The sequence below is a fragment of the Gavia stellata genome, chromosome 16 (assembly GCF_030936135.1).
Source record: "Gavia stellata isolate bGavSte3 chromosome 16, bGavSte3.hap2, whole genome shotgun sequence".
Classification (NCBI taxonomy): domain Eukaryota; kingdom Metazoa; phylum Chordata; class Aves; order Gaviiformes; family Gaviidae; genus Gavia; species Gavia stellata.
In genome coordinates this window covers 4,059,984-4,204,162 of record NC_082609.1, presented here as the reverse complement: position 1 = coordinate 4,204,162, position 144,179 = coordinate 4,059,984, and the positions used below count along the sequence as shown (strand labels likewise).

Genomic DNA, 144,179 nt, shown 5'->3' with positions numbered 1-144,179 from the left:
TGCTCTCTCAATTACCCGTGCCTTCGCCAGGAGAGCAACTGATGCGCATCATGTTTATCCAGCTCACTGAAGTGCTTTCATTATCTAAGAAAAGAGGTTAATTAGTATTTAATCAATCTTTTCACAGGGTACAGTTTCCTCCTCTCCTATTTGCAATCCAAAAAGATGTCAGCTTCCAAAGCCATAATGCCCTCTTGATAAATCAAGTGGCGGCTAATGAGGTCTGTGGTCCCAGGGAAGGAGGGTCGGGGCTACCTGACCCTCCGTGGCTGTCACCGGCGCTGCTGTCACCTGCACCACTCTCCCGGGAAGCGCTCGTTGGGATGCCGGGAGATGCACGGAGCCATATGGGATGCGGGGAAGGGAATTGTCAGCTGAGGGAAGGTGGTGGCGGCTATGCACACCCCAGGTTGGGGTGTGAGTGTGTGCCTGTGTCCAGTGCGTGCTTCCCACTAACCAAGCTCAGAGATAAATCTCGCAGAAACTCTACCCTCCGGAAAGGAACAGATGGGATTTCTTTCTTTCTTTTTTTTTTTTTTTTTTTTTTTTTAAAAAGTGTATTTAAAGATAACTCAGGAACCATCCTTGCACCTGTATGGGGCTGAACTTCAGAAGCAAATAAGAGACTCTAATGATGCTTGGTGACAAATATTATGGATAATAAAAGCATTAGCCTGTTTCAAAGAAACATATGTAGAAGGATGGAGTTTCCTTCATTAGGCAGTAGGCGAGTTTTTGTTCTTCCCTGAAAAATGCCAGGAGCAAAACCAAATCTCTCTCTCTCTCTCACTGTTTCCACTACATTAGTCCTGCTGGTTGCAGCTCTGCACAGCTGTACCGAAGCTGAACTGTGGCTGAGACAGATGCCCATCAAAGCAAAGGAAACTTAATTTTGGCCACTATCAGAGAGGATCCTGGGCGAGATACTGGTCCAGGACAGCTGTTCCAGCCACCCAGCCTTCCCATCTTAAAAAAAGCCCAGCAGCACTTCTACTAATATTTTTTCTGAGATATTTAAGCAGAGAAAGTGGTCCATGCATCCATATGCTCAACCCCTTTTGGCTACTGGGCTATTCTCTCTGTAGCCGCTGCTGCTGACAATGAGGGGCTGAGCCACATGCCCTGTGGTAGCCATGCTCTGGATTTCTTTCCCTGACTTTGGGAAATTCATTGTCTTTAGCATCGTCTGTAGGTTCAAAGTCCGCTTTCACTCCGCGGGGCACCCTTTCTAGGTTCATAAAGCTACGTTCAGAAATCTTTGGGCAGCCCCAAAGCTGACAAAAGTGTCATTAAATAATGCTGCCAATGAATGAAGCTACCAAAGAAGACATAGTCCAGTTTGCATCTCAGTTACAAGAAGAAAGTGCAATGACAGAGTGAGTAATTGGCTAATTGTCTATACGAGCTCTATTTTAACAGTGCAGTCGTGCGATCGCACCATCTGGGGGGAGCTCGGGGAGGGAGCCCCAGCACACACAAAGCCAGCGTGCGTTTCCCGACACACAGGCCAGGCAACTGCCTCCTTCCCAGGCAGGCAGTGGGAGCGGCAGCCCCCCAAGTCCCCCCAAATACGGGCTGAGATGCTGAACCTCTGGTGACGGTGAAAAGCGGGGGTTTTGCCAAGCAACTGCTGCATTTTTTGGAGTGCACGCTGAAGCCCACCTGAGTTGCACAGTGAAGTAACCCAAGCGGCAATGAACGGCAATATCTGCCTGATTGCAGGGCTGCTAATGAGCACAATTAAACAGGAGATGTCCGATGGGTGGTAGGTGCAACGAACCGGCATCCCTGGCCCAGGCTTGCGCGAGGCGGCGAGGGTGCTGCCGGCTGCGGTCGGGGAGCTCGGCGCACGGGTGTGCTTTCTGGGACGTTCAGAAATGATGGCATTTCCCCCTCCGCGTCTTGAAAAAGCTGAATTACTGCCTTTGAGTCCCCATCTATTTTCCTCCAAAGTTACCATGAAGCAAAAAAGTATAAATCACACTTTTAAGTGGGCCTGGCACTCGGCTCACAAGAAGAAGGAAAAAAAAAAAAAAAAAGAGGTAATGCCATAATGTAAAATAGTTAAAAGCTTATTAGAGCCGTTCAGGGCAGTATGATTTCCACTTTGTTTCAGAACACCCCAAGCCCATCCTTTCATGCTATTGTGAAGGCAGCAATTCAAATCTCCCTTTGTCAGTATGAATGGCCCCTCTTAAAGCTCTTTTATGCCAACATATTCCCTACAGGCATATGCCCTTTAGCTCTATTACTGATTTACCCAAGTATTCAGCCCATACCTTCTGCTTTTCTTTTTCACTTACTGAAGTTCCACATGACACGAGCTGCAGCCTCTGCTTTGGTGCCTGCCCCACACCCCGGCCCCAGCCGGGATGCTGCTGTCTCCGCCGCTATCTATCTCACCAGGAAAAGCCACACAAAAAAACTAACAGAGGAGACTTTTCAAATGATTGATTTTTCTCCCCCCCTCCCCTTCTACCTTCCCCCCTTCTTTCCATCCCTACATTTGTTAGCGCAAACAAACGAGTGAGGGTATATACCCCCCCTGGCCCCAGCCATAGGGGAAAAAGAGCCTTGCAGGCTTTGAGGGGGGAAAAATGCGAGTGTAAAAAACGCAAGTGGGCCTATTACCTCTACTTACCCTAATTAGACTTGCTTTGAAGGGCTATTCAGAGATTTTTGAAAGGCTGTCCTCTCCCTGCATCTCATTGTGCAATGTTTGCAGAGACATTTGCATCTGTTTGTGCTTCTGAAAATAGCAATGGATGCTTTCAAGAAAGCAAAGCCACCTCCAAGCCCCTCCGCACCAAGCCAAGGGCCGCAGCAGTCGAGGTATGTGGGGCTGGCGCTGGGCGGGGGGACACCCCGGTTTCAAGGGTTTCAGGGTTCTCCGCCGGTCCCTATTTAAACAATTCCCTTTAACAATGCAATTTTAGGCATAAAATCTGCTAACTAGATTAAATCCAGATGACACAAGACGCAGAAACGGAAAAAAATCAACGCTAAAGTAAATGGTAGGCACTCTAACAGGATAGAAAGTGTGAAATCCATGCAGAGCTAGAGAGAATAGCTGGCAGCGCAGCCCGGGCTTTCATACGCATATGGCCTTGACCATTTGACTCTGGTCCCATTGAGGTGATCAGCTGGAGACGTGAAGGGGCATCTCTGGCAACGCACACGTCCCGCTCGCTCCTTGAAGAAAGCCCACGAAATAAAGCTGCATAAAGGTGATTGATAGTAAACATTTTGTAATTTGGAGGGATTAAACTTGCGGGATGATCTTGATCAGGTTCTCAAGGCATTGCCAGAATGCAATTACATTAGAATAGCCGCTGCTGGATCGCTGCTGGCAAAGCCACAATATCCGCCAAAGAAAGGGGGTGTGAATGGGACAAAAGGGTTAATTTGAATACGTGCTGAAAAGACTGGAGGTGGACAAGGAGCTCTGCAAGGACTTCATCAGGAGCCATGGGCAGAAGGAGACGGTTTTGCAAATACGGAGGGCGAGCGGAGAGGATGTTTGTAAAGCACACTTGGAAAGGGGGGGGGAGAAAAAAAGCCCCACAAAGCTCAAACTGCTTCTTTCTTACATTGCCCTTGGCTACGCTCAGAGGAGCACTTTAGATGGATTAATCACAGGGAAAAACAATGGGATAAAAGTCGTCTTCTCCTCCGTCTGTCCTTGCTGCTCTTTCCCCACCGGCACATGGCGAGCGCTGGCTTCTGGCCTGGGCATGGACCCAGCCCGACTGCGACGGGTGAACAGATCCCTTGCTAGTGGGCTGCACGTTTGGGAGCTGGAAGTCCCATGGGCTTTTTATGATGGAGACCCGATTAAGTTTATGCTATCAGCAGGTTGAAGATTTTATCAGATTACTCCTCCAAAAATGCTTAGCAGGAATTAAGCATGCAAATCCACTTGGCCGCTCTGCTGACAATACGCTCTCCCATGCTGGTGAAATCCTCCTGCTAGCTCAGGCACCCATGACACGAGCTTTTCCGCTCATCTTTTTAACCTTTAAACACACACTGGCATCTGGAAAATGCTCCCATGCGTGGGCCAGGCTTGGATGCGCTGGGTGGGCTGGGAGGGGGCACATCCCACCTCTCCGAGGTGATGGGGAAGATGTTGCGCTGTCACCTCCCGCCCATCCCTGCCCTGGTCGGTACCACGGCTGCACCCACCCCACTGCAGCACAGCTTTAAAGAGCTGGGACACGTCCTGTGCCCTCCCAGAGGTGCTGCAAAGTGCAGGATCTGAGCCTGAAGCCAAAGAGCAAGTCCTGAAGCCAAGTGGGGATGGAGGGGACACGTCGGGGAAGCCCAGGTTTCAAGAGAGGAGATGGGCACACGATGCCGTCGCTGCCGGCTTGTGATTTATGGCAGATCTCACATTCTTTGGGGCTCTCTGTGCAGCGGCTGGAGGCTGTATGAAGATGTCGCTGTCTTGGTTAGGTTGATAGCAGCAGCTGAGCACGGGTTTGGGGCCAGGCAGGGTGGTGATCCTCAACACCCCAAATCAGCCCGAAGCTCCCCAGGGACACACACGGGGCTGTTTGCACAGGCACCCCTCCCCGCAGGGAGCCACTGCTTGGGACCAGTTGGCCTCTCTCGGGCGTTAACAACTGTTCAAAGCGAGGTGGTGGTTGTGCATAACAACAGGAGTGACCCCGCTTGCTCACAGACCCCTGCCCCATCCTACTTGCCCCTGCTGCCACCCCCTTCCCCAGCAAGGGTGCCAGCCCCGGGGACAGTGCCAGCCCCGGGGACAGTGCCAGCCTGGCCCTCTGACACATGCCTGGGCGATGGCACACCCGGGGAGGGTCAGGTTGGGGCTTGGCATCTCCACGGTGCAGGGGCTTGGGCTGCTCCAGCCCTTTTTTGATGTTTGCAGCTCCGAATGAAGTTTCAGCATTTTCTGCAGAGACACAAGTAGGGTTTAGCTCTGCTTTTTTCCTTTGGGACATACAGATACAGCATATAATCTCCACGCTGTATCTCTGCCACCACATTCATCAAGCACTCCCCAAAAGCAAAACAAACCTATTTTCTTTTTATATTTAGAAATGCAGAACCCCCAGGGAAACCCACTTTCCACCACCCCCCAGCCCGCTCAGCCAAACCTAAAGCCAGCAGAGACCCTGCGGCTGAAAGAGCCCGAGGAGCTCCAGAAACCCCCCAGCAGCGAGTATTCCGGGGCAGCTTTGCCCGGCAGCGCGTGTGCCTACGCTTTCTCCCCGGCTGTCCCTCGCTGCCAGTTTGGGGAAGGTTTTTTTCCACTGGGTTTTTGTTTCCTTTGAGAACACCCCGTGTTTGTGTTGCTCTTTCTCCGCGGCACAATGCGCCTCTCCATTTCCTCGGCCAGGGGCTCGCGCGAGCGTCAGATCTCAGCGGAGTGAAGTCGCAGGGGTCGCGGGTCACCCGAGGGCATCGGGGACAGACAAAGTCTCTTCAGCCACTAATGTAAGCCGGGGTAACGGCGCGCTGAAAGCGCATCCACTTGAGACTATCTACAAGGCACTCAGCCCTCTCTAAGGGCTTATAATGTTGACTCTCCTGTCACTGGATCCAACCTTACTATAAGCCCTGGAGGTATGGGGGGCTTAGAAACATTCATTCAGAAAAATAAATCCCCCTGCTACCATTCTCTTCATGAAGATAAATATACCACAAACAGAACAAGGAAAGAGGCTGAACTCCTGATCTCTGCTCCAGCCGCTTAAAAATTGCCATTAAAAAACCCAACAGTTTATTAGGCTCCTTTATTATTTGCCATTAAAAGAAAAACAACACAGTTTATGAGACTCCAAAGCAGTTTATTAGTATATTTTACTAGCAAAACTTGCTTTCAGCTCAACGTCACTTCTAATCCACTCAAAAGAGAAAATTTTGCAAAGAAAATGAGGTTTGTTTGTATTTGAACTCGCTGTTTCTTGGTTTCTTGTGGCGTTGCAACCCGAGCTGCTCCAGCCGGGGGGAGGGTTTGTATTCCCTGCTGGAGGGGTTATTGCTCAGCTCCAAACCGTTGTTCTTTGCGTTGGTATTAAACCTGGGAAGCCTCCTTGGCGAGCAGGACCATGGCTTGGCTGGGGCTGTACAGACACTGGGGAACCTGGAGCACCAGTGCCCAGCCTGGGAAGACCTTCCGGGCACCAGGGCACACGGTGTAAGACTATCAAGCACCGCACAGTGTCACCCCTCCTCTAACTGCTTCGTGACCTCTTTTGCCTCTCTAATTCTTGCCCAAAGCTGTGTTGAACTGGTGTAAAATCTGCACGGGATGGATGTATTCAGCTGGTACTTGGCCAGGAGGAAAACCAGCGACCTAGGGGTTGTGTCTCCATCTCCCAACTGAAAGCCAACCTCCTTTCCCCATCCCTTCTCTTACATCAAATTTTGCTGAAATACCCCTTAGCATCTGGCTGTGCTGATAGAGCTTTTGGTGGTTGCGGATCTTTGCAGATTTACAGATTTTCCCTGAGAAAGGTGCCTTAGTCTCCCCTGGCAGTGCAAAAAGAGCAGTAGCTCCCTCTAAGTCCTTGTTCGTAAGTGCATCCAACTTGGGGTGTTCCCAGTAGATACAGGTCCCGGTGAGCTGGCCTCTCCAATGTGCTGACTGCAAGGGTGGAGGAATCCTGTGGCCACAGCTCCCTGCTTGATCCTGGGGAGCAGAAGTTAGAGCTGCCCATGAGCTGCTCTAAATGTCAGCGAAGCTGGGAAGGGGGACATGTGGAAGGTCATGTGGAAGGCAAAGCACAGCAAGGTCTCTGGTTAACAGATCTGAGCTGATGTCAGCATTTCCTCTTCCACTCCTATGTGGTTGGCTCACTCAAAAAATCACCCAAACCATTGATTTTCAGGAGAATTTTACCTTCCGCTGTAGCTAGAGCTGAATGAAGATGTGAGTTTTAGACCATCAAGTTTTGCCCCTGACCGTCCGGTGCTAAAGCTTTACTGGCATCTTGAAAGCAAAGCCTGAGAGCATCAGCAGGCTTTGAAATACAAATTCTTTCTCCTTAAGGTAAGAAAAATAGCTTGATGAATGTGGGTGCTCTTGCAAACAGATTTCCCTCCTCTACCTCCACCCGTTCATTTTCTGTCACCCTTGCTGGCATGGTGGGGACAGCAAGTTGCTGCCACTTGCAAGGGTTCAGGGGAGAAGGGGACCAGGCTCTGCGGCATCGCATGCATGCACAGTGAGGCACTCGGATCTCAAGGGGGAAAACATGCACAAAGGGGGAAAGTTGTTGCCTTGGGGAGGGAGAAGGCTGAACTGATCAAACTGCTGATCTAAAAGAGGAATAATGGGATTTTGTGGGATTCACATTGATGTTCAGATGAGAGGAGCCTCTGGTTGCCTTTTTTCTTTCAAGCCACTGAACAAGAATTTTAAAGCCTCTTTAAAATCTGCCTTGGCTGAGCTAATTATTATCGCAGGAGTTATTAGACAAAAGCTCAATGGCTTTTCCAGTGGCTCTTCAACAGTTTCTGGGCTGCCTCGACAACAAAAACTGAGCTAACTTTTTTGATTGCCATATTCTTCTAAAAGTTTTTGAGTTCTGATCCTTATTTTAACCCTTACAGGAAACACAGGCAGCTGCGATGGGTGCCCATTGCCCCTGCTCACTCTCCTCTCACCCCCCAGCCTGCGGCATCGCACCCATCGGCACCGCTGGCCTGCACACAGCCATTTTCTTTTCTGAAGTCCATCGGAGGAAAAATAAATGTCACAACAGAGTATCCGGTTTTTGAGTAGCGAGACAGAGACCTACGGAAGCAGCAGCCAGCCTGTGCCGGGCCGAGGCTATCCAGTGACTTATTCAAGGCAGCCATTCACACCTTCTCCCCAAGGAGAGGGCAGCCCTGGGAAGCAACTGGCCCCAGCACAGAGACGTGCTTGTGGGCTTTCCATCTGAGCAGGTCACCAGAGTGCTCCCGGAACACGTCCCTGACCGTGAAACCCTGGTCCTGCAGCCTTTGTTCTCCACCAACGCTTTCGAGATTTTCCCAGTTTGAAAAACTGTCTTTCTTTTTTTTTTTCCCCCTAGGAGAAGTAATAATTACATGGTTTTTAACTAGGGGTACCCAAGGAAAAGCAAAAAGTAATAAGCAAAGCGCTAAGTAATAAGCCAAAAAGCAAAGACAGCAATAAAGGCTGTTTGATGTGGGTATTTCTCCAAAAACTCCCCACATCGGAGGGGACCTGGGACCTCATTTAGCCCTTTTGAGGCTGATAAACCTTTGGTATTCCCCAGGAGGGAGAATTTCCCCACTCCCAAGCAGAATGGCAGTGTACAAACCGTTGAAACCACCTATTAGTGCCCTTGCAGCTCTCACCGTCCCTCGCCTCTATGCAGCCTGGGGGCTGCGCGGCTGCGGGGTGCGCTTGTGGACCCCACTATCCAGCAGTGAAAGCACCTTGTCCCATACCTCCTTCTCAGCTGGCAGAGGTGCAAGCCTAACACTGTTTTCCCTTCTTTTTAGGATACCTCTGTTAAAAAGAAGCTGCTGATGGTGTAAGCAAGCTGGGAATGCACAGAATCACAGGATCATTAAGGTTGGAAAAGACCCATAAGATCATCAAGTCCAACCACCACCCCAACCCCACCATGCCCACTAAACCATATCCCGCAGTGCCACGGCTACACGTTCCTTGAACACCTCCAGATTGACGGTGGCGATGACTGGAAGCTGTCCTACAGCAGATGTGGGAGCCACCAGCTCAGTCCTGCTGGTCCCAAGCCCACAGACGGATCGTTGCAGGACTCCCAGCAGTAGCACTCTGTCGCTGCAGTGATTTCTTTTGCGTTGTTTTGAGAGGGTCCTTCAAGATAAATGGCCTTTTTTTTCTCCGTAACTGAACATCTAAACAAAACCTTTCCAAGGACTCGGGGAGAGACGCCTGATGGACAGCCAGGAAATGGGAATGATCGATCAAGCGCTGACGGCCGCGGCGCTGGCACCCGGGCTCAGGTTTCGGGACAGAGCCTGGTAACGAAGCACCTCTCATTTGTGCTACCTGAACAGCTGCGGGACGGCGTGCTGCCTGCACGGGCAGGTCCCTGCCTTCCTCTGCAGTGGGCGACCAAAAGGTTTCCTGCCACCGCAGCACCCGTCCCTGGAGAGGCAAGAGCCAGGGCGGCTGGCGCAGGCACCGGCTGGGTGGGAGGAGGATGGGGCTTCCTCCATCACTTCAGCTTTCTTCTCTTTTAGCATAAAGGAGAGCAAGCGACCCGCCCGCCACACTCCCTTCAACTTACTGCACCAAACATGATTATTTTAAGGCAAGAGAAGGAAGTAGGGAAAAACCTTCAGTGCTAAATAAATCACAGATGCGGTGACACGGGCTGTCTCTTCGCGCTGGCCCAGCCCAGGCGGTCGCTGTCAGAAGGAGATGTCCCTGTGGCTACGCCGTGGGGCTGGGACTAGATTTTTATTCCCATCCTACTCACGGCTTCCTAAGTGGGCTCAAGCAACCTGTGGGCTGCATGGGAAGGGGTAACATTTATTCTCTCCCAGATGTGCTGTGAAGACATTCACTGCTTTTTGCAGGGGCACAGACCAAGCACGCACACCGGGTCAGGGACGGCTGGTGCCTTCACCATGTCCCCGCACGGCACCAGCACCAAATTTGCTGTAAGGAAATGCCATTTCTACTGGCGTTAAACAATGTGGGTTTTTACGACCCTCTCATCAGCTGTGCGTGCTGAGGCTGGGCCACGATGGGGATTTTGAACAAAGATCAGGCATATTTTCCCCCACAACCTTCCCAATTAATATTTTAAGCGATTTTTTGGGCTTGTCCTCTCTTTCTGCCCAGGGCTGAGTGTGAGATCAAGCGGTGCCACTCGCCTGGAGTTGGCACATGAGGAAGACCCCGGGGGTGATGAGGCTCCGTTACATGCTCTGGAGTCAAAGCACTGATCCAGCAAGGAGAAAGCAACACTCTCTTCTGATTTCTTGGGTATGGGTAGGTGCAGAGCAGCCTCCCCAGTCCAGGCCCTACGTATGGTCCAAGACAACTCCGGGCCAAGACAACTTCCCAGCCCTGCAGAAGGGCAAAGGCTCATCTCCTCTCTCTTCCCCCTTCCCTTCTTGGTGGTTGGGCTTGATGATCTTCCAGGTCTTTTCCAACCTTAGTGATTCTGTGCTTCCGTGATTCTTCTGACCCCTCTCCATCTCCCTCCGTGGCCGGAGGTGTGCGCCGGGGAAGTCATCGACCGCAGGGCAGCGACCGCTCCCCCCGCCAGCGACACCGAGATGTAGAGATCGGCAGCCCCCGGCCGGCCCCCGGCTCCTCTCCCTTCCCCTCTCCAGAAGTCATCTATTTTGTTGTGTGTACACACAGAAAACAAGGGGCTGCCCCTTGTTCTCCTCCAGCCATGACACATCAAATTATCCTGCTTCCAAATATCCCATCTGGCTGTTAGTTTTTAGCTTTATTTTTCTCCCCCCCCCCCCCCCCCCCCCCCCTTTCTAGGTTGTTTCTGCTTTCCTCCTCCTCCTTTCTCTGCTCCCCAGCCCATGTGTAAAAGTAGCAGGGGGGCCTTTATTAAAGGCAAAGCCCCACGGCAGCAGCTTCCCAGCCAAACTGCTCTTGTATTACTTTTTGATGAGTTTTCAATTTAGGCCTTTGCAGACAGGGGGAAGAAGGCGACTTGAGAGACAGAGGGGGGAAAAAAATGCAACAGATGGGGCGATTGTGCTCTCTAGGCAAATTAAGGAAGACATCTGTAGCTCCCAAATACTGGTGGTCTAAAGCAATTAGTCCCCTGTGAAAAGGGGCCTCTCTGAGCCTCCTCCAGCCAATCCGCGCCCCGGCAGCACTCACGTTACAATGGCCTTGACCACAATTCACTGAGCCAAAAAAAAGAAAGATTAATCCAGGAGGAGCTGTGCGGCCGGGCTGGAGTTGCTAGGCTTAAAAGGGAAGGTTATGTCCGTTTCTGCCCGAGTTTGGAGCAGAAAAGCAGGGCAGGGGGGATTCTTTTTCTTTCCGATGGTCACCCAAGGCATACCTGGTTTATGTCCCATGTCTGCGTGCACACGTGTCCCTGTACTGGGAGAGAGCTGTAATCTGTAAATTGCTCAGGGACCTCAATTTTCCAGTGGCTTGTTTGGAAAGTGATGAATGAAGACGCAAACCCCTGTGGTTGGAATTATCTCCCCCAGCCCCCTTCAGTCCCCCTCCATCCCGAATAAAAAGAAGCTGTTATATGATAAGACCCCTCTGTAAGCGATAATTATAATGATTGTTATGATGCCAGGGTTCTGCTTTTACAATTGGAAATAGGAACTCCGGCTGAGCTAATCCGGCGGTGTGGTCCCTTATTTCATTCGACGTCAGGAAGCCGAGAGTGGAAAATTCAGAAAAGGACTTTATCCAAGCTGGTTATGAGCCCCCTTCCCCCCCTCCCCTCCTCTCCCCTGGCTCTTTTATTCATGCATATTTATGATCAGTAGATCTCAGTAGAGAAAAAAAACACATACAGAAAACAAAACCGGCAGCACAATGGGGAGAGCTGCTCATGGGAGGTCACAGCACCTTTAAATTACACCTCTTGGCTTTGTTCACCCCTGCACAATGGAGCTAAGAGATAGGAAGAATAGCACCCTGTGCCCTGGTGCATCACAATTCTCCCAATGATTTCAAAAAGAACAGAGAGCCCCAACTAATTTGATATCTTATTGGGTTTCTGTTAACCTAAGGACATGCCTCATCCCAGCCACCGAGGCTTGGCAGGGGCTGAGCTCCTACAAAGAGCATGGCGAAGTCTCTGCAGTATGCTGGGTTTTGCTAGTCAAAGCAGATCTGTCTTGGTCAGGTTTGAATTTGAGCCGAGTTAACTGGTTTGGAAATACAAAAGCACCACCCGCCCACTGAACCTTTGCCCCTTTAAATTAATTAATTTAATTAACGTGTTTATTGTCATGGCGCCCGCCAGAATGGGATCTTCCCGGGGCCACACCAAACTCTAGCCTGCCCTCACGTACAAAGGAGATGGGCTTATGGTTTTGGAGCTGAGTTTGAACCAAGTGACTTCTCAAGGCACTGAAATTTGAGTCTGTAATTTATTTCTTGCCCAACTTTTTCCTAGTATGGGAAAAATGGGTGGCCTCACAAGCTATGGTTCACGATGGAGGACAGGCACTAGTGCAAGGAGCAAAGTTAAAGCGGAAAACAGCTGGAAATGAGCTGGTGTCTTTAGGCTGCTATCGTGCAACGAGCTGTTAAATGCACCAACCTGAATATTTGGTAATGACTGCCTCTGAAGGCAAACTACAAAGGAAAAAGTGAAGCTGGTGCTGATGAAGAGCAAAATAACACCCTTCAAGAGAAAGCAAACCTGTCCAGGGAAGGACCTGCCCGTGCTAGAAGAAGACCAGGCAGTCTGTGACTACCAGCCCATAAAGCCCAGCCTTTTCCCTTCTCTCTTGTCCTTCCTTGCACTCATGGTTTGTGGATGAAAAGCAGGGGAGGCCAGGGGAGCAAAATAAACCCAAGTCATTTTCAGATCCTGAATGCTGAAAACGTTTAAATGTTGCAAATGCTGCCCATCTTAAATATAAGCCCACTATTACATAGCCAAAGGATTGCTGGGAATTTAGAAAGCTATTTTAACATAAGAAATGCTAAATGGAATAGTTACCATCCCATGATGGGCTCGAAGAGTCTAACCTTCCATCTCCGTACTCATGCGATGCACAAACCTTGCTGCAGTCCGACCATGTCACATTGGGTTGGGTTACATTGCCATGCCTAAGAGACGTTAAAAACTCTTTGCTATGGCCCAACTCAGATCTCTAAGCGCTGAAAAAAAAATGCAGTATTCATACTTCACTACCTCGCTTTATAATAACCAGAATAATGACCAGAATTAATGTTTAAATACACTTGCATTTTAATATCAACAAAAACTATCTGCCTCCAAGACTACCTGAGTCCCAAATCTGCCTAGGAATGCCATTAGAAGAAGAAGAAGAAGGAAGCTCTCCTACCCTTGAGGAAGGAAAGAGATAGAGAGAGGCTTTCAAAGTGCCTTCCAGCAGCAAGTGAATGTTTGCTCAGCAATATAATCATATCTGCTGCGAGCATCCTGCAGCAAACTGCTCACCCATGTCTATGGAAGAGGCTGGCTGGGACGGGGTATGGATTTCTCTGCCCAGGAGCCGGGGCATGGCTTGACTGACATCACCATGGGTACTAATGACAGAAGATTTCCCCAAAGACACTTGGGGCTTTGAAGAACAGTCTTTCACTCTGTCTTGAACATACAGATAAAATGTCCATGGCAGAAACCTAATCAGATCATCTGTGGTTTGCTTTGCTGTTTGCTCAGGTCACTATCCCATGGTTTACAATTATCTCAGTCAAAAACCATCAGACGTCCAAACTGGCCTCCTGGCTTTTTCCTGAAGAGTTCTGCTTTGGAGAATAGTGATGTCTACTGGGAAGTTCTTGGCCAAGTCCCTCACATTTAAACCTATCTCCAAGGAGAGAGTCCTGTTCCAGCCTCCAGGCAAAGCTGAGACAACCCATCACTGCGCATTGCCAAAATAAGCATTTAAAAATCATAAGTCACACACCAAGAGTAACCCAGAGACAAAGATTTATTCGTGGAGAGGCAAGGAAGTGGGGAAAGGAGGCAAGACTCCAAGATGTCTGCGGATTAGATTTCTACAGCCATTTAAAACAGTTGGGAATTCAACGTGCACATTTTTGGGGTATCTCTGGGAATTTCAGCAATTTCATATTCTGCAGCTTTTCCGGTGAGTATCAGTGCTGACGTGCTTCACTTCGTTCACATGTCTCTTCCAGTGGCTTGGACCAACATATAGATAATGTAGCAGTGGAAGTCTACTGCTACTTGCTCGGCATGTCAATCATTTCACTGCAAGAATCATTTTTTAAACAGGATAACTGTTAATAATATGCTTAATTACTCTGCTGGCTATAATAAGGATGCATAATCATGTGGCAACTTCCGTCGCTCTGCCAGAGAGTGATGGGGATGTCCTTGGAGCCACTGAAATGCCTGCTGGTGAGGGAAATAAATGGCTCCTGGCCTCAATAGTCAGGCCCTCTGCCTGTCTTTGTTACTCTCAGTTGAAATTTGGAAAAGTGCCTCTGCATTCGAAGTTACTCTGGTTTGCTCAAGACTTGATGCTGCAGAAGCAGCGTGCGCTGCTGGGATGCAAGGAGATGGGGAATACAGGGGGGACCTGCACCCTGCAGCTTTGCACCCTGCAGCATGCAGCAGATCCTGTGCTCCCCCAAAGAGCCCGTCTGCTCCCGGTAGCTCCTGCACGTGCCACGGAACACCATCACTCTTCCTGCGTGAAGGGCAAGAAAGTTTTCTAATCCATAACAGCCTCATCCCTGACCTGTTTAATATTGGGGGGTTTAACCCCATGAAAGTTCACAAACACTGAAATAATAATCCTGAAGATATTTAATACCTAGTATATCCTTAAATTTAATTTTGATTAATGTGAGCCAGAAGATCATGACAAGTAAGCAGTGGAAAGTTAAGTAAAAACTTTAGAAACACTTCACAGGGCAAACTCGGCAACCTCCGCTCAGGGGAAGTCGCCCGTTACAGGTGGTGTAAGGGAAATTAATAGACTCCCATATTTCACAGAATCACCGAATCACTAGGTGTGGAAAAGACCTGTAAGATCATCAAGTCCAACCACCACCCCAACCCCACCATGCCCATATGTTGAGGTTGTTTATGCCTTAATTTTTAGTGGACTCTACCTCAAGGGCTGGCTTTGCAGAAGCACACAGTGCTCTTTCAAAACCAAGTTTTTCAGAGGTAGTTTCGTTTGAATAGCCCCCAAAAAGCTCCATCCCAAGCGGTTGTTGGTGCTTTGAAGGAGCTGCCTGTGCCCCCGGGGGCGAGCAACCCCCCCTCCGCCTCTGCACCCGGGTACCGCCCGAAAACTGGGCAGCAGCGCAGCAGCAGGGTCGGGAATGCATGGATCGAGCTCCACCCTCCGGCACAAAAGCTAAACTGGAGGGGAAACGGGAAAGGCTTTTTAGCCATGAAGATGACCAAAACTCTTCCTTGCCGAGTGCCCCGAGGCGCGTTGTGCATGGCACTGCAGCCCTGAGAGGGGGGAAAGATGCCCTTGTGCAATTAGAGTCGCCACAGGAAATTAATTAGTACATCTAAGAGGATGCGTAGGGCTCAGATTTTGCAAGCAAGATGCACCCCCAGAACAAAGAAGCGACCTGAACCTTTTAAACTGCGCTCCAGGGGCCCGTGCTTGGCTGCCCTCGGTGTCACACCAGAGCTGGAGCATCCCAGGCAAGCATCTGCTCGGCACGGCCGCAGCAGCAGCACCCACGGCCAAAGGGAGCCCAGTGCATGGGGACCTAAATTTGGTGGCATAAACCCAAAAGCCAGTAGCGGAGGGGGGAGTCTGCTTTGCAGACAATGAGTGTAAAGCAGTGGAAAATCTTCTGTATCCTAAATGGTTTTCTGCAGGCAGCGTTGCTCCCGGGATGCATGCAGGAGCGCGGGTGCAGGTGCCCAGCCCAGGGCAGCGGGTCTGCCCAGGCTGGCGAGCAGCACGTCTGCCCCATGTCCCTCTGCTCCCACCGCGTCCCAGCTCTGCCACCCTAAAAGGGCAGTTCCCCATGTTAAACGGGAGAAAAGGCTTCGTCGCTGCTCTCCAAGCCATACAGCAACACTGACAGCAACATTTCAGGGTCAGAATCTCCATCCCCCGTGCTCTGCACACCCCGGTACAGCCTGCCCTCGGGAGAACGGCAGCATCTTGACCCTGGGTGGGGAAATGCCACCAAAAAGCCTGGGCTGATGATTTGTGCACTTGGGATGCCCCCTTCCTTCGCATGCTGAGGCCGAGGGGCCGATGGCATTGGGAAAACTGGGACTTCCAAATTGGCTTGTTTTAGAGAGGGTGGGTTACAGTCCTGTCCCAGTGTCCCTGGCACCGGGTCCCAGCACTAAACCCTGCTCAGCCAAGCTCTGAAACCCTTTCTCAGCTATTTCTCTTCATTTTTCAAATGGAAAGGCCACTGTGGCCACTGAGTGCCAGAGCACTTTTATGCATTGGACCCACCTCTTCTCCCACACTGAATGGGGGATGACTTAAAAAGGAGACAGAAAATGCTGTTTCCCTGTTGGCCATGTTGCCTGATCCATCCAAAAAACCCATGGCCACCCTGCATGGTCTAGCCCTCAAATGCTTAACCTCCTGCTCCTTACCTGCAGCTTGGGTTTCATTTAACTGCTGCCATGTCCTCTTGTCAAAATTTTTTTCTTGCAGAAGCACTTAACAGAGTTTAATTAAAAGTTTTATACATTATGAAAGGGATTTCTTCGCTCCAGACATATTGCAGGGCCCACAGAACCAGCAGGCGTTGTTATAAATGCGTTATAAAAGCTCAGGCTTTGATAAATCTATATTTTACCTCACTTCCAGAAGATGGAGCCAGAAAGCCGGGAGTAGTTGCTGCAGCGTGGGAAAGCTGCCTTATCCTCCTGCTGATGAACAAACCCTCTTCCTTCTCAAGAGCCGTCCTACGGTGGTGAAGGTGGCACGCCGTGGGGAGAAGAGATGCCATGGGGTACCAGTGGGTGCCCCACGGTTGCTGGAAGGAGACTGGTTTTCCTCTTTTCTGCTGCACGATCCCCTGTACCATGTCAGAGGAAGGATGTGCGGCTAGTCAGCAGGATGGGATGGGGAGACACGGGTTTTATTCCCAGTCCTGCTGCTATTTCTTCTAGACCACAACAAGACCCTGAATCAGCCGGTGTCCCTGTGTTTGCTGGAGGGGATGGATTCGGGAGCATGGGATGCTAAACCTGCCTGTGATGGAAAGCAGAGGCGCTGCACAGAGCGCACTGCTGGCACTCACAATTTATCATTCAGTGCCAGCTTTTAGCCTCTTTTCCAGCTGACGGCACGTCCTGGAGCAGAGCATGGTTTCTGGGAACGTATTCATCACACACAGTAATCTGATGGATATTTTCAAGGCACTTTGGTCTTTTGATTAATAGTATAACTTCAAAATTTGGGGCAGGAAGTGAATAATTCGGACAATATTTTCGTAACACTTATCACCTATTTTTTGACTGTCTGCAGAATAACCAGAGGTCTTTGGGACTGTTATTTTTAGATATTTCACTTACAAAAACAACGTAAAAAAAAGAAGGTGACATTTTTGTGAAAGACTTCTTACTGGTTTACTACTTTTGGTTTTACTACTTTTATTTTGTCAAGAGGACAGGTTAGACCAGGCCATGTGTTAGGAGGATGCTTGCAGGAAAGCTTCAGTGCTGTGACCTTGGAGGCTCTATTAGTCTGCAGAAGGCTCGTGCTGGCTGCTCTGTCCCCTTCCCCTTGGTGCCAGGGTTCAGAGACAGCGCCGGCCGGCAGCAGGCAAGCAGTGTCCTTAGCATCTGCTAACGGGGGTCTCGCCCCTGCTTTATCCCGCGGGATGCTACCAGTGCACCGGCACGTCTGGAAGCACATCCAGGGCTGGGCGACACCATTTTGGGTGAGCACCAATTCGGACATCATCCAGGGTAGAAAAGCATCAAAATCACAGAATCACAGAATCACTAAGGTTGGAAAAGACCTCTAAGATCATCAAGTCCAACCATTACAAAAAACCCAAACAAACAAAAAAAAAAACACCCAAAAAACCAACCACACCCACACCACACCATGCCCATCAAGCCACGTTCCACAATGCCACATCCACACGCTCCTTGAATACCTCCAGGGAGGGTGACTCCACTACCTCCCTGGGCAGCCTATTCCACTGTGTTACCACTCTCTTAGTAAAGAACTTTTTCCTCATATCCAGCCTGAACCTCCCCTGGCGCAACTTGAGGCCATTTCCTCTAGTCCTGTCGCTTGTCACTTGGGAGAGCTTTTTTTTCTCTCTTGGGAGAGCTTTTTTGTTCCAGCTTTCCTTCCTCGTGCCGGGTCGATGCCTGCAATGGGCTGCACCCCCTTTTTTGGCTGCCATCTCTTCTAGCACGCACGCCTCCTCCAGTCAAACATGGGCTGAATGATAAACAATTTCAAGATATTTTTGTGGCTGCAGTACTTTCCTCTTTCCAGTAGCGAGAAATTCAGCGTGTTTTGTTTTGTATACTCAGGTAACAACGTTGCTTGAGTGCTGCTAATGATTTATGTCCCCTTCAGCAGCAGGACTCTGGAAAACTACTTGGAAGATATGAACAGCAAGCGTTTTTTCATTTTCTCATCAGATTTCAATTGTTATGATATATGCCCTCGAGAGACTGCAAGGAGGGGAGAGGGGGGCAGGGGAAAACCTTTTATGGTATATTGGGATCCATATGGAAAAAATATCTATTTCCCACACATCTGATTCAATGCAGTGTGCACATTTGTAAGGCACATGTGAGTGAATGCCAAGAGAGGTGAATTTTTATGAAAGCAGACTGATTACATGGCAAAAAATATATCAGTTGAAGCTAGATTTATTTACAGCGTAGTAAATAGGCTGCTCAGAAGGGCTGGCACTATATTGGCGATCAAGATGTCTGGGGAAACATTGAGTTATGTTTGACAAAAGCCGCCCGCGAAAGCGTTCCCCGAGCCAAAGCATCCGTGTGTCATGTCTTCTTGTGTCGCAACAAACCCAAGTCCTGGATAACATTTGCACCAGCCCCCCGGGGACAAAGTCAGGGAAGGGAAGGGAAGGGAAGGGAAGGGAAGGGAAGGGAAGGGAAGGGAAGGGAAGGGAAGGGAAGGGAAGGGAAAGGAAGGGAAGGGAAGGGAAGGGAAGGGAAGGGAAGGGAAGGGAAGGGAAGGGAAGGGAAGGGAAGGGAAGGGAAGGGAAGGGAAGGGAAGGGAAGGGAAGGGAAGGGAAGGGAAGGGAAGGGAAGGGAAGGGAAGGGAAGGGAAGGGAAGGGAAGGGAAGGGAAGGGAAGGGAAGGGAAGGGAAGGGAAGGGAAGGGAGAACGGTGCAGGCTAAAAATGTCCAGTAATGCATTAGAGGGGGCTCCAGAGATTTGGGTTTCATTCCCATTTCTGCCCCTGCCCAGCGGGGTGACCTGGCCAAGCTATTTCACTGTTTTCACATCAGCTGGAAGCGAAGTGCCCTGTTCCATTGGGGCTGCGAGACCAGTGAGGGAAGGGGAGGAAGAGGAAGGTGGGATCCTCCATCCTGGGTTTGTCTGCAACCACCTTGGCACCATCGTCCCAGTCCAGAGATCATGCCTGCTGTATGGCTGGACCCTGGTCCAGACGTAGGGTGGTGGAGGATATTCCCAGGGAAATGGGTTTCCAGAAAAATGGGGACAAAGTCAGTCACCCCTCGGTGGGCACACACCCCTCCAGTCTTCCTCCGCTGCGGGGAGAAAAATATCTGAAGGAATCAGACTTTTTCCCTTTCCCTCTAGCAACTCTAGACTATGGGTTTTCAGCATTACAAAGAGTCTTCTGTAATTCAGAGTTGCCCTTTGGTTAGTTTTGTCCCATATTTCTCATTCCCGTTGTCACCTTCATCTCCACCCCAGCTCCATGGTGCTGTACAGAGCAAAAAGGGACTCATCTTTTATTTCCCCAAGTTCAGGAATTATTTTAATAGCCGGCCCTGTAATTAGGGGTTCATTTTCTAACTGGGGATGAACTGGAGCAGAAGGGATCATGTCAAACCTGAAGAAATTGTGCTGCACTGCTGATCATCTCTGGAGATGCTCAGTAAATGGTAAAGCTCTTCCTCTCTCACACAGTAGATTGTCCCATTAGATTTTCCTGCCTTGAAATGATGGGGCAGGTGGAATCCATCATCCTTCCTGGAATGAGGCTAATTTGGGGCAAAACTAATGAGCTCTGAAATATTTATTTGCATTGCAAAACAGCGAAGAGAGTTTGAAAGAAGACACCAGAATCCTATTTAAAAAGCACACCAGCATGTATGAACGCACACAGACACACACTCACACACACACAGGGGGTTTTTTTAAGCAAAAGCAAACCAGATTGCATTACCCCATAAGATTAGTACTTTATTGAACCTCATTATAGGTTCACGTCCTCCCATAGTCATATCCCACTGTGTTATTTTTGGCACATGGACCCATCATGATTTAGTATCCTGTGTGAGAAAAATGAAGTCTCTTTCTAAAATATGTTGACTATTATTCCAGATGTGGTAGTTGCCTGAGATTCTTTTCAAGCAGGTTTTTATGGCTGAGGTTGTTTGAATCAGGCGTTATTTATTTATATGTTGAAGTTAAAGAAGGGGTGGGAGCTGTTTTTAATGAAAGCTGAAGGAAAAGGGATAATAAAGTGTGCTCACTGGAGAAAGAAATATTTACACATAACTTTTGTATGTTCCCCAAGAAAAATAAAATGAGGTTATATTGAAAAGCACAGTTATTATTTGGCATTCTCCTGCAACAGCAAAAATCCCAGGAAAAGGCTGAATTTTAAGTAATTAGACTTTCCAGTTAATTAACTGGTTATAACTAACTGTGTTATTGGCAGTAGGTCCAAGAGAGGCAATGAGTCATTACAGATTCTTTCAAGGCAAGATCACAGATTTGCAGATATAAACGAGGCAGAGGCTGGGGGAGGGAGAAAGGACCCGCATTTCCCGCTGCCACACAAAGCTTCCCATGTTCGCAGCTGGAGGTTTGATTTACCGTGGACCCGCCATAAACAGAAGAGGCATTTGCACAACCAGATTGGGGGCATAAACGCACAAAACGAACATACTGGGCATCAGAAGAGAAAGCAGTTGAGTGGAAATAAGGAGAATTAAGAAATTAATGGATTGGATGAGGAATAGCAAGAAATGAAAGCAGGGTGAAACGTACCCAGGGTAGGAGCATTTTGTCACTGATGTCAGTAGCGCCAGGACGTGACCTTGGTGTGCAGGAAAGGATGGTGCCCATCGTTGCATTTCTGGGCATTAATTGACCTCTAATTATTACTTTCTCCATGAGCAAACTCCTTCTAAATGCTCGTGGAGGAGCACCCCGTGGGTGGCCCCGGGCAGAAGACGTGATGCAGAGCAGCAATTCCCCAGGACTGCGAAGTGCGAGCATCTCCGCAGAGCGGCAGGCTGGGATTTGAACTTCAGGTTACAAAGAATCCCCCTCAGAAAAGGCCAAAAAGAATTAAAAAAGGCTACAAATCCTGAAGCAAACTCAGCCAGAAGACATGCTCACATCGGAGTGGGAAATAAGGATTCAGGTCCAAATTTCCACTGAAACATCCAACTGATCCAGCCCCAGGTCTGTTCCCACAGTGATTTTGTCATGTACCTTCCCTCCCGTGTGTCTTGAACAGAACTAAAAATGGAAGCACCAAATTACCAGGCAAAAAGCTTTTCCATGGAGTTTCCTCCACTGCTGGGAAGACCAAAGCCCTGGAACCACGTTGTGTTTCTGGCACGTTTTGGCCAATTGAGCGGGATGAGAGGGCACGGTCAGAGCCGAGCACAAAGGTGGGTTTGAATCGTCCTCCAAGTGTGCTTCCTAAAGGTTTTAGGTTCCTTGGCTTCACCGTAAGGAACTAGATTGTGTATTCGGTGATTTTAATTTGAGCACAAATTACTATGGAACAAATTCTGCCTGTGTGGAGCTGGCACACGTTTTTTAAGCAAATGAACAAATCTGTCACCTCTCCAGGAGAAGCAGCACCGAGGGGAGCCTTGTGCAGCTGTACACGGCCCCTCTCCACCAGCTGGGTGGGATGAGGGGAGCCGCAGCCCCTCGCCTGCCCGTACAGCCGCTGTGCCGCAGCGGCGCAGGGCAGGTCCCCAGCGAGAGCCGCTCATGCCGGCGGGGCCGATGCTGGGGATGCAGCCCAGCAGCCAGCTCTGCTTCACGCTCCTCCGCGTTTCCATGACAGCTTGTGTGCTGGGACATCTCCGAAACACAAATAAAATAAGAAGGAGTGAGCCTGTTGTTGTTTCCCACCCCCTGCCCCTTGAGATAACAAATGCTTCAAACCAAATTTGCAAAAGAAAGTAAGAATGAAACGCTTCCACACCTGTGCTCACGCCCAGGCTCACTCCCCAGTTATTCTGGATCTAGGTTTCAGGGGGCTGTCTGCTCCGCAGCTCTCAGACAAGGTGTGTAAATCCACGTGCCGGACTTTGCACGCACACCAGCAGCCCAGCGTCACCAACACCCCTCATCCCCGTCCCGGGCAGCACCAAGCCAAGCGAGCAGCGAGCAGCGCAGGAGATGGGAGCGCATGGCGGGGGCAAAGGACAGTTAAAGCCCATGATTAAAGCCCCCATCTTCATCTTCCCACCCGCACCCATCCCACCCCCACAGCACTGGGTGCTCACCCTCTAACAGCCCCAGGCTCGGCAGTGGGGTCACGCTCTGCCGTGTCCTGCCTCACCCCGTCCCAGCATCTCGCCGAAGGAGTGAGCATGGAGGATACACGGCTTGGAGAGGTCAAAAGCCAGTGCTGACTGCTGGGTCTTAACATCGCCGGGCTTTCTTTTTGTATTTCAGCTAAACCCCCTAAGGCTGTTGATGCAACTGCACTGGGAAATTTTACAGACACCGGACCCTGAACATCCACATTTCATCCAGCTCCTGCAACTCCCTTCTGCTTCAGACTGCTGCTCCATCACAAAGCCTTAGGGGTGGGAGGTTTAAACGGAGCTGAGAAGTAGACAACAAAACCATACAAAATCAATACAAATTGGTTCACCTGCTGTGTAGGGATATAATAAAAGCCTTCTCTACTTTTAACTAACACCACCATGTCCTAAATTATGCCTGAATTCAGTGGCAAGACCTAGTTTATTATTAAAGCATCACAGGGTTGGCAACACACCTGGACGCAGAATTTGCTCTTGCAAATTAATTCCTCGCCCACCCAATAGTTTGCTTCAATAACAGTTCACGTGAGTTTAGTTCACTCCGCACTGGAACGGATGAAGAACACTCGTACAGTCATCACAACATGTCAAGAGAGTGGGAACAGGAACTTTTCAAGCTTTTGTTGCTGTTTCACAAGCCGGTGCTTGCCTCTTGCATCTCATGAGCAGGTCCTGTGAGTCTGCATTTCACCCACAGCGATAAAGGGAAAGAGAAGTGCTCAAAGTCAGCAAAGGAGACAGCAGCCAGAACAAAATATCCTCCAGCAAAACAAAAAGCACAATCTTTCTGGGGTCTGCCCTCAAATAAAAAATAAATTCAGCTCAGGCACAATGCAATTCTTGTTTATTAGTTGCTCTGCATGGATGCAGTAAGAAAAATGGGGCGGAAGAAGTGCAGCGACCAGCTGGCTCTTAGCACACCAGTGGGTCCTACATGCAGCGAGTGGGCTGCTGGAAACCCGCAGCGGCATTACGGGGCCGCTTCTGCTGCACCCCAGCCCAGCCCCTGTGCTCCTGCCCCGAGTGCGCGCCTGCCTTCATACGTGGTACCCGAGCAGCAGCCCGGCTCACTGAAACATAAGCGCACACACCCACTTGCACTGATAAAAGGGCTGCAAACTTCTTTAGAAACATGATACTGAGGAGAAAACCAGGGAAACGTGGCCGTAAGAGGAGAACCGGGCTGGATGATGGTATTTTTTACTCCCCCTTGAGAAGCACCTGATGGCACAAGCAGCATCCCCAGGCTGAGTATAAAACCGCAAGGATGCCGGGGAGTCTCCCAGGCGGCTCTCGGTGACCTGGGGAGCCTGCGCCTGATTTTCCTTTTATTTATGCCAGACTGACACCGCCAGCAATCTCCAACTGGCCTGCACAAGTGAGAAGAGAAATTAGGCATTTTTTTGGCAAGCTTTTCAAAAGAGCGCTCGGCAGCTCCTAGGGTTCTCACTATTGGCAAAAAAATAAAGGGGATAAATCTAGAAAATTAAATATGTATCTGCTGCTCTAAATGTATTTGCTGATAGCCAGATGTTAGCTTTAATCTGGGTATTTCAGCTAGGAGGCACAGCAGGGCCAGCTACAGATTAGCTACAGGAAGGTTGGCTTTTATCCTAGGGCCTTCATCGAGTTTTCAGGCAACTGAGGAAAAAATAGATATTACCCGTTTGATGCTGCGATGAGGCAGAGTAGACTGGGCTGAGGTAAGGGCACGACATGAAGGACAGTTGTATAGGGAACGGACCCTGACACCGATACACCCTCCATCTTTGGCGGTTTTTCATTGCCTCTTCACAACACCCAATGTGCTTTTTTACGCTGAACACTCTTTTGGGGTTAAAGAAGGGAGAATTTCACACTTTGGCCATTACATAGGCACACTGAGGTTCTAGTATGAGGTTTAACATTTTTCCACCATTACTCAGCACTCAGGGAAAAAAAAAAGTCAGCCGACGGATTTACATCCCTGAATTTCAGTGGATGTGAAGGGTCTAAAATCTCCCTCATGTTTCTTTTTATTGATTGCTCCCAAGATGAAACAATTGGGAGTCTGAGTAAATTTATAACTAGCTTGTGAAATAAACCTCACATCTAGCAAAGATATTACACCGAACAGGAAACAAGCCCACAGAAATTCATTATGTTCCCAGAATTAAATGAAAACAATATAGTTTATGGACCATAGAAGGTAGTTACAGTAAAAATGAAACGAAAATCCCCAGGCTGCGCAGAAAGCCCGTGCAGAGGTCCTGGATCCTCTGGAGCGAGGACGTTTCAGCTGCCAGTTTTGTGTCATCACTTCAGCACTCCTGATCTCGGAGTCGTGCAGCGCAGCAGAAAAACACACGCGTACGCTCTCGTGTCTCCATTCGCCCGAGAACTCCAGCAGCCACACTGGGAGTGAGTCCCTCCGTGATGTCGGGGACCACCGAAGGCGACAGGGATGGCAGGGAATGGCACCGTGCCCACGGGAAGCGGCGACCTGGCCAGGTCTGCGGGCAGGAGGGCAGCATCCCTCAGCTGCCAGCGCCTGGAGGGGAAAGGATGACGAGAAGTGGAGCCTTTTAAGCTGGCAATGAAAGGCAGAAAGGGTCTTGATAACCAGCCTTCCCCCCGAGCATTTATTTTTAGCAAAAAGCATTCCTCTCCCACCTCCTCTGTGACCGGCGCTGAATTGCTGCGGTGGGAATCCATGGGCTGAATTTCCAGCAGTGGAAATCTACTTGCTCCTGGGTAAACACTGAGGAACATATGTGTGTGTGTATATATATATATATTGTTTTTAGGAGAAACAAATGACTAAATAGCACAAGTAGCATCTACACAGACCTGTCAGCAGGCAGCACCCCACGGCAGCCGTGGGGTGACAGGCACGGCCACGTCACGCCTGGAGGGAGAAACAGCTTTTGACTCTACCTTTTACCAGTGGGAATAATTAATTTCTCATTACTGGGGTCAGCCCCAAGAGGTGAGACAAAACCCGGGACAACAAAGCTGTATGTCCACACCCAGGGAAAGTGTGGATATCACCGAGGGGATGCAGCATGGTGTCCCCAAAGAAGATGCGGGCAGCAGGATGCTCATGTCAGCAGCCGTTTTATTTGATCATGAAAAAGAGTTGGAATATGAAAAGAGAACTAGAGTAAAACGTAATCATCTCACCCATTCACAGTTCAGTAGGAAGGAAGATCTTTAAAGGCTGAGTCATAGGAGGAATGCAAATGAAATAAACCCACAGCGTTGGAGAGCTAGAGACACGCAGGGTGTGGGGCTGCCCCACGGAGCCCATCGCTGCCCCCAGGGCAGCCGGGGCTGGGCAACCTGTTCTTCAGAAAAAGGCTCAGCTGAGGTGCTGGGGATTTATGGCAGCACCAGAGCACTGTGGAAGTGATAAACGATGTCTCCGTATCGCAGGGATGCCGGGACGTAAAAGAGTAACCATAGGTTTGAATACGCCTTGAAATGAGGGCTTTAAAATCCCGGCCAGCGACTGCTTAAACCCACGCTAGGAACGTGCAGCTGTACCAGCCCTTCCCCAGGCCGGTGAGCCAGCACAGCCCTGGCTCAGGCTGTGCGTTAACAGGCCTGCAGGTGAAAAGAGAAAGGATTTCAAGTGGTTTTAATGCTGCTGCCTTTGCCCAGCCTCCCACCGCCGTCCCCGGCCACCGCTGCCTGCGCTAGCCCTGTCTGTCCCTATTGCAGCAGTCGCGGATGGGGCGTCCGCTGCTGCTGAAAGCAAAGCCTTATTTCAGACTGATAAAACCGGCTCGTATTAAACCTTCCTAATTACGAACTGACCCAACATGGGAAAGCCCTGCTTGGTGGCCCATAAAGAATAACTGACAGACAGCATTTAAAAAATGGCTGAGGATTTCAGCGTGCCGCAAGCCTTGGTCACAAGGTTAATCGACAGCAAGCCTTGGCTAATAGCAGCTCTGCCAGCTCCGTGTCCACTTACAGAAGAGGCTCGTGCATTTGAGTAGGGACTGTATCACACACTCTGGGCAGCGTGGCTTAAGAGACATAGGGCATCAGCATGCGGGAGGCCTTGCTTCTCTCCCCAGGTCAGCTTCTGCTTCACATAGACCTCCTCTGTGCCTCAGTTTCCCCAGGGAGAACAAAAGCAAAGATGACAACCCTTTTTGCATGGAGATCTGCTGGTGAAGACCACCGCACAAGAAGTAGCCTTTAGGATTGTTACACACCCATGTGGCACCCAGCACATACAATAATTGCAACAAAACTGAAGGAAATAAGCTGCCCAGGGAGGTGGTGGAGTCACCATCCCTGGAGGTGTTCAAGGAACGTGTGGCCGTGGCACTGCGGGACATGGTTTAGTCGGCATGGTGGGGTTGGGGTGGTGGTTGGACTTGATGGTCTTACAGGTCTTTTCCAACCACAGTGATCCTGTGATTCTGTGTGAAATGGCTGTGGCTCCCAGCTTATTGAAACAGGGAAAGAAAAAAGCTGTCCTGGGAGCCGTGCTGGCTGGGCAAGCCCAGCAAGCTGACGGAAAGAGTGAGCAGACCTGATGGGCTGGAGGTCCCCTGCCAATCTATGTCCCTCACTCCTTCAGTCCTCCAAACACGCAACCCCAGAAAAAGGGAGCGACAAGCGAAGGAACGGTGTTATGGCAGCTGGGATGGAGCCGCAGCAGAACTCCCACCAGACCTCAGCTTCCTTGGGAAAGCCACACGAGCAGCTCTGGCCAAAACTCAAATTAGGAAAAAGAAAAGCCATAAAGTGGCTTCATAGTCCCTGCAGTGAAGCAAGGAGGAGTGAAACTCAAAAGCAAGAAAGACAGCTTAGAGAAGGGTCACTTCTGTAGGAATTACTGCATGGAAGAAATAGAGTCAGAAGTCATTTGTGTTCCTCTCTGCTCTGGGGGCTGGGGAGCAGAGCTGGGTGGGGAAGGGCTTCCCTCCAATACCACATTTCCAACAGTATCCTTTTACCTCCGGAAAAAGGTTTCACATCTACTGAAATAAGAGAAGATCTAACAAATAGCGTAATGGAAAACCTGGCCAGGCTGGTTCCCCCTACAGAGCCCCAGAATTTCAGCCCTTGGTTTTCCTGGTCCACACAGTAAGTTTCCAAAAGGAGACGTCGGTGCGCGGAGAGCTCTCGGGGCAGGCAGGCGCTCGCCGGGTCCTGCGTCCCCTGCCCAGGGGTTTGTTGTTTCTGCACAGCATGGATCTGAAAGCAGCGGCTTTCTAGATTGGCAATAGCAAAGGGTTTTGGCATTACAGCCCCAGTCATCTGGCAGAGCCTTTAGAAGAAACTAGGTTGTAACTGCTAAAAGTCATGCCCCCCCCCAAAAAAAAGGAAGCTAGAAATGAGAATATTAACTTCTTTGTGAGTTTTAACACAGCAATTTAGTCTGGGACCAGCACAATTAATAAAGCCTGGATCTCTCCACACTTTTTTTCTTGTGATTGATTTTAAAGGTGAAGCAGAAGTAGTCTTTTCTAGGGTTGGTCACAGATGGGGACTCCAGAGTATCCTCTGCGTTAGCTGGGGCTGTAACATTTCTCAGTTGGTATAAACACACATCGCTTCCTACTCTCATAAAGTTTTAAGAATTTAATTATATCTGAGCTTTCTTACTGTTTTTCCAATTTGGATAAAAATGATCAATAGATTCACAAGTTACAGCCAAGCAGGAGAGGTGGGAGAGGGCAGGCACAGGGAGGGACACGAGCGTTAGGAAACTCACTTCCATGAGAAATCAGGCTTGGGGCTGCTCTGCCTTCATTTCCGAATGGCAGAGAAGTTTCCACAGCATTATCCTTTCCAAGATTATGAGGAATATGGTCTCATCTGTGAGCAGTGTTCCTGGCCAGGTCCATCTCTGAAGTCATTGGGACTTCTAATGAGTTTGAACTGGGCACATCCTTAAATACATCCCTCCTTCCGCAGGCAAAAAACAGCCTCCACCACACATCCTGACCTAATTGTTGCAGGAGAGTGCTGGATTTTCCAAACCCAGACTCTGCTCACACTGAAGTCAACAGCAAAACTCCCATCTCCTCCAGCAAAACACTTTGGAAAAATCCCACTCCATCTAAGTGTTAGGATTATTACATACGGCAAAGAAAATTAGGGACGTGCAGAGAAGGGGTAAGACATCTGCGGCTTTCTTAGATGAGATATCATTTATCCACTTACAGGCAGAGGCTAAATAAATAGCCACAGAATTATCTCATTCCAGCATCTTTTCCAGGCCACCAAAGCCCTGGCCACCGGGTGCCAGCTACCGAGGGTCAGATGCCTTTGTCACTTGAGCTGAACCAGGCTATTGGCACCAAAAGCCATGTCTGCCCGGGGCCAGGGACACACCGCAGCCCCAGCCCACCCCAGGGCACAGCAAGAGCCACAGGTCCAACCTCACGTGTCCTCTCCGTGCAAAGGAAACCCTGAAAGCAACCCAAACGACTTCTGATCCTGCTGGATGGTTTCGGAAATAGCATGGCCAGCAGGAAGCCCAGCCTCCCAGGCTTCTCTTCTAATATTCAAACAGAGGGTGCTTTTATCATAGATATAAATATTCATCACAGTTTACAGCTGTTTCCTTCTATTATTCAACCAACTTACGCAAGTAGCTCAGATGAAGCCAAAGTTTTTTTCAGCATCACCAAGTACTAGTCTGTACCAAGGCTGGCTTCCTTCTTGCTCTCAGCCTGCTGATGTTCAACAGGACACTCACTCCATGGCAGAGCTTTCTCAGGCTCGTGCACATCCAAAGACTGTACTCAAACAGCAATTATTCCCATGGTGACTTATGTGGTTGAGCTGCCGAGGCCAGTACTGGCAGGAAACACATGTTAGAAATTAGTGTACGTCTGGTACTGTCTCCTCTCTCTGTTTCTCCAGGTGGCTGAGCAAAAGCAAGAGCAAGAACATTTTCTGATGCTGACCCTGGTTAATGTGAGCATAAATACAAGGTTAATACCCAAAGGATGCTTGATGAAGGAAAAAGTGAAGAAAAGTAATCAGGATGAGGAAAGTAATTCAAACAATTTCTTGAAAAATGTGCACCTTTGGCTTGCATTCTGACAACAAAGGGCGAGGATTACCATGAAATAGGAGAGTAGCATGTGTTATGTTACTTACTCCTCAGGAAGTAAATCAGCAACGTAAAGAAGATGTTAAATTTCTTCGTAAAACTAACTCAGTCGCTATTTTTAATCACAGTATGCCCCAGCACCAAGCAGTGTGTGCAGGCCCCTCTGCCTGAATGCAGATGGCTTTCCTGCGTGGACAGATAATGTTTTCTCACAATCTTACAGCTCAGCTTATCCTCAGGGCTTTCAAAACCCGCTGCACTGAAATGGAGATCCTGCTGCCTGAAGCATCTGTGGAGCCAAGTGCATCCCATTGCAGCACCCTCCTGAGCACCTACGGGTGCTGCAGGCTGACACCCCCCACGTCTCCCCATGCAAGAGCCTCCAAGCACAATGCAGAGAAGACAGTTATTTAACACACTAAATACAGCATTACACCTCCAGTGGGTGACAGACCCAGTGACTGTATTCCCATTTCTGCGCCGGACGATGCACAGCCCTGGCGCTCCCCACGGATCCGCGCCACCATCACAGCCCTCACTTGCACCCCTGGAGAGGACAGGCACGATGCCCACAGTGCTGCCCGCTCGGTCTCCCCTTCATGATTCACTCATCTTCTCCTCCCAGGACAGGTTCGGAGAAAGCCAGCCTTGTCCCCAGGGTGTTTCCACTGGGGTCACAGAACCAGGAGCGTCAGCAGAGCTGCTGCAGTTTCAGGGCTGGGGACACTGGTGCAAACAAGGATGAGCCAAAAGGCTGGGCGCCGCGATGTCGGGGGAGTTTCTCATCATCTCCATCATTTTCTTGTCTTTACATATTTTTTTCAGTGCTATGCTTAAGTTCTTTTCTACATATTTTGGAAAAGCAGCATTCTCCCACTTACCCCTTGTGGGATGACCAGCATGAGCCATCAGGGCCAGAGGACCATGAGTTTTTATTATCCTCCTGTCCAGAGAAGACCAAGGACCTGATGTAGCTCTTGTTGGAGTTGGGAGAACTGTGCTTGCGCCTGAGGTAGGATCACATCCTGGATATACTAAAGTATGTTCAAATAAGCAAGACATGCATTTTCTCCATCTATCCGTTGGCTTTCCTGTGACACCCACGCGTGGGGAGGTGGAGGCTCTGCACCTGGGCGAGATGCTCCTTGGGACGCCAGGACACGTGGAAGCAGCGGCTGGGGAACAGGGGCTGAACACTGCCTTCTCCCTTTTCCAGCCTGCTCAGATTGACCTTCCCTGAGCATTCGATGATGTCATTTTGGGCAAATAAATGTATTAAGTCCTGCATTTTTTAATGCCAGAGACTATAGCACTTTCCTGTGGGAAGGAAGAGGGAAATTCCTGCTCCCCGCCCCCCCCCCCCCCCCGCCCCCCATACTCAAGCAAAGCACAATCTGTCCCAAAGCTTTAATAAATTTTTATACATACTTCAGGCCAGTTTCTGCTCTCAAATTCATCAAGGTAAATCTGGAATGAGCAGACTTCAGTGGATCTGCTCGTTTCCCTGAGAGCGGAATTACCCTCTCTCTGCCCAATGCAATTGAATGAAAACGATGGGAACCGCAGCTTTGATGTTCCCCTCGCAAAGTGGATCTCCTCCTCTTCTCACTTGTCCCAAGGTTTGTTTCCTTAGCTGTGAACTTCTTCAATTAGCTTGTCAGCTACATTTCACATCCCAGAGCTGGGAGGTACTGTAGGAACTGAAGAAAAAGCAGCGCAAGTGCAAGGTCGGGCTGCAGACGAGACTGGGCTGCGCTGACAGCTTCTCCCCGTGCTCCTGCACCATGCCAGGAGGGCTGCAAGACCCACCAAGAGCAGGTCCCCAGCTGCTTCCCAGCCCTCAGCACCACGTGCCGGATGCAGAGTGTCTGTACGGTGTCCCACGACGTGACCGCAGCCTGTTTGTGGGAGGGATGTACCCATCTGCATGGCTGGGGGTATGGTTTGGGATTGCTGCTTCTGCCTAGGAACGCTGCCCGCTCTGGAAACATCCCACAGCATCTGCTCAGCTCTGCAGATCTCTCCACCTAGGGACCAAACCAGATCTCTCCCCAGATGATTGAGGGATCAAGATAAGAGAAGTAGCTCTTATTCATAAAAAGAAACCTTCCCAGAACATTATGGCCAGTGCAGGAGAGGATGCGTGTGCGCTCACCCCGGCCCCTGATTTACAGCACTGTGGATGAGCATTAGGAAGTGCAATTCTTTTTCCAGGACAGAGGCTTTCAGCACGAACAATAGGTGAGGGTATGAATACTTCTAACGCTGCCTATAAATTCTTGCTGAATGTGTAGCAGGGAGAGTTAAGAATGAGCGTGGTTGGTTACAGACACATATTTAAAGTCATTTCAGACAAAATGAAATGAAAATTAATACAATATATGTTTTCAACCTTCTGTAAGGCAATAGTCTCATCAAATGGAGGTACAGCTCAGATTCTGCTCCTCTGTCATCTTTGGAGGCAGCAGGCTAGATGATAGAAAAAAATGGTTTTTAACCCTCTGAAGTCACCATTTCTTTGGGTCTTAGGTTGCCTCTGTCCGTTTTGGCCCTTCCAATTCAGCCCTGTGTCACCCTTTTTGCTTTTAAACTGCTTTTGCTCTACTTCTTTCTATGTGTCAGCCTGAGAGCAGGGAAGGGAGGGGATCTAAAGTCAGAAAAAATCCTGCTTAAGGCAAAAGTCCAACTTAAGGCATGTTCCCTGATGCCCAGCCAAGTCCTGTGCTGTTCTCCCGGCTGTTCTTCTCCCCCTTGTTTCTGACAGACCCATGCTGCAAGAGCAGCACTACATCTTTGTGTGATCTGTGAAATAAGCCTTGTCAGGTCTTACCATGTCATCCGACCACCCAATAATGCATTAAAATATACCACATCACTTATAATCTGTAGCTGTAGATAAAGAGCCTGCCTAAAACCACTCTTCCCTCAAAGAAAACCAGACGCACTTGCAAGACCTTCAATTACTCCTTAAGCCACCTTCTCCTCCCTGCTCCACTCATCTCTAAAGTCCCTGGAAAACAGATGGTCCTTGCAGTTCGCCTGCGAGTTTAATAAATCTGGTGGACCAAATGAGAGGAAGCACATTTCAGAAAGAGGGAGCTGTGATGAGGACGCCCTGTCAGCTACTCCCCCCCGCTCACCACAGATTTTGGCTGAAGCCCCTTTGACACCCGCAGCTGCTGCAGGTCCATGCTGGGAGGAGGAGCTCCCTCTCCCCTTCCCTCTCTTTACTACCCAGGTCACAAAATGGTTAAGGCTTTGCAAGCTCTGCTCCAGACCTGGAATTCCACCCAGAAACCTGTTGGCAGCCGTGCTGATCCCAGAGCTCTGCTCTAACGGGCTGCGGGTGTGAAATTCGGCTTAACGAGGGGGCAGCTGCACGCTGCGAGGGCTCCCCTCACCCCCGAGCTGCTCAGCCCCCAAGAACGGCAGCATGGACCCTTCGGAGAGAAAGGACCACGCTCGCCGAGCATGGGCAACTGGAAACTGTCCAAGGTGTAGCTGCTGCATCCCAGATAACTCATACGCTCCTGAGAGGGAGCAAGGCTGAATTTATCTCCTGCAGATGCCCCAGGGAAACGCATTAGCTGGTTTTCCTTTATCGTTGGACATATACACAATCCTGCCATACTTCTTCATGGAAGACCTGGATTTCCCCCTTAGGTTTTTCCTCCAGGAACCCTGTCGTGACCATTAGGCAAATCTCCTCTGAAGCCACTATCTGCCTGTTGTTCATAACCAGTAACAGGGATAAGCCACTGCGTGCACAAACGTGGGACGACTGATGGGAGAAAGTCTCCTCCTTCCAACAGGGCAGCTCAGGAGCGAGCACTGAAGACATCAGCATCTAACTCTCAGCTATAAAGACTTGGGTCCAACCTGGATCAAACATATGCCAAAAATATGGACATATTCAGCTCAGAGTAATGACAAAACTTATAATCAGCTCATAAAGAGGACTTTCATCAGCTGTTTATGTGGCTTTCCTGGATGGGGAGACTGATGTGAAGTGATGTGTTCAAGAGCAGTGGCTTGGGTGCCACCCCTTCCCTCCAGCCTGTACGGCAGGAGGCTGCTGCAATGGTGGGGAAGGAGGAAATAAAAGGATGGATTTTGCTAGTTTAAAATTAAATCTCGGTTTGTTAGAGAATATCAAATAGCTCTTACAGATTTATCTTCCTAATGTAGCTCCCAGAAAGGAAGTCCATTTCCAGTTTAACCCAATGTGCACTGAGGTTCCTGTTTTGGGTAACGTAATCCTGATTGCTTTTGTACGGGACAGGGATGTCTTTGCAAGTGCTTCAACTCTGAGGTCACCACATTCTGCACGAGGACATAAAATATCAGCTGAGCTCTATTTCCTTCCTGCTTCTGATAGAACAGAAAGAAGAAACAGCCGTGATCTCCAAACCCTCTCCGATCAGAGGGCTCAGATACTGTGTTTTAATGAGCTGCTATCACCCTGGCTGGAGAGCTGAAGTATTTCAAGACATTTCTCAGCAGCTGCATTGCAAAGTTGATGATCTGTTCATTGCAAGAGCACATACAGATTCAGGCTGAAGGATATGGAGTCAGCCTACTTGCCTTGAACCTTTCGCTATTAACCTTCTTCTGGCATTTGACCTCAGAAATGTGACCAAGGAAAGTCAGCAGCATAAAGACAAGAGACTGTGATTGCAATTAAGTGGTGGACTGCACATTTGTGGAGTCCAAGTATGATGGATGCAGTTACGGATGTTTTCACAAAAGAGTCTTCTTGCTTCAAACCTGGAACTGATTTGCCTCAAACCTGGGCTCATAGATGGATGCAGCTAAAACAGAGGTGACTGATGCAAAAAACCCCCCATTATATATGTGAATAAAAGCTGGACTAGGAAGAGCTGAATTAGCTTTTTTTCAATGAGTGGACAATTCTCCAGACCAAAGCAACATAAAAAACTCACCAGGCTAATTCCAAGATGAAAGCTTATGAGAAAAGGATTGTTGTTTTAACACACTCGAGTGTTAACAGAGAAAACAAAGGACTCTATCTGTGTCTCCAAATTTGTCCAAAAGAAAAGCTTGAATTTGCAGTTAGGCAACTGTTGAGAGAGAAAAGCTTGTTATATAAAAGGACACCATCTGAGTCAAAGGTACTTGGACGAACGGAATGTAAGATCGTCATCATCAAAACCTGTTTTGCTGATGTGCAAGTATTTCAGTTTGCTGAAGTAATTTTGGAGTGTTTATATAAAAAGGAGAATTGTGGTGAACCGCTTTGGAATCACCTCTAAACACCAAGGACAGGGCACTTGAGCATCCAAGTTTGCCAGCAAAGGAACTTCAGGGAACAGAACCTCAGAATAGCCAAGGACATTTCTGTACAGAGGGGAAATTAAGTAGCTAGGAGGAGAAACAGGGGAAAGGCTGTTAGGCACATCTATGAAAACAGCCTCTTTATATATCTGTGGCATTGAGGACAAATAACTTTCAAGTACTCTTGCAAGCACCTGAGCAGAAGAATACAACAAAATGAGAATCTGCTATTTAAAACGGTGATGACAAACTGAAGAACGCATTGGCATAAACCCAACTCTTCTCAGCGAGCTCTGAGGCACTTCTTTGTCGAGTGGATGAGTTTTTGCAGAAGGTGAAGCTCCAAGCCTACACAGAAAGGCCAGTTGCCGTTGGCATCCCATCTTTCAGAGCCTGATCCAAGGTCTATTAAAGCCACCAAGAAACATTTCAGGAGACACTGAATCTGGCATTTGATGCTCAAGCGGCTCATATTCTCACTGATATTCTGTGGGAAGCTTAAGAATAATAAATTTGTTTAAGGGAGACTTGCATTCTATTGCATGATGCAAAATGAATGTACTGTGCATGATTTTAAAATTCAGATTTTTATAATGTCACATTTCAGTGCTTGAGGAAGGCTTGCTTTTCCAGAATCTCGCACATTGCCTGTAATTCGTTCTGGAACACGACTCATTTTTCGACAGAAAACCTTTTCTCTGCCAGCTTCACGTGGGAAGAAAAATTTGTTTCCCTGGATGCAGCCTCCCCTTTGTTACTCTAGATAGAAGCATCAGCAAGCAGAAACCAGAGCACCAAGAGAGCTCTCTCTCTTGGGTGGTTTGGTGAACAATTCAACTTTCCAAACCACTCACGACGACTCAAATCCACCATTCAACCAAATACATTCCAAACACATTTTTCCTGAGGTACATTGCTGATCAGCCTGGCACGTCTGTAAGGGCACGGCTTCATGCCCACATGCAGAATTAAATTTGTCTTGCCTTCCCTGCAGTAACTGGGCATCTCTCGTCCCCAGATCCTGCCGCTGTGTGCATCTGATGTGTCCCCCAGCCGAGTTTCCAGTGATGAGCAGATCTTGGGTGAGCCACAACCATCATTTTGACTTGCACCAAACAGTGCTGTCAATATTGGAGATGCTCCATTAGCACCTCTCAGCTGTGAAAAAGAACAAAAAAGAAGAACATTAAATAAGCATTTATTGCTTCAAGGGGAATCTCCTCCCAGGCGCAGGCAGCCAAGAGTTGAGGTCTGCACACTGCGTCTCTGAACGAGACCTGCCAAAGGATAAGCAAGGGCTTAGTGCACTTGATACTGCGAAGTGGCCAGAGCTCAGGTCCCAGTTCTGCAAGACAGTGAAATACAGACTTGACTTTAAGCACATGAACAGTCTCTCCCACTTAGTAGAAGCTCTTTTCCAGAACACATTTAAAATAAGATCAGAGCAAAAACCAGAAATCCAAAAAAAAAAGACCAATTCCCACAATAAGTGGGAAACAGAGAAGGAGGACTAATAAGCATTTATCATTTCTAAAAGCAGCCTTTGCAGCAGGCACTGCCTCGGAGAAAGATCTCGTTTGGGTCTGAGCCGAGAACGTGCTGTGTTTCCCGAGAGTCCGCCCAGTGCCTGTCAGCCGTGGGGCTACATCTTCTTCATCTTCCTTTTTTTCTGGGGCAAGGAGGAGAAGGCGAGAGGAGGAAGCTTTTTTTTTGTGGTTAGCTCAGCAAAAAGAAATACTTCCCAAGTGTTGCAAGGTTTCTCTCAAGGTACTTCATTTGGTTGCTATAATTTCACTTGCCGTTGTCCTTGCTGCACCAGGAGAGCCATCTCCCAGTTGGTCTTGCCCTCAGAAGCACCCTGCAAGCCTTTATGCAGAAGGAGATCCAGGGCTTCTTCCAAAAGGAGCTGCAGAATTTAATTAACTCTACTCCGTGTTTGCAGTCCTGTGATTTCTCTTACCTCTAACGTGAACTCACATATGGATTAAAGTGAAATAAAACCTACAATTTGAGTTCAATTCAAAGCTGATTGGAAACATGTATTACCTTTCCTTGACCCGGCAGTGAGAAGGGAAGTTATTACAGTTCTTTAGTGAGTTTGTAAACTCTTTACTGCTGTGGCAGTTTTAATCCTGCTGAGAGAAAATTTGATCTGGAAAATAAATTGCTCCCATTTTATTCTTATGTTTTACAATCACAGGTTTAGATAGCAAACAAGCATCGAGTTCTTTTGGAATCAACAAGCGAGAATATTATCAGAATCCAGATGGTATTTTTAGGTTAAATAATAAATAACCATAAATAATAATAAAGAAATGCCCCAGATCTTGCAGATTTTAATATCCTGACATGATACAGAAAAATCTGGAAATTTTAATGATTCAGTTACACCATGACCAAGAAACAAGTTGTATGTCTGAACAAAATTAACTGGTCGTGCGTTCCCAGACAAAACAACAGATTTTTCACTATTCTTTGGAAGTCTGCGAACATTTTAGGGTCACACAGAGAAGAGTCACAAACTTGAGATGCTAAAATACCGGCAACACTTTCATGAAAATGAGAGTCTGGTCCCACCGAGTTCAGAGCAAAATCCCGTTAGTTATAACGCGCTAACAAGATCTAATGGCACGTCAGCTAAATTGAACCGGAAACAAAGCACGCGCTCTGAGTGATGAAGGCGATTAACACATTACGAAAGGAAGAATTGGATTTTCTATCTCTTGAGGTCTTCAAACGAAGGCAGGATGCCTTCCTGGAAGATGAGCTTTGGCAAAGGAGAAGTTATGAGGTTCCAAACAGAAATGAGCTGGGCAACATTTATTGGCCGGTGATAGATGAGGTGTACCTAACCTAATGTGCTTCCAGCTTCCAGTGCCATGAATCTCTGAATAAAAATCCATGAAGAGTTTCACCCAGGAAGTCTAAATCAAATATCCGAGGTCTTTGCTTAAATTAAGCAAATCAAATACTTTGTGCAGAACTAATTTCTCCTACGTGTTTGCTTTTATGCATTTGCACGGTGGTAAGGCACTAATCCCCCGGGCAGTGTAAGGCTCCCAAGCTTTCCTTTTCATTTAATGGGATGAGCCGGTTCTGCATATTCTCACACGGGACAGACCTCAGCCGGCTCAGTGTGTCACCGTCCACAGGAAAGGAGCCAACGCTGTCGGGGCAGAAGAACAACTTGATCTATTTTAGCAATAGAGTGAAATGCCACCTGCGATGGATTTTTCCATAATTCCTTAAAAAGAAGCTAATAAAAAAGGTACAGGAAGGGGAAAAAGACATTTTCCCTCTACTCTTAATTCTCTTGCCAAGCTGAATGCTGTGTAAGCCACCTGGGCATGCGGGCACGTGGAAAGGCACAGTCCACTAGCAGGGTTTTCTATAGCACCTGGGCACCGAATAGCCGCAGTTTCTGAGATCCATTTGCCACACCATTAAAACCGAAATGTTAAACACTCTGGGATACTCAGCTGAAAAGTGGGGTTTATTATTCTAAATGAACTTCAGCCTCACCAGGCAGAAATGGTCAATAATATTTCTTTTCAACCCGAACACATTATTTGTACTACACAGCAGAGTCAACATTATTCACAGGAAAATAATCACACCATCTCTTTTAGTATCTCCATTTTTTGCATGGCACAAGGGTAAGAAGGAAAAATATTGATACCAAAATCAAATCAGACAGAAGACGATGCAGGGTAAACAAAGCATAAGGGAAGAACTTTCTGGATTTGTTCTCACTGCTGGCATCTGTTCCTCCTAACACATAAAATTACAGAGAATGATAATCTGTTTTCATGGGCGAACAAAGAACTAACAGTAAAACAGAAGTAAAATCAGAAGTACACAAGAACGTGTGTAATGGGTCACACCAAAGATGAACCACCTGACAGTGGCTGGTGCTCAGGCTTGCAAAAAAAACCAGTGAGGTAGAGGATGAGCACAGTGTGATGCTGGATATGAGGAAAAATGTCTTTGCTGAGAGAGTGGTGAAGCAGTGGCAGAGGCTGCCCAGGGAGGTGGTGGAGTCACCATCCCTGGAGGGGTTCAAGGACCGTGTGGCCGTGGCACTGCGGGACATGGTTTAGTGGGCATGGTGGGGTTGGGGTGGTGGTTGGACTTGATGATCTTACAGGTCTTTTCCAACCTTAGTGATCCTGTGATTCTGTGATACTGCCATTCCCCAGCACCCCCTCCTGCTCCTGGCGTGCTGGCATGTAGGGGCTCCCTACTCTGAGGTTCAAGCCCAGGCCACCGTGTTTCCCACCCAGCAGCTGAGCTGCAGGACTGCTTCCAGGATTTAGTTGTACTTTTGTTTGTTCAGAAGCTCCCGCCCTGTAATTTCACTAAGCGCTCCCTCCTTTTGTCTTATGACAAAAAGGGCTAATCGTTCCCTACTTGATTGCTCTGTCCACATGCAGTTTTACTGATCCCTCCCATACTCCCACTCCATCACCTCCTTCCCAAGCTGAAATCCTTCTGTTGCGCCTTTCTTTTTATGGCAGCGGTTACATATTCCCGACTCTCCAGATCACTGCTCTCCAGACTATTCCCAGTCTGAAATCTCTCCTTCGAGAGGGGTTACCAGCCTCCAGATCTGGGCATAGCTGCTAAAAGAGGAGGGGTGCAACAGCCCCTCCTCGCCGGTCCCCCCCAGGCTCCCATCCAAGAGGTGAGGCATCTTCGTAAATACTTTTTGACAAACTTCAGAGGACTTTCAGACTGAAGGAGAAATTATTTCCCCTGTTCATAGATGCTGCGAGGGTGAAGAGGGAGGCTGTCTCCCACAAGCATCCCTGAGGCACCCAGCGCCCGGGGTCATGCCAGAGGCTCCATCCCTGCCCCTCGGCTGCTGTCACCACGGGGGACACAGCCCTGTCCCGAACCCTGCTCCAGCCCCATCCCTTCCCCAGGCACCCGCGCTGCTCCTGCAGAGGAGGGCTGAGCATAGGGTTTCAACGCGCTTTCTCCAGCATTGCTGCAACCAGCTGACGACACTCCCCCCGGCCCCAGTTTAACTTTATAACATTAAACAACAAGGTACGGTCCAGAATATCTAAAGCCTTTGAGTGGTCAATGTAAACTACACCCGTCAAAAGCTCCTGATCGCCAGCCAAAGCTAACTCATTAGGTACCAGAGAAACAGCAGTGGTAACACTGTTTTTCTTGAAATGCTGACTGCAGTGGGGATATTATATGAGGAATGTTTAAATGGAATATAATTTTTACTTGGTCGGTAATAACCCTATGAGGTTAATAATTGTTCGGGTCTTACAGGTCCTGAGTTATTAAAATGCAGTTATTAATTTTGCATACCTACCAATGTCTGGTGTAATGCTCCGAGAGACAAAAGAAACATTTTGGTGATTGGAAAAGAAATCAAAGCTGTTGTCTGAGGCAGCAGAAAGGGGCAGCAGGGAAGGTGGGAGCAGAATGGGCAGGGTGGAGCTGGTGGCGGAGCGGCCCCAGGAACTCCTCTCTTTCACACCATCCCCAAGCTTGTGCTCTGCAAACTTTTCTCTCAACCATGGGGCAGAGGAGAGAGGAACTTGCTCTTTATTTCATGTTCAAACGGTTCTAAATAAGGGAGGAGCAGACCCAAAACTTTCTATAGTGATTTTTCATGGGGAGCGTTAACTGCAGCAGAACCTGAGCAGGACCAGGACCTGCCGCCTGTTCTCGGGATCCAGAGAAATGTCTCAGCAGTGCTGGGCTGGAAAGGGGAACCAGGGATTTTCTCTCAGCTGACGCTCACGCCAGTCCCTGGCTGTGCCTGCGGCTGATGTGGGTGAGCCCGCCTGGCTGTCCCCACACGCCCTCCCTGCTGTGACATCCTGCTGGGGCTTGGACCTGGAGCATGAGAGGGGGGAGATGAGCCAAGCTCTTCTTGCAGAGCAGAGGTCACTGCTGATGCCACCCCGAGGATCGGGGATGCTCTGAGGAGAGCAGGATGAGGAAAAGTCTCATGGAGGATCACGAGCCTTTCCCTCTCCCCACCATTAATCAGAGCAGGGTTAACATGCTCGTGGGATTATTTGGCAATTGCAGCTTGATCCCTGGCTCCAAGGGTGCTGGGCAGCAGGGCGATGGGGTGAGGGTGGGGATGGGGACGGGAGCAGCTCCTTCCCTGTGCTGCTCCCTCCCTGCTCCCGGCCTCCCTGCTCGTAGCTACCCATTTCAGCCAGGCTTTCAGGGTTGCTTTTGTTCTCTTTTCGCCTCTCAAAACCTGCCAGGGAAATGCTGTGCTAACACGTTAGCCAGTGCTGTGCTCGGCACATGAAGGGAGAAGGGGGGGAATGTACAGGCACCGAAACCCAGAGGTCACCGCACCGATGAGAAGCACAGAACAGGCTTTGTGCAGATTTGCCCTGCCAGCTCCCTTCATTCTTGACTTGAAACACTTGCTGATAATCCACTCCTTGACCTCTCCTACACAGGATGCAGTGTCACTATATGGAAGCCATATGGAACAAAGGGATCGCTCTCAATACATGCTGAGCATAAAAAATAAAGTTTACAATGGCACTGTAACCACGGCAGCTGGGTCGGCTGTTCGCCAGCGTGCCCTCATGTTGGCAGCTGAAGGCTCGTGTGCCTGGTATGATAAAGCACGGCGTATCAGGCTTTAATAAGAGGCATTTCAGCCAGAGGATGTGTTTGTACCTCTCTGTAACCGAGCTAGCTCCTGAATTTATTGTCCAGCTTCCCCCCCCCCCCCCTTTGAATCATCATTAAAACTGTGAAATACTTTCTAGAACATGAGAAACAGATATGATTCTTGATGTTCCTGTTCCTTTGAAGGAGGATACCTGGTTCCCATTAATAACCTACGTGTTATGGGATGGAGCTATGGACAATTTGCTTTCTAGTGATTGCAGATTGGAGTACAAAGCTCAGGAATACTCGGAAAATACATCTGAGTTTCTGCTCCAAATGTTTTAAACATGCATGCATATCTCATGTCTAAAATTTAGAAATACCCCATGATTTGCCAACAAGATTTGAACAAACTCCCACCAGGATAAAGGACCTACTTGTGTTTTTGGGGGGGAAGAAGGGGGAATTCAACTGAAAAGTTGCATTACTTTGCAAAGAAACTGTAAGACTCAAATTTTGCCCCTTCAGTACAGAAACGAGTACAAGGCTTCAAATAAGCCTTAGAGGGATGGAGCTCCATGTAAGGTTTTGACCCTCTTGTTCCATATTTCTCCACTAATCTGTCTCTAATAGCAGAAAAGATGTTCTGGCAGATGCAAAAGCCACCTGATGAGCAAATTCGAGCCGATGTTTCCATCTCACTTTTATCGACAAGGTGCTAGTCATACCCTGCCCTGCATTTCCAGTGCTTCTGGAGCAGATGGCTGGAGGCAGATTACAACCAGCGTCTTGTCTCTACACTCCTTTGCCTTTCAGGAAGGTTTTATTGGAAATCTCATCTGCTCCCATTGGTTTGGTCCCGTGCCAGCTCTAAATGAGAAATGGCCCATTTCCCGCTTCATTTCCCCTTCAAAATTCACAGGGAGTACTTGGCGGTTTTCAAATCAAGCCCTGCCCAAAAAAACCCGGCACAGGCTAAAACTGCAACCAGAAGCAAAACCCAGTTATTCAGCCCAGCGCTGCTGCACTGGCACCGCTGTAGGGGAGACCAAGTTTTTCTTGTTTTCAGCATCTCTGACGGAAACCCTCCTGTCCACGCCAGAAAGGAGCACACATATTTTTTGCAGGTCCTCTATATGTCTGATAGTGAGAAATTTCTCATCATATGGCAGAGCACAAGTGATGGCTTCTTCAGCAAGAGAAGCCAAACCCTTCTCCAATTTTTAGCCAGGAAGAAAGGGGGGCTACTTTGGGGCCAATTATTTAATTGTTAGGCTTAGGAGTTCAGTATCCCTTAGGAAAAAGATAGAGAAAAATGTGATGGGTTTTAAAGCAGAGATTGAGTGACCTTCCTCGCACACAGATCCCAGCTTGCTACTCCACGCTTTTGGGTGGCAAAAAAAAGAAGGGCAAAATGTGTCTTTTCTTGTAAGCTAGCAGCTGACCTCAGCATAGCCTGAGGGCATTTTAAACCTATCTCTGCCTTTATTATGTGTGTCATATGCCCCTATTCATCCTTTGTAGTTTAAAGCAAAAATGACCTTTTATAGCTATCTGAAGCGTAATTTTGCTCATGTTCTCCACTCTCACCATTTGTTTTGAGTTAAATATCAAACAGATGTGCACCCATTTTTTAAAAAAATGTTTAATATTAGAGAGCATGCCCTCATATAAGACTGGGAAAGCCTTTCAGGGAAATAAGCCTTTCAAATAAAAAGGCATATTAGTAAATTTTAAGGTGATTTTAACTGTATATTTTCAAGCATTAAAGGAAACAGATCCAGCAAGCCATAAAGTGACAAGTGGGAGGTGGGGAAAGATATACGGTACTAGTTTGAAAGAAAAATTAGACCTGGAACAGGGTGGAAAAATCCACCTACCCTGGAGCTATTTGGATTCACAGGTTTGGGGGTAGGGACGTTGGAGCAAGGGAGGGAGGGCTGAAGACTGGAAGGGGGCATCAACTCCATCCTTCACCCCCTGGCAGACGCAGGTTGCCGACTGTCAAAATCACACCACGGAGAAGGTGGCAACCTCCTGGCTCGTTTTATATCTCGTGACTAAGAGGAAAACAGCAGAGAGGACAGGTTTTTCAAAGCCAGCTCTCGGTTCGACTGTTGTGCTGTGGCTCCAGCGAAGGTATCAATCAGCTCAGCAACAGCTCTGCTCCGGTTCCCCTCCTGACTCTGCAGCGCTGATGGTGCAGGGCTGCATTAAACATTCCACATCCCCTAATACTTCTTGGCGTTGCACATATTTAAAGTTCAGGACTAAATTACCTGGCTCGCATGATCTGCAACAGCCATCTCCTCTGATGGTTAATGCTGAAACTGAAGTACTTCCATGTGGCTGCTTGAATTTCTTCTCCTGTAGGAAAGGACTTTCTCTGCTGACACATGCCTGCAAATTACATTTCCATTTGGCACCAAAGGCGGTTTGCATAGCATTACTCTATTCTGGGGCTATTTCAGTTGCAGTTTGTAGCACTGGGGAGGAGAGCTGATACCTCTGGTGTTTTACAAAACTCGGGTTGTGTCTGCTGGTACAGCCCAGGAAGATGTAACCGGTTATCACTCCATTAGGCTGCTGTAGCAGTACCTGAAACCCTGAATAATGTGAAGTCGTTTTCCTTAATGACTGCTTAAGGGAAATGATCCTGTTTCCATCCACATAGCTTTGACAATGCAACCAAGCCCAGGGGTCTGCAGGAATTAGAGCTTTGAAGGCTTGGGGAAATAATTCTCTCCTTTGCTGTCTCTCTCTGGTTCTTTCACAAGCCAGGCTGCCAGCTTGCACATCCACAGCAGCCTGACCGATTCAACTGTTCAGCTTCACTGCAGTAAAATGAAGTATGGTTTCCTCAGCTTTGGGCAAAGGAAAGGCCATTTCTGTCTCTTTTAATCCCTTTATTTCTCCTGAGCAGCTGAAGTGGGAATGGAGCATACATTTCTATTTTGAGAAGTGTATCGAGGCCCTGGGAGGTTTATTCCTGACTCTGCCACTCTTGCTGAGGGGTCTCTTGACCAAGGTCTCATAATTCAGTGGGCTCTGGAGCCTGGGGCAGAAGGCAAAGCCTGTGTTGGGGTAACCTTTGTGTACCCCAGGAATGGGCCACGCAGAGCACAGGCACCCAGAGGTCAGAGCAGCCGTGGGACCCGCTAATGGACTGGATCTGTCAGATCATCGTGGCACTGGAGAAGCTGCATTCCCAGAGCCTTGCAGGGAAGAAAAGTTAGTGTGTATTTTCCATGATAACCGAGATGGCCCGCCACTGCAAGGCACATCCATTGTATCATCTATTTTAAGGTGAGAAAGCACTACTTCCATACAGGCGTATTTGTTTCTCTGTTCACCTACTTAGTTAAATTATGAAGTCTACCACCACCACCTAGGTCCAGCACGGGGCCATCAGTCACTGAATTAACGCTGATTTTTATTGCCTTCGTTCACAAAAGAGCAGCTCAGCCATTTGGAGGGCTTCCAGCCTGATCCATCTCCCAGCAAGTCAGTGGAACTGAGGCTGGGCCCTTCATGCTTTCATCTGGGAAGGAAAATTAGCACAAGTCAGGCTGGAGAATGGGAGCAAGAGAGTACACAGCTACATTATTAAGGCAACTCAAATCACAACCCAACAGAATTCAATAGTGTTTTTTAAATTCAGTCCATTAAATCACGACAACCCAATAAAACCAGCTTTTCACCCTAACTATTGAAAAAGAACAATGAAATTATCGCTGCTTGCTGGACCTGCTACTCAGCTCAGTAGGATTTTCCCATCCTTCGTTGAGAACAAGTACAGCGGCTGCCAGCAAGTCGATGTGTGGTACTAAGCAATGAGAATCATTTAGATTCCAAACCATCCCATCCTAATCCTCGCCTCCCTACCAGCCGAGTTATTCGTCGGATAACCAGAAACACCTGGGTACAAGGAATTTCCTGCTGCAATTCAGCCTTAATTTCCTCAGATAGTAAAAACCTAAGGCTCGCAAAGGTGAAAGAAACCAGCAGTCAATCAAGTAAATCACCACCACCACCACCACAGCAGTGATAGTACATTCTAAATTAAATTTTAATTCCCACCTGATGGTTCACCGGGAGTTACTTTTATACGAACCATTCATCTGACCCACCTTTGTATTTTAGGCGATTTGTTGGGGTCCCATTAGTTATTAACACCCATCCAAGTTCCAGAACGGCTTTTTTCTGTGTTTGTGATCGGAATCAAAATGAGAAGCAAAGAAGGCAAAGTCTGTAGGTATTAGCTGGACAGATACATTAGGGCTACACAGACAATCTTAATGTGGAAAGCAATGTGGAAAGCAATGAACAACAAAAATGCCAGGAAACCTCCCAAGTTCAAACATGAAGGATAAACAGGGCAGGTTTGGGATCTTTTATTTTTATTTATTTTGGGGTTAGCAAGTGGTTATAGGTCTTACAGGGATCGTGCCTAGAGATGAGCTTTGTCACTTCGCCTTGTGGTCAATAGTCTTAGCAGCAAAAATATCTGAGAGTTCGGCACAAACCGTGTGACAATATTCCTCAAAGAGGCTCAGACATGAATTAGAAAAGGTGATCAAGGCTGAGGCATGTGGGCAGAGCTGTCTGGAGGAAGGCAAGAGAGAGCATTTCAAACCAGCACTTTCAGCCTCTCATCACCAATTAATTAATTAAATAAAAGTAAACCGAGTCTTTAAACCAGATTTTTAAGAGGGATATTCATGGAGTTTCCATTTTTACAGGCTCAGCACGGCATCTGCAGTGATTTCTGTTTGCAATTCTGCCAGATCTGTCAAAGCAACACACACAATTAAAGGACGTTTTGGCAAAATTTGCCACAAAAAAGCTGAAAAGGAAAAAAAAAAGTGAATTCAATAGAAGAGTCACCCAAAACTACTGACATTCCTTTTTTCTTCTGAGTAAATCTAAATATGAATATTCACAAATGCCTATGAAAACGAGATTCTTTATCCTAAGAAGACGCATTGCTAGGCAGCTTCCTAACATACTTGAAGACTATTAAGACCAGGAACCTGGCTGTCCTCGCTAGGCAGGGGACAACAGCCTTACGGGTTGTGTTAACAGACAACCGTCAATACCAAACACGTGAGACCTCCCCAGCGAAGGTGGTGTTAGGTTTTATCGGCAGGACCCATGAGACAGGCATTTCAACAGCATGTATTACAGCTCCAGCATCCCAGCCACCGAGAAACGTAACAGCACGCTTCTGTGGCGGGAGGCCCTTTGCCTTCTGGGGGAGGAGAGAAATATAGCCTTCTCGATCAGCTTTCTAATTATTTTGATCTAACAAATGTTGAGGTTATCAACATGAATGCAGTAGCATCTTTAAGGAAGACATTTGCTCTGACACGTTGCAATGTGAGCTTATTAAAGAAAATACTATTTTAAAACAGTCATATTTTTTGTGTTTGGAGAGCAACAGCGTGGCAGCTGGAACGTCTGTTTTCAGTGGTTCAGTAATAAACTCCCACATCAAGATCAGTGCAAGGCAACGGAGATCTTTCCAAAGCCTATGCCACAGCAAGGAAGCAGGTGTTGTGCCTGCAGTGATAGGCAGTGTCAAACCAAAAGTAAAAAGGAAAAAAAACAAACCCTACAACAAAGGCATAAGAAATTCTGCCATTGCAAACTAAGAAACAGCATGGGATGTTACGGCAACAGGTGAGTGATGTTCTGCCAGCGTGAAATTCATGTTGGAAAACTGGAATCCTGCACTCAAAAGGAGAAAACAAAGCAGACACCACCTTCAAGTCTTTATCCTTTCTGATTTCTGTCATGCTACAAAGCTGACCACGGCCAGGAAAGGCTCCCAGAATCAATGTCACTCTTACATCTCATACGTACTGCTGGGTCCTTCTGAAGGAGGAGGAAGATCTCGAGCAGATGCCTCTGTAGCTCCTCATGGATCAACTAACTCCTCGGGACCTTGTTCAAGTGAAGCCAAAGGAAGACCTGTCAAACTACAAGGGCAGCATTTCAAATCCACTTGGTCCCCATTACTCAGACCAAAACCTGCCAAAATCACAGGTCAAAATAAGCCCTGGTCTTGAAGGGAAGACCATTTGCAGTGAAGAACAGTTTCCACAGACCAATTTCCAGCCTATGACATGCCAATTTCCCAGGCAGAGTGTGCTTTTCATTACTGCTATAATGATACACGTATACATGGATGACTATGTCCAGCAAACAGACTCTAAGAAGGAAAGGGTAATGGGTTGACTGAACCAGGACTGCAGGATAATAAACACAATCCTATGAAAATAATTAACGCTCTTTCTCAGGGGAGGACATCTCTCCCCTTCTTCAAGCTTTTCTGTACATTCCTCCCTTTCAGTTAGCCTGGGTAATTTTTTAATTCATGAACCATATTCTGTAGGTGGGATTTTCCAGCCTCCTGGCTGTTTATAGCAATTAGGGTTGCCTCTGTAATGATATCATGTCTATTTAAAAATGTTTGTAACTCACTACTTTAACCAAATTTCAAAGCATATCTGTGTTGCCCAGCAACAGAAAAAAGCTGGCTGCTGTTTCCTGAACAGAAAATTAGGAGTGTAATCACCTAATGTCATCCTGTTCACTGATAATTAAGCAAATTATGTTCAAGGAAATGCCTTATATTAAGGTTACAGCAGTGATTTTTGCTTCCACCTGCAGAATCAGGTCTTGGCTCCTCCTCTGTGGTTTGCTGAGCAATTTGAAAAACTTAATGTTTGATCAAAAGTGTTAGTCCTAAGTTCACAGAACCACAGAATCATTAAGGTTGGAAAAGACCTGTAAGATCACCAAGTCCAACCACCACCCCAACCCCACCATGCCCACTAAACCATGTCCCGCAGTGCCACGTCCACACGTTCCTTGAACACCTCCAGGGATGGTGACTCCACCACTTCCCTGGGCAGCCTCTGCCAGTGCTTCACCGCTCTCTCCGTAAAGAAATGAATCCCAATGAAGCCTGGTCCCATTGGGCAAAGGATGATGAGAAGTGGGTTCCCCAGTGCTCTTCTCAGTGCCCGGGAGAGGAAGACACGGGCATCCTGAACAGCTTGAAGTCTTCATAAAATGAGAGCAATTAATTTTAATCCCCACTAGATGGTGCAGGAAGTCAATAAATGTCAATCGTCCGCTAACACTGGACTTGTCTTTCAAGCGCTTCCATATTCCACTGCAAATACCTCGTCAGACGGTTTCTTTCATGAAGCCCTAAGCAGGGCTTGAACTGGAATCTGAACAGCACCTGAACTCGCAGTGCACCAGAAAGAGTTTTTAAACACCTTTTGGGCATAGTTCTGTGTGTTTGTACAGCATGTTATTATTTTGAAGAATAATAAAAACAATGCTACTAATAATACCCATACAGGAATTACTTGTAAGACTTAACAGAAATCTAGTTTTGCTGACATTCAGAACTTCTCTATGAGATTTAATAGGCAATTGCATCCTTTTTCTGTAATAGGATGGTTTAATGTATCAGAAGACAAGATCTGTTGTCTTATAATTAGATTGTAAATGATTTGAAAGTACAGACTGTACAGCTTCTAGTACAAATGGTCTAATTCATGGTTAAAGATCTCAAAGATGCTGGGATAATATAAAAATATATGTAAAGATAATGAAATCCTGATGGATTTTATAATTATTTCTGTCTTGCAAGATTACAATAGCTTCATACCCCTATTTCAGTTTTCTGAATCTCAGGCCATAAACCAGAGGGGTCTTGCAGGATCAATATGCAAGTTATTTAGAAAAGTGTTTGATGCACATATGACTTTCTGTAACACTGACACATGGCAGCATGTAGATCTAAAACCAACAACAAAACGTGCACACGCTTGGGTAAGGATGAAAGAGAGAATGAACATGGCAGATGTTAGCTGGATCACATAATGCTTAGCTGGAAGGCACTCAGATACTCTCTGGTGATGAAGGTGGAATAACATCCTGTATAAATGAGAATGCAATTTACCCAGGGAACTTGCAAGCAAATAAAAAAAAATACAGTACCATACTCATGAAATGAGCCCTCTCTCTTCAGTCCTAAATTTTGCCATGAGGCAGTGCTCCCAAAAATCTAAATCTATATGGGTCAGATGAGTTTCCAGCTCTCTGAACACAAATCAAACCCAAAGAGATAATGAGCCAAACAGAGACATTAATTATTTTTTATGTTGTCATTTATTTTGGGACATTTAATTAATGTCATAAAAATATATAATATACATTTTCAATAAAGAATTCGAAGTACCACAATCAAAGATCACATGACCTTAGTTTCATTATGAAAAGTACCTGGATTCAATAAAAAGAGGACATAGCTTTATCCTAGACATAAATTTGGTTCAGGCAGCAATATTGAGTAAGGTTAAATGGTAAAGAAAACTAATCTCTTAAGACAATATGAATCATAGGAAAAGAGGTTGTGGTAAAGTGATAATAAAAATCACAGCTGTAATTTTCTTCTCACAGAACCGATGCCTACTAGCTGATGCACAGCACTGCCGGTGCCTCCATACCGCGGCGATGGACTCATAGACATGACTGAACAGGGACCGAATCTGCAGCGTTTGTAGGTCATGCATGGGAAGTGAAGATAGGTGTAGATGCAATCTGCACCATATTAAGCATAGAACATCTCCTTAACATGGCTGGCTTGCAACCCTCAAAGTGTCACTGGGGTAAAATACCATGAGCACGTTGTCTTCTGCTGTCAAAGGGTACAGCAGCACCGTTTCGGTGGAGCTGTGCCGGTTTACCCCAATGGACAACTTGGTGCCATGTATTTCCAATTAGTGTAGTTGCTTGCTTATATTTTTGAAGCCAGTTTAGATTAATCAAAGACAGTTTAAAACTTGTCCTTTACTCTTCACTGTTTATTTCCTTTGCCATCAGCCTGAAAATGAGACCACACCAAACAAAGTGAGTTGGTTTTATTGCCATTTGTACAACAGCTTTAGACTTTGATGTGTTCAAAATTTGGAGTCAAACTGCAAGGATCCACCTCTTGGACAGTACATCTGGCCAGTCATCGGGATTCTGGAGCATTAATTTACAGACATGTAGAGGAAACCTTCATGTTGTTCTGCTTTGCTTTTCAGTTGTTTCCATTATTTATTGTAAACCTTGGCATGTTTTGGGTTTACGTTTTTTAATAGTCTCTTTGGGGGGTCAAATTTGATCTGAAGAAATATATCACAAAGTAACTCTTCTGCTAATGCTCAAATGCCATTCAGAGGCAGCTAACTGCTGCATAGGAGTGCTCAGCACAGCGGTACAGGCTTGCCACAAAAAGGCCTTTAATTGTTTGAAGTTGAAGCAACACTAGCTCTCTGCTACAACTTGCTTTTTCTACGGAACACGATAAATGCTTCTAGGAAGGAAAGAGCCAAAAAAAAAAAAAAAAAGGAAAACCAATGTCCTTGTTCTCCAGATTTATTTTGGTTTATTTTAGTCTTCTTGAGTCCAAATAGGAAAAACACAATAATGTGTGGCAAGACTGTCAACCCGCAGTGAAAAAAAAGGCTGTGTCTTGAAACCACTGCTTCCCAAAGGGTGGAACTGGGACGCATCTTCACAAGTTCACAACGGAGATGGCTCTCTCATTAGGAAAACGCAGTTTGGTTTCCCTCCTGGCATCAGAGAAAGACTTGCTTTAGACTATCATTCTGAATGACAGCGCTGCTGAGAGGTTTACAAAGACTTGGATTAAATCTGCTTCTTTAACAAATTGGTTTGTCCCTGTGTTTTCCTGATATCTATAAGGAAATCTTTGCTGCACATGCATTATCCGGCCGGCTATCAGCTGCCTAAAACCATAATGAGTGTCTCTGGGATGCCAATGGCACTAGCTCCGTCTCATATCTGAACCTCTTTGATGAAAACATTAATTGCACAGGCTGGAATTGAGTTGGCTCATGAGGAAAGGCTGATACTTCCCAGAAATAAAAATCCCACTTCTGTTACTCACCAGCTGGATGTGGACAGCATCAGTTCATATTCCTAATAATTTTCATGTATAGGCATCAACAGACTATGAAATGGAGGAAACTCAAAACCTCCTGCAGTGAGGTCTCTCTGGATTTGGTGCTCATGCAGAAAAAGAGAAAGAGCTGAGTGGGACTCAACTGTTTTAAGCTCTTAAGCAAACCGGAGACCTCCTGTCATGCTGGCTGTGCATGGGACATGACCTTCTGTCATGCCACTCTCCCCCTCCTCCACCCTTAAACTTGCAGTAAAATATTGGACTTCTAATTTCTCTAACCCTCTTAGTATTTATTGCCAGACCCTGGGGAAACCGTTCCAGCATCCCTTCATTCCCATTTCCCTGGCAGCTCTGCAGCTACAGTCAGGATTTATTTCTCCTTGAAAGTACAGACTAAGTCCTAGACACAATCACACTACATCACCGTCCTGTGCAGAGGTTGTCTTCACATTCTGCTACAGTCCCTGCAAGTTTCTATATTATTTTAACACTGAATTTTTGTTTAATTACATTAACTCTGCTTTTATAGCTGCTAGCTGGTCTGATAACCAAAATATGGTCATTGGGGTTGTACATTTAAGTGTTTTAATATAGTACCATGTCTCCTGTATACCTTCTGGAGGAATAGATCTAGCCCAGCTAATGCTGTCCGGGTAACGGGAGTCCAGGAGCCAGGGAGAATGTGGTACTCCAGCATGTTTTACACAATCTAGAGCACTGACAAATAATAATATAAAGAAAATAATAAATACCTCATGCAATACACAGCAAGTCCTGCCTAATGAGAAAATACACATCTTCAGGATATATATCTGACAGAGGTCTTTTTTTGATAAAATCAGCAAATTCTCTTCCGATGAATCCTCTTGCAGCCTCGACAGCTTAAACCTGCTCATTCCAGCTGCAACGTTACATGCGTTTGTTTCTCACGCTATAATCCCCTCTTCTAACCAGTCCATGGCAATTCTTACATATTGCAAACTGATCACAACATCCTCATTTTAACTTCAGGAGTTAACCCAGTCAGACAGCAAAACTGGGGGTTTCCCCTTGCCTTTTGAACAACTGCTTTTCGCGGCAGTTGAGCTATTTCCTGGATTTAAAGAAAGGAGCGTTGCAAAGCAGAGCTGCATTTGTATCACAGCAACCTACAGCACAGCCATCTGCAAAGGAACAGCACACACGCACGCCGCAGCCACGGTAACAAACACTGCTCTTTGCAGCAGGAGGTGAACATTTCCCGAACACACGTTGAGGAAAATAACCTAAAAAAAGCAATAGCCCTTGGTGACGAGCTACCATAGGTCTCCTGCACACTTAAAGCTACATGATACAGGAGCAGGAGCTCCTGCACAGAAGCAAGGGCCCTTTAACAAAAACCCACAAGTTTCCTAGAAACCAAAGGTGATGTTCTTCTATAATGCTCTCCCATGGCCCGTTCCCCATCTTACATCCCTCCCTCCTCATTCCCTCTGATGAGTAGAAGTCGGCAAGGACATGATAATAATAAAACACCCACTGTCTGCTTTATCTTCGGATAGAGGTGACGGCATGGATCTCTGCAGAAAACAAAAACTCACTGCTGATGAAGTAATTTTAAAACCATCTGTTGTAATTTACTGACTAATGAAGTGAAGACTTGCTCTCCTCAGCCTTACTGCAATTTGCCATTTTTTCGGCACGTGTATAAAATGCCACCGGCCTCTTCTAGAATTCTCAGGGTGCAATGGCACACGGACAGGTTGGGGTGTTTCAGCCCTACGAGGTGACCGTCCAAACACTCCTCGGCAAATGTAAAATCCCCAAACTTAGTTTGATCCTCACTGAAAAACATTACAATAGAGCCAGTTTTGCAATACTCTAATAGCAAATTCTCTCCCAGGGGCTGGTGTGCTGGAAGTAAATGACAAGATCACACAGAATATACAGCAAATCCGAGTAAAACTGGAGTTTGTGGCAGAATTGACTGACAGAGGTTCAGATGCAACTCAAAAAGTAAAATCATGTGTTACCTCACCATCCCTTCTTTTATCTTATATAGCGAATTACCATCCTTGACTTTGAATTCCTTCCCTCTTTATTTTAACGTGTGTTCATTTCTTTTGATGTCGGAAATAAAAATCAGTGTGCTGGAAATATTGCAGTTAATGTGGGAATCCAAGCATCGCATTACTTGTGGGATCCCATCTGATTTCAGGTGCAACCCATTGACCCCATACCCCATACCCTGGCAGCTAGATTTTGTTTAGAAGCTGAAGAAAATAATGAGAAAAGTTTATTTAATTAAAAAAAGAAATAGCCTGATCTTGGCAGAATTTCCCACTTATAGTTTAGAGAGGTTTAGAGCTTGCCAGTAGTTGCAGCCTTCATCCTTTGCACATTTTTCTTCCTTTATGTCTGCAACTCCTTTCCATACTGGCAAGTATAATAATGTTGGGACTGTAAGCACCGAAGTACACAAGTATGCTGACATCAGGCATGAAGCACTGCAGCGGGAGACTGGAAGGGCGTTTTATAGCGTATCGTTTCAAGAGTGGAATGCTGTATATTTTCTTTGCTTTTTGTAGCTTTCTTTAAGAAGTCTTGGTGGAGTGAGCTGCTGATTCAGCATTGCCTCCTGGTGAGCTATGAGAGAGTGATGATGTGAAACTGAAACACTAGACCCAGGACTGGAACAGATCCTTAGATCAGCAAAGCCAATCTTCTGCTATGGCAGAAAGCACATCATCCAGGCCTTTAGATTACTGAGGTTTTCTAAGGTGGCAAGCAAAATACTGTTCGTTTTTTGCAGCCAGCGAATCGGCTGGAATAAACCAGGGCTCGCTGTCTGAGACCACCCAGGCAGGGATGGCCTGCCTCCTGAAATGCTTCCCCGTGTTATTTATGACGGCCTCCGTGGCCACGGCGGCTCTCCTTCTCCAGCACCAGTTGCCAACTCTCCTTTTTATGGCACTTAGAATGGAGAATATTCTCCTTTTCGCCAGGTGAAACGTATTCACCGAACTGAGGGTATTTGGTAGTAAATTCTTGCTAGGGCTTTGTTTAATGTTACTTGGGTCTAGTGCAGTTTGTCCATCTGCTCCCTAGCTGCTGCGTCCCTCAAGGGTGCTGAGATGCTCGTTTTATAGCTCCCATTATTTTCTTCTCTCTTCTAAAGTATTCTGCTGAGCAGGTGCCTGACTGATTTGAGTATACAAGCCTGTTTTCAGATGCAAGGACCTGAAAGACATTTCAATTCCTCCAAACACCTGGGCATTTTCCAGCAGTTTTTCTGCAGCCTGTGTCATTTGCTTTGAACGTGCTTTTTGTGGTGTTTTGCATCTCTCGTTTTAGTCCTTTGTCACAGGTTTAGTGGCACCAGTTCAGGAACGGACCTGGTTTAGATTAAAGCAGTAGTTTTTCTGTAGCCTCTCCAACTGAAATTTCAGCCTGTATATTTTTGCTCAGTGCTCTGCCTGTAATTCGCATTGTCTCTGCAGCAATCGGGTTGTGTCATCATGTGCTTTGAATGGCTGCCAATTCCCTTTCTTCTCCTGCATAGCTCGGAGGAAGTCAGGGTAACCTGGCAGGCCCCGATCTGCCCGTCTGCTTGGCTTTCCCTTTCCTCTTTGCATGTTCCTGCCTGGTTTTGTGTCCAGTATCACTTTAGATTTTATAGACTGCATCTCCGTGAGGTTCTGCAAGCCATTCCTGTCAGGAAGGTGCAAAATTTCACCCTTCAAATCACCACAGCATGGTGTAACGTTTTATTTTTCTTCTTTTTTGTCCTGAAAACTGTGACATAAGGACTTCCCTGGATGCCACTACTGCTTACATCTCTATTAGCCAAAGAAAATCCCATCATTGTTTTTCTTCACAGTCTTACACTTCTTACACTGATTTCTGGGTAACAGCAGAAACTGTCTCCAGAACAGAACAGCTTATCATAGCAGCATTTATAAATCAAGTCTTGTCTATAACCTTAAGCCAGAACTCATAGTGTAAGATAAAGTGGTGCCAGACAGCACAGTTCATCTCTAAGATGGAGGTATAAGCCTTGGAGTCTGGCTTCATTCCCGGGCAGATGCCAGCCATAGCCATATCCTGCTCGGAAGGGTCAGCCAGCTCTAGTTTCTCTTGCTTTGGCTGTTGTTCAGCACTAGATTCATAATAAAGCTTCCTGACAGATGCAATAAACCCTTCTCTCATCTACCTCCCATTGCTACCAATGCAGCATTATGATTTTTGTCAGATATTTCTTGACCCTCTCATCTTTCAGTGCTTAATGCAGCTTCTAGTGAAGCTCTGCCACCAAATCCTAACCTAATCCTATTTTTTGCCTTCAAGGCAAAAAATAAAAAAGCTTAAATTGGGAATTCAGTTCATCTGAATGCTTCTTCTCCCTTCATGTCTGCTCAGGTATATATAAAATTGACAGCTGACTTTTTTTTTATTAATTTACACATAGTGACAATTTAGCACTCCCCCACATTACTCCAAAGTCAATGCGAGCGAGTTAATAAACCGTACGTGCCATCTTTGTGCTCGCGATGTGGCCTACATATAAATGGTCTGACAGCCGATGGAAACTTTAACGACCCAACGCTCTTCCAGAACTGTCACTAAGGGGCATTTCCAGTAGCACAGTTCCAGCTAAGCCTTACTCAGGGTCTAAAGCTCTGCTGTTGAAATGCAATTTAAACTCCACCTGCTGGCTGAGCTCCTTAATGGCATCATGTCTTCACCTACAGATGGTAAAGGTGCTTAAGGATGCTCCCCTTTCAGTGGTAAGGGGTTTAAGAAAGATCTCATGATACATCCCATTAAGAAAAATACTAGGCAAGACTTTCTAAAGTGATTAATGATCCCTATAGCTCTGTTTAATAGATACATGTCTAAAAGATCTGATTTGCAAAATCACTAATCACATTTGAAAACGTTGGCCACAACAGCCCAGAAATATTCCGAAACGCAAATGGGTCTAAGGAGAAGCAACAAATGTCTTCTCAGTTAAAAATAAAAAGGAATATATTTCACGAAAAATGCTTGAAATAGTGGTTTGAGTGACCAGATGTTGCTTTGTTTGCCAAATTCAGTTTCCACAGATATCTTTTGAGTAATTGTATAACAGTGGACTTCACTAATTGTACATACATATGCAGAACATGATGCGTGCACATAATAACAAGGGTAATGGGATTGGTGCAGGAAGTTGACATTTACTGCTGTTGGGATTCCCACATGCCTATGTTTTTACAAAACAATAGATTGAAAGAAAATTAGGATTTTGTTTCCTCTTCTCTACTTTAGTACCTAAAAAGCAACTTCAGCGGAAAAACAATCTATAGAGCAGTTTAAGAATATGAGATGCACTCAGGAGAAATGCTGTGCACTAGTAATGCTTCCATGTGTGATAAGGCTAATTCAGCATAAAACTACACATCTCTTATTTTCTCAAAACTAGCAAGACCTTAGAAAAATGGTATGATATTAATGAGACAGAAACCTCTGAGAATTCAGTGCATAGCATATAGGGAAATCAAAAATTAATTTAAGAGGCATATTCCCAAGCTATAGAGGTCATTCACAACAATCAGTACACTCAGGAAGTCACCAAATACTAACTATTTTCTTCTCAAAATAGTGCATAGAAAGATTTAGATTTTCATTTTGTTTCATATTCATCTTTCATATTCTTTTACTATCCAATAAACGGTTTATGTGACCATATTTTTATTGTATGAATCATTTGGAAAGTATTCACCACAACTATCACCCAGAGAATGCTTTACTTTCCATAGTTCAATTTGTGGGACAGGTCAACTGACACTTGAGACTAATTCTGCTTGTCTGGTTGATCCACGAGCTTCAGAATGACCCTCTAAGCACTTCCAAACAAATATCCTGGCATATTTCTCATTGATATTCACCTCAATGCTTTCCATAAGCCATTTTTTATGGACAAAAATGTCAACAGATGAATTAGCAAGAAGCAAGTACAAGGGACTAACATAGCCCAAAATAAATTGCAGGGCTTTATGTAAATAAAGCAAAAAGGAATATTTTTCTGCCAAAAAAAATATGCATTTTTATGTTACGGGTACCTGCTTATTCTCATTGCGTCTAGTGACAGAATCTGAAGATGACAGAAAAAAAGTCTGTCTCGCATCTCTAGCCTTTTGCTTGGGTTCAGCATAGTGACTGTTTCCTCCCTCTGTAGTGGGTAAAACAATGTGGTTCCTTCTTCTTCCAGGGACTATGTAGAAGGGTTGGACTAGTCAGAGCACAGAAGGATGGACCTGTTTATTTGCCTGGTGATATATGGTTAGTCACATGCTGGTTACCCCCTCAAAAGCAGCATGTGTAAGCAGAACCATATTGCAAAGCCCGTGAGGAGAAAAAAAAGCAAAACCCAGCAACAATCATTGGGTTTCTCATTAACACATGTAAACTCTTTAAAAGCACCAGTTCTGAGTAGTTGTCAAGAAACCAAGGCTTTAGTTAGAAATAATTAGTTATGGTTCATACCCTCAGCATCTGTTCGCTGTCAGCGCACACAGCCTATCTGGAATTAGCAGGAGCGGCTGACAAGGCTTGGCCCACCGGACAGGTAGTCAGCACTGCAAGAGATTTCAGCTGCCAAGAACCTGGGGGTGCAATACAGGTGACTCCCGTAGAGGGAGATGTTGCTTTGTTTCCTCCTTATTTTAAAGTTTTTATCTGTCCATGCCATGGGAAAAACTTCATGTGCTCCAGTCATCGCGCAGACACTTCGCAACATGTAGATTTTTAAGATGAGCAAAGCATGCACTAGAACTTCTCATTCATGTCTATTACTCAATTTTTTTCCGTTGTCCTCATATACAGCTTTTCTTCAGAATTCTGCTCCACAAAGAGCTAAAGACAGACTCTAACAGAGTGACAGTTGTGATTTCGCAAATCTTGTTGAGCCAGCGTTACTAAATTTACAATTCATGACTGTTTTCTTAACCTATCCTTATAACATTTCCCAAAGAGGGCCAGAGACAGAAACTGTCCTTACGAAGCAACACAGCTACTGCATTCCCAGCACTGCTGAGCTCTTTGGGTCCTTCAGCAAAGCCCAGGGTGACCGTGTCACGTGGCACTACTTTTGGCATGAACATGCAGGCACAATTCGTATTTCAGTGTCCATCACAAACAAGCATCCAGCACCATCATTTCTTCATTCTGTACACCTCTCTCTGCACAGAGAACATACTTCTAAATAAACAGAAGGAAAAATGGTCTCTCTGATAGGAATGAATTTATGAAGTTCAGTTTAAACTGAGCACATTAGCCTCTAGTAAGCTTTTGTTTGCTATGACAGTTGGTGATCTTCATATCTGCAAGAGAAGTTTTGTTTAATTTAAAGAGTAGGGTTTGTCTCATGAGATGGATATGAAAGCCCCTGATCTCATTGCTGCCTGGTATTATGGTGGACTCTAATTCTCTTGACTCCTTCATGAACTATATTCTATATAATGTCTGTTGTCCAGCACAGGAGCTTTTTTAATTAATATTCCTCAGAGAGGTGATCTGATTTTGTTTTTGCAGGCAAAGAAATGGGTCCGCTTTAAAAATAACCTCTTATTTGAAATGATGTATCATAGTGCTCTCATGCAGAACAGCAGTTAGTAAAGTATTCCATAGCAACGGCCACATCTTAATAGAAGATCATCTCCTGGACATCTCCCTCTGCATTTCTGCAATTATCAACTATGTCTCCTACCATCTGCAATTATATAAAATCCCTCTGGCAACTATAGCTATTGCTTACACGGAAAATTAATGTTGGGGAAGCAATGGGATTTAATAACTAAAAATAAGAAATATGAGTTATTACTACATGACGATCCACCAAGCTTTTCACCAGTTACCAGGAACCATTGAGCACATCATCATGGGATGTAATTTTGAATCCTCTGACTTAATAATATAAATCATAGCTCTTAGATTTAATACTTTCTTTGCACAATAACACAGAACTTTCCCCAGCCACTTGACATTAAAAATGCAGTCATGCAAGAGGCCGTTTTGAATACCAGAAGGGAATGAACTGCTTTGCTTAATGCACAGCCTTGAATCAGGTTCTGCTCAGAGCAGAAGGCTGACGACACGAGAGGCAGACAAGGGTGCCTCTTCTCTGTGTGCTCCAGGGTGCTTCAGTCTTATTTTAGAGCACGCTTCTTCCATATTGCTGGGAAACAAGCATTTACGTGTCCTGATGTCACTGTGTCATACTGCTGTTGGGCTAGCAATTTTATAACTCAAAACAGCATTTAGCTTTTATGTGGAAGAAGCCGGTTTTGAAACGCATTGTATTGGAGGTTAGTATTATCCCTGATCTACAGATTAATTGTGAGTTTACTGATTTTGGCATTTTTTTGAGTCACAGCATCCATTAGCTGTATGAATGACTTCACAACCTCCGTTAAAAAGTGCAATTATCATAGTAGCTCTCATTTTCCAGATTTAAAATAGAAAAAGGCTGCCTTCCTTTAAAAAAAAGTGACATTTTATTTAAAACATTTTCAATGCTATTAAGCATTTTTTTTATGCCAAAACCAGCACAGGGGCATAAGCATTGATAAAAATTTCCATGGTTGGTATTTTTCTAGAAGAAAACAATTAGTAAAATGGCATAGGTATTTGAAAAAGTTGGTTGGCACACATTTCATTTTTGGAAAAAAATAAAAGGTAGCCTGCCTAGAAAAATTTGAAACAAAAGAAGTAAATTATCTGTACTAACTTATCTCTGTCTACCAGCCTGGGAAATGAACCCCAGACATCCACTTCTTGTGCCCTGAAAGTATTAATCTCACCATAACATATTAGCACCAGTTGGCACTTCTGCTATAGAACAACACACCTGGCAATAATATAGAGTCGACAGTGCCTTGAGAACGTCGAGGCAGGAACAAATAATTGTTTTCCACATTCAGAAGAGGGGGAATATCCTCACAATTGTCATGACTTTGATGTCAAAGCAAAGAGTGACTATCTGAAAATGGAATTAATTCTGTTCACCTGTGGTATAAAGGCTGAGTTCTAAACAGCAGCTCACTTTGTCAAAGTCAGCTGTCAGTTTTTGAAGCATGCTGGAAACCAAACTGCAGTTCTCCGTTTGTCTAGATAATGCAGATACAAAGGGATCATTAAGATCAATGGCTCTGACCCTGCACAAAACCGGTATCAAAACACACCGTGGTTCCAGCGTCAGTTTGTGGTCGATCTCGCTTGCAGAAGCTGCTGATCTTGACAGGCTGATTTTGAATAACGGGGAAGCTGCATGTCTTTATGGTGGCTGGAAGCCAGAGCAAAGTGAAAGAAAAGTAAAGACCTGTCCCACGCACGTTCAAGTACTGTAGTGCGTAATTTCTCAGTATGGTAACAACCACGGTGGATTACAGCAATCTGCAGGAAGGCCAGTGTCAGCCCTCTGGAAATCACAGTTCATACTCCGCTGGGACAGATAGTAGGTCTGTGGGTTGCACTAAGAGCGTGATGAGCACTGACTGGATTTGCTACGAGGTCACTGTGCCCATCTGACGGGGAGTGCTACAATGTCAATAGCAATACGCGCATTACAGGTACATATATGTGATTGCCACCTGACCGTAAGGAATTAACTGAAGCATGGATTAGTCGTATAGTCTGCAAAAAGAGAGGAAACTAAGCAGCTGAAGGAGGTTCAGATAGCCCTTTCAGCTAGGTTGTGCCTGAGGAATCTATACTTCCTTTTGACCATGTGAAGGTGGAAGGAAAACAGCAGGGACCTGCTGGCTGGGCGCACCACATCCTGAAGAGGTATTTCAGCAAACTGAAGTAACCTAGGACATGCATTTTGAATATCCAACACAATAAACACACAATGACACATAAACACCAATGAGAAATGAGGTGACGCATTCAGAATTAAGACAGCTATCCCAAAGTGAAAACGCTTATCTAAGCTTAAGAGGATTACCATCAGCCTCAACCCTTCCCACACTGCTCTGCCCCCTCCCAAGTAATATTTTCCTCTCTGCCACCTATGCTACATAAACAAGTTAGGTGTTTATATTCTCAATCACTCAGAACTATCTTCTGCAAATAGTCCCTTGAGGTTGCTAAAATTGATTACAGAGTCAGGGTGAAAATGAAGTAAGAATACAAGAATGTAAGAATATGAACTGTTTATATTAATCATAAAGACAGCAGAGCTCTGGAAAGGTGCTTTTTATCATTCTATATATAAATAAATACATCACTAAACTGGCAAAGGAAATAAAATCTAAGCCAAGGTTTGTTTCAGTGAGGTAGTTTATGTAGTGTAGTTTCACAGACTTTTGTAGCAACACTCCCTTCTAGACATTCGTGACACACTGTGCTTTCAAAGCTCTTTGCAGACCCAGTAGATGTTCAGTATGATAAATCTGTGCTTTGGTGGGAGGTGAGCTAGTCGATGTTAACATTAAAATGATCACCAGCAGTCTCCATGCTAGCGTCCTATTCCATGGACAAATTGTTCAGGCCCTCTGCAAACTCAGGCAGCTCTCACTCCAGAAATTGTCACGAATTGTGTTTTGAAGGCTTTCTTCAAAAGCACAAAATCCAGAGACTCCCCTTAAAAAAGACAAAATGAACGATGATAGTAGAAGAGCATAAAAAGCGACCTACACTGGTTTCCCACGTAACTCCTTCTATCTGCCCTTGCAGGTCAGCTCCCTTCACCTTGTAGCCTTGTATCAACCCCATTAGACAATGTTGTGGCTTCTTTAAATTCCACATGGGCCTTTACAGCTCATCATGTCAACAGAGATATTTGGGAGTTGTTGGGGTTTTTTTAAATAAAATTTGTGTGGGTGACAGCAAAGCGGAGTGGGAAGAGCCAAGCACTGGAGGACCAGTTCTGTTCGGTGCTCTGCACAGCACACGGGAAGGGTTACTGTGTGGGCAGCACTACCAGCAAGGAAAAAGGGAGCAGAGCTCCGCTGTGCTGTGAACACGGAGGAGGAGGTGGGAGGGAGATTGTGTGTGTGGATGGGAACACAGGGAAAGTAGAGTGTGTCCTCAGCTGTGTAAGACGAGCCATGGCAGATGGCCTAGTAAGTACTGTATCCATATCCTTGGGTTAAGGGCAATCAGGGACTACAGGGTACTTTACTTAGCAGGGGGTCTTTGTTAGGCAAAACTGCGCGTCTGAACAGCATTCAGGTTACAATTAGCACTCAGGGAGCACAGTCAGGCCAAGGTTGCATTTGACTGTGTGCTGCACAGAAACGCAATGAGAGATGTCTTGGGAGACGCAGAGCTTAGCTGTGTTAAAAAACAGAGGAAGCCCGGCCATTTATATGGATGAGACACCACAACTATAATGCCTGAGCTTGGCTAGTGGAATCGCACACGACATTGCTTTTGTAGGCCACACGCACTGCATGCAGCCCTGTGTGTACTATGTTTTCTCATCCCTTATTTCGGAAACACTTTTTGAAGGGATGTTTCTCAGACCAGCCCCACATTTTATACAGGCTGTCCCCAGTTCCCTGTTTTTCATGTGTCCTTTAAACCATTTTCTTCCTTTCTGCTTTCTATTTTGTATGACAAAGGTACCGTGAATACGTGCCAATACTGAGCAAAATAAGGAGAGCTGGAGCTCAGGGTGGTTGATGAAAAGAGAGAAGGAGAGAGAGAAACTCCTTGCCTTTACTAGCTGTTGGTAGTTGCACTGATACTATGCCACTGTCACCTGTCATAGCTCTAGCCATGGAAGAACAGCAAGGGACACTGGGGAAGAGGCTACAGGCTGGCATCCCGCTTTGGGCACTGAAGACCGGGGATGCTGCGCTCTGGTGGGAGCAGCAGAAGGGTCTGGGAGCGCTAGCAAGCCAGGAGTCTTCCATGACATTCAAAACTCCAGCTGCCTCTGGTCCCACTGTCGTAAACGCAGAGGCAATCTGTTATGACTTGTCTGTCTTGCAGCCAAGACCCACTGTGGTAGCTACCCTCTTCAGCTGGCGGGCAAGGCAACTGGAAGTAGGCTGGAGAGAAGGTAGTGAGGGAGGTGCTGGGCGTGCGGGCGGGGGTCAGCAGCAACCCAGCTCTCCCAACCCGGCAAGGTGCGCTGAAGGACATCCGTGTCTCCCATGCGGAAACTCCTCCAAAAGCTCCATCTGGGGCCTTTATAAAATGGCAGCAAGCCATCTTTGTACAGCACGAGAGCAGAAAGAGTGTGTATGCCTCACACCAGCCGAAACAATCCAGTCGCTCACTCTCTCCCCTCCCCGAACGCAAAACTTCACTTCGGGAGGAATGCAGCGTTAACCCCCCCGCTTTGTCCTCGCCACCGAAGATTTCGGGGCAAACACGTTTGTACACAATGGCCTGGCTAGGAGCAGGGAGAGGAGGGCCGGGAGCAGCTGTGGAGGACGCGGTGCCAAGGCCCAGCCCCACGCAGGGACGGGGCTTTTCAATAGCCAGGCCGGGCGCCCGCATGGCAGCCAGCTGCCGCGGGGGCCGGAGGGCCGCGCCCCCCGCCTGAGGGAGCCGAGGGCCTGTGCTGGCGAGGCGGGAGGCCTCGCACCGCTGTCAGGCGGCGGGGCGAGCGGCCACCGGGGCGCCGCTATGGCGAGGGCCCCCCCCGGGAAAGCGGGGCCCGGAGCGGGCGGCGACGCTCTGTGAGGGGAGCGCGAGGCGACCGCCACGCCAACGGCCGCCATGAGGGGCGAGGGGAGGGGCCACGCGAGGAAGGGGGCGCGCGTGGGGCGGGGGGGGGAGGGATGTGACGCGCGGGCGCGCGAGGCATTGTGGGAGTTCGCCGCCAGCCCGTCGAGCCGTTCCCGTTGGCCCCGCGGGCGGAGCGGAGGCAGCGGCAGCGGGAGCGGGGCCGCCGCCGGCCGACATATTGCCGCCGCAGGCCGCGCCGTAAGTCACTGCCGCCGGGCGCCCGCCTTACGCGCGGCCGCCCGCCGTGTGGGGAAGGGTGGAGGGGTGTCGCTGAGGGGCTTCTGCCGCGGCGGGGTGGCACCTTGCCCGGGGTGCCAGGGGCCCCGAACCAGCCGGGTGGGCTGTGAGGGAGGGGGGGTCCGGCCCCCTGCCCCCGTCCCGTCCCGTCCCCCCCCCGCGCTTCTCTGAGGAAAACCGGGGGCCCGGGCCGCGCCGGGCGGTCTGTGGGTTCTGCTTCTTCTTTTTGTGCCTCGGGTGAAGCCAGGAGATCCACCCCGCTCCCAGCGAAATGGTGGCAGCGGGGTTTTATTTCTGCATCTGGGTTATGGTACGGAGGCTGGAAGGAGTCCGGTGGGCACCTCGCAGCTGCTCGCCCCACACGGTGGTCTCAAGGAACGGCTGGGGCTGTCGAGCCGCGGTTCCTCACCTCTCTCTGCCTTTATACGCACGCACGGACTTCTTTTCGTCTTTCCCACCTCGGGTCATCGGGCAGGAGAAGATAATCTAGAGAGACTGCAAAAAGCGCGAGTGAAAAGCAGCAGAACGTGTTTTCGGTGTGTTTCACTTTGGGATGAAGAAACCGTGGCATAAAAGTTACCTGCCACATGTGAATGACTTAATCAAAAAAACCCGAATGACATCTTTAAAACCGTAAGCAAAGGCTTCCAAGAGTGTTAAAAATAAATGTTCAGCTAGAACCGGGGCCCCTTATTCTTTCAGAACTGTCACTTCTTGTATAGCCTGCAATATGTCTGCCTGCAGGATTTGAGCAACCTATACGGACTGTCTCTGGGTGTGGGTGTTTCTCATAGGGGACTGCAAGTACTGCAAGACGCAGGTGAATGCAGGTTCCTAAGGCTCGGCACAAGGTATATCGTGGGAGCGCCTGGATTTAGACCGAAGACTGACATGTTTTTGCGTGTAGGAGACAGTAAGGGGAACAAACTGTTTCTGTAACTTATATCTGCCTATAATCCTTTTGTTTCCTCTGTGATCTTTAAAACTAAGTTGCAGAAGGCCCATGAATTTGCATCTGAAGCCGGCGGTTGGAACCAGCTCGTACGCAAGTAGGGTGGTGTTGCTTCATTTATGTTGATAGAAGGAGACTGGTTGTTGAAATACATTTGGATGAGGCTTGTCATTTATCTCTTGACCATACAAACAAACGACCATTTTTTCCCCAGGTCTGTGTGTGGCTGTCACTTAGCAACAGGTCTGTAGGGAACTTTGCAGATCCACTGTCTCCCCCATTCCTAAGAGTAGAAGAAATAAATGAGCTAAGGAGCAAGTGAGCAATTAATAAAAACAGAACCCGGGTTCTTATGCACAACCCAGAGCTAAAAGATTTAGGCAGGAACAAGACAATTACAGTTGCTTTGAAAAATGTATTGTAATGCAATTGGGTATGAGAGCTTTTATATCTAGTGGTCCCTAGAAAACTCCCCAATGTGCTGTGTGGTTCTGGTATTTTTAAGGGTTCTGAAAGAAAGGGATTACACTGTTGTTTACTTAGTAATGGTTGCAGGTTATTTTGCTGTGTTATGTATCATAACCTTTCACACTGACATCTTCTAGGTGTTCTGGGTTCCTAAAGAATAACTTTGTTTTGTTGTGTGTAAGGCATACCCTTCTGATTGCCAGTAAATCCAAATGCTGACAATGTAGATTAAGCCATAACTGATTTAAAAACTAGTAGTAAGACTAGAATTTGGCCTAATGACAGTAATAAAGAAAGAGTGCTTAAGCACTCCTTATTTTATAGATCAGCATTAGCAAAAAGAAAAATCTACCACTGCAAACATAGTCTTAAAATAAATCAGCATGTTTTAAGTTTGTCCTTAGGAGTTGCCTGGTTCTGCAGGTAAAATTCCAGTATACAGCAATGAACTTTGGTAAAAGATACTCTCTCGATAAGATAGGTGATATAGTCATATTCCTGAAGAATGTTCAAAATCTTGTGCTCTCAAAGAAATTCAGAAGTATTTTGGTACAGCTCTGTCAACCAGGATCAAGGCCTGATGTCTGTTCTGCATAAAAGGTAGTCCTGCCCCAGCAAGGTTATAAAGTAGGAGTAGGAATCTAGAACTGATGCCACAAGAGGACAAGAGTCTCCAGATAGAGCCTCCCTTGGGAGAGGGAATATTGCCCCAGTGGGCAGCGCAGTGAGCATTAGGTTTTGTCAGCTCAGTGCTTCCTAGAGGTAAAATTGGAAAAGAAACACACAGTGTTTGTGGAAAGAGTGCAGTGCTTGCTCGCTTGTCAGGGAAAGAGGTATAGACACATAAAGAGGTTATAGTTCCTTACCCAGACCCATCCTAAAGAGGGGGTGGGCAGGATTCAGCTCATGGTCCTTGCTCCAAAAGAAGTGATGCTAGAATAGTGCCATTCATTGCCTCCAGTGGGTCGAGTTCTTGCGCTCCCTTCACTCAGCAGTATAGTGTCTATCTTAAATTTCATTCTACATCTGGATTTTCCCTTGGAAGCATCCATGTGAATTCTTTATTGCGTTTCTGCTTTCTTCAAAAAATGTCGAGGGGCAAAGAATTTTTCAAAATGTGCTTTAAAACAGTTTTTCTGAACAGTGAATTCAGGAACAGTCCAGTGATTTAAGGTCCTGTATCAAATTTCATGCTTCCTACCTAGTGTACAAAAAGCTATAATGCACAAAGGGGCTTGATTTTGTGCTAGTACTCCCAGCAGTGGTCAGTGAAGACAATTGTATTTACGTTTTCCTGACTATTGGTGGCAGGATGCCCAGCTAAAACCGTTGTCATGCTCCCAGTACTGTTCATAGTGGAGGTTTGCACGTTAAGGGGATATTTGTTTGGGGGTTTCAGACCCATTGTGAGAGGGAAGGACTTTTGCCAGTTGAATACAGTTGTGCAACAATACTTTGTTTTGCACACAGATTTTGTGAAAATGTTGTTCCTCCTTTTTCCCATCCTTTTCGTTGTGACTGTGGGAATTTTAGTGTTATTAATCTTCAATAGGAAGTACATCTATTGGGCATGCCTAGATGGGGAATGTTCTCTCAGTTTTCCAAGGGAAAACAAATGTATGTATGGTGCTACCTTTTCAGATGAGAAATTAATGTAGTGCTGGAACGGCTGTTTCACAACTGCTTTCACTCCTCTGTCTGTTTTAGACCACAAAGAGTTACTGCTTTGATAAAGCATTTAAGCTAAAATTTGAAAACACATCAGATGAAACGATAACTGAGTGATTAGTTCTTCTTTTATTACTGTCGTACCTAGAAACCACAGTCACAGACTGAGACGCTGTTGTGCTAGGCAAGCGTTATTACAAGACCATTTTATACCGAGTCTGTAAGCAGTGCATCTTCTAAATATGCCAGACTAGCTTCTGATTAGCCAAGAACAGAGCAAGTTAGTTGTCAAAGCAAATTCAAATGCACCTTTTCATAAAGAGTTCAGTGAGCAGCTATTATTATAGTACCTAAATAGATCTAAGGGAGAATGGCAGCACTTACATTGTTAATCTTTTGAAACAATGGAAAGAAAATAGCATTGCAGTTAATCTCTTGTGATACAAAAATGAACTTTCCAGCTTAGTCTTTGTACTGGAAAGAAGAGAAAAATAATTACTAGATCTTAGTATTTATCCTATTGTAGTGATGGTCTCCTGGATTCCGCTACATTTACTGATGTGGTCATGTAGATCTAAATTTAATCATCTGTTTGCTGAGTGCAGTTAATACACCGCTGTAAGCCCACGATCAGAACAGTCCCTGCCTGACAGCGGTAGCATTCATAGTAATTTAAGTCATTAAGAACCAGTACCTGAAAACTATTAAGGGGGGTGGGGGGTGTACTATTACTACTATTTGATGAAAGTGTCAAATTGACTGAGCTAATGAAGTACTGGTATTTGGAAATTAGGTATCACTTTACCAGGATGTGCAGGCTGTACTTTCAGAATTAGGTGATGTTAAACCTTTCAGAAAAACAGATGCCTATGCGCATTTTAGGAAGATGATATTTGAAAATGTGGTTTAGTGGAGTATCTGTTTTCACAAAGAAAAATATGGCCAACCAGAATTACTACAGCCAATTTCAAACAGAAAAATGTTAATTGTGCTGATTTCATCGCTACATCTTAATATTAGTTTGTTTCTTAGAAAATTTATTTCTGGCTCACAAAGATGTGACAGCAGAGGAGCCTTGTAGCTTGAATCTTTGCTGTGAGCCAAATTAATGTACAATCAAATTCTCATTTCTGTGAATTTTGAGATCTTAGAAAGCAGTATGAATCTTATTGCAGCCTTTGTGGGGTTTTCAAAAGGCTATGAATCGGGTGCCACGTTCTGGAACTAGGGCAATCTGTGTCTAAGCACAGCAGAGCCACTGAAGAATACAGCATGAAATTTGATTTGAAGTCAAAGGTGGACTTAGATAAGTTGACTCCTCAGTGATAATTTTGTAAACTGTCAACATTGAAACAAAATCATTTTATTGTCAAATCTTTGAAGACTTTGCAATGTATTTGGTAAAGTTTCTCAGTAATGCCATTGCAAAGGCAGGAGAGGGGAAAGAAAGGAAAGGGCTGGTCCATTGGCTGTAATTGACTGTGATTTTTTTTTTTTTTTTTTTTATTGTCCTGCTCAAATCTTGTCTGAACTATGGCACATGTGATAAGGTTCCCTTTGGTTGCCTCCCTCATCTGCTGGCTAGCAGTGACTCAGCAAACAGCTCTGGTTCATTAATGTTGGCAGCATTCCAGAGTTTCTGGTGTTACAAAGATAAACCATTTGAGAACATGTAAGGCACACGGTTTTCTCTGGTTTTTGATCTGTTGCCATGCTTTGTGTTTAACTTCAGTATGTTTTACTGTGGATGTTGCAAGTGAAATCGCTTCTCTTCCCCTCCTCTTTTGCTGTGGAGAACTAGAAGTAGAGAAGAGACTTTGAGAGCTCATTGGGCCATCCCTCAGCTCAAAGGCAGGATAAACAGGTTTTGCAAAAGTAATGATCCTGAATCCATAATTAAGCCCGAAAAAGGTCTTCCATGCCAGGCTCTCTGTTTCCCCTTCCAAATTACATGGTTGGCAAAATTAAAAGTGGTACTTGAAACTTAATTGGAATTTCCCTCCCTCCACCCCCAACATCTAAAGATACAGTGATTTACTACATGTTGTAGGAATGGGGTTCTTGAGACAGGAAGCTCTGAAACTCATCACATTTCATCTTTAATACTAAAAGTTCCAGAAGTTCTTGCTTTTTTCAATATGCAAGCTCCCCCCACCTTTCTGGTTCAGGCAAAGTTTTTCCTCACAAGTAAACTTACAGCTGAAAAACTCTTTAATGAACAGGATGAGAGGATCAGGTTAATTGTCAAGATAGGTCCACGGTTATCCTAAATATGAATGAGAAAATGTGACCAGGAGTGTAAAACAAAGGGGAAAATTAACCTCTAGAGTTTGCAGAAGTGATAAAATAAGCTTATTATGAAAGAAAAAAATACGCCATTTTATGTATGGATAGGTGTTAGATACCTGCAGATGACAGGAGACTTGAAGGTATTAAGTAGAAATAGTACGTTACAGGGAAGAACATCTTCTGAACTCCAGATGAAGGAGGTTGGAAGCTAATAGCAAAGTGTTTTGCTCAAGGGTGACAGAAGGGAGGTTGGTTTAGTGTGACCGATGACAATTGACAGTATGTTAACAACGAACTTAGCATCACTTTGGATAGATGATATGTATCCAGAGAAAGGGATACACAGTACATGTTTGTTTCGACATACAAAGGAACCACTTCCCTTACTTCTCTATGAATAGTCATTTTCTTGGAACTAACAATGAAAGGGCGTTGTTGCTCTTTCATCTCTTTCTGTTACCAGCTACATCATGTGTGTCTTCCATTTGGATTTTTAGATTGGGTGAGCTGTATTTACTCCAGCTCCTTCAAAGCCTTTTTGGCAGTAATTCAGTATTGCTCCATGCTTTACTTATAGTTTGATCCAAATGTTACAGCAGCTGATGGCTAGATGACACTCTCCCAAAGAAAAATCCCCAGCATCAGGAAGTAAGGATTTCCGTATTCTCTTCCAGCTATTCTGACTATCCCGTACACTCATAAGCCAAAACGTTAATAGAAGTTTACTGCTTAAGGCTTGCAGGTTTTCCCTGGAAAAATTATGGTTTTTATCATTCATCTATCAGTCACAAACCAAAGGAATTATGGGGGAAGCTAGAAGCACAGGTATTTCTCATGCCCGCTCTCCCTGGTGTTTGATTCAATGAACTTCTTAAAATTTGTGAGATTAAACATCTGTAGAATTGCTGAAAATGGGTTATGAATTATGACAATAATTTCTGGCAGAAAGTCCATAGCCAACTCAAAGCCACACCCAGCCTTCGTGCTAAAAAAGACAGAGCTAACTAGATGAGAAAATGCAATTAAATGGAAGGGTTTTGAAATCAGTTGTGAGCTCCAGTTACGCAGTTTCTCAAGGCAAGAAAATTGGCTTTTGTCCGCTTCTTCACAGAATAATAGTTGTTACAGAGCTGAGCTCGCAGCAGAGGAAAGGAGAAGGAGCCTTTTGATGGCTTCCCCCTTCCAAAGTTTTGTCTGTTTTTTGACATAAATTTCATAAATGTAGTGTGGCTTTCATCTGAACTACTTAGATGGGATTATTTTGCTTACCTTTAACAAGCAGTAAGCCCATTGCATTTATTTTACTTAGTCTATACTTGCATAGCACATTCTTTGATGAATGGTGTGTGGAAGTGGAAAGGAAAAGAAATGTTTGATACTCATGCTTCTTTAGTTATTCTGAGTGGCCTTCATTTGATAGTTACGTAGTCTGAATCTCAGTGACTCATTGAGATTTAAAAGACTGCAGGACATGTCAGCACAGAACAGAAGTTGCAAAACTTAGAAGAGGGGTTGGTGAACGTGTGTTGCCTAATTCTGAGCTCCCTCTGTTGTGGATTCAGACGTATGGCAAATACAGTTAGGTTCATAAGGACAAGGAGAGAATTCAGAATAAACGAGGGAAAAACAAAAAGGGAAGTGGAGAAATGGTGTGATGGGAAAGCAGGCTTAAAGAGGTTTCATCGTGGCGTACATAAACGCACTGTCGAATTTGCATTTGTATTAGGTAGGATTTGTGCAGCAAGGAGAGAACTGGGATGCACAGAGGTATGTGTATCACTGATGCATACAGCTGGTTTCCCTAGAGTTCAGACACACAGAAGGGAGGGAGACGGAGATGGAGACTGTCTCCTCTGAGTTAGTTTCAAAACCCAGTGCATTGCCTAAACCTTCAAAGATACCTTGAGAGCCTGTAAACCCTCCATCTCTTTGGATTTGTCAGCTTCTATTTACAGCCTGAGCAGAAATCAAAGAGAGAAAAAAGTATGTTTGACAGCTGTATCAGCAGTAGGTTTCTTCACCGAGATAAACTGAGATACAGTTGTCAGATATCTGCTGGGTGTTTAGACCACTGTTATGTTAAGGAGACATGGCAGATTGATGTTCCTGAAGCAGTACAGTCTTCCATGTGGAGATAGCTGGTTTCCAGTAGGTTCAGATCTCAAGGGGTTCATTTCATATCTTTTTAGAAAGAGAACATTTAGTGTACAGGAGATGTATTTTGCCATGCGTAGGCCTTTGTTCTGTAAATTCACACATGCTTGAAAATGTAGTTTTTTAAGGAAGGTGAATACACTTTATGAAAGCTTTAGTGGATACAATTTTTCCTAGTGAGTAACATAGTTTTTCATGAGCATAACAGTTCTACCACAGCTGTTCAAATGCCCAATCGAGAGTTTTTCCCCGAGAACAGAGGGTTGTGTCAGTCTCCTTGCAGAAAGCATCGTCTGCTTTAATGCAGAAGCTCTATTTTACATTAGGTAGTTATCACTCTTTGCTCTAGTAATGGTACTGGGTTTAATCTGTTAGAAATTTCAGAAAAGTAATTCCAAAGCAGATTTATAGGAAATCATTTTCCTGGCTTAAATATTTACTGTATAAAATTATGCCAATATTAGAATGGCAAGTAAACATTCTGTGGAAAATTATTTTAGGTTCTTGTTGTATATACTCGAAAAAGGGAACTTGTCTGTATGTTTTAGGCACCCCAATGCATTGTCTACCCCAAAATATAGATTTGTCTTGAAATTCAGTATATGGTATTATAGCATCAGTCCTTATTGATAACTTTTTATCTTTTTTCTTTTTTTTTCCTTTCTATTATATAGAGTGCTGTTCCAGACCCAATACAGCCAAAATGTCCAGCAGGGGTGGAAAGAAGAAGTCAACCAAGACTTCCCGCTCCGCAAAGGCTGGGGTCATATTCCCTGTTGGAAGAATGCTACGTTACATTAAGAAAGGCCACCCGAAGTATAGAATTGGTGTTGGTGCTCCAGTGTACATGGCTGCTGTACTGGAATATCTGACCGGTAGGTTTTGCTGAACAATGTGAAATAGCAGCAGTGAAAGTAATAATACAAACTGAATTTGCACAGGAAAAAAAAAAAAAAACGAAAAAGATCCTCTGATGTATAGATGACTAAAAAAGTTATAGCTGAAGTGCTGTGCTGATCACACATCTAAGCCAAAATCAAGGTACTCCCAGCCCGCCTCACAACTTTGATGGCTTTTGTGCATTCCAGCACTGGATTTGCTTTGAGCTGTTGTAGAGACTCTTCTTCCACATCGGCAGTCAGAAGGATTCCTACTAATGTCAATGTGTATGGACTTGGGCCTTCAGTATTGCAGTCCCGCCTGCTCCGATTTTGTGCCTGATGGCTTTGTTTGGGTTCTAATTGCCTGTTAAGCTTATACATTCCTTTTAAATAGAGAGCTTCTCAGTGTTTACACAAGGCTGAGATTGCTTACAGCATTGTTTAAACATTTTTGTTCAATTTAGAGATTATTTTTGAGACTATGTACATTGTTTGCAATTTGTTTGGTCGAGTCTGTGTATAAATGCACACTCTGTTCATCTGCCCCAGATCAACATAGCTTATTTGTTTACATTTGTAGTCCTTTCTCGGTTCCTCTCATCACATCAGAATGAGAACGCCTTAAATAATTATCTCATCTTCACAGTACCTTCTTGGAGGATGAAAGTATTATTTTTTCCTCCCATTTAGAAAGAAGCTTCAAAGGAAGAAAATGCTTTGCACAGAGACATACACAACTAGATGTGCAAGTAAAGATCTTTACATAGCAGTTCTGCTCTCAAACGAGACTTAAAACATTGCAAGTTTATCCCACAAACAACATTACAAAAGTAGTCTTCTAACGGAAAATTAACCCCAACTGTAATAACATCAACATATGGGCTTTTCACAATACTGGTTTGCTTAAAATAAAAAAAAAAAATTAAAAACTGGATAAGAATAAACCACCAGTCCAGTCACATTCGCGTGGCCAGATTGACTTACAAGCATATACCTGTAGGCTAGGGATCTAGCAAAAAGCACAAGTGCTAGATGGATTAGTGTTTGGAGACAGATTCGATTAGCATGACTAAGGAAAAGCTTGAATTGGATCTCATTTCTCATAGCAGTGTTTCTTTTTACAGTGCATCTGCTTATGTCAGTGTTCTGGTTGCAGCAGATAGAAGTGTTTCAAGGGACAGTAGTCTTTAAGCTATAAAGGTGCACTGAGTCTCTGAGGAAGAGATTATTTCATTCTTTCTTTGACTTAAGCACAAAGCAGCAAAGCGTGGGGTTTAACTTTGCTGGGAGTATTTAAAACCAAAATGACCTGACCCTTAAGACAATTTTACCTATTGACATTGAAGAACAGAAATAAGCTTTTTTTTTTTCTGTAAAGTTTCTTCCTCCCTTAAAGATGAAGATTGGTAACATTAAGGATAATTAATAGAGTGCTTGTTTTCTGTAAGGTATTCATATTACATTACTGAATTTTTTCAGCCATCAAATATCTTTCTTTTTTTTCTTCACTTGTTCATGTTCATAGTTTTCTTTATTTGGGCCTTTTCTTTAAAAGAATGCTTTTAAACTTCATAGATGGCCTTAAAAAAGTAACATTTCCTTCAGCTAGGTTCCTGCTTACAGCAATAACAACTCAAATAAAATGCTTCTTAGGGTGAAGGGTGCTTTGAATGCTGCCCTTTTAAAGAAACAGAACAATACAGGTGAGCTTAAGGCACTGCTAATGAGCAGCACATGTTATTGGTTAACCGATTTAAAGTGTTTACTGAGGCAGTGATGGTTTAGGCAGCTGAGAATAGGCTGGGGAAATAAAGGTGTTTCTTTAACTGCTGTGCATCCTGGGAAACTGTTTGAGGAGATTAACAACAAAAAAAACTCCCCAAAAATTTTGCACACATCGCTTCTTTAGGAAAAAGAAAAAAGGGAGGGGGGGCGGAGAGCCCTTCTTTTTTTCTCCCTTGAAATATTTTTAAGCTGTTGTTTTTTGGCTTTTTTCCCTCTGTTGGCTAGGTAGATAGTCCTAATATCCTGTATCTCAGGTTTTTCTTTCATTCTTATACATAGGTGCATCTCAAAAGCACAGGTAGTCTTTTTCTTTCCTTACTGAATTAGTAATAGTTTTATGTTTTATGGCTGTTTCAGTCTGGTGAGGTTTTTTTTTCCCCTTCTCTTTATGTAGGTTTTTCACACTCTATATAGTGTAATTTTTTAGCCTTTAATGCTCAGTATGTGTTCTGAACTTGAGGTCATTCATCTTTTTCAGTATGGTTCAGAAACACTCCCTTGAAATGGGATGCTTGGAGATTTTTGGTTTGTGTTCTTTGTACCTCCTGACAGTTATTACTTCACAAAACCAGAGGAATCCTGACTTGTCTCCAGTCGAGTTTTTAAAGATGCTCATGTCAGCACACGATCTGAGACTAAATCAAAGCATTTCAACTATTTCAAAATAAAAGCAGGAACGTGACATAATAGGAAGGAGACCATGTGAAGTGGCATGCCAATAAATTGGCTAAATCAAAAAAGCAATCCTGTGCATCCAGGAAGGAGAGGAGAAACATAAAATATCAAAAGCAGTTGTAGGAAAGAAGAACTTCAGAAAAGGGTAGGAAGGGAAATGACAAAGATGTGACATAATAGAAAGGAACCTACTAAGGTTTGAAAACTAGTTCATGTGTGTGCAGAATATGGCACTGACTTTCATCCTTTAGAAGATGAGGTGCTAAATTTGCTGGCCTTTGCTAAAGTTTAACTCTGATGTAAATCTGAAATTAGCCCATAATGTGCTCAGATCTGGGATTTTGGTTTGGTTCAGTTTGAGATTTGAACTTCCATAATGCTTCCAGCTGTTCAGATTTGGAGTTCTCTTCTGGATCCATCTGTAGTTATGACTTTATCCATTTTGTATTTTGAAGGTAACATACTGTTACCATGTATGTACTGCTACTCATCAGAAAGTAAAAATATGCGTTCTATAATTTCTTGTAGTGTATGGGCCCATTTGTAATTTAAGCCCTTCTTCAGTCTGTGCCCAACGAACTCCTTTTCAAACTACATTTATGTTGTTCTCATACTTTTGTATTAGCATGTTTACGGTACAGCTCCGCTAGCAGGAATGTGCACTGTTTTAGCACACAGGAATTAGTCTGGGAGCTTCAGTTGCGGTGAACTAAAAACTGTGTGTCTGCTGTGTTGCTTTTCAGTCTTTTGGCTTCTGACAGCTTCTAAAGGGGCTGGCTGGAGTACCACTTCCCTGTGTTGTCTGTTATAGTAACTTTAAAAATAATAATAATAAAACTACGATATTATTAGATGTACAATTTGTCTTCTGGTCTTCAGCTAATGAAGTGGTTTTCCTTATCTTACATTTCAATATACTTTACATATAAACAGGTTGCACAGCAAGTATTCTCCTTCTCTGACTTATTCACTAAGGGTTCTTGTTACCTACAAGTAATATTACAAAATAATGCTCTCATCAGCACACCCAGTGTACACAGTTTGGTTTCTTAAGCGTAACACCTGCTTATTCTTTTCCTGCTTTTCATCTAAGGAAATAACGTGTAATGTCCACCGTAAATAGGATGCAAGTGTGTGTTTGTGGGGGAATGTACAGAAAGTATCTTTGAGTTTTACCGATACTGAAGCAAGTGGATATACTTCCTTTCTTTACTCTGGAGGAGTAGTGTGGATGCTGAAGAACTATAATCATGGTTCTTATTTCTTTTCCTTCTTTGCGGTAGCAGTTCATGCAGTGCTGCCTATCTTACAGGGAGTAGTCAGAGTATTTGATTAATTTCTGCTTATGCTGCAGAACTAATTTTAAGCATTACCAACCACTTTAAGCTGGCAAGAAGTTCAGTGTTAGTAATTCCTTTTGTCTTCTTTCCTTATTGTGGCACTTATTTTACAATGGTTCATTGCCTTTTTATCTTCCTTAACGTGTACTTCAGAAAACTGCAATCCACTCCTTACTTCCTCTGCAAAGTAGTGCATCAGTGTCAATTTAGGTCCAAAAAATAACCCGAAACCCCTAGGTCAGTCAGGAGGATGGCCACAGACTTCACTTGGGGCATCGCAGCCACTCAGATGAAGCTGTAGAGTTTGTATTTGTGTCAGAACTGGTCCAGCCATATACGTAATCAGATATGTTCCCTTCAGATGTATAGCTTGCACAAGTTACAGTATAGTCCAAACTTTCTTACTAACTGAAAAAAATACTTCTTTGCCCTTAAAAAATAGAAATCTCTTGAGCATATTTAAAGGCAGCAAGAACCAGGCCTGCAAGTGATTTCTGCTCCCCCTGCCCCCCCATCGTCTTTTCTACACTGTAAATAATTTTCAATTGCCAAAATGTCATAGCAAATGAGGAGAAGGAGAAGTTTATAAAACAGCAGGAGAACAGGAATACAGAAGAAATGAGACTTTGATTTATATTTGTTCTGTACATACTGAAGTAGGGTAGAAGAAAATGTTAAATGTCTGTTTTCTCCATTAGAATTTTTTTCTCAACCGGATTTTTATTGCCCATTGTGTACTGTTGATCATGTATTTTGTTAAAATGTAAAATAAGCACCTTTTGAATCCCACGGTTAGAATTGCATCTGAGGCATTCTGGTGCTTACCTGACTTTTTGTTTTCAGGCTTTCTGATGTCACCAGAATCCCTTAATGGAGGTTCATGTGCTGGAGCTCAGTTCGTTGCATTTTCATCTTGATTAATTTTCGATGTGGAAAACTTTCTTAAGCCAGCTGCTGATTGGCTGCAAAATGAAAGTCCTTCCTGAATGCAGTAAGTTTAACTGCTCACTTCAGATGCTCACTTTCCGATGTGCAAGCTGATCAACTTGAACTGCTGTTCACCTCTTGTGTTCTGCTTGCTGCTGAAAATTTTTACAGGGTCACAGAGGAAAACAATGATTTGCCCTGTTTGTCAAAGCAGAAGTACTGCTGAACTTCTGCTTGGAAGCAGAGGAGAGCTCAGAGGTCCACAGCAAAAAAGCATTAGCTTAAAAGGAGATTCAAGTTCCAGGCATTATGAGACTACCATAAATAACAGTCCTTAGGGATTAATGAAATTTAAAAAGATAATTAATTGACAGTATCTTTTTGATACCATTGAAACGTGCATTCACTACCAAGATACATTTCTTCTATTTAAACAGCAGCTTTAGAAACACTAATCCCTATTACGGTGTTGTACCACAAACTGTGTCCCAGAAGAGGTTTAAAATAAATTAGGGCCTTGTAGGACCTGTGCCTTACTTGAGCAAGCAAGAAGCTACTTCTCCAGATCCAGTGTGTTTTTAATATGGATTAATACTGGACATAAAATACAGCAGGGTTGTTTATGGCAGTAGCCTCACAAGCAGAGACCTTTCGAAAATATCAGCATACCAAAGCTCCTTTGTAACACTCCTCTTTTATGTAAGACTTGTGTCATGCTCTTCAGAGAAGTGAGATTGTCACAATTTAAAATTGCTACACTTGTAAGAAGTGCCTCTTTAGATATAAAACTGTGCATTGTTACCAACTGGATGACCAACTTTCTTTCTGAAGTTATAAATGCATGAATTGGTCTGCTTCAAATGTATATAAATGAAGAGTTTTCTTTTCACTGATAAGCCCTTCCTTGGCTCCAACCCTGTAAACACTTATGTATGTGCCTATCTTACCTTGTAGTCCCATAAACTTCAGTGGATCTCCGAGTTACAAAAGCTAAGTCGATACAAAATTACTTACCCAGTTAGGGTCCTAATGTATTCTCCAAGATACACAGATCAGGTTTGATGAAAAACAATAAAAGCCAAAGCATTTTCTCATAGAAGCCCTAACAGTACATACTCATATGTCAATATAGATACTTACTTCAGAGGGGTAAATATGCATCAGAATTTGCATTGTCACGTGTGTCATATTGCGATAACGTACAAAATGCTGGGCTGGGTTTGTTTGGTTTTTACATCATGGTCACCGAATTATTTTCTCCCTTGAAAATACTAAATTTTAGTTATGTTTTAATATCCTTAGGTCTAGAATAAAATACTTTTTATTCTAGTAACGGTCATTACATCTATTTATTTGGCTAAGTTGCAACAAAATAAAGACTTCTACTATGAATAGCTGTTCAATTTAATATTGGTATCACCCTTTGTTTTGAAGAATGGAGTTTAAGTCAAGTGTAAAACAAAAAATATGGCTGATTTTGCTACGCATTTTTTTTTCTATCCTTATGTTTGTCTTACTTGTATCTCTTGTTGAGAAGAACAAAAGACTCTATAAAGCTTAAGTCTTTTCTTCTTTGGCCCTTTATTCTTGGGACTAACAGCTATAGCACACAGAGCTAGAAAGCAGGAAGACATCCTACCTTTCCAGAGTAGCGTGCAGTATTTATTTAGCAAGCAGTTACTTTCCTCAGATTTTCTCAGACTTTAGAAGTTCTTAACCTCAAGTATTGCAAGCATGATTTTTTCCTTTTTTGTTTTTTTCCATAAGGATTATTTAAGAATGCCTGAGTTCAGATCATGCTATGTGTTTGGTCTTCAGTCTTTTTTTCACAGTACATTTATCCCTGAATTTCTTGTAGGGATGAAATTCCATGTGGATTCTTAGGTGCACTCAGATGAAATGCTCCATTCTCAATATAAACCTAACTGGGGAAAAATAAATTTGGGGGTATACAGTGAAATACAGTATTTTTAAAACAAACAGGAGGTACTTTTCCTCTGAATTGCAAAGATGTCTGTGCTGTAGTGAGCCTTGTTATCCCAAGATGTTACGGATCCCAAAAATGGATACCAAACCATTCTGAATGGTTTCAGAAAACAATTAGATGTATCCATTGAAATAAAATCCATTGAGGGACTAAACACAAAGATCACATTTCTACGTTGGGAAACCAGTCAGCTGCACATAGCTGGAATCATGGAGTGTTCTGGGAAAACAGCATTTTAAGTTTGCCTGTTCCTTTAATCCTCCTGAGCATCTGCTCTTGGGCACTGGCTATGAGGGACAGGATATCAGGCTGGATGTATTTTGCACTCCAGTAAAGTTATAGCTAGTCCCTACGTTCACCTACCACAAACACCCAAAGTAATAGAATTTTTTACGTGCTTTGTTCTCCAGACATAGGTTTTATTTTTTTTTTTAAAAAAAGGTTTGAACATGCTATATAGTCACTCCTATACTGCTTCTGTAGAGTAATGGGGAAAAATATTTGTAAATATTTTTCTTCTAAATAATAACAGTTGTATTTGTCTACAGATACTTGTATTTATTATGGCTTCCTTTGCTAACTTGATACCAAAAGACTTGATGTGGGGGAAAGACTTAGAGACAACAGCAGTTTAATGAGTCATAATATTTTCAGTAATAAACATTGAATCCCACTTCCCTCACTGTCAGAGACAGTATCTAATAAAACCATTACCACCAGCTGCCAAATCACGTTGAAATGAGCACACTACAAAAAACAGAGCACAACATATATGGGTTGCATCGGCTTTGGTCGTTGTTTAGTGAATTCTTTGACACTGACTTGTATGTCTTGTTCCTCTTTATAGGGGCATGGGTACACACACCCTTGATGCACATACCCGTTTCCTCTTTCAAGCCCACGGTTTGGAGTCGCTTCAGTAAAATCCAAAATTTCAATATGAAGTCCTCTCCTCTTTTTGTTACAAATTTTCACTGAGTTTCAGTAGATGATTGGCATCTGCCACTTGACTTCTTTAGTGTTTGGAAATGCAAGTTCCTAATATGTGCCTGCAAAGGTCGAAGACTAAGCTAGGACCAAGTCTTAAGACAGAAGTAGTCTCCTGTACTCTGTAACAGCCAGACCAAAGTGTACATACTGCACTTGATCAAGTAATGTCTGGCAGCGGTTACATTAATCATGTTTGAGTGCATTTCTAAAATATAAGTAAACTGTTAGGAGTAACAGCAAAGTGTAAACTGCTAGGTAGAGGAAGCTCCACTGAAAAAGAAAAAAGGTTAATTTGAGTTAGATCAGGATTCTTTAAGTCAGTGGAGAAGAAATAGGCTATTGCTTTTTAAATTAGTACTTGGGGTGTGACTGTTGTAATAAATAACACTTGAGTTGAAATTCACTTTCAGGTTTCCCTGAAAAGTGAACTTACATACCTTTTACAGATCAATAGTTAACCAAAAAATGTAAAAAACTAGGAAGTTAAATAATATGGGATCTCTTACAAAAAAAAAAAATGGATGGTATTAAAGTGTAGAAAAGAGCTGAAAAGAAGTGTAAGTCAGATCAGAAGGTTCTAAGTGGAAGTGGCTTTTGCGGCCTGAACTTGAGTTTTATATGTAAACAGCAGTCTGTCATCTGCCTCACAGAAATGCAAAACTTACAATAACTTGGCAAAGTTAACAGTTTCTCCTTTAAGGGGCCTAGTTTTGATACAGCTCAGACACTAAAGACTGAAGGGTTTGGGTTTTTTATCGCATCCTAAGAGAATGATTGCCCTGTTGAGAGTTGAGGTTTCATCAAGGCTAGTTCAAAGCAGTAAAATTTCTTGAATTGATTTTCACTGCATCAAATTTCCATGACTTTGAACCAAGGCTGAGAACTGTTTTATTGGAATGCATGAGAGAGAAAGTGTTGTTAAATGATTCTACCTTCACTCTCACAACTGCAGATTCCAGGGGGATTGGGTGGAATACACAGAGAGAAGAATGCAGGAAACTTTTAACAGCCTTGGTTGATTGGGGTTGATTGGGTTAAAACCTTCCGGAATCATGTAAAATGATTCTGAAGTCAATAAAATGCTGATGGAAGGATGATTAATTTAAAGTACAATAAACAGACTCCTTGTCATGTAGTTGGCTTTGCAGCAAATACATGTTTTCTCAGTGGAATTGTATCAACATTCATTTTTCTTTTGATTTCTGGATATAGTTCTCAATTTTCTTTTGAGGAGAGGCTTCAAAATTTTTTAGAAACCCCTGGCTTGTTCCTGTTGGAACTTGTGTGTTCAGAAATTGGCCTTGTGTCAGCACATCACCTGTTAGTTGTTAAGAGTTTAATTTTCAAATCTATGATTTCATCTCCCTGAAGAGAAGGTGGACAAAAAAGGGGTTCAATGCAACAGCAGTGTTATAGTTTGAGATGTAAATCAAAAAAAGGGAAAAAAAAACCCCAAACATTTTGGGGATGAACTCAGACCAGATTGAATTGAATATTTACATTTAGAAAGTGTTATAGCCTGGAGCGCATGATAAGTTAAAGGCCTTGTCATTTAAGTTTTAAAGGCGTTTTATTCAGTAATGACCAGTAATATTTTGTTTGAAAATTAGGATAAATGAGCTAGAGCATTCTCGTGGAGTGGGAGAAGAATGCATTTGCGATTGTTTCCAGCCAAGTCTGCAGTTGCTACTGTGCCTGCTTTGTTTTGGTCTAAGAGTAATTTGTTTCATTTTAACCTCGTGTTGAGTTCTTGTTCTAAAATTTGCAAGTGTTGTGAAATACCAAAGGAACAGTACTCAAGGCAGAGCAGTACTGCTGTGAAACAGGGAAATGCAAATAATGAACTTCGTAGGATGTCCAAGAGATGACCAGAGATCAGAGTCTCTGCAAGTAAAGGATGAGGAACTCGCCCGGAAAACTTGCTTCAGGATGAGGTTTCTGTGGAGACTTCTAACATTTTTTGGTTGTGTTTGAGTAGGAAATGCCTTGAGAACAGCTTTTCCTGTGGTCTTATCTGAGGCTTAAGTACAAAGATATACAACCTGTTTTCTTTTCCCCTTTAAAAATATTTAACTGAACTTTTAAAAACATCAGCAGAGAACAAACAGTTTTGGTTCAGGTGTTGAGAACAGGCTTAGACCAGTTTTTACTACCCATAGCCATTTGCCTAGTTCTAAACACTGTGAAGGATTTTTTCATTTGATGTAAATGAGAACTATGTTTCATAGAACCATAATTCTATTAAATTAATTCTATTAAGTCATAATTTAATAGAATTTAAATAATAATTTAGATCACAATTTAAGTTAATTTTTAAGAGAACATGTCTTAACTTTTAAAAGTTTCTTTTCCCACTTTAACCACTTACTTTAAAGATGACTGAACAGAAGAAAGATACTGATCACAACTATATCTTTGAAATCAAATTGATGTGTTCATATTATAGTCAGACTCCTAAGGCATCCATCCCTTTTCTTGCTACATAATGGCTGTCCTTACATGAATATATCACATGCTGACATGGCATTCCTGATTAATTTTTTCTTTCCTAATTATATACTTCTCACAGCTTTTTCATTGGATTGTTTTATATCTGTGCTTAAAGCAATACGTGTTTTGCTTTTTTTGTTTGAAATTGTTTAAAAGCACAGAAAAAGCCATTTGTGCAAATATAAAGAGTATCTCTTCATATTAACCTAAGATTTCAATATGTAGTAATTGAAGAATTATACCTTCAAAAGCTTGTAATATTGAATAACGTGTATATTTTCCTCATTTTTTAAAAAGCAGAGATTTTGGTGTGCAGTACTTCTGTAAAGAGCGCCTCGTAGTTGCCTTTTGCCTGAGTGGTGGTGGTGTAATTATTCTCTAGGGGGGAAATGCCTTGAGTAAATATATGAAAGGAGTGGAATAGACATTACGCAACTTACATTCATTTTGTGAGGCCTCATTTTTGTAAAATGTTCTTGTTTTGGTCTTCTGGCTGGATAAATACAAGCTGAGTGAATCCTGATGTCATGGAAGCTCATAACGCTTTCTTTTGCCTCAATGCTTGCAAGCAAAGCTTTTCTCTCCTGACCCTGTTCAGTTGCAGGAGTTGATTTTTGAATGTCTATTGTTTCCCACTGTTGGAAGGTTACCTTTAATGAAACAGAACTCTTGAATGACTCAAACCTTTGAACCTGGTAGAATGGCACGTCCAAAGATGGGTCTGACCTAAGAATTCGGATCCAACCTCAATTTTAAATACCTTTTCCCACCTACTACTCTTTTCAGCTCTACACCTAAATCTAGGGTGATGATTCTGGAAATTTGAGTCAGCTCCCTTACAGAGAGAGCTAGATTTTCATCTAATTTAAAATTGATTTAAAACATGGATGAAACACCATTTAAATCTTTAGAATTAAAGCAGCATAAAACAGGTGTGAAAGTAAAACTGGCTGCAAGCAAAATCCAGGCAAGCAGTCCAGATCCCATCCAGATCCAGAAAGTCTTCATCTTCTAGCATTTATAAGTGCTCTGATCTGTTGGGTTTGGATTAAGTTTGTCTCTGTCAGTGCTAAATGAAAAAACTGTTGCCTATATCGGTTTCAGCTCGAATACCTCCTAATCTTCTGTTTTTAAATAGGGGAGAGTCCCCCTTTGACCAGACTCGTGCGCATAGCAGAGTTTTGCTGTTCTCTGTGCTGCGGGTCTCTCTGCATGCACAAGCAATACTTCATTATTATTGGAGACCTGAGGAGAAGGCCAGAAGAAAAATTCCACCCTCCATGCCCTCCTCCTCCTCTCTCCCTAAGCTCCTCTTTTGTGGTCCTCAACGCCAGTGCAAAGCGTTCTGTTCCTGAAAAGGAAGTGGGGTACCTCAACTTCCCTAAAGGACCATTAGAAAACTGTAATTTCAAAATGAGTTTCCTGTCCAAGGAAGAGGGCTTAGCACTTACGAGAACAGTTCTCCACTGTACAAGGCAGACATTTTAGTTTTATGAGGAACAAATAAAACATTCCTCTGTGCTTTACAGGCATAACACTTTCTTAGACTCTTTAGTTACAAAATGACCTGTCTGCATAGTTATGCTGATCAGTTGCAGAGAATAACATGGCCCAACTGTTTAGCAGTGCCTGATGCAGTAAAGAAGCGGAGGTGGGGGAAGCAGAGGCAAACCAAAAAGTAGTCTGCTGTTTGCGGCAAATCCTACCAATGCTTTTCAGCCGGTAATAAAGTCTGAGATACAAACAAAACAATTCCTGATCTAGAGAGGTGGAGATGCTGGTGTTATTACAGTGACACAGAATCTTACTGAGGTCAGCAAGGATGCACAGGGTGTAACCGAGAGCGCAGCTTGGCCGTTGGAAGGTGATGCAGGTCTTCTGCCACAACAGGCAGTATGCAGTGCTGAATGCAAGCTAAACCTCAAAGGTCTGAGCTGTGGCTTTTGAGAAGTATGTGAAAAGGATTATGCCAGCTTAATTCAGTTCTTTGGAGGTGTGGAAAGCATAGTCAGGTTGACCTTACCCTGCTAATCCTGCTTTAAAAATAAATTAAAGCAATTGTTGTCATCACGAAATGTTGAGTTACTTCTGGGTGCTTAGACTTAATATTCTAATTCACCCTATAATAAAGTTAATTGTGCGTTTTGAAGAACACAAAAATAGTGAAAGCCTACCAAAATCCTTGATGAAGTTTAACTGTAGAACATCCAGAAGCAGCTGAAAGTTTTCCAGCAGGTGTCATAACTAGCTTACTATGGGACTTATGATGAAATATAATTGGCGAATCATGTTAAATTCAGCTTAATGAAAAGCCATAGTCTGTGCTATATAGTATTACTTAAGATTTGCTATATGTTATGGTAAAGGCATGTGGTCATGTGAGCTTTGATTTTAGTCTTTTTCATTTCAAGATTAATGTCTTAATTCAGTTCTATTTGCCTCTAAAGCAAGCTTACAGGAGAGCTTTCATGGTGTAGTCAGTTGTTAAATGTGAAATCAACTTCATACCCTATTCTAATATTAAATTTTAATATATTATTGTGTAAAAGATGTAAAAAAGGCCTTTTCATTTTCTTTTTTTCTCTTTTTCTCCAAACGTTATCAGGTTTGCAAAAGGAAATATACCAAAAGCAATAGTGAAACACAGTCTGTACAGAGGGGGATGAAAGGTTATGTATAATGGAGACAGCAATAGCACATAATTGCAAAGTCAGATAAACATGTTATGTCATTTTTTTAATTGTTCCCTAGACTTTCTTGTAATTAATGGCATTCTTTGCCTAAGGCTTGTTGAGTTGAAGACAGATAAGTTAGCAGGTAGCGCTCTAGCCTTTCACTTCATAGATCCTTGCAAGGGAGCAAGTTAATCTTTCCCAATTTCAATAAAAGCCATCATATGGACAGCTGTTAAATGTATTTTGTCAGGACTGGAGATTTCTTCCAATGAGATAATTTACTAGGAGCAAACAAACATGGTTCATCAATTACTTTTTCTGGACAGAAACTTCTCCTCAAAGAGAGGAAAAAATCATTAAGTCAGTGTAGCAGCAGAGTTTGTATTTTTAGTGTCCTAACTTGGATGTGTGCTTACATGCTTCCATAATGTTAAAAATGAGAAACTGAGAATAGCATCTTTTCCAGTAATAAAAAAGTAGAAGCGATGCAAGCCAGAACTCGCATTTATGACAGGTTTGGGGAAAAAAAATGTAGCATTTATATATCTAGTACTCCGTCACCTGATAGGAGAGGGATCCTAGGAGATGAGCACACAGTAGCCTTGAGAAGAACACTGAAAAGTCAAGAATCTAGGGGAACTGCTTTAAAAGGACAAAAAAGTAAATATAGTTTAGACCACAGGACTTCAAATGTGCATTTCCCCTTCAGTGATTAGACATATTAAAAAGAAGATGATAATTTTAGGGTTAGATGTCTATTGAGGGTATTCTACAGCAGTTAGGAGTAACATTCTATAATTCAGATCTTTTTGGCTAAATAACACATTGATTTTTCTTAATGATCACAAGGTAATTAAAAGGGGCTTACTTTTTCCCCAGCGGAAATTCTGGAATTGGCTGGAAATGCAGCAAGGGACAACAAGAAGGGTCGAGTCACTCCTAGACACATCCTGTTGGCTGTAGCAAATGATGAAGAATTAAATCAGGTAAGAAAAAACTCCACCGTGTGAGGGCCAGGATTTCCTTTAGGGCTTTTTAAATTGTCTTTCCATATAGCTGAATTGTAACTCAAGACCTCTGCTTATTGAGTAGCCCACCAGGAAACAGCTCATTTACTTGCTAGCACACTGCCTGTGTAACTAACTACAGCACTCAGCTTAATTATGTATTTCAGGACTCTTAAAATGTGGAAAAATGCAATGGAGATGTAATATGACATTTGCTTGCACTATTACAACCACTTCTGTTAGAGTGGGACATTGTCATAAACCCTACAGAGACATGGAGAAAATCTTGTAGATTCTTTTGGTTTTGTTTTTGTTTTCCCCCTTAAGCAGCTTAGGACTCAGTGGGACCTATCTTGTTCCCATTGAAGTCTGTCGTTGTGACCACAGAATTAAGAGCTCTGGAACTCTTGCAAGTCTGTGTCCTTTGCAGATTTCAAGATGCCTTTAACTTAGCCAAAGAAAATTTGGGCATTATTATTACAGTGTTGTGGTGTCAGCCAGAGGCACTGGCTAGGATTAATGTCCCTTTGTGTGAGGTGCTGTAAAAACACGTCTGAAAAGATACTTTTTCCAAACCTGTGTATCATGATGGAGCAGGAAAAAAAATAATATCCCCAAACCAACCTCCTGGCTTTGTCTGAAATTTGGTAATACTTTCCATTCATCATCCCTTTGTAAGCTTGGCGCCTCACTGAGTTGTGGTTGGGGACCAGTAAACACGAATTAGAAGGTGGGAGTATCTGAGGGACTTTGATGTCACCGTATGTATCCTCCCGAATAGTGAGTTAGTCCCAGCTAGATATGTTAAAAATGGGTTGAAGTGGTTTTAAATACAGAACATGATATATTTCACCTCTGCTTTTAAAGGCTTGAATGAACTGCACACTTTTGAATATTGATCTGCTTTTCTTCAACTACATAAAGATTTTTTTGAAGAAAGACTTCCAGGTATAGAGATTTGTATAAATGTTACCCTCCATTTAAAGTTTCTTTTTCTAAGAAAAAAAAATCTGTTTTAAAAATGCACTTTCAAGAAAATTCAGCAATTGGGACATACATTGTGTTGTCCACAGCATGGTGCCAGTTGGAGTCCTGTACCGTGCACTTTGGGGTCCCATCCCTCACGCAGGCTGCCCTGCAGAGCCCTCATGTCTGTGGCTAGGGCTGTCCTGTCTTCTGGTAGCTGGGTAGCAGTCTTCATAGCGTGGCTTCACAGAAACTTCTTGCGTGAGCCCAAGAGATACTGACAGTAACAAGCATATGTGCAAGAAGAAAACATATTCCCTTTATAGTTAAAATTTAGTACGTGATCGACTCCCATTTCATATATTTCATGTCTCTCCTCTTCAAGGATAATGTGTTGAGAAACGTACAAGAACCAGTTAAAACTCAAGGCAATGTACAAAGTTCGCAGTAACTACCATTTTCTTTTTATTGGTAAGTAAATGCTGAAATTTGTCATCTACAACTCTTTTTTTTTTGTTAGCTATTGAAAGGGGTCACCATAGCCAGTGGTGGAGTGTTACCCAATATTCACCCAGAGCTGTTGGCAAAGAAGCGGGGATCAAAAGGAAAACTGGAAGCCATCATCACTCCACCTCCAGCAAAGAAGGCAAAGTCTCCATCACAGAAAAAAACTGTATCAAAGAAAACAGGTGGCAAGAAAGGGGCAAGGAAATCCAAGGTAGAGTCATCTGTTTATTTTAAACCCAAACAAGCTTGCTAGCAGTAGCTGTAGGGAGCATCACGTAGGGTAGACTTTGTCCCATGTGTTGTTAACAATAGTTATTTCAGTAGCAGCATAAGTAAATGCTGAAGGAGGAGTGCTGCCCTCTCCCTAGGGCAGGTGGAAGTCTGAAAACCCTCAGAAGCAGCACAGGTCTGCAGGACAGGCAGGCAAGCTGTAAATACTCTGTACAAAACAGTCGTTAGGTGGGCACAGGCTGGAGGCACCAAGAGGCAGAAGAGAGTGTATGGCGGCTATACTAGTCATGCCTTACTGGTGAGCAAACGAGACCTTACGTAGCTTCACTGTGACTGTGCAGGTGCCTGCATTGGACTAGGCAGAGTAAACTTGCTTGGACTTTGTTCAAGTATTGGTATGTGTCTGCAAGAAACAAGGGATCTGGGTATTTTTTTCAAAAGTGAAGTCACACTAAAGCAGCATTTTGCAATTGTAAATATCGAAGAAAAACAACAGCCTAAGTCACTTGCGATGTAATACTGTCCTCAGCCATTAGTGTGTCACAGAGTCCTGTTTTCAAGTGTTGTATTTTTCTGTTGTTTGTTGCATTTTTTTAATTTTTTTTTTTTTTGTTCCAGCTTAGTATGAGATCCCTCTTAGTTGATTTGATGAAATCCAAAGAGGGTGGAATAATCCTTCTGAAGCAGGATGCAATTCTGCTAGTTCAGGGAGCTGAGTTTCTTGCAGCGTCAGAAATTGTACTGTGGCTACACAGAATTTCTTTGGCTGAGCTAAAGACCCACAAATGTCCCCCTCTGTTATTAGTATGTTATAGATGAGACTCTTCCATGTTTAGACCTGGGGTTTTTTTTAATTCCTAGTAATTAATTAAACTAACTCAAAATGAAGTCTGGAGGTGAGGGGAAGAACAAGAGGACCAAAATGTGATTTTTCTTATGCTAGGAAACTAAGAATAACATCTTTTTTTAAGCTAAGGAGAACATTCCTTCATTCCTTTTTTTAGTTTCAGTTTGTCGGAGTGGGGAATCTTTCTAATCTGTGCATGTGTAAGCAAGGATTTTTATTTTTTTTTTTTTCTTTGCAAAACTACTACAGTCAAGCAATAGGATATGAAAGTAGGATGAAAAGTACAGGAATTTCAGATGAAGTGGACAGTGCGTGTGAAAAGTTGCCTTCCCTGTCAAACAAAGCTTCTGTATTCATCCTGTATGTCTCTCTTATTCTTTACTTGGTCACTCTTCAGATTGCTTCACTTTTTTGTTTTTCAAACTGTTGAATTTAGTTTCTCTCTTAGAACACTTAGTAGCTGACATTTCAAGTGCAGTGCTTCTAATAACCACGCACTAATAATTTCCCTAAATCTGGATATTTTTTTTTTTCCCCTACTTGATTACAAAAGCAGGAAGTCTGTTGTGGGGTTCTGTTTTTCTTCCACACAATAAACTGTATTGTCTGCTTACTATATTGGTATTTGGCTAACAGTAAACTCCTGGGGAATTGAAATGGGACCCATGAAAATCTAATTTTCAAAACGTTTTTGTAAAGTAAAACATGGTTGCAGCTTCTAGAAGCACCAATATACCCTTGCTTCAAAGTCATTTTAGTTGCTCAGCCACAGATTTAGTTTATATACCTTGGAAAGGCATAATAGGAGAACAGTGGCTTGCTTAATATTCCAGGTATGCTTTTTAGCTTCAGCATAGGTATTGCTGAGGCACCAAATATTTATATGAAATCATAAGTAGTAATTTTATGGAAAATATGGAATTACTTTTGGCACCAATTGAGTTTATAACCACAGCAGTCAATTCACTATCTTCATGAAGCATCCTTTTCAAAATGTTCCTTATTCTCATTTTTATTCAGTAAATCCATTCTTTCCTGAAACCTATCATTTTACTTCAGTAATACCGTTGAAAAAAAAGGAATAGTGATTGAGGGGAACTCCTTCTCCGCCTACGGCTTTACTGGAGGTGATCATGTTAAGCAAGACAGAGAAAATTGTTCAGCCCATTTCCTACTACTAGGCAGGTAGAAAGTAGATGTTATCTTTTTGCACACAAGCCATTAGAAAGCTGTTAAAAGTTTGGGGTTGTTTGTATTTTTTCCTGCAACATTTGAGACAACTGTCATCTGAATTGTGCACTGTCATAGGCAAGAAAAGACTTATGTAGACATGCAGACGTTGAGGTCATTTCTCCTATAGATTCCTTCAGCTGTAATCAGTCGCTTTAGTTAGACTAAATGATAAAATCCAAGTGCCAGTGTTTGTACTGGCATTTTATTGCCTGGTAAGCATTTATGGCATGTCATATATCTTCGTGTTATTAAACGGTGTTTTTCTCGCAGCCTTGAGTTAACTAATTAACTGTATTTTCGGAAGAAGAAGCAGGGAGAAGTGAGCAAATCGGCCAGTGCTGACAGTACAACAGAGGGAACTCCTGCAGATGGTTTCACAGTCCTGTCCACCAAAAGTCTGTTTCTTGGCCAGAAGGTATGCTCCTGCATTTTTATAAATGAATACCTATTTTTCAGCACTGCTTAGGGAATGCCCCCTCCCACCACCCCCCTTTCCCCAAAACGTCTAGGTACAATGGACATTTCCCCACTGAGCACTTGAGGAGGTGTATGATACTAGTTTTTGAACAAAAAAGTTCTCTGAAACAACTTCTAGAACATTTTAAAAATACATAAATGAGTCTTCATATGGCTTCATAATTAAATACTCAAAGAGAAGGAAAGCCTGTGTGCTTGTAATCTATCTCGCCTTATTCACAAACAGCCTAATTTTAACAGCTAAGCTTCTGCCAAGATGAGATTATTCTAAGAATAAAACGTCTTTTTCCAATGGGCAGCCCACTTCATTGCTGATGTAAATGATTTACAGGTTTTTATCAAAACCTATTTTAGACATTTGTTCATAATAGTGGTTTTCTGTTTTGTTCTGCTTTGTTATTTACAAAAGTTAATGCTGTGTAATAATGAATGATGCTTTTATGAAAAGCTAGAAGTCAATGATCCTTTTTTCCCTGTGAATATGCTTTGGGACATGGGGTGGTTTAATACAAATACATATCTGCTTAAAGAGAGGATCCATTTAAAGAGACAATTCATTAAATTAATTTGGTCTTTTATCTTGAAACCTGCCTTTAGTTCATGATACAAAATTTTGTTAAGTAAAACTGCATCTTTCTTCTATCATTCAGTAATCAGATCATTGTGTTGCAAGTCATAAAAGATGAGCCATTGTCCATTGTGGAATGTATCTCCTCTGACTCATTTTTATTTCATACTGAGGTTGTTCTCCATTTATCCTTCCACAGTTTGTTTGCTAAGTTTAACATGCATGAGAGTAATGTTATTTTTTGAAAGACTTCTGATTTTCCACGTTTAATTTTACAGCTAGAGCTAGATTGCTGGTTTGGTAGGTTTTTTGTTATTTGACTACTACTAGGGCGGTGGTTTTGAACATTTTCAAAAACATTTTAATGACTAAATTAGAACCCAAAATTTTTAAACTACATTACTGTTTCAAGAAAGCAAGTAACGTCAGACTTTTGGACTTCTGAAGTCCTCTCAGTCACCATAGGAAACCTGTAATAAGACCTAGCGTTGTGTTCCAGCAAGACTGGCCCAGCAGATCAATGGGGCTTTGCTGTTGGGCTCAGTGGAAGAGAATCATCGACTCCAGGGCTGCTTTAAGCTGTGGTGAGCAAAGCCAGTGTCTGTTGTAGAGCTTTCTAGTGAGTACCTTGTGCTGGGAAGTGGACTTTCTGGCTTTCTCATTCACTTGGAGCACAGCCCCCTGAAAAAATGACTGGTATGACATGTCCATCCCCTTACTCGTTCATTGTCAGTTAGCCCTGCACATGAGAGGGGCCAGGTGTTAGCCTTTATTTGTAACACAGTACACTTAATTAAAAGAAAAATTAAAAGAAAAACAAAACCCCGTTTGTCTCCTGTGAGGAAACACTCCAAATGAAATGGATTCTTTTCTGAGAGGTAGAGAATGCATAGGTGCTGTTGAGATGTGTCTAGCACAGATTATATTTTGGGTTTGATTCCCTGTGAGAAACTGTCTTCAGAGGCAGTAAATGGTTAGTGTAAAAATCTAAGAAAAGTAGGCTATGTCTGACAAATATAAAAATTTTCTGTGTCCTATTATGTGTGAGTTAAAAATTATATTCTTACCTTGTTTGAGCTGATAAATAATATATTCATGTCTTTGTTCAGATTTACCCCCAAAACAGCACATTTTAGACCAACCTAAATTCTTTTACGCATTCCTGTTAAGACTGAAAATGTGGAAAGCTTAAAAGGCAAAAAACCTTTGCACTGTAGTCATCAAAGAGATTTTATTTAGCATAAAAACAACAAAAAGAATTATTTTGCTGGCTTATTCCTAGAAATACTTTCAGACCATTCCCCAGAAATTATTTTAAAAACTATCAAATTTGATTTTCTTGTGATAAAAAAGGCAAAGGTAAAACTTCCAATCATGGAATCGGTGGGAGTTGAATGCATCCTCTCTCCTGAACTTGAGGTGTGTTTTGCACGGGCCAGGAGGCTCCTGGGTGTGACAGGATGTCTGCTGCTATGTGCGGGTTTAGCGGGCTGCGATGTCATTGATGTTGGTGGTTGTTAATTATTTCAGTGACTCATGGAAGTCTCAAATAATTGCTATTTATTTTGGAAATATACAAATTAAATATAACAATTATCTATAAAAACTCTAGTGACTTTGAATCAGTTAAATGCTTCTGCTTAGCCATTTCTACATGCAATTGCTGTTTAAAAAGATAATATTGATTTTTAAAATATTTATCTAAGTCTGATGCTTAACAGAAAAAAAATCTGTTTTGTTATAGTTGTCTTAAATTAGTGCCACATGGTATTCATAAACATAATGAACTAAGAATTTTCTTCAATAGCGATTCTGGACAGTAGTGCTGCAGTTCGATTCCTTAGACTCATGCTTGTTGCTTTTCTTCAAAGCGTGTGAGGGCAGGAGGTGTTTGCCTGTTTGGAGGAAGACCTTTCTTCTGTTCAGCATAGCCTCACTCTCCTTAAACAGCATTTTGAGGAAAGGAAAACCCTCTAGTCTCTTGGGTGGGGAGGACAGTGTGTTTAGGTGGTTCAGCTGGGGGCCTGGAAACCATGGCTCCTGGCTTCTGGTTTTGGCTGATTCAGAGACAGCATAAATCCCCTCTGCTTTCTCTGTGCCTTCCCCATTTGCAAAATGGAGATACAGTGACACTCTTCATGTGGATGGTAGGAAAGCTTAATGTGTTAAAACATTTTGAGCTTTTCCATTTGAAAAGTAAAAATATTCATATTAATCACAGTTATTTGATTTTTCTTGAATTTGCACATACAGATTTTCAGTATGCTTTCATTTTCTGTGTGTTCTTAATAAACTACAGTGCAAACACGGAAACCTGAAACAGAAAAACCCAAACAAACAATGGGTATCTTTCCAACCTCCTGTGACATCGTTGAACACCTTTACAGCATGGTTCGTTGGTCTGCAAAACCACTGTCTGCTAAATCAGGAAATAATTTATTAGATGCGGAGAAGGAAGAAAACAATCCTGTTCTTAGTAGCACGTCGTTCATAAGTGTTTAATGGGAGAAGTCTTTTTCTTGGCTCCATGTTTGCAGAAGGGAAAGGGAAGGGTTTTAGTGGCAAGAATGGCTCTTCATCCTTCTAATATCCCCAGATTTAATTACTGAAAACACAAACGGGAATATTGCAAACCTGGGTATTGTTCAGGTTTTTAAAAGTACTGTTATTGCATAAAACCTTTAGGTAACTGCTGATATTCAGCTAGAAATTCTTAGAGGTCAGGAAATGGCAAGGAACCCTTTAGTTATACCTGTAGAAGTGTATTAGTGCTACACTAATTAAGTATTAAAATCTAGTTAATATGTAAATGATTGCCCATCCCACAAGTGTCATCCCAATGGAAACGTGGTGTTCTGCACATTAACTAGTTTGTTTTTCCTGAGACAATTACAGAGTAGAGGCAGAGTTGTAAGACCTCAAGCCTAAGCGTTAGGGTTTGGACTTGAGAGAGACCTCAGCTTGTTGTCTGCAACAGGCATCTTCCGTTTTCTATATGAAACTCATACCAGAAAAAGTTCCAAGACTTTAAAGGTAATTTTGACTGAAATAAGAAATGCAAGGCTTGGCTCAGAAAGTACTTATGGATGTGCTAAGTGTCATCTGCATTTTATCAACTAACATTTAATTTAAATGTTACCTAAAGTTATGTCCATTCTTTGTGGCACATGTATATGCAAGTTGTGCCTATTTTTTTTTTTTTTAAAGTGGTCCTTTAGGGGATCACTCCTTCTGTCTAATACATGCTTCATACTACTGGGTAGTAAAAGTGAGCAGTTACTCACTGGAGGATTTAATTCTACAGGAAAACTTCTGATTTTTTAAAATTGTTTTTGGCAATCAGATAGCTAACAGTGCATTGAACAGTAAATGAAGAATTTAGCAAAATAATACTTAGCTGCCAACACATGCTATCAGTGATGGGCAGCTTTTTAAGCATTTTGTTGTTGCTGTTAAATTGAAACTTCAATTACCAGCTGGTTGCTATGTAAATCCCATATATGAGCAGGCAAAAAACAGATAGATCAAAGGTCTGAAACCAAAATGGTCTGCAGCTAATAGATCTGGGGCAGAAACTTGTAGAACACAGAATTGGGGATCAAAGAGAATCACCTATAAAATGAACAAAATATGCTTAGGAACATACTAAAATCTCCACAAAAACAGCCTTTTGGTGTGTGCATGTGTTTTGTTGTTGTTTTTTTATTTCAAAATTCATGAAGTTTCTTTAACATTTTGGTTTGATTTGGTTTGACTTTTTTTTTTTAAACAGCAGTTGCTTGTAGTCAAACTCAAGACTCAAACTCAAGTATGAATAACGTGCCACGTGTGAAGTATTAAAGGATTCTAAGCTATTTGGAAAGCAAGCTTTCTTAGATTTTATTACAAATTCCCGAACAGACCCGTACTTAAAACAGGGCTGAATTACACTCATTTTTAGCCAAAATCACCCTATTTTGAGGGCACATAGTTTACTCAAGCAACATATGCAAATTATATGAAATTGCAGGCTTTTAAAAAGAGAAAGAAGGTCAATTCATATAATCACATGAATGGAATGGAAATAATTTTTTCATAAAACTTAAATATATGGATGTTGGCCTCCTTAAATGACCCATTCACTTGTATTGGTTACATGAATTGGCTCATATTCCCTTTTAATAAACTCACATACACAAGGAGAAGATTTGAAGAGTTAAGTTTACAGAACATGGATTACAAACCAAGAGACAAAGTTCAGTTATTGATGAGATTAATTGCCATGCCTGAATGTATAGGTTATGCTTCACAGGTTGAACCCAGCGGGCTTTGGATTAGAAGGAAAGCCTGGCTTAACTGCAGCTGGCTTCAGGGCTTGCATAAATGAATGAGAACTTTCTCTTTCATAGTTGCTTTCCATATTGCCTAATCAGCTACTGAAACGATCATTTTAAATGCATGTTGTAGATAGAAGCATGATTTATGATGTAGATAATATATTTCCCCAAATGAAAGAATCTGGAAATTTTTTTGCACTTTAAAGTGTTTTAAGTTTTGCCGGTAGTAAACTTGGTGTGTGTGAAATCAGACTTCCCAACACCCGCTACAAAGCAGTGTCACAAACCCCTGGTTATAAGTTTCCTCACATACCTGTCAGTGTACTGCATTTTCGACTCTTGCTAAGTTTGGCATTCACATCAAATTGCCTCAAATTACGGAGTTGTTTCTGTGGTGTGGGTCACATACTGTGATGAGACACCCAAACTGTCAGTAGTAAGCAAACTGTGCTATTGCTTTACACCTCTAAGCACTTCCAAAAAACATCCTCACTAGTATGATGTGGCGGGATCAGTTTGTTACCATTGCTGGTCTTTTCATTGACTTATTTTATATACTAGTTTGTAAGTCCTGCTGAAAGTGTGTTGCTAGAAGTTGAAATCTGCACTTCCTCATATTGCATTTTTACTCTTTCAAGAGCACGTAGTGCAGATGTGAGGTTAATTTCTAGATATCTGTGCTAACTTCCTCACCTTACTGTATGCCCATGAGAAATCCTTCTGATTTTGTAACGACTCAGACAGCAATTGAGAAGCATGGGTGTTAATGAGAGGAGTTAATGGACGTTAGTGGGTGGGGTTAAAAATCCCTATTTTCTTAAATGACGAAAGGCAGTAAAGCAAATAAAGTAAAAACTAGAAGCAATAAGCACATAATAGTGCCTGCGTACAGTACTTCACCAGCCTTTCAGGAAGGCAGCAGAACTGTGCAAATGAAAACTGAAGTGCCTGCGATACAGAATATGGTGACCACTAATAAGGAAAGAAGAAGAAACGTGGCCCCTTGTTAGAATGGAGGAGTCACTGGAGACAACTGTGTGCTTTCTCAAAGATACGCTCGTGTTTGCTGGCTTAAAGAAGGAGGAGCAGCATCGTTTATCCAGTTTCAGTGCTGAATGGTCATGGCACATTCCTGTAATTGATGCTTAGGAAATGATTAGGGTGTTCTTCATCTATACATTGAGGAGAAACAAATACCCTTGTGTAATGGTAAAATAAGAATCCCAAATAGTGGTCAGCTTGTTAGTAGGTACATTCACGTCCTCCCAGTGTGAACAATGTTTGAGTCTTGTGTTTGAATTTTTTTTTGGATAATAACCCTCCTTTATGACCTGCCTTTTATTTTGCATATTTGTTTGCAGTGATGCTATCTCCATCTGTGTTGCAAAGCTCACTTTTCTGCAGCTTCTCTGTGATTTCCCAGCTGTCCTGTTATTTCCCACCTCATGCTTTTCTTTTCAGCTGAACCTTATTCACAGTGAAATCAGTAATTTAGCCGGCTTCGAGGTGGAGGCCATTATCAATCCTACCAATGCTGACATTGACCTTAAAGATGACCTAGGTAAATGGGGCATGGGTTGACACAACTAACGGTCACATGGAAATTATGGAACCCAGAATTTACTCTCTAGGGCTTCATATATTTAATAAGAGCAGAAATTCAAATCTTCCAGGTTCTCTTTTGTTGAAGAACTATATTCAAAAGACTTTTTCACCAAATCTGAATACATGCATCTATTGCTAGTCTTCACGTTGATTTCAGTTAAAACAAATCATCTAAATTCTTTTCCATAATGATCATATGTGACTGTTAGCTATTTTGGGGGGTTTCTTATTTGGATACTTTGAGGACTAAAATACTTTTTTGTCAGGTTGTTTTCAAAATAAGCAGTTTCTCCATTCTAACTGCAATGTCGGGGTTTTTTCTGATACTTAGAGTAGGCATAAAATTTTTAAAGAGGAATGATTAAATAATTAACGATCCCCCAATCTTTCCTACCTTGATTTCATGTTTAATTCAGTCAAATAATTTGTTTCCATTATGCTGCAATTACTCCCTGTCATTTTCACATTCAGCTGAAAACAAATACTTATATTATACCAGCAATGAACTTGCAGATACTGTCATAGATGGTATATTGCTTTTAAAGCTTCTATCTTATTCCAGATTGAAAAAACAAAAAAAATCCTTCTTCAACCAAAGTCTGTTCTTCAGCAAAAGTAAAAGAAAAATTAACTTTCATGCATTCTGTACTGCATTCCCATCTTACTTGATTACACCTGCTGTTGTTTTTTTTTAAAACTTCCTTAATGGAATACAAGCCGTAATTCTACTACTGCACTTCCTGTGGGAATGTACAGAAGTAATTTAACAAGAAAAAGATTTAAGAAGACTAATTTTTAAATCAGCCTTTCTTAGAAATACGTATATTTTTACAAGTGTCTCAGCCATTCCAACACATAATTAGAAAATATGCTTTACCTTTAAAATATAAGATCAATCTTTTATATTTTTTAAAGAAAATTTAGTACAATCCTGTCTGCAAATACATGGTTTCCTCCGTATGAAGGAGACTGTCATTTTTAGAAACAAAATGATGAATCGCTATACAGATGAAGATTAGTGCCTGTCAGCTTATTGGTGCTGACAAAATGGAGAAACTAGTTATTTTGTTTGGCTCGATGATCCTGATTTCTTTTTTTAAACAGATTCCATATTTTAGTGTCATGCTCTGTGGGGAACTGGTTGTTCTAGGTTTCTGCAAAGTGAAATGGGGTATTAGCTGGTTTTAAAACTTTGGAAATGATCTCATGTGATTGCTCTGACTTGTCATTTTAACATTTATTTGATCATGTCATACTCAATATTCCTCCTCCTGTTCCCTACACCCCTTTCTCTACACACACCTGCACACACAACTCAGCATACTCCTTTGGCGCAAGGTTTGGAGGTGTAAAGGTAGGAAAATATGGACGTTGGTACATGTGTAAATGTAGAGCCTGTGCTGGGTCTCTGTCCAACGTGGTTGATATACATCTGTTTACCTGTTGTAGTTGCAAGTTGTACAGGCTGACATTGCCACGATCGACAGTGATGCTGTCGTTCACCCGACAAACTCTGACTTCTACACCGGTGGTGAAGTAGGTAATGGAAAGTTCAGTGCTGCGGAGTTTGTATGTGTGTGCATGGTCAATCAGCAGCCACAAGCTTGTTGTAGCTATGCAGATTTGCATTCATTTCTCACTTCCAGCAGTCCTGACTGATGATAAAAAGAAATGAATAATTGCAAACTCAGTAGGCATTTCTGATTTTTATCACTGAATCAGACTTTCAGAAGTAACAATAGAATGCACCGCCAAAATTTGAAGTGCAGGAACAGTACGTTCAATGCAGGCATGTGACCAAGGAAAAAGAATTACCGCATTGTTTGTTTGACATGTTAAATGCCTGTTTTGAATATGGTTTGAGTCTTGATCTTTAGATTTCTAACCAGTTCCAGCACACCCTCTCCATGCCAAGTTTCAGATGTTCACATCTGACATGCTGGATCTAGCCCATATGTATTTTATGAACTCTTAAGATCGTTTTTTCATGTTTTACCTTATGGACCGATTACCTTCGTAGCCCTGCTCAACGGTCCTTACACCCGGAAGCGCACGGCTAGTGACATTACATACATTTTTCAGGCAGTCGGTTATTTAAGCTACACCAATGAGAGAGGGCATGATAGAAAACATGACAGACATCTTAATTCAGTATCTTAAGTGTCCCCTGAGTAACTGTTATCTTAGTAATACCCCTCTCTGCATACAGTATTTTGAAGGATTTCCTAAAAGGGTAGCAGTACTTTAACTGAACTGCCTTGGTAATTTGAGAAGGCAAATCAAAATTTGGGCTGAATACCAAAGTTGCCAGTAAGGGTGATGACCCACCACGTTTAGAAAAAAGTCACCTGGTCCCAGCCTCTGTTCCACATCTCATCTTAACCTCATCATCACTATGTGAATGGTCTCCCTCCATGCCTGAGGCCCTGTTTCAGTACTGGCTTGGGGGGACACGTGTCCTGCTGCAGAGCTGGCATGTCCCACACCGCCTGCTTTTTCTGAAGGGGCTACTTTCCGAGTAACACACAAGCGAACGTAGCTCTGTGTAGCCTGTTGGGCAGGAACAGCTGTGACTTGGCTGGCTAAACATTATGCAGAGACATTAAAATAAAAGTGTCATAATACCCTGTGTCTGAAGAATATGCTTTTAACGTCTGTCAGACCCATTTAGCTAATGTGCTTGTCTCCTACCCTTTGACAAAGAAATGCTTTGCTACCCTATAAAGAAAATTGTGTCTTGAAGCTGCACTGCTCATTCCTTAGTGTAGGTTCCTGTTGCCTCTGACTGCTGTAAGAAAGAATAGAAGTGCACAAATGCTTAGCTTCCAATGATTAACTTTTACCCATCTAAATTTTTTTTTTTTTTAATTTTTGTTGGTTTTTTCCCTAACAATTTACATGTACTGGGGGCTTATCCTGAGAATTTTAGAGCCTAAATTTCTGCTAACGCTGTTTTCAACACTGATACCAATGCCTGCTTGGAAAGCATGAGATAATGATCTTATTCTCATGGGAGTGACACATATTTATGCCTGTGAGCAAATAAGCTACTAACCTTGAAGCTGTGAAGCAAGACTTCCATCAAGAAACTTGCTAATGTAGTGGAAAATGGTTAAATACAGTATGTCCTTTCCCAGATGAAGCTAATTTACAACATAGTTCTGAAATATAATTTCAATGTAAACCCTCAGAAGAAGAGCGTAATTGAGGAGTAAACGCAGAAAACCTCACCGATTCATACCAAATACTACTTTTGCTCTTCTTTGTACCAGATCTGGAAGAAGAGAGCTCGGTGAAATAAACTGACGGGGTTGTTCATTGCTTTTAATTATAAATCAATTCCCAGTAGAAGGGAAAAAAGCTTATCCTTCTGGACTGAATTAAACCAAACTAGGCTAAATTCCATTAAATGTACAACAGCTTTGCAATGGCAAAGAAATGACCTACTTAATAGATCTTTTCTGTTCCTAGGTTCTGCACAAGGCTTAATTATGTTTCTTCTTGAAACAAGAGAAATTAAGGATTATGAATGTCATGGGTTTTAGGACTGATCTGAGTTCATGGACTCAAGGGGAATGTAACTGGAATATATATAAATATAAATAGCAATGATGTAGAAATACATACAACAAGAATATAACTAGAACGGAAGGCTGTTTCTTTCCCTCCCCATCCCTACTCTGTCAGATTGGTTTTAGAAGACCCTGGGGTCAGCCCCGTCTGCTAGTCTGGTTCAGCAAAGGGCGCTGTGCGTCGTGCTCTCTGGTGTAGCGCCGCCTTTGACGGGCCGTGTGTTTCCAAGCACCTCAGTTCTGGGTGGATCTCCTTTCCTAGCACGCTCTCCTAAGACACCTTGCTGCTACAAATACAGCCATTATTGTCTTATCCGAGAGATTTGTAAGATGGTGCCTTCTGCTCAGTTGCACGGCAGTAGGTAACTTCGAGTTTCAGAAAATTCTTAGGAGTTTGCCTAAATAAACTTAGACCAAAGTATTTATATAAAAAAGCTTAAATGAGCACTCTGACCTACACAGTCTGACCTTGCAGTCCAGCTTTTGGCAAACACCCATTGTGAATTGGTTATGAAAAAAGCAAAAGAGGCATACATTTTTCATTTGTCCTCAGCTTTTGTACCCCAAAGGTAATAAAGTGCCAGCAGCAAAATAGAGGCGGGGTCACAGGGTCAGTTTTTGACTGAGCAAACAAATGCATTGTTTTCAACTTGTAATCTTCATTTTGGAAGAAATTTAGCAACGGTGTTGGAACAAAAGCATCTTGCGGTCCTCTTAATTCTTAGAGCTATAACCCTATTTAGTGAACTGAATCTTGGAGGAGGGGCTCTGCTTCCTTGAGCATATAGTATGTGCACTTCCATCAGAAAATGCGTTTTTTCTTTCCTCATCAGTGAAAGTAAAGGGTTTCACCAAATAAATGTCTAGATCTTTAGAGATCCTAGTTCTGAATTTTTGGAAATTAGTTTTCAAAGTAATATCTCAAATCAGAGCCTTTATGATATCACTGCTTTTTACTTATCTACCTTTATAATTAATATGCACAGTGCAAAATTATGTGGGATGCTTATGTAGTTAGGAAAATGCTTTCTTGGGCTGTTTTTTTAATAATAATATTTAAAACTAGAGCTGCAAAATAAGATCTAAACCATTTAGTGATGGACTGCCTTTGTAAACAGCATACCTTTTGGTTGCCCTGAAACACCGCACAGCTCTTCTCCTCCCGGAATGACTTTGTCCAGCTCCTTAGCTGTAGTTAGAGAAGTTCATTGGAGGAATATGTTCCTTAGAGATTCTCCTTATTTCTGAGGCTCTTCCTCTTGGTTAAAGGTGGCTCAACAAGCTGGGCAGTTACCAAGTAAAGCAGCCCGCTGCACTCACGAGACTGTTTCATTCCTGGTGCCACCTGTTGGGGTCAGGGACCAAGATCAGGTGAGTTTCAAATTCTTATTGTGGCAAATGGCTCTTTAAAACAATTTGTAAGAGAGAGGGGACATGAATCTTAGGGGAAGGAATTACGAACCTTCAACAACTCTTGAGCTAGCGCATTCTTCTGGAACATTTCACACTAACAGATGCTCATGATAAGGAAGGAGGTAGGGATGTCATGTCAGATGCTTTGACTTTAAAATCGGAGTCTGAGAATGTTAGCGAGGGATACCGATGTGAGGTTTTTGGGTTGTTAGGGTTGTCTTTTTTGGTTTTTTCTTTTTGTTGTTGTTGTTGTTGTTTTTAATGACTAGCTAATTCTGAAGTCCCAAAAGGTTTAGATCTTACTTTGCAGTCCCCAAAAAATGTTTGGGCAGAAAACTCTAGAATGATGTAATAAAAAATAATGATGAGTCACATGTCTGCTGTGGAAACCTGGGATCAGAGGAGTAAAATAACTGTTCTCTGTTCAGGGAGCACTTTGGAAAAGAAAGGCGGCAAGGAGTTTGTGGAAGCTGTCATTGAGCTTCGCAAAAAGAACGGGCCGTTGGACATAGCTGGAGGTGAGGTTCTGCGCTTCGGAAATCTGCAAACAAAACACCATGGGCGCTGGCTTCACTGTCTGCGGCACTCTTCGTCGCAGTCAGCCGGCCGAGCTCCTTCTAGGGCAACGCTTGGGTTCATGCTGTCTGCAGACAGCTTTTATGGGTTACATGATACTTGTGTTCTCCAAAGTTAAAATGCATACGTTGCATTGTAAGTAACCTTTACCAAAGCATCTGGGAAACGGTGTAGTGATGTACTATTACAAGTAAAATCAGTCTCTTCACAGGTATGCACATACACAATGAGTGTTGATTATTAAGGGCACAGTTCAGAAAAGCAATTAAGTAGGTGCTTATTTTTCCAAACAGTTGAGTCCAACTCTGTTAAACATCTGCTTTGCTGAAGTGCCGCTGACTTTCACTGAACTTAAGCATGTGCTTAAAGTTAAGCATCTGCTTGGGTACTTTGTTTAATCAGTGCCAAAATCATCACTATAAAAGCTTACGACTTTTTGATGCCTAGTTATCAAAATTTATGTAATATCTGAGAAGCATCTACTATATGAGTAGTAAAGTTTGGTAGTGACGATATATAATTTTACACCATCTGTGAAATTGCTGATACATGTTGTTCATATAGAAGGCTGATTCTGCCATCTGTGTTTATGCTATAAAAATAAATACAGCGTACGCAGTTTTGTAAACGAATTCTGACTAAAGCTGAAGAGGACTTGTAAGACTTCAGCTCTGACAGGAAAAAATACAACTATTTACTTCTGGTCCTTAATATGTTTAGGGTTTTTTTTTTTTTTCCTTGCTTTTTAAAATTTTTAATAATTTTTTCTTGGAATTCTTGTTCTGCAAAATATGTAGAATCAATTACTCTTTTTTTTTTTCTTACTTTTGTACAGTATTCTTTATCAGCCCAGACCAAACTGCTTACAAATCGATTGCAAGTTGGAGAAAAAAGATTTTTTTTTTCTCAGCCATCAGCGTGTCCCTCAGATCTGAGGGCTGCTTGGCAGCCTTACCCTGTGGGGAGCTCTACGCTACACTGGCAGAAACTGGCTGTTAGGGACTTGTTGGAGGACTTTAGAGAAGAATTGGTACACATCAAGTTCTCAATCATACGGATATCCAGTTTTCAGGTTTCTCAGTTAGATGGGTATCCCTTTAATCTACAAATAACCGGGATCCTTACCTGGAATATAATTCTAACTAGCACAGAATGTGTCCGTGGTTCGTTCTTTTTCTACAGCAAAAGCATAACTTATTTACCCTTTCAGAGCATTTGCATTTGAAGTAAGGGACAACTGCTCTTGGTAATTAACAGTTGTCCTCAACATAATCCTAATGAGTTAATTAGTGACTACCCTAGAAAACACTCCCTGAGAACTATTAAAGTTGGTGACGCATATCAATACAGTATTTTATTCTTTCAGGATGAAGATATTAGCCACGTTTCACATCTGACTAGAGATATGTCAGCTGCTTTTAATAGATATTTCTTGAATTTATGATGCATTCTGAATCTGCCAACATTTTAGTTGCACATTATGACAAATTAGCATTGCCTAACGCTGACGCTATTCAACATGTTGAGAATCTACAAACCCTTAAGAACATAAATGCTTGTCCTTCCATTGTCCTTCAAAATGTACTCTTCTGATTAACCTCCGGTCAGAGTGCCATATGACAAAGTCTGTTTCTCTTTCCTGCAGCAGCTACAGGATAGTATCCATATGTGATGATTGTGCTCCAAGAGTTATTTCTACTATACTTAAATAACAAAACGCATTATAAACATTCCAGAATGGAGTAGAGGATTTCTAGCCTCTAAGCACCTTTACAAACCTGATCTCTTTGTTGGTTTTTTTTTTTTAATTATTGGTATTTTTAATATTGTTTTTGAAGACGCAAGCTGCCACTTTATACCTATGCTTTTGTGGCCAAGTATGATTATATCCCAAAGCGTGTGTATTAGGGGTCTGATGCTTTATGAAGGTTCAGTGTACGCTCTTGTGAGATTTTGACTAGCTGTTTTTCTTCCCTCAGCTTGTGATTAGGGTGGTTTTCTTCCCTCTTTTTTTTTTTTTTTTTTTTTTTTAACAAACCAAAGTTACAAGTTTTTAATTGCAACCACAGACCTGTGGGTTCAGAAATGGCAGTGATCCTCTTCTGTTCTCTGGCAGGCAGAGCACAGTCTGTTGTTGCTCTGTGATGGGAAGTGGTGAACCCAGAATGTGTTCTCCTGCTGAGAGAAGGCCTGGCTGTCAGTAGTTTGTAGGCAGGCTATGCTGCATCCTCTTAGTCCCCACATATCCATGGTGGTATCGTGATAATAGACATTTAGCGTGGTAAAAGTTCTCCGTTTCTTTGTACATACAAGGCCTTGCCTTTTGGTATATAAACAGTGTGAATCAAACATTGTGAATCTATAAATGCATCCTCTCCAACCGTCTGTCAAGAATGGATGAAAGAGAGAAACTAAAACCAGCATTGTTTAAGTGGTCTTGGATGACCCATACATGAAAAAGCCCAAATAAGACCAGGCCCAAAGTCTCAAAATCACACAAAATGTCTTCTTTACAGTTACTCAGAAACAAAGCTGGAAATAAAGCAAAAATCTTAATTCACCTCCTTTCTAGCCTTCCTCACCAGTTTGCAGAGCACTAATAGCTCTGAACTGATCCACTTTGGGTTGCAGTGTGATCAGAAGCTGGCTAAACAGACTGTGTATTTAGCAGGAGTAGCTGATGGTCACAGAAGTCATAACTCTGTGCGACTGCCCAGCATCCTGATACTTTCTGTAGCTCTTCAATAAACTGAACCAAAGCAAGGTCGTCCCTTGAACGGGTTTACATTCTAACAGGTTACTTGCCTTTCTCCTTACACGTTACACAAGTTTGCACAATCCCCAATATAAATGTGTTTCCTTTGATGTCAGCCATGAATTCCTGCTCTCTCTAAAATAAGCTCGATTATAGCTGTGATTTATAAATTACCACAGCAAAGTGCAGCTGGAAATGGAAAATACAAAGTCTCTGTAATCATGTTGTTATACTTTAAGGCTGTGTGGTTTGTAATCTAAAACATTCACAGGGGCTAAAGGAATGTCTGTCAATTGTTTGCTATTTTAATCACATATGCACTCTTTTAATCCTAAGGAGAGGAAAGCAATTACGTTTCACTTTCGATTCTTACTAGCTGTTGTCAGTGCTGGCCATGGATTGCCTGCGAAATTTGTGATCCACTGTAATAGCCCAGGTTGGGGCTCGGACAAATGCGAGGAGCTGCTGGAAAAGACGGTGAAGAACTGCTTGGCTCTGGCTGATGAAAAGAAGCTGAAATCAATTGCGTTTCCTTCAATTGGCAGTGGCAGGTAAGGCTGTTACACAAACCCGATGCCAAATAGGTCACATATTTCTAAGTCCATCTCTTACGTTCCAGTCCCTTCTCATGTACAAAACCCCTTGCTACAATGCTGACTTTATTCTTGTTCGTTTAGATCAGTTCCCTGAATGAAACGTTTCTTCTAGGTTCATTCAAGCTGTGCATGGAGCCTGCAGTATTCTCCTGAATGCTAGTTCGACTTTGGCAGGTCTAGCAGTGATCCCTGCAGAATCTTAAAGCACGCAAATAGGTTAAAGAGCATAAACTGAACTTTTTAAGAGGATATTAGAAGACTTTTTTCAGACTATCAATTTGTTCATATAAATTGGGGATGTGGAGGAGAACACGAAGAAAAGGGATCTATTATACCTAGTTTTAGTGCATAATTAAACTTACTGAATACATGTCTTAGGACGGCCGGAAGGCATGGCTTAGCCCTCGTTTAAGCAGCAAACCTGAAGTGCCTTGATTCTCAGGATTTGCAGAGTCACTTCAAGCTTTCACCCAAACTCATAAGCTGAATTCCACGGAGTTTACATCATAGGACTCCTTCAGAAAAAAAAAAATGGCCTTAAAAGCCTTTGCCAAGGGTTTTGAAAGCTAAAGTTAAGGTCCTCTGGCTTTGTACAGGATGCTCAGTGCCTTTGAAAGTTGGATCACATTCTTAAGAGTCTAAATACAGACTGCGCTTTTAATCTGAGGCTCCTGGGTTTGAGGTGGGGAGGGAGGTTTGGAACACTTGGCCCGTAATGATGGCTCAGTATGAAGACCAAGGGCCAAATCTAGGCTAAATTACACGCTTGTGTATTTAACGCTGAACAACTGCCCCTTTTGAGTTTGCCATGAAAGAAGTTGGCTGATGCACAGCAAGAATATTCTTCCCATTGTGCCGTGTTGCAACACTAAATTAATCCCTGCATGTTCTGTGGGCTAGGGCAGGAAGTGCTATTTGAGCTTTTGGGTGAATGACAATAAAGAAATAGAAGTTTCACTAGGATAATGAATTTAAGCGACTTGCATCAGACAAAGCTCCAAATAAGGTTAGTTTGCATGGGTGTCATTTCAAGGAGGTAACATGAGCAAACTTTGAGGAGTGGTAGAGAAATACGACAGAGGCTTCATACTAACCTGTTGAATTAGCTGTCAGGTTCACAGGCTAGTCAGTCCAAAGAGAAGCTCTGAATTGCTCTTCAGGAGAAACTATTCCTCCGTGGACTGCAGAGTGACTATGGAATCGTTTACGTAGGTGCCTAAAGCGAGACTATGTAAAGTATCTTCCACAGAGCCCTTTCTTTTCTGGAGAGCTCCCAGCAAAGAACCGTTCCCAAACCTTGTTGCGAAGTAGTTGATTGGTGTTGGAAGGTGATGAAATCCTAAATAATCATGAGATTCATATTCTGTTATGAAATCTGGTTACTGGCAGGCAAGATCTGTGGCTAAGTTCTCAACTTGGCATGCGCACATCATTCTCGCTCAAGCCAGTTGAAGTGGTGCTTTTAAAAGATGGAGAGGAATCAACAGGCCTTGAGAAATATATGAGGTTGTGTATTTTCCCTTCTTTCTCTTAATTAGAGATATTCAAGCATAAATTAATTTTGGAGAGAACAGAATATATTCTGACAATACTCTTCACTTGTTTTTATGAAGTCAGAAGCATTAAAAAAATAAAAGTAAAGCTTTTAAAGACAACAAATGCCAAAGACACCACATGTATGCAGCTGTTCTAGTACAGACATCTGTCAAGCAGACATCACCCAATAAACCCACATAAACAGTTTCATTCTCTTTTATAGTTGAGGAATGGGATTACATGAGGGCAGTTCAAATAAATCACAGGGGGAAATAAAATAGCATACTTGTCGCATTCAGTGGGCCAGATGCTCAGCTAAGGCCAGCTTGTGGAAAGCACAAGCTGGGTGCTGTACAAAGGTAGCCTGGAGTTCAGTCTGGTAGGGCCAGCAGGAGAACAGGGAAAGGAGAGGTAGGGATTGAACATAAAATCATCCTCGGAGCAGGGATTTCATTCTCTGACTCTCATCTGAATTGACACTAGCTTGGCTAAAGTCTCAGGCTGCCTTTCACAAGAATTTAACTCAGACCTGTAGATGGACGCAAGAGGCTTCTGTTTCTTGCAGCCCACGCATGGCCATTGGGTCAGCACCTTTCTTCTGATTTTTTCTACTCTGTCTCTTTCCTTTCTTTAGGGAGAGTGGTCCTAAACAGTTTACTTTAATCGGCTTCCCTTTGTGCATGCCTCCCTTTGACAAGGCTGCTCTTCTTTCATTTGCCCTGTTGCGACAACCTTGCTAGAACACTACCAAAGTGGAATTTGTATGAGTCCCCTGTGAGCGATTCAGAAATGCTGGATACCCTGATTTTGATGCTGGCCTGCATGACAATTCCTGCTGAGGAGCAAAATTCCTCAAAGATCTGTTCAGTGTATGCCAGGACGCAGCATTCATAAGTAACTAGTGAGTGATCAGATGTGGAGGCATGCTGAGTCTGTGTCTTTTCTCTATGTAAGCTGACAGTAGGAAGTAGCTCCTATGTCAAAACTATGCTCTCTGTTGATTAACTTGTCACACAGCTGATTCTCCCTGACCAGCTCATTTGGCTTTGGAAGAGTAAAAGGTTTTTTCACAGTGCTTTTTCCTTTTTTTTTTTTTTTTTCTTCTTCAGTACAAGAAAAAATTGGGCATTTTCAGAAAAGAAAGAAACAGCATGAGCTATTTCATGTCATCATTTTTGAAATATCACGAGCATTATCTTCAGGCAGCATGTGTAATATCACATTACAGGCAGCACTACCACAGAATTGCTCTCGGAGTGTATTTTATGGTAAGGTAATGTGCAGTAAGTGGGCCATGACACAGGCAGTTGCCTTTCTCATTTTGTGTCTTGCAGCATGTAATGAGAGGGAGAGTACAACAGCGTTTTATTATCAGTATGTGGTGCTTCAGTGAGCAAACACTACGTGATGTTGCACCTGTTAGTGCCAGAGGTGAATTTAGCCCAGCTTCTTCGAATTGCTGAGGAAACTCTGAGAAACTCGGCCATCTGCATAATCTGTAAATGATTAGTAGTATTAATAGTACACACTTTATAACAGGGAGTATTGACCATTGTGTATCTGTAAGTGCATGTCAGGCAACCAGGTGATGTTCAATGGGCTTTTTCAAATTCTGTTTGGGTCCTACTCGTAACAGAGTGATCATGTCCCATCACCTTCAGACCGATTACTGCGATGCACTTCAGCGTGGCTCGGGGAGCGCTCAGGCTTTGGCTAGGGTGAAACCACAGTCTGGTGGGTAGCAGCACTTCATGAGTAATACCGCAGCAGAGCTTAGGCCACATTCGAAGTGGTTACCAGGTGTCATTTCAGGAGTTTGCCGTGACCTGTAAAACTCACGGTTCAGGTCAGGGCTTTGTTCAGACAATTCTACTTGTGCTTGACCTGTTTGTTTTAAGATTGGATGAAACTTTCAGGCAAGGGTTTCTAGATAAAAATTTGAAAAAGCTTGTAAGGAGGGTTCCCAGATTAGGCACTGAGCTTTGAAATTCAGTCATGCACAGTTTTGTCATCTGAGAAAGCAGCAAGGTTTGTTCCGTTTGTCTGTGGCTTTTGCAGAAGAAGGAGGCAGGAGCCTCTTCTTTAGGCATTACTAGAGGAGTAAAAAGGCCTCTGGTTTTTAGGTCTCTCTGGTTGATACCAGGCAGATGTCTTTCAAGATGTTTTCCTTAGGGCTGTACTTACATTGAATCCGCCTGTAATTAAAGAGGCTGTAAGGAGTGTTGGAAGTGTTGCTGGGGTTGGCTTAGAAAAGCCATCAAGTCCCTTGAGTCTGTCCTCGGCCCTGACACAGCTGCTTGGGCTTCCCGAGCCCAGTGAAGTTAGACTGACGCCATCTGGACGAGGCTCGCTGTGACCCAGGAGAGCAGACTTGCTCCCCGTCACTCAGCCTGCTTCATTTTTTTCTACCTCATTTGACATGGTAAGGGTGTTGCCCGTGTTGTTTCTCACTGCCAGACTACTAGAGCTCATTCTTTCTTCCTTTTCGGCCTGCAGCAAGGCTGTACAAGTAATGTCTTTAATTTTGTGCTATATTATTAACCATTACTAGTGGTAAAACCATTTTGTACTTTGTGTCTTTTCATGCTTCATTTTCTATATCAAGTTCTCTATGCCTTTTTATTTTTCTTTAATGGTTGGTTTGCTTTCAGAACGGGTTTGACTCTGCAACTCGTAATGTATCTATCTGCTGCTTTCCTGAACACTTCAGGCTGTTGGTTTACTCATCTGTTAAATAATTGACATATCAGATATTGTACGGTTCAACCCATTAATGTGTGGGGACTCTGTATTCATATTTTGGGAATGCTTTTCTTCTGTTTGAACCTTTTAAGTCCTGCCTAAACAAACAAGTTTGCAGCTTCTAATTCAGACTGTAAACACTGCCTTTATAGCTTTATTTATTTACTGTGCTGTGGTAGAGAAAAGGCTGAGCGTTCCCTGCAAGGTTCTACCATCAAAAGCTTCTTCAGCAAGTCTTGATTTTCTTTCATTTTTGTTTCTCCTTCTAGAAACGGCTTCCCAAAGCAAACGGCTGCTCAGCTGATCCTGAAAGCCATCTCCAGCTATTTTGTGTCAACAATGTCCTCTTCAATCAAGACGGTGTACTTCGTGCTCTTTGACAGTGAGAGTATAGGGATATACGTGCAGGAAATGGCCAAACTAGATGCCAACTAAGCCTAGAAAGCTACAGTACCAGCCCCCTCTTCTGCCCATCGTCCTCCCCAAATCCTTAACTCATTGTGAAGCAGAGCATCCCTTATTTTAAATTTTGCTCATTTAGGGGAATAAAGGTGGGGTTTTTGTTGTTTTCCTTGTTTTGGGGGGTTTTTTTGTTTGTTTTTACTTTCTAAAATGTTTTATGTTGGCACTGATAGTTGGCATTACTGCTGTTAATGCACTGTATACCAGGCATTGTCTGAACTTAGTGTAATCTAGGAGATTTTATAGTTTTATTTTAATGAAGTATGGATTGAAGCAGAAAGCCATTAGGAGTATGTAGTCTTTTACTTGTGAAAGAAACAGGCCAACCCTATTTTGTAACTGTGTTGTGGTGCTTTATCAATACATGGAGTGGCGTTCCTTTCATTTTTTAAAAGAACAGATGCTATAAACCTAATTTGTGTTTGTTTCTTGTCTTAATGATAAATCTGGAAGAAAAAATACAGAAACCCTGTTGTCCTTAATTATATTTACAATTTTGAAATTGTGTGAATTGATTTAGTAAAATGTTTGAACTGTTGCTGTTGGTATACTTGAATTAATTTTTCCCTTAAGCCTTCATTTTCTAAATTGTGCAGAGTTAGCTGTCAGAGGGATGGTGAAACACCGGATCTTCTGAACCAGCGGCCTGGAAATGCATTTGGAGATGCTGGGCTGGCTGGATGTGTGCATGCCCAGTGACACCCACAGTCAGGTCCTTCTCCAGTGAGCATTCAGACTTCCCAGGTGGTGCTTCAGATCCTCCAGTTCAGAATATCTGACTTAATTGGCTGTTCAGTTTGGGAGGTATGAAGCCTTTTAGATCAAGCAAGGCCTAGGATTTTTTGAACTACTTCCAGTCATTTAATATTGGCCTGTTTGAAGCCATTTTCTATTTTTTCCAAATATTTATGAGCCCAGTTTGCATTGGTTGCCATATCATTTGCACAGCTGAAATCCATACCAACATAAACCTTTACAGAAGCCACTCGTTTTTGTACTTTGAGAAAGCAGAGGTTACACATTCAAAAGCTATTGCATATGAATGCTCGCTCTGAAGAGGAAGCTCTTCCTTTGAAGTCTTGAGCCTACTTTCTAGATAGTAGGCATACGTTTTCCATCTCTGTTGAAAACTTCATTTGCTGATGAAAGAGGGCTTCACATCCACTCCAGGATTGAGCCAGAGCAGTGAGTGGGCCAACTCGGACTGACTTTTTGGTAAGCTCAGGAATACCAAATATTAAAAAGGTGTAGCTTAAGCTCCTGCAAGAGTTTGGGGTTTTTGTCTAAAGTCCAGATACTTGCAGCTTTCAAGTGGACTGCTGGAGAGGACCAACAGCAGCAACAACAAGACAAAATTTAAAATAAGTGTTAACACATACAAAGTTAAAAGGAAGAAACACTACATTACTTTTGTGCCTCAAACACATAAGGCGTTTGACCATACTATGGGCTCAGACTTAAAAATTTTAAGTGGCCAAAAATGCATCTGATAGCATTCTTCAAAGACAGCAGTTCAAGTGGCAGTAAACAAAATAAGGTGCAGTACTTCAGCATTTAATTGCTAAGTGTGTGTTCCTGCAGTTGCACTGATTCTTACAGTTAAAGAAAACTGAAACTGCACTTTCCACAAATTTCACTAGGTGTCACTAAAAGGATTGAAAAATAGAAAAAAGCCTGGATGAGCAGGTACCTGAGGAAACTCTTGGTGCAAGAAGGCCCCTAATTTTTTCAGCAGAGAAGGTGTTTTTTAACATGGAAGGAATGTGCACTTCAGAATGAGTGTACAGATAACAGCTGCTTGGTCTCTTTGCACTGTAGAATTTCCTATACTGTATAAACTCTCACTTTTTTTAAAGTCTCAAAATTTGAATGTCAGCAACAGAAAAAAAGATGTGTATGTCCACAAGTATTTTCAAAGTAGCTAAAAGTACAGCCTCCAATGGCATTTAATAAAGCCATCTTTCACACTGTTACACCATGCTGGGTCAACCTCTGTCTTTCAACTAGAAAATCCCAAAGCAAACTATATTGTAATTCAACTCGCATGGACTTGCTTCTTCTCGCCTCACATCACATCTCATCTGCTTATTCAGCTGCTGGCTCCATAAATAGCTCCACTGATTTCACTGGGTTTGCTTGTGCCATTTGCTTTGTTCAGCTTCAGGTCCTTTTGCAAGAGGGCCATGAACATCTCCCACCTGATGAGAATCTGAGCTCAGCCCCATGTCCCAGTGTGACCAAAAACAGTTATCAAGGATTTTTTACACTGCCTTGAACAAGGAAAATGCTCTGCTTCCCACAGTGGGCAAGGCCACAGTCCAAGGGCTTCCACAAGGTCTCTCTTCTCATTCTCACTCATAACTATGGCCCATGTTGTGCACCTGTGTAAAACCATTTGCAGCATTGAAGCTAGTCTCACAGGGGCATCTCTGTATTCTCTTTGTACAAATACCAGAGCATCCTCCTCTTATTCATTCAAAAGCCCATAAACCCTCCATGTGTTCAGGGAATACTGTGATTCTGTTGCTTTGACCCAGCCTGTGCCACAAGTGGTCTTGAACCCACCGCACTTGGAGCAAGGTGAGTCTGCCTGGAGGAGCGAGCCAGGGTCCGACACAGCCCTGCCTCTCACTCAGTGTTCACCCATGTCTCCCACAGCCTGAAGAATGCTGCTCCGATGTCCTGAAATCCAGCAGGCTCTGTCAGGAAAGCCAGGGATCCCAGAACAAGCTGGAACTCAGCCACATGGGGCAGCCCAAGTAGATTATGGCATATATTCAAGAACCTAAAAAGTAACATATCAGGTTACATGCATAACAAGAAAAACAGAAGAAATTCTGCTAACATGCACTGCGGCCAAGACAACATGACTTTGGGAATCTCCCTAGCATTTTGCTGCTTGTAGCTGAACACGCAAGCTCCACTTGCAAAAAAATAAATTAATCGCACTTTGGGAAGGCCATGGATGGAAAGTCTCAGTGAAAGTGCCTTTACAGCTTGTTCTTATTGGTAAGTCCATTACAGATCTTATCTGAAAAGAACAGTTAAAATAGTCATTCTCTCTAACTGTTTCAGTACTTTAAAAGGTTAAAAGCATTTTGTGGCCAATCACATTTTCAATTCACTATTACAAATCCCACTCTCTACTAATATTCTGCTTTTAATCCACTGACTTTTTCCACAGTAGAAGAGAAAATTCATTGTAATACTGTCCTTAGGGTACATCAAATTGTGTCACTTTAGAAGTTCCCTCTGATTTTACAGCCCATCATCCCCCTGAAGCTTTTCTCATTCGAAGTTGTCAGCCTGTAGGATGTGTTGAGCTGGTGTAATTACCCTGCCCCATTCACAGTCAGGTTGCCAGGCTGGGTTATAGCCACAATTAGCTGCTGACAGAAACATTACTGTGCTCCAGAGAGGAAGGAAGCAAAAAAAAAAAAAAAAAAAAGCAAGTTTGGGGTCATTTCCCCCCTGAAGAGGAAGAGTTCCTAATCAGGCTGTAGCTCATCTGCCTCTTTGAATCCTTGTTTCCTGAAGTCCATTTTTTTAATCCTGAAAAATGGGAGCAATGAACAACATTTGTGTAACCTTTACTTTCCTAAAACAACTTGGGAAGAGCAGATTATTTGCTAACGGTAATGCGGATGTGTCTTCTGGGTGATTAGTGCACTGATGGACAGGTTAGACTTTCAGTCTCACATTACATTCCACTGAAATCAACCCTCCGTACTTCCCAATTAATTTAAGATTCAGTAACAAATCCTTCTGCATTTCCTTCAGCTCCTTTCTGGATGTCAACATTTTGAAAGTCTGGATTTAGCGCTTTGGCAAATTCAGAGGTACACCACCCTGCAACAGAGATTGGGGCATGAGTAAAAGTAAGGTGGCAGAGCAAGGACCAACCCTGACAGGAGTTACGGAAATATGGTTAAGACTTCGCCCGTTCTGATCCCCGTTTGCAGCCTGGTGACCCCATTGCCCCCTGCCTTCAGACAAGCGATAGGCAGGACTGCACTGCAGTCCTTGCATTTGGCTCAGCGGGCTTAGATCTTCCACTGTGGGTTTTGTCATCAGTATTTAAACTTCTAGGATCATTAAGAACAAATAATTGTTCTAATTGTTTAAGACTAATAAATTATGGATTTATTTTTAAAAATAACCTAATTTTTGATGAATAACTCTTAAACCATCTAGAAACTAACCACTAATGCAGCTGTCCGTGCACTAAATTTGGTCCCTCCCCACCAGCACACTTCTCCACGGCCTTATGGCCAGTGCTGATTGCCCATGGGTATGAGTTCAAACCATCGCTTCCACCTAGAGAGCCCCAGAGCCTCCCCGCCTGCCCCACATCCCTACCCTGAAAGTGGTGTCCATCTTTACGCCTCATTCTTACAACCATGCTCTGAAACTCATCCCCTGGGTAAAGCAAGCCCTGCTGGCAAGGGTGCACTGAAAGAGGTTCTATTTTCTGGCCATTAGGACATGCCAATATTTCACAGCACTTTACAAAGACAGGCCTGACATCTGGCGAGAATGGTGGGTTTCCTCGTAATGCTCCATTTAGCTGGTTATTTCCAGATTATGTTGGATTTCCATTTGCTACATGTACATTTTCAAAGAAATGCCTGCAGCTAGAATCTTTAAGTGGCATTATAAGCTCAAACTTCAGCTACGAGACACACAGGATGTTACTTTCCAAGCCCACATTCAGTTGCTCCTGCACTGTTTTTCACCAGGTATTGATCATTCTTCCTGCAGATAGATCAATTAGCACTCCAATCATCTATTGAATGATCTCTTTGCTACAAATTGAGAGGGCATTGCATAGGCTCCCTCTAAACTATCACACTGCAGAAATACGACATGCAGCATGGTAACAAATGCTCTGATGGGACAGCGTCAGAACATCTGTTCTCCAGAGATTTGTCATGAACAAATGCTTCTACATACAAGATTTCATCATAATTATAAAACATCAGTGAAGGGCTCATTAAGGGCAGCATCAGAGTTATAAGCATAATATATGAAAATATAAAGAGATGGGTATTAATAGATAGATAGGAGAGTTGTAATCTTTCCTCCTCCAGATGTACTAAGGAAGAGTCAGTAAAATGGCTGTGGTTTTGTACAAGTGTGAGGAAGACTGGAATCTGAGTCATGAGGTGTGAGCAAAGCACTTTTAGAAATGCTTTTTTCGGTAAAAAGGGGAGTCAGGAACCCTTCTATTAGTAAACCCTCCAGAAAACAGAGTACCTACATCCAACAATCTAAGAGATTAAGAATTCTTAGAGAAAGTACCCCAAAAGGGAAGATAACACACAGACAAGACATAGGGACCATATGCAGGCAGAAACAGCATTAGCCAAACTGGCAGAAGTTTGCAGAAAAATAAGGCTCCAATTTTCCAGCATTCATTAACACTAAGTTTTTGTGAGCTCCCTTCCCCTTGATCCTAGCTAAAATTGGGTTTTCTAGCCTGAAAAAATAGCATTGCAGGAGCTGCAGGTGCCCGGGTACTTGAAGATCAGGTCTGTAGCCTGCGGTAACTAGTCACATATGCTGCTCTATGACAGTTTTACAGAGGACAGTAATACCTAAAGTTGTAACAGCAACTTGGACGCAGCAGCATAATTGATAGGCCTGAAGAGCACAGGTAAGTAGAAGGATTGTATTTATATCCCCGGCGTGAAACCCAATGGGAACCGGGCTATTGCACGCTGGCTGAAGTGCTTGAAAATTGCCACCAATTCCTTTTTGTGTCAAGTTCTTCAGAGATTTAGTTCATTCCTCCATAGAATCCTACTTAATGCCTCCACAACTCATGTTTAACCATTATCACTAGCAACCCGCTCATAAACGCTTCTTCCTTGTCAGATTCCACAACCAGGAATCAAGGGGAGATGATAGTGCTGTTTCCTAATACAAAAGGAAGGAGCAACAATATTTCACTGCGTAGCCTACGAAATCCCAACTCTTCCACACTTTTTCACCAGCCTGGTTAACAGAAGAAATCTGATATTTTTGTACCTTGAAATGACTAGCCTTCTTAGGCTTAGGAGAATAAATTAAAGTTGAGCCAAAGTATGCCTCAGCTGCAGCGATGGGCAGATTGATTTGCTTTCCATCTGGGAGATTAAATTCCACTGCCAAAAAAATGGCACCAGCATAATTAGCTGTCAGTCAAGTTGCAAAGAGACAGACTATGTGGGATAATTGAAAGCCCTGCAGCTTCTCATTACATACTACAGTAGCCCTATTTGCAAATTTCCACCTTGAGGAGGTTCTCCGAACATGGTCAGGATTGTACTTATTCCTCCTGGCACATTCTTCTGAAGTGAAACAGGAATATTGTGCAGGGATGGATTAATTTTAAGTAACTTTCGCTTAACTTAAGTTGCTTATAATATATTTGTCAACAGCCCCTGACAGCTCCACTAGGCTTTAATTGCAAGCAAATCCAAACAGCTAGAAGGAAATGGTAGGTCTTCAGCTCCAGTTATGCCCGGGAGACTCCTTTATGGGCATAAAAATCACCTCTCTCCTTTTTTCTTTCCTTACTCTCTCCATGCACTATCCCTCCCTTGTGAATTCTCTTATTCAGCAAATTGTAATTCATAATCAACCTATCAGTATGCAATATTACTAACATGTACGTTTCATAAAACAATCAACTTCTTTTTTTCCTCCCCCATTTCATGAGGCTTGAGCACACTCCAGCAATTGCTGAGTGTACGGGAAAGTTTAGGAGAGACAAGTAGCTCTGACTATCAGCCCAACCTCGCTGAAGGCTGTGGGGTCATCTTGGCAATGGGGCAAGAGGCAAAAAGGGCCCTAAGAGTAAACTACATTACAGCTTTCATCCTAAAACCATAGGGAATATGTAAAACAGATTTTTCTTCCGAGTATAATGGGAGGCAGCACTGACTGCAGTCTTTTGGGGTGAGATGTACTTTCTGTCGCTCTTCCCCAGCAACTTCCTTACCCACCGATAAAACAAAGAGAATTAGGTCCATCGCACTCACCAATTCCCCAGTTTTAAACAAGAAACAATTACTGCCAGCTCTGGCTGAACGCCTCGGCAGTCCTTCACTCCCCAGGGGCGGAGGCAGCTCTGCCACTTGCCTTACAGCTGGGCGCTATCTGATCACATCTGCACTAATTGTGCTTTGATGTCTCCGAGCTGGGAGGGGATGGGGGAGATTTTGTGGGCTTCGCCTGCTTTTGGCAGCTTCAAAGTCCTCCAAACCAGAAAAGTTACTGCTTCCCACAGAAGAGGGAGCCAGTGCCACACCTCCCACATGGCTCCGAAACCTCTGAGCTAATAAAGCTCAGCCTAATACACTAATAACTCTTCTTAAACCAGAGCTTTCATTATAAAGTGTAATTTATGTTCACCTTTAAGAGCACCACAAACCTGAGCCCTCTTACAGGCACAGATTTGCCTCTTGCCTCCCTGCAGCACTTCCACAAAGCTGGAAACGTTTCCAGACCTGACAGGACTCACTGGTATGAACTGGGAGCCAAACTGGGAACAGAACAGGTGGTTCATAAAATGACTGAAGCTGAAGTAACTAGCTCGGTGCTGTGATGTGGTTGAAGACTGGCTTGGCACAAAAGAGCAAGAGAGAAACTGCAGAAAATGGTGTGAAACTATTTCTGATTATTCAGGCTCCATCAAAAATATAAACACACCAATCTACTCCTGTGTCTGGGGGGAGCAAGTCAGGATTTAGTACACAGCCAGGTCTCACACTGGCTTATCCTCACGTATGTTAGGAAAGGGAAAATTGCCCCTCTTGTCTGTGCACAATGCCCCTTTATGATTTATTAGACAGTCCTCCTTTTTTGCCTCAATTACTTACTTCAAAAGGGGGTGGAAATGGGACATTCCTAGCCCTAATACTAAATGCATGTAGTCAATAAAAAAGAAAAAACGCTGAAAAATGTTTAAAGGGAGGGTGCTTAAGTTATTGCAGCCCTTGGGAGCATTAATGTATGTGCCAACAAGTTACTGTATGTGGCTTTAACATGCTTATTTATTCTGCTGCGCAATAAAACTCTGTCTTAAATAGTGCCAAAACCTGTTTGCCATGGCAACCCCTCATCACACATGTGTTCCAGTAGTACTTACAAGCACCTTCTTAAAGAGAAATACACAGCAGGATGAATGGCTTGTGACCTTCAGGGCATTTTACAAAGTTTTAAGCACCCAAGTAAATATTACTTTGGACTGAAATATTTCTTCCAGGTATGTTTTTTTCTTCTTGAGTAACTCTTTAAGCAGTGAAGCAAAGCTTGTTCCTTGCTCACTTCTCTCCAAGTGGAGCTCTAATGACTTGGACAAAGCACAGAGCCTGGTTTTTACCTGGCAGGTCTCAGGTGTTGCCAGTTGGCTGGGGAAGCACGGTAAGAATCAGCTGGTCTTCCACAGTTTCAAGTGCACTGCAGCTGTTGCTGGTGTAACCAGTCATCCTTTGTACTGGCACAAAAAAAATACATGTTCTCCCTCCTCTCATCCACACTAACGTTTGCTCGGTCTAGCCACTGGCCTTTAAATCCAACTGTGCACGTGTCCATAATAAAACCACATAATGATAATGTTACACTTACCAGTTCTGCAAGTGCCAAGCTCAGGAAAGGGTTTGATTCCACGTTCTTTTTCCACTGCTTAATTTACTGCTGTGCCTTAACAAAACTGGAGAGACAAGCTCATTTCCCACAGCATGGGGAGATGCATCCATTCATCCTAGCAGCAAACTGCATTAAGTTGAGTAGGTAGGGGTTAGCCTGCTAAACCACCCTCCAACTACAGGGCTCTGCAGCATGGGAATCCCTGTAGGCAACCAGGTTCCTCAGATTGCTCCCCTCTTACCTGTCTGACCATATCTCAGCTAGACACAGCACTAAATGGAAGACCAGTTCCACAACCTTTCCACATACAAATTCCCAGTGGCTCAACAAGAAAAGCCTGATCGATAGTGGCCATTTCTATTCTGCCAATGCATCTGTTGCGCGCAAGCAGCAGCGGAAGGAGCAGCCAGGCAGGTTCTGCCCAGGGAGCGGGGTTGCCTCAGGAAGGCTCAGTTGCCAGGAGTTACCCCATCTGTCCTTCCCTCCTGCCTTCCTTCTCACCTACTTCCTTTTGTGGGGTTCACACACCTTCCCGTTTCATTTCAAAGTGTTATTTTGTATTTCCCAAACTCTTTGCAGGTCTGTACACTAGGATACTGCACCTTTAACTCCCCAGATTTGGAGAGGGCAGGGCTGGGTCTGCAGCCCAGCACTCTGCAAGCTCAGGTGGCTGAGGCCATCAGATATTGCTGGAGGAGCCTCCCGAGCAGCCACAAGGACCACGTACATCAGCACAGCCTGAAAAATCCTCTGCACCCCCAAGGACTCCTCCCAGGAGATCGCCACCATCACTACCTAGGTGGGAGTCCATGCTTGGGACATCCCTGAGAACATGCCCATCTCACTGGGCTCTACTACTAAGATTGCTGGGGGGAAATTAGAGGTATTTTAGTCTTCTGACATCACATCATGCATTTCTCCACAAGAAAGTTCAGTTTAATCCTTACAGAGAGAAATTTCTGAATATTATCAGCCTCTGCTGGGTCATGCACTTTCCCTAGAGCTAAGAAACTCCCCTCACTCCATCACCAACCTAAATCCCTGTCCCAGTCCCTGCTGCAGACCAGAGTGGGTGGGCGCAGGCTGGTCCCAGCAAGGCATAGGGAACATTACCAGAAATGGTTGTAAAGACATTCCTTCTTGTAGCCAGGTCCAGGGAAAAGATCTCTCCAGCACCCGGGAGAGAAATCCTAGAAAGCACCAAAACCCAGTTGTTTTAAAAATAAATAGATATATATAAAGCAAGAAAAGAAAACAGTGTATTCTTAATGCTCCATTATTAACGGTGCTCAGTAAGGGATTTTCTGCTTTGCTGGAGCATGTAACAGGCTTAAATAAGAATCCCTATCAGAATATAAGTTTGTAATTATACAGATAACATTTTGTTCTTGTAATGACAACATAAACACTCACAAACTGCATTGGTTACCCGTTTCTATAAATAACAGAGATGTCTCTTCAGCTTGCACTTCAATAAAGACCACAAGCATGTCACCTTGACAAACTACCAACTATTTAAGACACCAGGCATTTAATAGTGTTGTCCTGTTGCTTTAGTGAGGCTTTCAGCTACTGCTTCCTGGCACAATTCCTGAAGCAGTTGTGCCAGGGATGATTGCCGATTTCCTAGCCCCATGCTATTAGTTAACCATTTCCAGCCTGCATCGTATGCACATTTCAGCACTAGCTCAGGTGCATCCATTTGATGCTCAGTGAACCTGTAGAAAGAGAGCTATCCTGGGGAGCATTTTCAAACACTTCAGTTTTGCTCTTTATCTCCCACAACAATACCACTCCTACGAAAAAAATGCAGATGAAATATCCTACTTTTGTTTGTTCTTTTCTCAGTGACTGATCATGTTTGTGATCTCAGTGACTAACACAGAATATCAACACAGCACTTGCATGCCTGCAAATGTAAGTGACAGGACATAACTCAAAATTTCCAAGTGTACAGAAATAAAATGTAACAGCTCTGTACAGTAAGTGATTCCTTCTGGTAAACTGCAACCTGCTTCTGTGCTATTGCAGCAATGTGTGGTTTACTACTCTGGCAGTGGGATCGATCCCTTCCACAGTAAGTCTTGTAAACAGATACATTCCTTGCTGGAAAGCTGATTTTTGATCAACTCCGTGTGAGTTAAAATTTGTGCTGAAATGTCCTATTATGAACGCTTCTGTCACGTCTTCCTAAATCCCAACTGGAAAACATCTTGGTATTATACTGGTGTCATCAGTTTAGAAGAACATATAAAGTTAAGTTTATTGAGCTGCAATTTTGCAGTGCATTTGCAAAATTCAGAAAATGTTAATGTGTTATTTCTCCTAAAAGCAGGCACTGAAAACACACACTGATCTACTTGTGCATGTGTTTACAATTATTTCTGTACATTACTGTGTCCAAATAGCTGTTAGAAAAATTTCCAAGCTAGTGTGTGTATGTTTAGTTTTACTCAAATTCCCATAAATGCATAAGAAATCTCTGCTGCCTAGAGACTTTTGAAAAAGTAGTTTTAACTGGAATCAAATATCACGAGTGATACCTATTACTGTATCTACTTGCCTGTTCCATTATAACTTGGAGGCATCGCAATATTTTGTGTCACTACATAGTACTGGAGGCATGAAAACTCTCCAGGCTGATTAGCATCTTAAAATTTCTCACACTAAAGCACCTAATCCATCGGAAAGGACTGTTAGGTCTTGGCTGATCATTCATTTGTCTCATTGAAACCCTATGACTCCATTTTAAGAGCTTTTTTATAGACTCGTATAAAGGAGAAAGTGAACTTTTTAACATGTTTGCACTCCACTAAGTCAATACACATAAAAAGAAATACAACTGGGGTACCTACATGAATATATGGCCCAGAAGTGCTAAGCTGGTAAAGAGATACAGCTACTAGTTAGGCAAGAGATTAACTTTTTTATTTCCTTTTCTTCCCTTTGCTCATTTCTTCCTAGAAGCAAGGGGCATCCAGGAATGGGACAGCAGGATGAGCCAGATCCCAGACTCTCCAGACAGATGTTTTACCCAGTAAATTCATTAGTGCATTTTTTCCCTAAATTATTCTCTTGGAATAATCTTACTCTGGTTATCATTTTGCTCTTGCTTATCTGTGCTTTGAATGCCAGTCCAAACCCAACAACCTTTAGCAGGATCCCCACAGCACTGTCATTACTGTCTCTATAGGACCTTATTGTTCAAGGAAATATGCAACTTAAAAATAACCAGTCACCTCTGTCCCAACAAGTTTATATTGGAGTACTTTGCCCAGTTACCTGGTAGGCTGGTCGCAGGGCAGGGGGTAAGGATTAAGGGTATATTTCTCCTACGCAAAGGCCCGGTGCGCTTGGCCACCCTGCCACCTACATATCTAGTGATAGTTTGTAAAGCACAGTGGAGTGTTTGACCATCCCATTTACCAGGTGCATTACAGAGCATCTTCTTCCCAGCACCTCTGGTACTTGTCCAGATCCTTCCCACATCAATACAAAGAGCTGAGTCATGTGAGACTAAAATCAAGTTCTCTCCATTGGTGGTGTTGAAGGCATTTGGCCCGCCTCTCCAATGCCTCTGAGATGGTAAGAGAAACTTGGAGGAAGCAAGACAAAGAATCTCAGCAGCTGCAAGATGCAGCAAACAGAAGGACCGTGTTTTTAAATAGAAGCCATCAGTACCAATACAGCTGTCAACTGCGCTTTGCCTAAAAAGTGAATTTTTATTAAGCTCTGTAAAAGCTTCTAAATCTGGAACTTTAAAAGCATTTTTCTCTTTAAAATGAAAGTTTTAAATGGCAGAGCTTTTTTGAAAGCTAGTGTTAAAGAGTTTCGCCAAGACAATCACTGAGATGAATACTGTTATTAATTATCATTTAAACATCTACATCTTCAGCAGTCTTTCAAAAACTGTCTGAAGTAGTACAATCAGGATCTCGCAGCCAGACGGCTAATGAAATAGCATCGGCCAGCCTTTCCCACAGACGATTACCTCCTTCATAGTCTGTAACTTCCAAGATGTCCACATCACTGATAAAGTTTATGAAAAAAGTTTTAATTCAAAGTTAATGACATTGGTATAGTACCATTGATGGTTCAGTTTGCAGGAACCTGAGTGGCATTTGGGAAGTAATGAAAGAAATACAGAAAATCTCAAAGGACAGCCTGAGGCCATTATCTCAGGCCATGTAAATCAATGCAGTTCTTCACTGTCTTTAGGCCCGAAGAACATTTTTCTTCCTAAAAATCCAGAGTTGAGCTGCAGCCAGGAAGTGGGGACTGAGGGGAGGTGACAGCACAGTCAAGCAATGGATTTGTCTGGAAGCATAAATTGGGCAGAAAAGGCAAAGAGGAAATCTCAGGACTTTAGTCATCCTTCACAACTGTAAATCCCACATCACTACGAGTAGTTCTTGGTGGTTCTTGTCTTCCAATTTGTGGAGAGTCCAGCAGACAGGAGAGAGGGGATTGCAGAGGATCTGGCACAAGGAAGAAGCCTCCTGCATTTCCAGCTTCCTCAGCAAAACAATGACCTCATCCACAAGCCCATGGGAATCAGCCAAAAACCTGCAGATACTCCTTGGTAAGGACCTCTCTGGTACCACCTTCATAAGCTCAGTCATTTCCCCACCCCCAGCTACATTTGAAGAAAATTCAAATAATAAAATCCAGGCCTTGAGTAGGTACCTCCTATAAGTTTAAAGCATACAGACTCATCTTCCATTTCTAGATTTGAGACACTGTGCTGTGTTTTCTGCATGGTTTCTTCCAGCTCTCGTTCACACCTCATCATCCTCCATTGGCTGTCGATAGCCCCGTGGAAATAAGCCTGAACTAAAGCAGGGGTCCTGGGACTTGCCATGGCACACTTCGCCAAGCTTTCCTGCCACCTCCTCTTCTCCAGCCTTTCTATAAAGTTATCCCACATTTGGGATCAGATGTGATCCCAACATTGGATCAAGAGCATAATTTGACAAGGAGCAGACTTTTGCCAGGACTGGTTGGAACTGTTCAAGACAAGGTAATTTTGAACTGCAGAAGAACTGGGAAGGGAAGCAGCAAAACAGGAATAAACAGTGGAACACACAGAGAAACGAAAGAATGAGCAACAAGGAGGAAGAAAAAAACAGAGTATGAAAAAATAAAGAAGAAAAATCTAGGGGGAGGTGTACAGAGATTCAGAAATTCCAGTTTTATTCAGAAAAAAGAAAAACCCTCACATCAGCTAACACAATCAAAGGAAAATTGTGAGTTGTCTTGGACGGTGTTTCAGCTAAAACCTTCAAGTTGTTCTTTTTTTTTGTTTGTTTTCTTGAAAAGTACACACACTAGTCCAAGCCATCTGAAGGGCAGTGAAAGCCACAGAATCCCCAGCCATCACCAAGCATCATCTTTTCCTAAAAATACTGTTCTAAGCTGTTATTTATTTGACCAAAAAGTTGAGAACATTCAAACCAGAAGGAACCACAGGCTAGAGAGCATGCTTATTAAAAACAGCCTCAAATTATATGTATAGTATGATACTATGTTTTTAAAGCTATGTAACAGTAATTCAACTCTTTCAATAGAGTCAGGTTATGCTGCCTGGCAAAACACCCTGGACAAAGGCAGTGTTTCCATAGGGGAGATTTTCTGATCTTGTTCTTCTCAGACTAACAGCATACCATATGCTTTCTTTGGATCACCCTACACCTTACACTAGAAGACAGCAAGAATTGCCACATTCCATCCACACACCTGCAAGAAAATAAGGAAACTTATTCCAAGGAGGGAGGGGTTTTACTCTCCAAGCAATAGTTTATGCCTACCCATTGACTGCTTGAAGAGCGCTATCCCCATGGGCTTATTTGAAAGGCTTTGCTTTCAAAAATATGAGTGCAAAAAACACCAGCCATTATGATCTTCCTGGAAATGAGGGCAGAAATTTATGCTGTCCTCTCCTTTCTGACACTGCAGTGAGAAATACCCTAGAAATGCTGGTTTTATTACCATGAAATGAAAGTTCAAGAGGAGAGGCATACGAAGGCAAGCAGACCTGCAACTGCTGGATCAAGATAAACATGTGCACAGCAAGAGAAAAAAGTTCATTGGGAAGCCTAAAATTTGAGGGAACCCAACTGCATTGTCCTGTTCCACAGGTTTTATGCAAGTAACTTATTATCATATCTATAACTATATTAAGCGCATACTGCTAATTAAAATAACCCAGAGAATTAGGTACTTGCATAGTTTGACAAACTTGGACCTTAACTTCTTGATGGCAACATTTCCATTTTGTAAAATAGGGATATAAACACAACTCTTGCCTCACAGGAAAAAACAACACATTGCTTATTCTCCTCTGCCTGCAGAGGGGAAGACCTGGGCACTACAAGCCCATTAGTGAGCTGTGCCAACCGACAGACAAGATTTCCAGTCATGGGCAAATTTAGTGTGGAAGATTAGAGCTGGACAGTGCCCAGCCTTAGAAACTGAATGACAGATGTTGTGAGAACAACAGTAACACAGACTCCCAGTGCCTACTATATCATGTTTGGTGAAACACTGGAATAAGCTTCCCAGGGGAGTGGTGGAGTCACCATCACTGGAGGTGTTCAAGGACCATGTGGCTGTGGCACTGCGGGACATGGTTTAGTGGGCATGGCAGGGTTGGGTTGATAATTGGACTTGATAATCTTACAGGTTTCTTCCAACCTTAGTGATTCTGTGATGTTCAAACATATTGAAATCAGCTGTCAGATGTAAAAGGGGTTCGAGACCATTGGCATGCAGAGTATGTTCTCCAAGTCTATACCAAGCTAAAGTTTTGGAGGGTAATCTTGATTTATGTATCCATATGGTCCTGAATTGGCATCATCACCCAGAGATTAAGGTAATCTTGAAATAACTATAAGCTTCTTATATAACTGGGGATTATTTTTTTTAAACCCTCCCCCCAAAAAAAATGTTTTGGAAGTTTCTGCTTCCACAGGATCTGCAGACCCTTCCCAACAGCAGGCTAATTAACTTCCGATTCCAAAAGGATGTCAAGAATAAAAGGTTATCAGGGTCTTTGGGTGAATGAATACAGGATGGCAAGCCATACGTAAGCAAAGCATTTAAGTGTTTCTATTGTTACCCTACCTCCTAAAGTGCTTTGGAGGACCTGATGGAGCTTCAGTTATCATGGGCAATTTGACAACAATCTGAAATAATGCCATATCCAAAATAAAATCTGTGACACAACAAAAGGTCTAGGCAGCAAATACAATGTTCGCCCATGTGTTACGAGTTTGAACATGTGGAGTAGCATAAAATGAGAATTTGAAATGCTTTAGAGTTTAACTTTATTACCTCATTCAGTGCCTTGTTAACTAGGCCCAATTTTAATCTGCCAACTGCCTTAATTTAGTTGCAGCAGAATTGTCTTCTAGGGGATGGTGGGAACTACATGTCATTGCCACATTACATTTATTCAAGCAGCAGCATTCCTGGAGTGCTTGTCATTCTAAATGGCTTTGTTTCAGAAACCAATGGGTACTATAATATTATCCAGCCCTGATGACAGCCTTGAGATCCACTTCGCCATATGTCTCACAATGACCATATTCTCAGAGATCCAAGTTTCTAGGCTGTTCATTTCAGCAAGATCACCATGACTCTGCTCCCATCTAGCAGAAAGGTCAGAAGAGAAAGCCACCCTGAAGACAGCTCTTGGGCCAAAATACTTGGACCTTTCCCTATTGGGACAGTTCATAAAAAAAATCTCTAACTTCCCTTAAATCTAAATGACAAAGTTTTCAAGCAGCTCTTTTCTTCCCCCCTCCCCTTTATTAAGACAACCTGTTTCTTTTTAATTAAAAAAGCCAGTGCCCTCCTGAGAGATAAACAAAAGGGAGGGGGAACCACAGCCAAGTGAACAGGATCCAGTCTCTGATACACAGTTTGTGCATGGTTAATGGATGTTGGGCATTAATATTTCTTACCCTTTTGTCTGTGTTCACTGTAATAGAAACCCCTGTCTAGACTGAGTGGCTACTACAAGTAATCCCAGTAATATCCAGTAAAATCACTCTGAAATGTGATAGCTATAGTTATCAAGGAGCACCAGGATTAACTTGATTGATTGAACAATGGACTTCTGGTTTTTAACATGATCTATATATGTCCCAAAAAAATCAAAAAATATACATACGGTTGTAAACCCTTCAATGCAGGGCAACTTATCATAGTCTGTAAATGTACTGACACACCCTAAAAGGAGAGAGATTAGTGCTGCTCCAAAATGAAAGGAGAAATGGCAATGGCCATAAAGAAATACTTTCATACTTTCACTTAACCAGCTTCTGCAAGGACAGGGACACATCGACCTCTCTACTGGCTGCCAGTGAACAAACAACACATACTCAGCTCAATCTTCCCTTAAAAGTCCTCTCCTGAAAATGCATCACAAATGAAGACTTTTGCAGTAAGTCCAACCAAGAGAGACACCTTCTTTTCCCAGAATGGCCTCTGCAGTATCTCAGTAAAGAACTATTTCATTGAATAAGGAGAGCTAGGTCCTACCAAGACATATGAGATTATATACTGAATGCATTTGTAGTAAAACTTCTAGGCTGTAGAGCATCATCCACTTCTGTTACAACCGCATGGTTGTTTTCTTGCTGACCTAGGTATGCAACTGAGCATCCAATACCTTTGCTTTGAGCTGAGGTAATCCGCAATGTGTACAGCTGACCTTTCTGAGGGCTGATTCACATCAGTGATTAATTAATTAATCAGAGGTACAAGACCTGGAACCAGCACTCCTGCATTCATTTCCAGCTCTGCTCATAGTCCTCTTTATGAATTTGGTCAAGCCTCTAAGTTCTTTGTACAGGCTGGTATGAGTCTGGAAGCAAGATAAATGCTTTTATCTGGCACAATGGAGCTAACATTCAATAACTAAAGGCATGTTTAGATAGAAGATGAACCACTTCTCAAACTAGGAAAGAATTAAGCTTTAGAAAAGTTACTTGATAAATCAGTTTTGTCTAAGGAACCACTACCTAAAGAGATGAATTTTATCTTTAGAGTTCATAATAATTTTCCACTAAACTGAAAGGGAGCTATCTTTACTTGGTAGCAACACCCAGCTATAAGAAAAGTGAGAAAAATAAATACACAGTTACCAAGAGGTTTAGTACAGTGACATTCTCTCTAGAACAGCTTTTAGAATGACCTGACAGGGAGGGGGGCTTTTTTGCTCATCTGTGATGTACTGATGGACAACAAGATTGCAAAGAACGGAAAACTACTAACCTTAGCAAATTCTTCTGTTATTCAGGTTATTTCTGCCCCAATGGCACAAAACATTCAGCTGCTGAATTTTCAAGCTCTGCCTCACACCACAGCAAAAAAAGCAAGTTTCCTTCCAAGGCATCTCTGCCTTCCCTTTTATAATACACCTGTGAATCACATTTCCTTTGGTTCCTGCATTAAAATGGCAGAACAGGTGGTTCAGGTTTGTTTGAAAAAACAATTAAAAGAGCTCTCACTATATTGGCAATTGTTAAGTAGCTCACACTTACTCACCTGGGACTAGTCTCCTGCAACAAGGCTGCTTGTTCCCTTTGTTTCTGTAAGTAATCCAATTTGAACAGGGCAGAGCAGGAAAGGGAATTCCACAGAAAAGTCCCTCAGTCATTATTTTTTTTTATTTTTTTGGTGGAAACATTTTTATTTCTGGAAGCTGGGGCTGTACCCACTGCCCAGCTTTCCTCAAATGCTGACCAAATCCAACATGTAAAATGAGCAAGAGATGAATAATTTAAATCATTTCTACTCCACCAGCCACTATGGAGCTATGACAATTTCTTAGGTGAAGACATGGTCCATGAGTGCAAAACGTGGATAAAGAGCTTGCTGTGCTGACCTGACATTGAACCCTTCACTGAGCCATTCTCAGTGCAGGAAAATATTTATTTTATTACAGCCCTGCAGAACTCATCCCAGTCCAGGCACTCAGATTAAGACCAAATGTGTTGAGCTTGCATTAGGTGAAGTTATGAGAGATCTGTATTTGGGATTTTATCTAACTTCTTTTGTAGATGCTAGTGATGCTGAAATGGCACAAAATAAAAGAATTGCAATAATAATAGTGCTCACAGAATCTTGCAGGTTCTGTTGGGGACTTCGTAAAGGGGATAGCCCTATCCTCTGTCAAATATTGTTTTCAAAGGATTATGTAACACAAGTCTCCCTGAATCCTAAGAAATTCCTTTTACAAGGAAATTCATGAGGCTCTTCTGGCTGAGCAACATCAAGCCTTCGAGTCTTGGCTTACGTCAGTTCCCTGCACATCACAGGGCCTGCAGACATCTCTAGGCCTTGCTCAGCAACAGCACTAACCATCCCAACAGCGAGGTGGAGGAGGGAATCTCTCTCCAGCCAAAACTGGAAAGATGTCGAGAGTTCATAGTGGACATGTGTCTCTAGGCATAACCCAGATCTGATCTTGGGAATCCTGAAAAATGATCGAAGGGACCATCTGACCTGTACTGAGACCTAAGTCTGAGATGTACAGTAAGACACCAATGAAACACACTCATACGTTTCTGATTTTCACTGCATTAATAGCTATTTCAATAGCAGTGAAAGAACTGAAATCTCCTGGGGTTAGACATTGATGAAACCATTAAAGAGTTTTCTCACTAAAATTTCTAAGTAATCCATGTTCTCATGGTAACAGCAAAATCCCTGTTAAAATATAGTTGCAAATATCCTGTTTCTTTTTATTGCAGAGCTGATATATCAGACCTGGGATATAAGATATATGATATTTCCATTACAACCATAATGTCTCCTTGGGACCTATATGGTGTCACTGTGTATTACCAGACTTCAAGAGTGATCCTGAATACAAGGATTTTATTTACTAAAATATCACGTATACCAGCTCCTGATCCATCTATTATAATACAAAGAAAATGAAAACTAGTGAAAAATAAAAGCTAATTCCAGTATTTTAAAGCCCAAATGTAAATTTCAAACTTAGAAAGTGTGGTAGGGAAAAACAGAGGAAAAAAGTGTGAAATCAAAAGTTCTTTTATCTGAACATGATCACAAGAGAAATGCCAAGCGAATAGCATGAGGTTTTATTAGTGTCTCTGGGCTTGTTTCTGCAACTGTGTGAAAGAAACCTTTATAAAGGAGGCATTATTTGAAGACACCCCCCAGTTCTCATACAATTTTCCAAAAGCGTAACGATGTATCACTAATACGGAAACTGAGATCTGCCACAGTATTATCTATCCCATCTATTTGGAAGTAGCTTGAGACGCAAGGAAGGGTGGTGAGATGCAGATGTTATCAATTAGCCAAAGAAGTTAACAAAACAACTTCAAACCGCAACAGTTGTTCCAGCTGAGAAGTCTGAAGTTTGAAGTTGGTATTTAGCTGTTGCTGTGGGCTCACTTCTTTTGTGTGCACTGATAGGAAGCCAGTCAGACCACAGCTGTGAAATCCCAGCTTTGGGAACCAGATCCTCCCCATCAAATCCAAGGGGCAGGAGGCAAGACTCGCACTGCAAGAGATGCCCAGTCCCGAGGCAAAAATCACAACTAAAATGTAACAGGTCTTGTAAAATAGTTATCGATAAACAAAGTGAGTGATAAAGAAAAGTAAACCCACTTCTGTCAGTGGCAAAACCAGCAGTGGTACAAAGGTTGTGTGAATTGCTATTAAAAAGGATTCTCCCAAATCACAGGTAATAAGGCAAACGTGTGGGAAAGGATGATCAAGTTTAGAGAGGAAATTTGCTTGTTCTATGCCCTGAAATGCCACCACCTGACTGAGGTGCAGTTGCACAAGAGTAAGTAGGTTTTTGCAAACACTTCTTCATCTTCACACTATGCTGATTCCTTGGCACCATCCACTGATCACTAGCTAGAACAGTTGAACTACAGCAGAAGGAAAATCAGGGATTTGTATTTGCTAATGACAAAAAAATAGCAGATGTCCAGAGTACAAGAGAGACTAAAGTCCTTCCTTCTCTACTGCAGCTGCTGGACTCCCAGCCCCTGTCTCTCCATGGCTTATTTAGTGTATTTAGTGCAGCTTCTGACCATCCTAGCAGGCCCATTACGTCTCGCTAAACCTAGTATTGAAAGCCAGCCTACAGGTGCACCAGCGGGGACTAACGTGGTTGTGCTTTCAGCCATGAAGGCACTGCAGGTTCAAGAGCAGCCTGAAGATACTGCAGGATATAAGGGCAGTGTCTAAAGCCTGTGGGTACAGGCAGAGCCTGTGGTGCTTTCTGTGGAGCTTACATGAGCTGAGAAGAAGCTGCTTATCACCTCTGTGAGTGAAACTCATCCAGACTGCACATTCTGACCTACTTCTGCGAAAGTCAAAGCAGAGTCTAGGCAACAAGTAAGCTCAAGATAAATACAGCTTGCCTGCAAAGGCGTGACGTCTTGATTGTGACAAGGCTCCTGGTGATGTCCATGGCCGAAAATCTTGGGTGTTCAGCCAACAAGCCCTCAATGCAGAGCAAACCAGGGAGAAATCATGGGTTACATGGTTGGAAGCATTAGGAGACCTGAACAACCGAGGATAGCTGAGTAATTGTACTTATCACAGTTAATTAAAAAATCAGCGTAATTCAGAAGAGTGCAGCCAGAGGCTTATAAGCCAAAACACGGTGTGGAGGGTGTATGTTGGCATGGTTTAAAAGAAATAACAGCAAGAAATACTACATTCTCTGTTGCTGAAGTGACAAGAGAGAAACAATAAAAAGTTGCTGTACCTGCAGTTTGTCAGTGAGCTCTACAATATGCTGAGAGCAAATGAGAGGGAGAGTTTATTTCATTTCCTTGGAGCAGAGTCATCCCTTTTTTATCATGAGTCCTGCATGACATGACCACTAGCCCAGAGCTGCTGCGATCCGTGGTGCGTCATTTGGATTGCATCTGCTGTAGTCTTGTCTAAGGTAAAACACTAACTTCATCAAGTTCATTGGCAAGTGGTTGCACCAGCATACAAGCAATTTGAACAAGGTCTGAGTCATGCAGCCGTGGCACCTGGTTCACCAGTCCTTGCATAAAATAGGACTGAGAGAGGCCTCCTGGGCCGTCGAGCCTTGTCTCCTGCTATCACAGGCACCATGTCGTATAATCCCTTTCATAAACATAGCAGCAGCTGTGGGAGAAAAGCCTGGAACAGCTAAGGATGCTGAATGTGAGGTGTTACAGGGTCCTGAGTCAGGGGGATTTAGAGTATGCAAAGAATGCAGCTTTGTGCTGTTTAGAAGAGCAACATAATATTTTATTAATGAAGCTGGAAAGTCATATATCCAGGGAAACACCCAAGACCTTAATCATGCCAGAGAGGCATCAGGGTAATGCAGTACTTGCTTTTTACTTCTGGCCTCGAGTTCAGAGAATTATTTTCTTCTGTTTCAACATTTGGTTGAGAACAACATGCCAGCAGGAGAGAAAAAAAATCACACTGGTTTCCACTTCTGCAAGTCCTGTGTCTGTTTTAAATCACGAGAGAAGGAGAATTCTAATGAGGCTGATTCATATAATGATGTATTTTACAAGCTATTCTCAGCAGATTCACTGCAATATGTCATTCTTTATGTACCATGAGAGATTTATGAGCACACAAGCTTATGAAGGGTGGGGAAGCCTCTGAATAACTGACCAGTTTTGCACCTCATGTGCTGGAGAAGGAGAGAAAGAATTGGAAGTTCACATAGACTATTGCTTCCAAACCCTCCAGACCTCAGGTCAGCTGTGAACTCCGCTCCAATAAATATGAACATTACAAGACTCGTGTCTTAAAACTTATTTCCAAGGAAGTGTCTCATTTTATTGCAACACGAATAAGAGACTCTAAGGTAATATTTACTTTGTTTTACATTTCATAAAAAAAGAAGACTGTAATTTCATGGAGGCTCTAACAGAAATTCCTCTTTCCATCCAAGCGGAAGAAATCATGTTCAGGACCTTTCCCTGAGGGCTCGAGGAAAGCACATTAACATGGAAACTCCCACTTCGCTTTATTTGTGAGTTATTCTTGCAGGAGGATGAGGCTGGAATTGAGAGAAGCTATAACTGGACCAACTGGCCAAAGCCTGTGACATTAAGGGGTAGGCAAGGATGCTGAGAGGATAATCCCAAAGATGCAGCTCTCCAGCTGATGAAAATCAGAAGAGCCAGATAATCACTGAGGGAGATTCCCACCTAGAAAGAAGGTAATTGCAGGGGCTTTAAGTAAAATGTGCAGTAGTTACTCCAGTTCTGCCTGTCACTCCTGTCACTGCTGACTTTCCCAGCACTGTCTTTTAAGATGCTGGAGGAGGGGCTGAGGCCCTTTTAATGAAGTGAAAGGATGAGCGGGAGGCCTGTCCAGAACAGCAGTGGAAAGAGAAAAGACATATGTAGAGAGCCCTGTGCGTGGGGAAACCAGAGCTGCAGCCTGTTCCAGACGCAGGAGCTGCTGAAGCACAGATGTCTTCAGGAAATCTCCACGCTGCGCCCCAAAGAGTTTTGGCCAGGTGGGAGAGTGAGTCACTTCCGAGGCCGCGCCAGCGCCCGGCTCTGCCGCACGCCAGCCAGCCAGCAAGGACAGCCCTGCAGTGCCTGGCCCCCAGGACCACTCGCCGAGGGACGGTGCAGGCGTCTGACTGGTGAGTCCCACCTGGCCTGGGCTTTTCAAGCCGCATATCCCAGTGGCACGGTTGCAGGTCTTTTCTGTGCGTCTCCTTGCGAGCCCCATGCCTCCTGCATCGAAGGGGCCCTGCTTTAGCCTTTTTCTCACTGCCGATGTAGCAACCTGATTTCTGGCAAGGGGAGCTGGCTGCCGTTCCCTCGCTGGGCTGCCAATATACCTCCTCTTTCTGGCCCGAGGGGCCACCAGAGAGTGATACGGGCTGTTGCCAACTCTGTCTGCCTGGGAACAAGGGACCCGGCTTGGAGCCCAAGCCCAGATCTTAGCGGTTCCCTGCTGCTAGCCCTCAGACCAGCCCTTCTGGGTTTCTTAAAGGCAGGCTGCCCTCACTTACTAATTTTCTTAATTTTTGTGGCCTCGTCAGTGACTTAGTCATAACACAAGGGTCAGCCACCAGCTGCTGCCTATTCCCACGGTATAACCTGTCCACTTCACTGTCTTTCCTTAAATGTAATACGTGGTGCATTTGTGTCTGGTACTTTCTCTTGTTTCTGCAATTGAAATTTTATCCGTTCATGGAGTGCCCGAAATTCTGCAGAGACACTTGGCCTGAATACTCATTTCATTGTTGAAAGCCAATACTGCTTTAACAGATGCAGTAAAATTGTGAGAATCTAAAGTTCACTTTTCTGCTTTAACTACCACAGATGAAAGAAGTCTACTCCACACAGCTGAATGCCTCTCTTGCTTGCTGGCACATTAGCTTTAAAGGTGTTCTGGTAGTTTTCAGTCCTCTGTGTTGCCTAAGTACTTTTGTCCAGATCCTCAGCTGGAGTAGATGGATGCAGCTATGCTGCAGTCAGCAGAGCTATGCTGATTTATACCACCAGGCATACTTTTTTTTATATGCAGATATCCTTAGAAAGCAATCACCAGGCTCCCTCAAGCTGATTCCACATGACTTGCAACTGCAGTTTCAAAAGCAATGCTGTTCCTGAAGCTTCGGCACCCCTCGCAGCACGTTCCCACACTGCATAGGCATCTGTCCAGGGTACAAAGGAATCCAGCCCAACATCAGTGGCAAACTCCCAGCCTCCACTCAAAGTATCGTTCATCCTTAGACATGCTTGACTGTATAATTATTGTATTGCCTTGCACAATTTCAAACAACATTTCATAATGACACAGAAATCTCCAGACTAAGCTGTCAAATTATTTTCATTGCAATAATTTTAAAAATACAAAACCTGTCATTTCTTCACCACTGGGAAACAAAAACAGAACAAGCCAAAGCATTAGCAGTGCACACGCTGTCTAAACCCGGTGTCTTTAGATTCTCTTTCAATATCATTTCTCCCCTGTGAGTTAGACCAGTGCAGACCAGTTGCCTTCTGCATTTGCAGCAGCTAAACACCCTGTGGAGATGTTAGGCTCTGTTTAGTGTACAGAACTCGCAGTCCTGAGTTACATGGCTATCTCCATTCAGCAACACAGTTCCTCTGTTCTCTGCCGACCTTGCAGGTTTGTCACCATTTGAAAACAATTATTTTCCTCTGACTTGGCATTTTTGGCTGCTACCCAACCGCTTGCGGGCACTCTGGGATTTATCGTTAGAGCTCCTCAAAGGAATAGTTATCTTGAAAGTTGAAACTATTTCCAAAAGGCTAAAATGTATCTTTCAGCTGAATGTGGTTTTCCCTGCTAGAATTGCTTCATACGGATCTAGCCAATTCATTCTCCTGCAATGAAGTGGTCGCAGGAATACCTAAGGACTAGGCAGAGGGAAGAGGCTGATTGTCTCTTACTACCAGGGACTTTAAAATAGCTGTTAACTATTAGAAGTTAAATAGAAGTTAAATAGAAGTTAACTTCCCTTGGAGATGCTTTACATAGTGGATGAATGTGAATCAGATCTTCTAAGTGGAATAAGTTCTTATGAAGAATTAACATAAAGTAATTTGGCTGGTAAGCAAAGCTAATAAAGACTTCTAATGTTCACGAGAGAAGGAGAGAGGAAGATCCAAGGATTATGGCCAGACCCAGCTCCCACTGAAGTGTTTCATTCCCAAAGGGGGAATCCTCACACACCTACGCACAAAGGTACTGACCCTGGCAGCCTGTCTTCCACCATGCAACATGAGACTGCCTTGCCAATGGGGAACACTGGGAATGGGGGCTTAGCGTAAAATTACACCAGCTGTACCTCCCCTCTGGACTGTAAATTGGGATCTCGACATCCCACGTTGTGTAGCGAAAACAGTAACTGTGTGTAATCCAAATGGGCATCTGGATCCCAACTTCCCTGGCTAGTCTAGTGTTTAGCTGTAGGGAAGCACAGGCAAGCCCCTAACTTGGAACAGGGGGAACTGTGTGTGAAGCAGAAGGGAGATTCCAGACTTGGAATTGGCACCATTTCCCTAGCTGAAACTTTCCAGGTCTTGGTTTCAAAGGTGATTATCTGATAGAGAAAAATAGAAATAAAATGAATTATGTCAAAGTGCTTTCTATCTTGCAGTTAGCTCTTAGTCATTGTAGTCAACCATCTTTGAATTACTCCTCACAAACACACTAGCCCCGCCCAAAAAATTGTAACAATAATCCATGTTTTTGGTTCATTCTGTTCTCACTTTTTATAACTATGGAAGGAAAGATATTAAACTAGTTTGGGAATTTGTGCTTTAATCACTAGCTATGTCATACAACAGGACATGCCAAGTGGAACTTTCTACAGTCTCCTTAGCAAACACCCTTCTACAGATCACAGAAAGATCTGGACCTCAGTCTGGCACACTTCAGACTTGCTGGGTTCTGCAGCCAAGAAAATAAAAAAGGAGCAATGCCACTAGAAGCAGTTTTGGAAATGTTTGATACCCCAGCCTTGTGACGTGGCTTGTTTGTGGTGCAGTCAACTGGAATACTGTTGGTCATAAGTCCAAGTAATGCTCCAACTCACATTTCTGCAGCCTGTTAATTGCCCACTCATTTAATGGGAGACAAATATTTTAGTAATCATCCAAGTCTGGTTCCTGAAGTGTAGGCTTTCACTTGCTCATTAGTAAAACATGCAAAATGCTGCTGTAAAAAAAAAGTGAATCCGTGCACCTTTACACTGCCAGCAGAATGTCAGTAATTTTTCATAATGGAACTGAAGGGTCAGTGTGGTTTGTGCTGTTGTTCTGACGGTGAGGTTCATGCGTGGTCTGGAATGGCAACACCACTTGATCAAAGAGAGTAACAGGAAACCTACACAAGCTCATGCATAGGCAAAGAATTGGGTACATACAGAATTATTTCCAACATAAATAAAATAAATTAGTATCCACACGGGGTCTAAAAAGGATTTTCAAGGCTCTCACATTGCATGAGTCTATTAATTTGCAATTAAATGAGCTTTTTCTCTTTCCATTCACAATAATATAACATCCTTGTAGCTATTACAGCAAACGTAATATATCAAGCTCACCTTTAAATAGGTATTTAACAGTCTATATTCTGTTATAACAGGTGGACACGAGGAAGAAGGCCAGCACTACTGGACAATAAGCTTTGTGCTGCTTGCCAGCTGTCCATGGTCTGTGATCTGGGAAAATACTCACTTAGAAAAATTGATCAGAGATAGGGTATGGACATGATATGAGTTGACATCTCTGCCTTCTGCAGAGCACCTAGACTTACACAAGCAAATACAACAAATGGAACTGAGCCTGCCTGTTTTACAAAAAAGCATCCTACACCAACGCTAGTTTTGGCCATACTTCATTCTGGGGAATAATTCCTGGCATTCCCTTTGACTGTTTCTCAACACATCAATGCCTGAATGATCTCACTGGAAAGCCCTTCTCACAGGATGCACCATGTTGCCAGGTCTCTGCTTCTACTTATGCCAGTGCTGCCTGCATGCACTGATCCATTGGGAAAGTCTGCTATTCCTTGGGATTCCTTTCCCGTCTGAGAGACCGTCATTAAAAACTGTTAGCAGATTCTGTTTATAAGTGGTTAAATCTGTTTTCTTAAAGAAAAGTGAAACCACAAGCAGGATAAGAGGGTCAGAGGAAAATTCCTAACACCTGGAGTCCAACACACTTTAGAATAAAATACGATAAATTTGCTTAGTGAGTGACAGCAGCACTTGGTAGGAATGCAATTGTGAAGCACATCATTTATCAAAGCTGTGCTTTGCCTCACAGATTTCTTTGCAGAGCTTCACTACATCACCATCTGAAAAGCTCACATAAAAATGCAAGGTTAGGTCTTACCTGCCTTCCGCCGGCCATGCAGTCCCTTGAGTCGCACTGGATTCCTGACACCCTCACCCCTTGCAGACAACAGCTCCATTCAGCACAAGTTTTAGGTGATATTCAGATTGCTTTCGACACCCAGAGTGCTTAATTCTTCAGGCTGTCTGGAATATATTGGCATCAATGGTGAATAATCCCTCCCAAGTCATCACATCAGGCCTGTTTTAGTAAATCTTTCCACTTATTAAGAACAAATTTAAACCACCCAAATATGCTTATTTTTGTAAGGAGTCCTTTAAAAATAGTTCGTAAATTTATAAGCCAGCATACAGTGCAAAAATACAATAAAGAAGAGAAAAAGTCAGTGACACATTTTAGCCCAGTTTAAACTGTCAGCCAAATCTTCCTATCTTGTACAAAGCAAACAAGAGGTTTTGCACAAAAGCAGTCAGTAAATTCCTGCTGGGGTTAAGATGTTCCTTCTGAAGTGCAGGGCATCACTTCTGCTTTATTAGTGCGTGGCTGAGCTGGTATCTCCATTCCTGAGCAGGCATACAAGATTTAGAGAGGTACATGTGCAGACCCAGTGACTCCACACCTCTGGAGCAGGGGACGGGGTCTCTCTGGACCCAGCTGAACACGCAAGCCTCTTGCATGATGTCCCTGTGCCCTTGTTACACCCATGCCCAGGAGAAGCCAGTGTGACTCAGAGCAGCAGTTACAAAATGGAAACCCTGGTGTATCCCCTGCTGTAGGTTAGGCAAGTTCACATCTGAAATGTTGCCGGACACTAAAAGGGTCTTTGGGAGAAAGAAGTCAGGGAACCAGTTGCTTGGAGCAACGTGCAGGCTGTTCATGGCAGCTCTGGGGAACAGGGCTCACAGCTGAGCTGTGTAAGTCCAGGTCTTAGCCGAGCAGTGGGGTCAGAATATTGCAATATTGTCTAGGAGATATCAGCAACACTTGGGAGAGTTCCTGTAAATTCTTAGTGAGTTGGAGCTTTATATAACAGAAAGCCAGACTTCCTTCAGAGCACACGTACTGCTTCCCTCAGGCCAATATACTGGTGCAAACACATCAGGCAAGGGGACCTTGCCCTTTCTTCACACCACTTTTCCAACAGGGTAGCAGCCTTTGACTTCTGCTGAGATCTACCCTCACTTGTGGGTGTGCAAGAAGAAGTGCAGGTCCAAACCTGGATACTATCATACTCTGCCCTAGAGCATGCTTCGTGAAAAATCGCAGTGGTTTGGTCAGTGTGTTCTTAAATCGATGATCCTTTTAAAGAAACAGACTGCCAATAGATGGAGCGTTCATTGGTATTGCAGGAATGTCTTTTAAAGATGTTCCCCCAGGGCTGGCTTGAAGCTTCTGTTTGACAGGTGTATGTAACGTACCAAGATCCAGGGAGAAATCCTGCCTTGTCAATTCAACTGAAATGAGTCAATGCACAGAAATGACAGAGTCGGCGGTTTCACATGTGGGTTAATTTACAGCATCTCTAAGTGTCTGCCATTTCAGCACTTGAAAATCCTGTCACATTCTTTGAGGATGTATGAATTATAGATTCCCACTACAGGCCTCACACATACAGATGTTTTGAAAGTCAGTAGTTGCTTATTTTTCCTTTTCTATGTAACAAAAGGAGTTGTAGCACATTCCAGAGTAATCTATTGCCTGATAGCGACAGTACTTCCCTATGCTGCTAAGAGTTGTATTTACCATTCAGGAAGGTATTCTCCTACATTTACAATATAAGTAAATATAAAGCATTTTGGTCTGTTTTTTATTCAGGCAGATTTATGCCTTGAATAAAGCCCATGTGTACAGCCAATATTAGGCAAGTCAAAACAAAATCTGATTTTAATAAATACATAGTTTGGGGTCTGGAAAGATTTTGCCTTTTTTCCACCAAAATATATAAACACCAACTATACACCTCACAATATTCCCACTGAAAGCAAGCATGATTACACTGCATGAGGTGCAATCAAAGCAGAAAGGTGTGTTTGTGCAGCACAGAGAAATGTACTGAGATGTCCAGAGAAGATTATGGTATCTTGCTGCCACACCGGCCTCTAGGTTTAAAAATACCAGTTCTGCTGCAGAGCACTGTAACTCTGTCTCTGATTTTCAGCTGGAACCTTTTGATGGGAAGAAAAGCAGAACGGGTATCTCCCCTAAGCCAAAGATGGATCTGCAGGTTTCTCCAAGACTACCATCTCAAAGACCTGTGGACTTGAGAAAAGGGTGGTTAATATTTTAATCAATTACTTACTTTGAAAATATCCTCCACTACTCTAGACTACATCTTAAATTATTCCCCAACTTTTCTATATTCACGTAATCCTAGATGCTCTGTAATAATTAGGTACTAACTACTATTTGAAAAGTATGTGATAACAAGCTTATATGATACTATGGCTAGTCTGCAAACATTTTTTCTAGAAGTGTTCTGTTCCTGTGAATAGCTACAGTCATCACACTGTAGGCACATCACAGTGTCCTTTTACCCTCCATGCCCTCCGCTCAGAAATACAGAAGAGTAAGCAGAGGGATGTTGCATTCTGCATCAGCTGTTGTTACAAGCCCCAGCAACGTGCGTCAACCTCAATACATCTATTTTTGCTGCATGTGGTCTTACAGTATTGCAATACAGGGGATAGACCTGACATAATAAAGCCAATTTCTATTTCATTTCTGGAGGTATGTTCCTCAGCCTGATTTCCTCCTGCCAGTCCCAACCTCCACAAGGCTGTGACAAGGCAGTGCAACTCTTGGAAAATCTGTCCCGTGCCGAACAGTCTGACTTCAGGATCCATTTTTTCTTAACAGTTTCTCTCACTGTGACTACATCAGTAAGCAGTGATAACAGCTCTTTTCTCCAGGGCCACATTAAGCTGCTTCAGGGCAGACTTTTTTATGTCCTCTTTCTCATGCCATTATGCACAGGCTTCATGTCCAAAAAAAAATCATCTGTCACTTCCAGTTCCTGCAGCATTTTTCTGACAAAAATCAGTCACTAAGAAAGTCCTTGATGTCAGAAGTTTCATCAAAGCAAAGTAATAAATATTAGAGCAGTCAGCTTGTCTTCAGAGTCCTGGTGATTTTGCCAGAAATCTCACTTACTCCTTCAACACTGTGTTGTCAAAAGAATTTCATTTGTTGGAGTGTCTCTTTCCTTCCACTGCCTTTTTTTTTTTCTTTTTTTCCCTCCTCCCCTTTTCCTTTTCTTCTCTTCCCAAGGAAATGAGGGGCAAATACAAGTGAGATGCTGTACCATCTTTATCACTCCACCATCTGCAAATGGTTTCATTCTTCTGACAATTTCACATGCAACCTTATAAAAAGACCTGGCTTACTTATGCTGCTAACTTCAAAGTTGTACAAAGCTATGCTGGACCAGTCTATGCTGGTGGGGCTGATAATAAGAGGCTGTGTTTGATTTCTGTGAGAATCTATCTCTGTGTCAAATGGCTAATGGGTGAGAAAACATTTCTTCCAGTTGTAGAGCTCAATCCTTCTTCAAAACAAAGGCAGAGAACAAATTAGCAGCCAAGTGAGGCTAAGAAACCCTAGAAGTAAGGAACAAACCTCAGAATTTTCCCCACCGTTCTGCAGAGAAGGCAATGAAAGCTCTTGGCATCCCTGCAAATATTTCAATGGAATTTAATATTGTTCTTTTCTCCTTTTAATAATTTCACTGTACCAGAAATTTCGTGAATTCCTGGAAGCAGGCTACCAAACTCAAGTCAACTGCATAGTGCCCATCTTTTCTCAAACCATCTTTTCCATTGGATGGTGCTGTGGAGAGGCCAGATGTGAAGCGGCAATATCTGACCCTCCCTGTCCTTCCACAGCTCCATTTGGTTGATTCTAGATAGTTCTGCTGTGCACTCGCCCCTCCCAGCTCCCAATAAAATTCAGTAGGTTTTGGGGATGCTCAGGACCTTGCTTCCCTGGATTCCATGGTTCAACGTGAAACCTTTCTACCTGACAGAAGGACAAATGGAAACGAGTCTTTTCTGCCTCCTTGTTAAAGGCACCTTTCTGAATGTTCCAGTGGCTGTTTTCTTCACATGAACATTTTTCTATTTTCTATCTGTTAGAGGAGGTCATGACATTGCATTTTGTGCTGAGGAAATTTTAAACAAAAATAAAGCTATTTTTATTTTCATTTCCATTTCCTCTGAATATCAAGGGAATGTACATTAGCCCCTTTTCTTTCAAAATGGCTTTTTAATGAAAACATGTTTTTCCCAGTGCTGAAGACATGGCTTTCTGTTCTCTTGGACACCCTTGGTTTTGTTTTAAGTAGTTCTGATGAAAATTCCTTTGGTTCTCTTTTACTAGAGAGCTTCCATGTAGCAAGGCAGAACATTGACTTGAAATGCAGAAAACAAATCTCTGATTTTAATCTTTTTATAAAAAGCCTTACTTTTGTCTCTGTCTCATTGCTCATATTTTGAAAAACAGTTCTCAAATAGAAGAGGAGAAAATGTTGAATATTGCTCTTTGGCTCTGTGCTCAAATTGAAGGTTTTTTAAATTCTCCTTGACTGTTCACAAGCCCAGAGGATTTCTTTATATTTTTAAGCCTCTCTAGAAAGTGCAGCTTTTTCTCTTGGGACAAGTTCTAAAAGAAACAAATCAGAGATGAGGAATTTTAGTAGTCAGTTCACTCTCTGGCTCATTCCTTTGTCTCTCTCCTGTCAAGACACTTTGATTCTGCATCCCCCACATATCTCAGCCTTTCGAGGCATTTATAAATTATAGAAGTATTTATTATTGTGGGGAAAATATGATCATTCACTGAACTCATCGTGAACTTTGCACGCATGCTCACTCCTTTTGTCCTGAGATTTTTTTCATGGCAAGCAACCCCCCTGCTTAAAGTCTGCACACTGAATTCTAAGGCTGAGAGCTTGGCAGGTGATTTCAGGCTCGTACTGGAGAACCCGGAGCAAGAGCAAAATGCTAAAATATCCGCTGTATCCTACTCTTTTCTAAACCACATCTGCAACCTTCCTTCATAGTTGTCCAGTTTATCATATAAATATAGCAAGCACAATGTTGGTGTGTAAATCTCTGGGAAAAAAACTACCCATCATCCCACATCGCTTTGCAGAGAAATTTTTGTGAGATTTTCAATTCCTCTTGTTGCTAAAATATATGTTTTTGAGAATTGGATGTGAAAAACTTTTGAATGCAATTAAACTGTAAGTTTCCCTTCTCTGGTAAATAATAGAAGGATCAGCTGGTAGCTATTTAACAGGGATCTTGTTATTCCTCCAATCTTCCAACACTGTTAAACAGGACAGTTCAATGTAGAAGAGGATTTTGGATATCCAGGTGCGAGAGAGATTGATAATTCCTAATCTGTGGGATCTGGTTCACTGCTGATTGCGGAAATACAGGATAATGTCACGTTTCCTTTCATACTCTTCCCTGAAGTTGAAAAGAACAGGGTTATTCTCAGTGTGTGCTGTTCTGTTGCTGTAAAGATGCTTCTTGGATATAGACACTCTGGATTTGAACTCAAGCCCCCAGAGAAGGCCACTTAATCCTCAGAAACACCTACAGTAGCCCCCTTAAAGACTCCTCACTTACTATGTCTTGTGTGATATCTTCCATTAACGCTACCAGGGACCCATACTCTGCCTGATCACTAAATGATCTGTTCTCCACAAGGCCAGAAAATGAATGCATTTA

General features: G+C 43.2%; 1 protein-coding gene across 7 annotated transcripts; it reads left to right on the top strand.

Moving 5' to 3' along the window:
• The first annotated feature begins 64,194 nt into the window (after positions 1-64,194).
• On the top strand, positions 64,195-111,500 carry LOC104254783 (core histone macro-H2A.1). Of its 7 annotated transcripts, XM_059825557.1 has the most exons (10): positions 64,195-64,233; positions 72,478-72,678; positions 86,433-86,539; positions 88,047-88,244; positions 90,649-90,759; positions 95,162-95,197; positions 97,167-97,266; positions 102,724-102,813; positions 106,003-106,177; positions 110,770-111,500. In XM_059825557.1, the coding sequence occupies exons 2-10, from the start codon at positions 72,507-72,509 to the stop codon at positions 110,933-110,935; spliced, it is 1,155 nt and encodes a 384-aa protein (XP_059681540.1). In that variant the 5' UTR covers positions 64,195-64,233; positions 72,478-72,506; the 3' UTR covers positions 110,936-111,500. The 7 variants fall into 7 exon arrangements, with proteins under 7 accessions (XP_059681540.1, XP_059681542.1, XP_059681539.1 ...); XM_059825559.1 differs by lacking the exons at positions 95,162-95,197; positions 97,167-97,266 and adding an exon at positions 98,760-98,850 and having other exon boundaries at positions 90,652-90,759; XM_059825556.1 differs by lacking the exon at positions 95,162-95,197 and having other exon boundaries at positions 90,652-90,759.
• Positions 111,501-144,179: the final 32,679 nt, after the last annotated feature.

What these genes read in the sequence shown, in the direction of transcription:
- LOC104254783 (XM_059825557.1), top strand. Translation starts at nt 72,507, where the DNA reads ATGTCCAGCAGGGGTGGAAAGAAGAAGTCAACCAAGACTTCCCGCTCC. An exon ending in TGTACTGGAATATCTGACCG is followed by an intron (nt 72,679 to 86,432) that starts GTAGGTTTTGCT and finishes CTTTTTCCCCAG; the next exon opens with CGGAAATTCTGGAATTGGCT. An exon ending in ATGATGAAGAATTAAATCAG is followed by an intron (nt 86,540 to 88,046) that starts GTAAGAAAAAAC and finishes TTTTTTTGTTAG; the next exon opens with CTATTGAAAGGGGTCACCAT.